Source organism: Mesocricetus auratus, unplaced genomic scaffold, assembly GCF_017639785.1.
Source record: "Mesocricetus auratus isolate SY011 unplaced genomic scaffold, BCM_Maur_2.0 Super-Scaffold_100038, whole genome shotgun sequence".
NCBI classification, from domain to species: domain Eukaryota; kingdom Metazoa; phylum Chordata; class Mammalia; order Rodentia; family Cricetidae; genus Mesocricetus; species Mesocricetus auratus.
Window position 1 is genome coordinate 7,282,341 of NW_024429216.1, and position 140,194 is coordinate 7,422,534.

Consider the following 140,194-nt stretch of genomic DNA (forward strand, 5'->3'; position numbering starts at 1 on the left):
CGCTGAGAGAAGGCAGGAGCCTACCCAGAAGGCAACAGCAGTTTGAACAAAACACTCAACCACATCACCGCGCTATGCGGGATGGTAAACGGATACCCTGACACAAATTCTCAATAGGATGTCACAGTGGTCACTACAAGCCAGAGCCATTGGGGAGCGCCAACAGCATCAGTGAAACTCAGGAGCACGAGGGCCACTGGTGCAGCCCCACAGCGTCCTCAGAGTTTGCTGACTAGTGTGCAGTATGCCCTGGGAGGTGTGAACATTGCATGTTATTGGAAGCCTGGTCTTCACTGTGACGAGGCCACTGGGGGTGGGCTCTTCAATAGAACTCAGTCTTGTGAGACCCCAGGCTGCATGGATATTCTTAAAAAGCAAGCCTGGAGCCTCCTGACTGTCTGGCTTCCTGTCTCCCTGCCGCCCCCTTTCCCACATGTTCCTTGCCACGATGACATCTACCTCAAATCACGAACACATGGGGCCACTTGGTCTTGGATCTTGTTTCCAAAGCTTAGGTCTTTTCTTCCTACATTAGCAGCCTCAGCTATTTTGCTATAGCAACAGGAAGCAGACTGTATTGTATATCACATGGATACACATCATTGTGACAGCTCTCTCTTCAGGAATTAGAGTTTAATACTCCTCACTTTGAGTGTGGTCTGAAGTTAGTGGCCGCTTCTTACAAAGAGGATGGGGATGGAAAAGCGATCCTACAGCTGGGAAATCTGCAGACTGGAGAGTGAAGGACCATGGTCAACACGGCCTCGGCAGACTCTCCAGAATTTAAAATCCCAACGTAACCATGACAACAGCTCACAGACACAGACAGACCCTGCCACCATGTCTCAAAACTGTCATGGAGAAAAGGAAGACTGAGGAGCTGTCCCAGAACGGGAGGATCATGCACTCTGGCCTCCTGGGCTGGATCCAGCACAGAAGGACGCTTAAAGGCAAACAGGAAATGAGTGAAACGGAAGACACCAATGCCAGTCAGGTACATCTGGGGACGGCCTCTGCACGACCAACACTTTTCTACAAAGCTGACTCAACAGGAACAATTCCCCCTACTGACTTGGCCCCATTTGACCCCTGCAGACCGTGCCCAGCTCCTTTCTCTGACACCCCAGACTGGCCCAGGTGTGGCCCCTGTGTTCCCACAGACCCCTGTTCCTCTCCATCCTGCCTCACTGCATGCCCCACTCAAGCCTTGATCACTGCCAGTGGGCTGGTGTGTTCTGTGAAGGCAAAAGGTGGGCTCTGTGTGGCTCGCAGGGATGCATGAGGGAAAACAGAACTTGGGCCGAGAATGCTCCTGACCTAATTGTGAGTCCCTCTTAGCTCAGAGCCTGCTAGACTCTACAGGGATGCCCTCCAGGGCAGTGTTCACACCCACTTCCCAGATCCACACACCTGAGGCAACATAAATGGTTCATCCCACGCGCCCCCCAGACAGGGTCAAATCCTGGGTGCATCCCGCCAGCTGTGAGCACGCTAACCGTGAGGCTTGGGGTGTCTGTCTAGTGCAGAGCCCTTGGCAGCAGACATCAGCACAGGAGCTCTCCAGCCGCAGAAGGGCCAGTAGGACTGTACTCCAGGTCCCTGCAATTCATCTCCTGCTGGCAGAACTGTGACCAAGAGTGGAGGAGCTGTGGGGAAGTGAGCAGGAAGGCCACGCAGGGCTGGGGTAAGAGTTCCTGCAAGAGTAATTAGCCGCATGGACAGAGAGGGAGCAGCAAAGTCGAGAGGTGGGGGCCTCAAGCCTGGAGGCAGGAGAGGCCAGATCAACCCATGAAGTGGGTGGGGGGGTGAGGGTGGTGTGTGTGTGCGCGTCCTGAAGTCAACACTACTGAGACTGCGAGTACTGCTTTCACGCCTTGCCCTGGTTCAGCCATCTCACACAGAGATGACTGTGCCTTCCAGTCCTGGGCTCCTGCTCCATCTCACAGGGTTTTCATGTCAGCAATACGGTGACCATTCTCAAATGCGTCTCCCCGCCTGCTCTTCCCTGGCTGGCGGCCAGCACACACACACACACACACACACACACACACACACACACACACACACACCCGAGCTGCTTTGGAGTTTTCACCCTGCAGACAGCACCTCGAGTCCCACACCTGACCACTTCCCCTGCTGCCACTATGGCCAAGTCACAGACATCAAGGCCAGCTGCAATGTCCCACTGGAATGCTCATGCTTCTGACCACATGGCTGTCACAGGCCCCTGAACGCCATGTTAGCTCAAGGGGACTGACGCTTTCCACGACACTTGGCACCCAAGTCAAGCCCTCATCACAGTTGCTTGTGGACCCTTGCCCTTGTCCCCATCACTCCTGTCACACACCAAACACGCCTTGGGACCGTTGATCTGGCTTTATTTTCCAGATAGGGATATCTGTCTTTCCTTTTAGAGCACACGGCTTCCTTCCTTTCGGCCTAGAACAACACTCTTAGACGTTGACTTCCGCTCATCAGCCCACCACCTCTGCAACACCTATGAAGACCTTAACTCTGACAAACTCAGTGTTGATATTAATGATGCAGTACTCAGGATGGACCACAAGTAAGGTACCTTGCAATGCTTGAGTGACATCTCTGTGCCTTGATTCTTCATCTGTAGGATGGGTACAACGATATTATTTAGCTGTGAGAACTCAAATTAGTTATCCTATAATTATGCAATTAACCATTGTATGATTTTGAAAATACTGCCTTACTTCAGTTAGCTATTGCTGAGTAGCAAATCATCCTAAAACAGTGTCATAAAATGTCAACTGTTTATTTCCTGATTCTGGAATATGGACAAGGCTCAGGGTAGTGCCAGCTGGGTTAGAAGATGCAGGGTGCCATGGCATGCATGGCTGGCACAGCTGATATGGGTGGGGCAGATGCTGGGCCTCTCTCTATAAATAGTCAGGGCACCAGGGGTGAGCGGAGAGGCTGTCAGACTTGTGAGGCCACTGGGCTCTGTGCCTCTTCCTGTGTTGATCAAATTCTGGCCCAGTCATTGCTCAAGGGGAAGGAGAGTCCCCATCTTGGGCAGAAAAACAGCAGAATGGGGACTGTCTTTAAATGTCGCCATTGTAACAGCCATCAGTGGAACCTTTGAGAATCTACAACTAGGCCTGGAGAGGTGGCTCAGTGGTTAAGAGCACTGGCTGCTCTTCCAGAGGACCTGGGTTCAGTTCCCAGCACCCACAAATGGTCCATAACTATTCCTAACTCCAGTTTTAGGGGACTGAATGCCCTCTTCTGATCTGAAGGCACTGGACATGCTCATGGTGCAGACATACATACAGGCAAAATACTCATACATACAAAATAAATAAATCTAAACCAAACCAACCCAAGAGCCCAACACAGCTAACCTTACTCTCTGTCTCACTGTAAACTCTCCCACTACTCTCCGTACATAGGCGGTGGGGACTCATGGTTCTCCCGGGATGGACAAGGAATGCGCTCCATGGCAGCCTCTAGGTGCCAATCACCATACTCACTCCTCTCCTGATAGAGCTGACGCTAACCCCACGGTCTGCAGTCTCCTCCTTGGAGCCAGGTGAGAAGTGCCTGCCAAGTTCTTGATCCTGTCTTCCGTTGCTCATTGCTGGGCTATCTGACTGAACCCCACCTTGAGACTGACTTCTTTACAGCAGGGATGCTACCCTTTCTCCCCTGTCGTGTTTCCACAATGTGTACTGCAGAGGCAAAATACTATCGACTGTCCTGAGTTCTGAGAAATGTTTAACTGTGGGGGGGTCGAGTGAATCCCCAGGGGCGGGAACCCAGATCTACGCTCTGCAGGTGCTCATCTGATAGTGAGCCCTGCTGGGGGCCACACATTCTTCTGTGTGGGACACAAAGTATAAAGTGACCCAAATTCCTGCTTCCGAGAAGTTCAAGGCTCCCAGAAGGGGAGGCGGTTGACAAGACAGATTCCAGCACGTGCCAGCGGTACGGTGACGTAGGAAAAGCTAAGAAGGGAACATGGCCGGGGTCATTAGCAGTGTAATTCAGAAGAGCAGTCAATGACCCGGGCAAGAACACCAAGGCCCCCGAGGCTAGCGTGCTGGGGAAGAGGCCGATGGCGAAGGCCCCGCAGGTCACAAAAGGACTTGGGCTTTTACCCTGAGTGAGATGGAGTCCAGAAGGGTTCTCAGCAGGGAGGGACAGGCAGGCGCTCAGTTTCTTTGGTTACATGGGGAATGGTGACGGCAGGAGGACCAGTGAGGATGGCACATATTCAGCTGTCTGAACTATGAGAGTACCTTGGAGATACCCAAGGAGGTATCAGGAAGTCAGTCAGTCAGCCTGGAGCAGGGTTCTCAACCACAAATACAAATGACACCCTGACAGCCCAGGCCCATTCCATGTTCCTCACAGGGCCTACAGGGTCTGGCCCTACTGATGTCTCCAGGCTCAAATACACTTTGTTAAATCAGTGACTGGTATACGCGCACGCACACACACACACACACACACACACACACACACACACACACACACACCAACCTGAGCCTACTTCCTAGTCGTGTGACCCTAGGCAAGTAACTCAACTTCCATCTGCCCTCACAATCCCCAAAGACGGAGAGGTCACTGCAGCCCCTGTCTGTTTATTCAAAGTCTTTTTACTGGGAGGCTGGGTGTGTAGAACTCTTGCCTAGCATCTGGGATTTCCTGTGTTCCGTCCCTAGCACTACAGACACACATAAATCCAAACCAAACCGAGACTACCAATGGGGCATGAGGGCACTCTGTGTGCTGGGAACCTTCCTTGCCTGCCTGCCTCTCGATACCTCATCTTTCCACTCAGTCTGTCAACTCAAGTCTGGAAAGCTCTCCAGTCCTTCCCCGGCCTTCTCAGCGCCGCCCCTCCGCTGTCACATCCTAGACAGCTCTTGCCTAGGCACCAGCCCCGACCGAGTCTTGTTCCGCAACCTACTTCCCTATTTCAGGAAAACCAGACTGTGCACCTGCCTCCCACTGTGCCTCAGTCCCGTCGAACAAGCCCCGCCCTCTAGATGACCAACGATCCCCTTTAAGTCTTAACCAGCATTCTCAAAACCATCACCAGAGACCCACAAGTGACCGGGACTGTGCTCACCGCGGGCTCGGCCAGTGCCCTCCACTGCCCCGCCCCGGGCGGGCTGACTACACCCCACCCCTGCGTGCCATCCAATCACCACCCTTCCTACTGACCCGCCCACATCCGGGCCCTAATGCCCGACCGGTTGTTGAACACCAGTCCCCCAGTCATGTGCGCAGAGACTTCTGGGCTTTGTAGTTCCCCAAGAAAAGTGAGCAAAGAGCCGGTCTCGTAGAACTCCATCTCCCAGGAGTCACCGCGCTCGCCCGTTGTGAGCACTCTTAACTGAACCAGGTAGTTCTTGCAAGACTGGGTGAGAAGACAGCTGGTTCCAAATTGCCATGAAACAAAAATCACTTACCTGGAAGTCAGGGAGCGTCTTTTTGCCCGAGAATCTCAATATTCTGCAATGACTCCAGAATGGGACTGGATACAGGCGGGGTAAAATCTGTCCCCATAGCCTCTCTGGACAGGACCAAGGAAGGCCTGTAGAGTACACCCGGAGCCTACTGGATGCCTGCCTGACACAAAAAGCCACTCCTGGGTGGACTCTATGGGAGCCCTGACAGATGAGGGCAGAACATCACAATTTGCAGCAACAGGCCTGAAAGGGGCCTTTTACGCCCGAGAAGGCAAATGTGGGCCAGGGTTGTTGTACCCAGGATGCGTCTGTGGTTCTACAGCCCACCGACCTCCTGCTGCTCCATGCCTGCTCCAACAAGTATGACGTCCCCGGGAGGGACATACCCATACCACAGAGCACCCCTTCCCCACCCAACCTTCCCCAGCATGCCTCTGAGGGTCAGGATGGGAGCCAAGGCCCTGCAAACGCTCAGGCAGGCATGTGAGAAAGCTCTTTACTCGGGGGTACAGCAAGGAGGAGCAAGGCCATCTCCCCCTACCTGCCCCCACCCCCTCCTAGGGTCCTGGGGTGAGGGGGCATCTCCCCTCTACCGGACCACCACTGTCTTTGGTACAATAAATAGAAAACAAGGGAGGAGAGGGGCCAAGGGTGCAGTCTTAGCGGGGAGGGTGTGGCCAAAACCCGTCTCCCTTGACCCCCTGCCCTGGGCCCCAATCAGTGCGGGCCTCACCCACCCCAGCTGGGTAGCAGCAAGTCCAGTCAAGGGGAGAGATGAGGATGGGAGCCTAGGGCCCCCAGATGGGGGGGTATGGCTTCAGGAGGGGCCCCAGGGAGGGGGCAGGGTCATGAGCTGGCTGCTGTGCTCTGGGGTACACCGTGGAGGCCCAGGCGAGGCCCCAGAGTGGCAGGGTCATCAGGGGGTGGGAGAGGTGGTCGACCTCCCGTCATCCGAGTCCGGAGTGCTGAGGCAGCCGGGTGCTGGGGGGCAGGTGCCGGATGAGGTGGGGAGCAGTCTGGAGGACTGCCCACTAGGCTCACATCCATCAGCTCCGGGGGTGGTGGTGATGTTGGTGACGGGGGACGTCCAAGGCATCGGGGCTGGGGGGGTAACTGGGCCCCAGCCCCTGGCAATGTCGAGGCAGAGGTAGGGGCTTGACGTGTCTTGTGGGGCACATCACCCCCTGCCCAGGGGCGCAGAGGCTGGGAGGGTATAACCTAAAACCAAAACCAAGGATGTTGAGGCCCTGAAGTCAGGCACCTGCCACCCACCGCTGAGGTCTCCCGGCTTCAGTACCTGGGGGCTGTTCATCTCACAGTCCGTGATGGGGGGCCCCGGCCCCCCACAGTATCGGTTGCTGTAGCGGTAGGCCCTGTTGTCACTGGAGGAGCCACTGGAGCCTCCTGGAAACACCGGGAAGAAGAAAGGAGGGCAGTGGGGGTAAGGTGCAGGCAGTCTGCTCAACAGCTAGACGCCACGCTCGGGCTTTGAAGGCAGCGCGCGCTCGCCCGCTCGCCCTGAAGGCTCTAACAGCCCAACTTTGGAATCTAGGGTCAGGGTTGTGTGGGAGGCTGGAGTCAGCTTTAGGGGCTGACTCTCAAGCCCGGATCACGGCCGCCTGCTGGTCACGTGGGACTGTCCCGCCCCACCTCACCCCGCAGCTCAGAATCTGGTAGCTGGAAGGCTCTAGGGCAGAGGCCCAGCGGCACCCACCAGAGCTGGAGATGGAGCTGGCCGTGCTAGAGGAGGGGCAGGTGTCGAGGGGTGCGGGCGAGGTGGAGGCACTGCTGCCTGCCGGGCCCGTGTTGGTGGCCTCGTCGGCCGTGCGCCGGAAGAAGCCGTGCTGCAGAGCGCCCAGCGGGCTGATGCGGGCGGCGGGCTCATACTCCAGCATGCGCAGCACCAGGTCCTGGAAGCGGAGGTAGTCGGCGGGGCTGTGGCCCGGCTCCCCCGCCCGCCGGCCCCCGGGCCCGCCCGTCTGCACGCCCAGCACCTCCTGCAGCCGCCGTGTCCCGGGGCCCTGGTAATCCTGGCAGGGAGGGGGTGGGAGGGGGGCAAGAGAGTGGCCGTCAGTGGGCAGGAGGGGCAGGGAGACACACACGGGGAAACAGAGGCACGAGAGAGGAAGAGAGAAGCTAACGAGAGCGGTGGGGTGGGGCGCCAATGGGATAGGCAGGGGAGGAAGGAAGGGACAGACGGGGGGGGGGGGGGAGAAAGACAGGGAGAGACACAGGGAGGGGGAGCCCCAAGTGTGAGTGAGGGGCCACCCAGCGAGGGACAAGTGGCACAGGGCAGGGGCCGCACCTTCCTGAGTTCCTTTGTCCTTCGTAGGGTCCAGCCACCCCCAGGTAGCCGCTCAAAGTACTTGCGAGCCTTGGGTGCCTGCTCCAGCATGGGCGCGGGTGGGATGCCCAACACCTCGACAATGCGGCTCATCTGGTCCACCTGCGGGCAGGCGGCGGTCAGAGGCGCCGGGCGGCCAGCCTCCACCCCTCCACCTCCAGCACACCCCTTCCAGGGGCACACCTCATTGGAGCCACTGAAGAGGGGCTCTCCGGTGTGCATCTCCACAAGGATGCAGCCCAGGGACCACATGTCGATGGCCAGGTCATAGGGTGTGCCCAGGAGCACCTCGGGTGAGCGGTAGAAGCGGCTCTGGATATACTGGTAGATCTGGGGAAGGAGACAGGAGTCAGGGCACCAGCTCCTCTGCTGAAGACAAGCCCCTGCTTGAAAACCCGAACCTCTGGGTTCTCAGCAATGCCGCACAAACCAGCCCCCGCCTTGCTCATCAGCTCCCAGTCTTCATTGGCATGCTTTAGCCCCGTCTCCACTCCAGCTCTGGTCCCTGTTTACCGGGGGCTGGCCATCCCATACTGAACTACACTAGTGCAGTCCCTCTGCCTGCTCACACGAGGCTGCAAGAATTCCAGTCTCTACCTGGGACCTGCAGAGCACAGGCTCAGCTCTCACCTCTACTCTGGGGTCACGCTTTCTCTTCCATGCCAGTCTCCTCTGCCCCCCTCATCTCTGACCCCTCCCTCCAGACGGGCCTCCTGTGCCCAATGTCATCTCTCATGCCAAAACCAAGTGGTCCCATCCCATCCCATCCACCCAAGACACTGGCCCTGCCCAAGTCAGAGCCGCACCCGCTGGCCAAGCTGACAGGAGCTGCCAAAGTCCACAATCTTGATGGCACTGCGCTTAGGATTGCAGAGCAGGATGTTCTCAGGCTTGAGGTCGCAGTGGATAATGCTGAGCTCGGGCGTGGCCAGAAAGAGCAGCGCTGTGCAGAGCTGCTGCGCCAGCTTCCGGGTCAGGTTTAGCGAGACACCTCGGAAGTGTGTGTTGCGCAGGAGGTCGTACAGGTTGTAGGACAGCAGCTCAAACACCAGGCACAGGTGATTTCGGAACATGAAGTGGCGCTTCAGGTGCACTGTGGGGAGAGCAGGCAACTGAGAGACAGATGACAGGACAGACGGGCAGGGGCCACACAGCAGCCACCTCCGCTGAACTGCGGGAGCCTCGGGTGTTTGTGCGCTGCACTCACTGGACTCCCAAAGCACGCTAACTGTCTTGAGGCTCTCAGACCTTCCAATTGTTACCAAAAGGAAGGTTTCTGCCAGCAGGGAATAGCAAGCATGACTGTAATCCCAGCGCTTGGGACGCTAAATCGGATGAGTTCAGGGCTGGCTAGGTACACAGTGAAGCTTGGAATCCAAAACAACCAAAGGGCAGAGTAACCTTAGGGTGACGTTAGCATAGGGTAAGGGATGGCCACATGTTCACCTGGCAAACACAAGGCCCTGGGTTCAAGCCCCAGCCCTGCATAGGGAAATAAAATGCAGTCACCTCCTAATAGAGCTTCAAAACAACTTCATGCTTCCTCGTTTCATTTACAACACCAAGTCAGGCCTGGTGTGCACGCATGAAGACCAGGGTCTTTGGATGGGGATGAGAAAGAGCCTAAGCTCAAGGCGTGTCTAGATAACTCTATCTCAAAATAACTAAATAAAAAGAGGCCTGGAGACGTAGCTCTGGGGGGAAGCGCTTGCCTGGTAAAAATGAGGCACTGGGCTTGATCCCGTGTGGCAAAACAAAACCCTAGGAAGTGGCACCACCAACAAAAAGCAGAATGAACCAATGAACCTGCTGGCCTTTGTGGCAAGGGACACCAGCTGTCCTTGTGAGCATCTGCCAGTCCCTTTCCAGAGGAACTGAAGACCGGGACACATCTCTTTAATTCTGCTGTGTATAAACTGTCCCCTCACGTGTGAGTGCCTCAGTTTCCTATCTCTAACGCGCACAGGATGGCCCTCTCCCTCACTGGGCTGGCGTGAGGTAACTCATGTGGAATGTTTGCGGCAGTCTGGCCTTTAGTGAGCATGGTTAAGCGGCACAGGAGAAGAGCCCTGAGGACAGCGGGAGGCTGACGAGGCAGAGGCCCAGGCCTCACCTATGTAGTACTTCATCTCCGTGTCATGCTGGTTCATCAGCTCCAGCAGCCGCAGCTCAATCTGTGCCTGGTTCAGGAAGGCCTTTTTGTTCTTGATGATCTTGATGGCCACCAGCTCCTGGGTCTGGTGATCGTAGGCTTTCACTACCTGTCGAGACATGGAGAGTTACCTGGGGAGGCGGGAAGCCCACCTCACGTCTCTCCTACTGGAAACAAAACCCAGTTCTCTTGTGTGGACTCTTCTCATTTACGTCCACAGAAACAGACAGGACGTGCAGCGAGGAGCACTGGGGTGGAGGGGTGTGGGAAGGTTAGTTAGTGGTGTCTGCACCCAGACACTGGATGATTGGGGGTCCACACCTGGCCAAAGGAGCCTTTGCCAATAAGAGAGTCGATCTCATAGCGCTCTAGCCAGCGCTCGCCACTGCGCACAATGTAGTCGTGGTTGTCGTCATCATAGCCGTGGTTCAGGACCTTCTTCTCCTTTTTGGTGCTCGAGTCCTGGGGTGGCGCCTGTTGGGCCCGCCGCTTCTTCTTCGCATAGTAAACCTGCTCGGGCAGCCAGGAAACCGGACCCTTGAGTACCTTGGCCAGCAGCCAGGACCCCTTCAGCACCCAGCCAGGGACCCCACTCTGCACCCACCTCATTGATGCGCTTATAGGTCTTGATGAGGTCCACTGAGAGCTTGCGCAGTGGGGCTGAGGCTGCGTCCCGGAAGGCCAGGGGCAGTTTCCGAGGCAGTAGCCGCACATCAGGCAATACCTGTGGAGGAGGGCAGACACTGAGCACAGGCCTTCACCTCCAACTTCCAGGGAGAGAGCGGCAAAGCCCTTTGACCATGCCCACGTTCACCTAGCTCTGCGCAAGAGCGGAGGCTCCCCAGGGACAGATCCCATCCTATAGGCCCGTCACACACTGGGAACCCCAGACATCTGTTCATTTACTTTCTAGCCTCAGGTACACGCTGAGAGAAAGCGGGGTTCTTTGCACCCGAGACCACTGCTCTTGGGAAACAGGCCACTGAATTCCCTGTATCTCTGTCTGCTCCCTCAAATGAGAGTCTGTGCCAGGTTCTTAAAGCTCTTGGATGACATTAGACACTTTGGGTTTCCCACTACCCTCAGCTCATTTCCTTCCCATTCTCTCAATCCCTTCCAGGGTTTTCACTCCAGACCTGTCTCCTGTGGACACTGAGACCTGTGTTCTGGTCTGTTGTGTGCCAGAGACAGTTCCAGTCCAAACATTACACTTAATTTCCTTAACCCTTGAAACCACTCAGATTGAGAGCCATGGAGAAGCTCAGTGACTCAGTTCTCACAGCAGGAGTAAGTGTGGTCTCTCCAAACGCCACCTGAAACTCTTCCAGTATTTCCAACCTCCAGCATCCCCAGAGGTCTTCCAACAATCACCCGTTCTCCTCAGTCTCTTCCTATGTCCAGGCAGGTGCGAGCCCAGCCGAATGCCTACCTGTGTGTGTTCCTGGGGCCCCGGAAAGCCAGAGAAGGGACCATGGCCTGGTGGGACGGCCATGGTGGGCTCAGAGGGCCGCAAGGGTGTGAGGCCTGGAGCGGGAGCCCGGCCGGGGGGCGCCTTCTCGCATCCTGCACCTCGGCTGCCACCGCCGCTGCGACCTGAGAGCAGGCAGGGGGTAGGGAGAGAACATGGAACAAGGGGGTATGTAGGCCAGCCCAGGCACAGAGGTGGGCATGAAGAGGAGGGCAGGGCAGGGGGAGCACAGGCAGTATCGCAGAGGAGCAGAGACAAGAGGCAAGTGGGTTGGCATAGCAGTGTCTCTCAACAAATGACCAGTCAAAGAAATGAGGCAGCATAACGGGGAAGGATAGAAGGGAATGGTTAGTCAGAGGGGTGGGAGGGAGTGCGTGCAAGCCAGGGCAGGAAGGATAAAGGTCAGCATTGGAAGAGCAAAGGAGAGGGCAGAAACTGTGTGAAGTCTGGGCAGAGAATTCCTTTTTTCTTTGAATTTCTGCTGGTGCACACCCCAGAGTCCCTCAGATAAGGCCCCGCCCTCACACGGTCTTCCCTCAACATCAGGATCTGGGCCACAGTGAGGGCCCCATTTCAAATCTAGTGTAGCCTCTAGTTCTTTCCACTCTAGGGAACTCCCGGATCGCTCACAGCACAGCGTTCTCGCGGACCTCCCAGCAAAACCAAGGTTATCTGGGAACTCCTTTATGTGTGAGCCTCAGGCGCCTCAACCACTAAGGCACACTTTCCCGAACTCTACACCCCAGCAAGACCGCTCCCTCCCAGGGACCCTTCTAAGTAGTCTATATTTAGGATGTCCCTCTACCCTCAGAAAGACAACAGGGAGGTGTCGTTTCTCCACAGTTTAAGACTCAGTGTCTTTTTCCCCATTACACCGGGATCCCTGCCGTCCCCTCTATCCAATATTTCTAAACCGGGTCACTCCACAATTGAGTCTATTCCTAGAAGGGCCCAACAGCCAAATCCCTAAATAACACACAAGACTTCGCTCCCTGAAAAGTGTCCTCCAGAACAAAATCTCCTACCTAAGAGCCTCCCCCCTGTCTGACCTGCTCTATCCTAAGCCTCGCTACTCCAGGTCCCCTTTACTGGGGCTTCACTGACAACCTCTTCCCGGCCCTCCCGGCTCCCACCCCTACCCGGGTCAGGGCTGGCGCCGGGCCCACGGGGGGCTGGGGAGCGACGGGGCCCCCAGTGCGGTGGGCGAACGGCCAGCATAGCGGTGGCGGCGGTGATGAGAAGGTGGTGGCCGCCTGTCCCCGGCCCGGCTGGCCTGGCCAGCCCCGCGGCGGTGAGGGCAAGCGGGACAGGCGGCCCGGTGGGTGACAACAGCAGCCGCCGCCACCGCCGCCGCCAGGGGGGCGGGGAGAGGAGGGGACGAGGGTCAGACCGGGGCACGCGGGGGAAGGGGACAGCAGGTGGACGGGGGAGGGGCGGGTTAACCCTCGCCCTACGGCCCGGCCCCGCCCCGCGTGGTGTCCCGCCCCCCACCCGGCAGGCCCGCCCCGGCCGGTGGAGTCCCGGCGGGCGGGGCCCTAATGAGCACGGCAGGCCGCACCTCCCATGGCAACAACCACGCCATTGGCTGTTGCTGCCAAGAGCTTAACCAATCAGCACGCGGGGTAGCTGTTGCTAGGCGACAACGAAGCGGGCAGCGCAGCCGAGCCCAAACAAAGGGCGGGAGTGGGGCCGGGCTGCCCCCTCCCAGACTCCCTCTCAAGACGGCTCCCTCGGGCTCGGCCCCTTCCAGAAATGCGGCTGTGAGCAGCCGAGCTCGGTGGCGCTGGCCCGAAGCCCCCTCCTCTCCCTCACGTCTCGCGGGGACGGGCAGGGCGGATCCCGGCCTGCCCCCCATCCCCGCGTGCCGCCCCGCCCGTCGCTGCACCGTTACCTGAGGGCGTGGGTAAGGGGACTCAAACTGCTCGGGGAGCCCGAGCTCAGACCTCCCCTCTGGCTGAAGGTGTCCGGTGGACGCGGCGAGCCAGGGCCCCGATTACCCAGTAATGCAACCAGCAAAATGGCGACCACAACAAACCGGCCCCCCTGGCCTGGCTCCGCCCCCACGCCGCTCACGTGACTCAGGGGAACACTGTGCGCCTGCGCCCTAAGGGCGCGGAGCTGCGCACATGCGTAGCAGCCAACAGTGGAGCATGCACCATGTGACCGGATGAAAGTTTCCAAGGCACTACCCCCCCACAAGCGCACATAAAGTTGGTCAAGGGCGCATGCGTCTTTTGGCTACTGAGCAAACAGCACCAGACAGGGGCGACAGATGAGAATTTTAATAGAAAACAAAACAAAACAAAACTACACGTGCAACAGCAGCAACACACATTTCTTCGAATCCGGACAGCTCCGAGTTTCAGTTCTTCACCTTCGGAGGCGGCCTGTGAGGAAACCAGAGGGGGTTGTGTTGTCAGGCCCAGAGAGCCCAGGCTGCGGGAAAGGGAGAGGTCCGCTCTGGTCCTTACCTGTACACACCCACAACCACAGCATGGTCGCGCTCGTAGGGCTCCAGCGTCAACTGCTCCTGGGGCTTCATGTTCTCCTGCTGCATCTTCTTCACTTCGGACGCGAACACGGCTTCTGCAGAGGCCGTGGAGTCAATGCAGTTGGCCTGCACGGGAGAAGCAACGCGGTTTCAAGGCACATTTTCATTCAAGATTTGCAGACCCAGGGTCTGCAGTCATAAAACTCCATTACTCGGGCTGGAGAGATGGCTCAGCGGTTAAGAACACTGACTGCTCTTCCAGAGGTCCTGAGTTCAATTCCCAGCAACCGCATGGTGGCTCACAACCATCTGTAATGAGATCTGGTGCCCTCTCCTGGCATGTAGACATATGTAGAGGCAGGATGTTGTGTTCATAATAAATAAATAAAATCTTAAAAAAAAAAACCCTCCATTACTCAAGTTTTAATTTGGCGTGGACTGGAAACAAGATGTTCTACTTATCTAATGCAGTGTTTTAACTCAGAAATTTTCTTCCATGTCCCGGTAACAGCAAAACAAATGTAGCAATAGGCTAGCTAATTTTGAACATGGTGAAGATGTCTGGGAGTTTTTTGTATTTCAAATTAAAATGTTTTGAAAAATGCCCTTACTCGGTATTTATTCTATACCAGAAATCTGTCCTAAACACGTCACATATCAGTCTTTACTCCAATCCCTAAAGAGGACTAGTAATAAAGAGACTGAGTCAAACAGCCTAGTAACATGCTCAGACACAGGAGATCAAGCACCCAGCTACCATCCCATCGCACCCCACCTTCCATCCCAAGCCTCACACCTTAATGGAAATCACAAAGTGTCCTCCATTCCGCAGGAAGGTGTGGGCATTCAGAGCCACAATCCGGGTTTGGTCTGGCTGTGCCACGTCCGCAAAGATCACATCCACCATCGCTAAGGAAAAAGGGACAGCTGTTACGAGTAGAAGCCACCAGAAAGCTTCCCAGCGCCTCCCAATGGGGGCCTGTGCTCGTCACCACCAAGTTCCTGGGAGTCTCCTGCCTCCAGCCTCACTCCCCACCGCGCCCTCCCTCCAAAGCACCCCAGAGGCGGGGCCAGAACCCGGTCACATCCCTCATCCACTCCTCTTGTAAACCATGCTTGCCACCTACTCTGTGGCCAGCCCTGGGCGGGGCGTGGGGTCACAGACGCGAGCCAGACCCTGCCCTCGAGATGCTCCCGGGTCTGGGGGAGACAGACATGTCATCAAAAAGACAGGTAAAGGTGAGCAGTCAGATGCAAGTGGTCAGGGCTGCCAGATGAGGACAAGGACCAGAAAAGGGGCCAAGTGAATCAAGAAAATGCAAAGCAAAAAGAAAATGAAAAAAAGAAAAAAAAAATTCCCCCAACCAAACACAACAACAAAAAAGTGCAATGAAAAGGAAATGTTTTTAGGCAGTATGGTTTAAAACAACAAAAGTGACAGAATGAAAATATCTTTTAAGAATTTGGAAAAGCAGATGGCAAGTATTGAGTACCTCTGGGGAATTCACGAGGCTTTTCCCTTTTATAGTAGGCCTTTGAGGTGTTTAAAAAACAAAACAAGAAAACAAAGCCATTGGGTCATACTTGCTGTGTTCAGGGCTGGAATCTCATCAGATAACAAAGAAAGGCAAGAGGCTTTTAGACACAAACCAGGGCAGTGTAAAAGGGCATCAGGTGTCAGAGGAGCAGAAGCGAATGGGACTCAGGGAAGGAGGTCAGGGACGCCCAACACATCTCCGCCTGCAGCTCCTCACTCTAACTCCACTGGCCTTTCCTGGGAAACATGCAGTGGCTTATCCTACCTTCCCTGGGCTGCCCCCAGGCCCCTCACCGATGAGCATGCGGTATTTGTGTGGGTGCCTAGCGTCTTCAATCACAGGGATAATGTTGGTCCTCTTCTTGGCCAAGTTGATGAGGTCACGGCCAGAACGGTGGGAGAACTCAACTGCATAGACCAGACCATCCTAAGAGAAATCCAACAGTGATGAGCACACACTTGTTCTCCACCGTGGTCGCAAGACTGGGCGTGTGCCGCCTGAAGCAGGCCCTCACACCCTCCATCAAAACACTACTTGAGCCGGGCGGGGCACTCTGGAGGCAGAGGCAGAGGCATCTCTGTGAGTTTGAGGACAGCCTGGTCTCCAGAGAGAGTTCCAGGACAGCCTCCAAAGCAGAGAAACCCTGTCTCCAAAAAAACAAAAACAAACAAAACCCCCCAAATAACCCTACTTGAATAACTGTCATTATGGCTACTGTCCAGATGAATAAATGGGCCTGGGAATGATAAGTCACCTGCCATGGTTATTCACAACCAATGGAGCGACAAGATCTTAACTGACCTGACCCAAGAGTCCAGGCTCCCAACACTAAAGTGGGCAGAGACGAAGGACAGAGCCAGCAGCACTTGCACATGGCTCAGAGAGCTCAGCTGCCTCACTGAAGCCACACTATTAAATACCCACCCGAGTCTGAGTCTTGTTGTTGCTTGTATTTAGATGAGGTCAACTATGTACTTTAGGCTAGGAATATAAAGGTGTGTCCTTTCACACCTGGCCAAGCACAGGGTCTTCACCCACCAAATTAAAGACTATAATTGAGCCACCAGCAACAGACTGTGAAACGGGACACCCAAGAACCAGGTGCTCTCTGGTATTGTAGGCACACCTGCCTAACATTCAACAGGCCCTAGGTTCAAGCCCGATACGGGGGTGATGGGGGCACAGACAGAAAGCTAGATTTGGGGGACAGGAATATTTTGCGTTTATGTAGGTGGAAGCCAGAGGACAATGGTGGTCATTCTTTCTCAGGAACTCCACCCATTCTATTTCTGAGTCAAGGTCTCTCGCTGGTGTGGAGCTTATCCATTAGACGACCTGCTGCCGCCGGGTCAGCATGCTCCAGAGGCGGGCCTGTTGCTGCTCCAGTGCTGTTACTACAAGGGGCCATCAGCACTCCTGGCTTTTTAAATGAACGCTGAGGATCAAATCAGGTCCCTCGTGTGTGGCAAGAACTTTAATGACTAAGCCACACTCCCAGGTGTGGGACAAATTCTTCAAGAGGGCAATCAAAATAGTTTGGTAACTACACTCCTAGCTCTGGGTCATTTAGTCCTGCCCACAACCCCCAAATTAAAACTTTTTTTTTTTTTTTTTTTGGTTTTTATGAGACAGGGTTTCTCTGTATTGTTTTGGAGGCTATCGGTCCAGCCCAGCCTCAAACTCACAGAGATCCGCCTGCCTCTGCCTCCCGAGTGCTGGGACTAAATGCATGCCCCACCACCGCCCGGCTAAATTAAAACTCTTTATTGAAACCGAGACCCCAGGAGCGGTACTGAAAGGAGCCCTCTCATACAGCGAGAGATGGTGAACCTGGCTCCACACTGCAGTGCAGGCAGATAGATGGCCAGGCCCACTTCCCCCATCTCCACCACCTGTCCACTCACCGGGCCGACGATGTCAGAGACATGAGAGACAGTGGTGCCTGAGGCCGCCCCAAGATAGAGCACCTTGGCCCCTGGCTTGATGTGGATCTGGTCTACACCACCCAGGATTGCTGCCGCCAGCTTGGAACGGAATGGGTTCCAGGCTCGGTACTCAATCTTGTCATCTCCCTCCTGAGCAGAAGAGATGGGACAGAAGTCAGTGCCGGGTTCTTGTGCAGGGCACCATTCCCCATAACCCGAGGACCCCCAAACAAACAGTGCATCCCAACTACTATCTAAGAATGCAGATGCACAGCAGGGACCAGGACAGAAGCCGCCCTGCCTTCTCATGGATGCTCTCACTTGGGAAGAGGACAGACAGGAAACACAGCGGTGACAGAATGACCTGGGCCCTAGGCATTACTTCCTGTCCTAGCTCCCGGTGACTAGGACAGGGATGGTGCCCTGAGCAGTAAGTACCCACTAAACTGACACACAAAGTGGTCAGGAGACGGTGACAGGCATAGAGACCAAACCAGGAGCAGAGCAAGGAAGCTGAGAAAGAGAAAACGGACCAGCAAGCCCTGGGGACACCTTTGAACCAGACCTGGAAGGGGGCAGATAGGCCCACAGCTGGCCATGGAGGACACGGGAGGGCTAAGGCCAGGGCTATGAGAGCCACTTAACTGGGAGGGGGGAGCCGGGAACCGCAGCACCTGAGGCTATGGCTGGGGGGGGTCTCTAGGTGCTTGCAGAAGTGTGCAGGGCCTCACGCATGCGTTAACACCCCCCATGCTGTCGTGTGCAGGGGTCCATGACTCACTGAAATAGAGACTCTCTTCTCCCCATACACAGATTCTCCAGGGACCAGATTCTTTGTGACAAGGGCATCCTCCTTTCCGCGACAGATGAAGACACCTGATTGGGGGGGGGGGTAGCAGAGCGGGCGGGGTGAGGACTCTGCAGTCACAGTCCCCTTCTAGCTTTAGCTCACCCCGCCCCCCCACACTTACCTTCATGTCGATGCGGTTCCACCATCACATTCTTCCCCGACTGGTTTCCTCTTTTACCGCCCCGGCCACCACCTCGGCCCCGGCCACCCCCAGACTGGAAGCCTCCACCTGTAAGAGAAAGCTGCAGGTGGAGAGGGTGGTCCCCACCTCTCCCCTCCCTGAACCCAAGAGAGTCTGCTCCTCCCCCTCAGGTCAACCCCACTTACCTCGTCCTCCTCCTCCTCCTCCTCCTCGGCCCCTGAAGCCTCCGCCTCCGCCTCGACCGCGACCTCCACCACCAAAGCCACCCCGTCCCCCGCCAAAGCCTCCACGGCCTCCTCGTCCTCCTCCTCTACCGCCTCGGTCACCAAAGCCTCCTCTGCCACCGAAGCCGCCCCCACGGGGGCTGAAACCTGCAGTAGAAAAAGTCAGGGCTCAGGACAATGAAGCCTAAGTAAGAAGTTTAAAGTAACCTGACCCGGCAGTTCCGAGAAACCAGCAAAACACGCGGCTGTCTGCTCCGCATGTCCACCGCAGCCACACGGGCCCACCCATGTCCCATCAGCAGAAAGGACACAAATGAACAACAGTGATCAACAAGGAGAATGACCTCTAACGTGCCAGCACTGGGCTCAGCGCCCCAGAGTTCCAACAACTTGGCGTCTATTCTTAATTCAATACCTTTCGGAGGAGCTCTGGCTGCCCTGGAACTCACAGAGATCCATCCACCTGCCTCTGAGTGCTGGGACTAAAGGCGTGCACCATCACAGCCCAGCCACAATTTACTTACTTACTTATTTATTTATTCATTCACTTATTTAGGTTTTTCGAGACGGGGTTTCTCTGTGGCTTTGGAGGCTGTCCTGGAACTAGCTCTGTAGACCAGGCTGGCCTCGAACTCACAGAGATCCGCCTGCCTCTGCCTCCCGAGTGCTGGGATTAAAGGTGTGTGCCACCAATGTCCGGTCATAATTATTATTTTTTTTAATTAACAGTTTCATCTTTAAGGTTCTTAATCATTCAAGTCTTACAAGATCCCACCCTACTGTTTCCAACCTCTCCCTTCACGACCCACTAAAACCAGAATTCTTTTCTTTACAAAGAATCTTCCAGCAGGGTGTTGGTGTTGTATGCCTTTAATCCCAGCACTGGGGAGGCAGAGGTGGCTCTCTGAGTTTGAGGCCAGCCTGGTCTACACAGAGAAATCCTGCCTTGAAAAACCAAGAAGAAACCAAAACCCAAAGAAACAAACAAAAACACCCCCCCCCCAATCTCTGAGAAGGCCATAAAAAAAGAAAAGACCATAATGTACAGACTCCAACTGAGACCCATCAAGCAAAGGACTTGCCCCAGTCTGACCTCAGGCTCTCTGTTGGACCCCACTCTCTGCACTAAGCAGCCAGATTTGAACTCTCTCCCCAGCTGCTCACTTTGAGCTCCTGCCAACAGGGGCATGGCGCTCCAGTGCCCCAAGGCTCTGATTCAGTGCACAGACTCCACCCACTCTGTTTTCTTGTCATACTTCATTCTGGCACTCTCACTAGTCCCAAATGCACAAGGATCTGGACGATTCTGGTTACTGCAACACCACAGCACCCTGCACGACAGGAAGAGCAACAGACAGCAGCAAGGGTCTGGCATCTCCCCAGAGGATGGTGACTGGAGGGGGGGTGGCCACGCCACTGTCACTCGGGACCCCAGCGTGGGAAAGGTGCATGGATTCTGTTGTAAAATCACATGACTTTGTATACACAGAGCCTGACAAGCTGTGGGTATCTTCACGGGGAGCAGTGGAGTGTCAACTCTCAGTCCCAGATACTCAACACGCCCCTTGGTCTATTTCAGGTCCTGGAGGCTTTAGGAAAACCAACAAAAAATCACTCAAAAAGACAACGTGCACATACTTCCCACCTCAAAACTACCAACTGCAGCAGTGAGGTATCACATGCCCACAAAGGTGAGTTTGAGTCTAGGCAATACAAACAAGCTGCCATTTCAAAACACACACATAAAAACAAATGACCTCGTTTAAAAATGCCCACCAGAGTCTACAGCACACCTCTGCTTAAAAATGTCCTCCAGCTGGGCCTGGTGGCACAAGTCTTTAATCCCTAGCACTGGGGGGAGAGGAAGCAATGGGGTCTCTGTGAGTTCGAGGCCAGTCTGGTCTACAAAGCAAATCCCAGGACAGCTAGGGTGGTTATACAGAGGAGCCCCATCTTCTCCCTCAAAGAACCAAAACCCAAAACCAAAAGGAACAACAAAACAACCCCCCCCAAAGCTGATTCTGTCATTCAAGACTCAAGCCGTCACCTCACAAGCTCTCCTATCATTTGTGGAGAAAGGCTGGAGGGAAAAGTACTCCTGGGGTAAAATCACAAAGCAAAGAATACCAGTAGGACACACGGCGATCCCTCCACCTAACCAGACTCCCTGAACGGGGGAGTCCCAGATATTCAACATGGCTGGGAGGGGAACATGGGTCACTACACCCTGCAGTGACTCCCATCTGTGAAAAATGATTCTTGGGCATCGGCGAAAAACTCATGTTATCATTACTGTAGCACAGACTAGTGTCAAACTCACCTACTTGCCTCAGCTTCCCGAGTACCGGGATTGACACGCACGGGCTGCTAAAGACCTGGGCAACATTACCACCAAAAAAGCCACTTATCCATTATGAATCCAAGAAGGAAACGAGACGCTCCTACTGTCAAAACCAGAGCGCTCGCCAGCATCCACCAAGCAGCGGATTCATCAGAAAAGGGCGGGAAATAAGTGAAAACCTGTGTTTGTCAGGCCAGGCGTGGCGGCGCACGCCTTTAATCTCAGCACTGGGGGGAAGGGGGCCGGTGGATCTCTGAGTTCGAGCCGAACCTGGTTTACGCAGAGCGTTCCAGGCTAGCCAGAGTCGCGCAGTGAGACGCTGTCTCAAAACTCAAAAAACCCAAACCAACCCCTCCCTCTCCCTTCTGTTCGCCCACCCCGCTAAAGCCAGGCTTGTAAAGTTTCTCTCGCCACCAAGCAGGACTCCCCAAGTCCCCGTATCCTCAACCCCTCCGTGTCTGGGACCCCGCCCCTCCCGGAAGCGAGGCGTGAGACCCAGCGCGCGCGAGCGCCGCACAGCACCCATCCGGAGGTCCCCGTCCCCCTCGGGGAGCAGGGCTGAGGACCCGGGTGGCAGTGACGACGGGTGACAGCGGCTGATGGCGGCAACAGGGGCTGCTGCTCTCGTGCCCGGAGCCGTTCCCTCTGCGACCCAAGCCGGATCCCCCCAAAGCCAGGTGCAGAGAGCGACCCGAGCCCCGGTGCTGGGTCGGGGTCGGCAGGCCGCGCCGGCCGGTAGGGAGCGGCGAGCGTGCAGGCCGGTCTCCGTGAACCGAGCCGCGGGCCACACTCCCCGGGTCCCGAGCAGCCGCGGTCCCCGCCCGCCGCGCCAAGAGCCCCGCTTCTGCCCGTGCCGCGGCCTCTACCTGGCTTCATCGCTGCGTTCCGTTCGCGCGCCTCCGGGACTCAGCAGCGGCCCCGACTCCACGAGTCTCAGGCTGTCGCACGTGGAAAGGAGCGCATGCGCGCGGCGCGTGACGGAAGCGCGTAACCCCGCCCCTCAACGCGTCCCCCCTCTCCCGGAAGTGCATGCCTTGGGCGGGAATTCTGGAACCTCTGCGGGCTCCGTTTTGTCTCTCCGCTCGTCTCCCTTTCCAATAGTGCCGAATTCAGTAGCAAATCCGCTGAGGCTTTCCCCCCAACTAGCACTCTAAGAGTCAGGGCTTATACTCAAACTATTAAAATTTTTTTCAAAGATTTATTTTTTTTAAATAATTTATTGTGTATACAGTATTCTGTCTGCATGTATGCCTGCAGGCCAGCAGAGGGCACCAGGCCTCATTACAGAGGGTTGAGAGCCACCACGTGGTTACTGGGAATTGAACTCAGGGCCTCTGGAAGAGCAGCCAGTGCTCTTAACCTCTGAGCCATCTCTCCAACCCGATTTATTTATTTTTATGTAATCCTTAGAAGCGTTTTGCCTGCAAATATGTCTGTGCACCACACGCGTGCTGGGCCCGCGGGGTTAGAAGAGGGCATCGGATCCCCTGGAACTGAAGTTACAGGCGGTTGTGAACTGCAATGTGGGGTATGGGACCCGAACCTGCGTCTTCTACAAGAGCAGTGTGTACTCTTCACAGCCGAGCTATCTCCAGCACAGCCTTGTGTTTCTTGTTTGTATTCTGAGACAGCGGTTTGCAACGAGGCCCAGGCTAGCCCGGAACTGAAGATCTCTTACTGAAGGTCTCCAGGCTGTCTGCAACGAGGCCCAGGCTAGCCCGGAACTGAAGATCTCTTACTGAAGGTCTCCAGGCTGTCTGCAACGAGGCCCAGGCTAGCCCGGAACTGAAGATCTCTAACTGAAGGTCTCCAGGCTGTCTGCAACGAGGCCCAGGCTAGCCCGGAACTGAAGATCTCTAACTGAAGGTCTCCAGGCTGTGCGTGTGTGTGTGTGTGCTCATGCAGAGGCCAGAGGAGACTGTTAGATGTCCTGCTCTGTCACTCTCTGTCTTATTCTCCTGACCTAGGGTCTCTTCACTGAAGCTGGAGCTAGGCTGGTGGCCAGAGAGCCCCCCAAAGCCCTTGTCTCACCACTAGCACCCCAGCCTGGGGAGTCCAGGCATGCAGATGACCACTCGGTTGTTTTTACACAACCCAAGTCCTCATGCTTGCTCAGCAAGATCTCTTACCTGATGAGATGTCTCCCAAGCTCCTAGTATTTCTAATTATTTAATTTAAAATTTTTATTGGTAAATGGGTCACATAGTATAAATTTGCCCATTTACAGAATTCAGTGACTTTTGGTGGGGTGTATTCATAGGAATTTTAAAACACTTTTGACAATTCCAACAGGCAAAAAAATGTATTGTGCTCATATTTACCCCTTTAGCCTCATCTCCTTCCCATTCCTGGTGACCCCTTTATTTTCCCCAACTACCACCCCTGCTGCGTTTGTGTCTTTCTTGGTGTGGATCCTGTGCGGGTAGCCACAGCTGCCATGTGGTCATGAGTGCGAATGGTCACAGCGTGTCCAGAAGACAGTGTCTTACAGCACTGTCCCCACATCCAGCCCTTACAGTCCCCAACTCTCCCCACATCCAGCCCTCACAGTCCCCAACTCTTCCTCCATGTTCACTGGGCCTTGGCGAGGACATTGGAGATGTCTTATTTAGTTAGAACTGAACACTCCTCAGTCACTTATTCTGGGTGACTTGAGTAACCGTCACCACTACAAATGGACAATTCCTTGTCCAGGGCGGAGAGCAGCACTGTTTTATGAGTATAAACACAAATACTTAGGAGGCAGTTTTAGATGTCCGTTTAGCCCAACTAGTAGTAGATCCCACCCTGCCTCCTTAAGAGTCTGCGATCTCCTCAGCATTGGACTTTTTTTTTTTATTAAAATTTTTTAAGTTTACATTTAGATTAAAAACATGGTTGGTTCACAAGTCAGGTCCAGGTCCCTCTCCCTTTCCCTCCCCTACTCCCGTGCCCTCCCCCCAGCCCCCCCATTATCCCCTCATTTCCCCAGGGAGGGTGAGGCCCTCCATGGGGGTGTCCATAGTCTGTCATTTCATCCAGGGCAGGGCCTAGACCCTCCCCCCCAAGAGTTCAGGGTGAGAGTTCATCTCACATTGTTGGATGGGAGTCCAAAGTCCATGTGTATACTCCGGATGAATACTGATCTACTGCCTCAATAGATTACCTAGGCCTCCTCACTGACACCCACATTCAGGGGGTCTTGATCAGTCCCATGTTGGATTCCCAGGCATCAGCCCGGGATTCAAGAGTTAACCCTTGTCAGGTCAGCTTTTCTGGGGTTAAACCAGCCCAGTCTTAACTCCTTTGATCATCAGTCCTCCCTCTCTGTTACTGGCTTTCTTGAGTTCAGCTCAGTACTCAGCATTGGACTTTTAACAAGGTTTACAGTACCAGGCATAAATTCCTTCCAATGGACCTAGCCTCAGATCCAATCAGAAAACTGGTTAGGCCGGGTGTTGGTGGTGCACGCCTTTAATCCCAGCACTCGGAAGCAGAGGCAGGTGGATCTCTATGAGTTCAAGGCCAGCCTGGTCTACAGAGTGAGTTCCAGGACAGCCTCCAAAGCCACAGAGAAACCCTGTCTCAAAAAAACAAAACAAAAAACCCAACCCCCCCAAACAAACAACCAAACAAACAAACAAACAAACAAAAAACATAAGAAAAAAAACTAGGAAAAGAAAAGTGGTTAGTTGCCCCCAAACATTGCACCAATGGGCATAGCTTGCCTCATCAGTTGGTACTGTAATAGGCAGGACCTATGGTTTGGTAAAAAAAAAAAAAAAAAAAAAAAAAAAAAATTGGTGACTTTTCTGTCCCAGCAGGCTACACAGCACATTCTGGTAGCATGATGTTAGCCAGCCAGCAGGGATGAAGCTTCCAGTTCAGGTCCAGCTTGATATAGCTGTATCCTGCAGCAAATTGTGTGGTATCTTCAGCAATAGGATTCTACCATCCAATTCTGACAGACAACTCAGAGAAACGGCCATAGCCTGTATTGTTTGGGGGCCTCTGGGCCCTCCCTGACAAAAGACTCATAGGGAGACCTTTTATGCATGGCACTGAGATTTTCATTTACTAACTTTGGTTTCTAGGAGTATTCAGGGGTATTCATACAGAATACCCCCATGCAAATGCTTTTGGTTTTTTGTAAATAATATTTCTGGTTAGTGTTCATGTTTTTGGTTAACCATCTCTCACATCCCGTCTCCTGCTCCATTCCCATATTAACACATTCCACACTTCATGTCCCTCCCTCTTTAATGTCACCTGTGTGTTCCTATGTCCCTTTAGGGTCCCTCCCTCATCATGGGTCCTGTCTTGCTTTCTGACCTCTGCTCGCTCATTCCAATTTGAACACAGAAACGTGAAAATTCAGATCTAAGGCCCACAGACGAGAGGATGCATGTGATGTCTGTCTTCCTGTGCCCAGGTTACCTCACCCAGTGGCATATTTTCCAATTCCATCAACTTGTGTGTTACGAAGTATGGTAATTTTTTTGTTTTTGTTTTTCGAGAGACAGGGTTTCTCTGTATTGTTTTGGAGGCTGTCCTAGAACTCTCCCTGTAGACCAGGCTGGCCTCGAACTCACAGAGATCCGCCTGCCTCTGCCTCCCTCTGCCTCCCGAGCACTAGGATTAAAGGCGTGTCTGGAAGTATGGTAATTTTAGTCTATATGTTGACTAATTTTATGTAACATGACACATGCTGCAGTCATCTGAGAGGAGGGAGCGTCGACTGAGGAAACGTCTCCACAGGACGAGTCTGGAGGGCATTTTCTTAGTCAGGGATGAGGGGAGGGCAGGCTGAGCAGTCCATGAAGAGCGAGCCAGTCAGCAGCCCTCCTCCATGGCCTCTGCATCAACTCCTGCCTCTGGAATCCTGCCCTGCTTGACTTCCCGCCTTAGCAACTATGGAAATTGAATACTTTTAATGTTTTCCTGCTATACGTCCTCGGCCTATAAATATCAAGTTGGTATTTCTCTGGATTGTATTACTGCATTACATTAGAATGTTTTACTCTAATTTCTTTTGGACAGGGTGTCACTGTAGCCCTTCACGGTCTGGAACTCACTGTACTCCACAGCTCCCTCACCCTCCCCCCCCCCGTTCTTCTGTTCTTGCTGTCCCCTGTTCTGTGATGTCCCCTGAGCGTTGGTGGTGTGGGTGTGGATATAGGTCTGAGCATTGCGCTAGGACTTTGATTTTTAAAGAGACCTTGGACTTTTATAGAAGGCTGATGTTTGTAAACACTTAAGTGTTTGTTCTGAATCCTGATAATAACAAAAGAACCTACGGAACAAGAATGGTTATGCTTAAAGTGATGCATTTGTGTGTCAAGTTGATAAGGGCCGATGGGTCCTAGAAGAGCCCACTGCTGGTGGTACAATTCCTAGGCAGTCCTGGGCTGTATGAGAAAGCCAGCTAAGCAGGAGCCGGAAAAGGCCAGATCAGCAAGCAGTGTTCCTGCGTTGCTTCTACCTCAGGTTCTTGCTTGAGTTCCTGACTTCCCTCTGTGATTGGTCATAACCTGAGAAATGAAGAAGCCCTCTGCTCTCCTTAGTTGCTTTTGGCCATAGTATCCGACACAGCGACAGAGTGAAGCTAGAATCCAGGCTTGGCTCCTCATCCTCCTCAGTGCCGTTGCCTCCTGTCTACGCCAGCCATCTTGAAAGCGCCTAGGCTGTGTTACCAGCATTATCAATTTCCAAGTTACACCTGCTTTCTTTGAGATGTTAGCTTACCTCCAAACGATAGCCCAGCCGGAATGTGTGTGTCGCATTTCCCACCCGTGACATCCTGCCTCTGTGCTTTACTCCCTGATGCAGGTGTCCCGAGCCCCTAAACTGTTTATCCCTTCATCATGCCTCACCCACTTGTGACCACAGTGTCCTCAACCCCCATCACTATCAGTCACACACATTCACTGATAACCTCCAACTGTAAAACAGACCGCAACGCTCCAGCTATTCCGCTCCGTTATCCTAGGGGCTGAACGGAGAAGAGTCTGCTTGGTTCATAATAAAACTCTTCAAGAAAATTTTATATTTACTATATTCACCGTGCCACTAATTCTTGGACCTATTCCCGTCAGAGTGTCCCACCAGAAACTCAGTATGGACCGTTGTAATTTAAGGAAAGCTGCACGTGAGGGAAAGATGCCATGAGACAGGGTTCAGGCAGAGGTGTTTTTTTTTTTTTTTTACTAGGGAAAAGGATCATAAATAGGGGAAAGGGAAGAGGGGAGACTGGCCTCTGGAGACAGGAGCAGCAAGGGAGAGGAGAAAGGAAAGGGGGAGAGAGAGAGGGAGAAGGAAAGAGAGAGAGGAACAGAGAGGGAGAGAAAGAGAGAGGAACAGAGAGGGAGAGAGGAAGGGGAGGTGGGCAGGCCCTTTTAAAAGGGAACATAGGGAATGTGCACAGGTGGCGCTCTTAGTGGCTGCAGCTGAGGGCGCATCCCGTCAGAACCCCAAGGACAGGCCAGTACAGATGCCTTGCACCAGTAGTGTTATCTTATTCTGACACTTGAGATGATTTAATAGGAACTTAACATGCTCTTTAAGCCTGCTCTCAGCTCCCTCCTATGTTCTCTGCGGTGGTTTGAGTGGAAGCGGTCCCCGTAAACCCAGGTCTCTGAACCCTTGGTTCCCAGAATGTTTGAAGAGGATTAGAAGGTGGAGTCCCGTTGGCAGAAGTCCCTCATGGGGGCAGGTTTTGAGAAGTCAGAGCTTTGCTCAGCTTCCGGTTTCCTCTCTGCTTGTATTTGTCGTTGAGGTGTGATCTCTCCATTTCCTGCTCTGGCGTCCTGTTGCTGTGCGACTCCCCTCAGGAGCCACAAGCCAGAATACAGTCTTTTTTCCTATAAGTTACCTTTGGTCACCATGTGGCATTTGAAAGAAAATCTGGCCCCCAAAGGGAGTGGCACTATTAGGAGGTGTGGCCTTGTTGGAGGAAGTGTGGTTTTGTTGGAGGAAGTGTGTCATGGTGGGGGTGGGCTTTGACACTTCCTATACTCAGGATACCGCACAGTGTGACTTTCTGTTGATTTCCTGTCAACTGCAAGATGTAGGACACTTGGCTATTGAGGTCCTTTGGGGTCCAGCCCCAAGGCCCTGGGGTTCAGACAGCAAGTGAAAGGGGCTTTGTCCTTAGGGTATCTGAGAGTAAATGAGTGAATTCTCTCACACACGTTCTGTTCCAAACAAGTCTCTGTGCTACTTCTACTTCCTCCTAGCTTCTCCTCTAGCCTAAAAATTCTCCTTTTCATCGGAGCCTTGAAGCGACATAAAATTACTAGAGCTACCTCTCATTGGATGAAAGCACATTTCTAGGGAAAGTGGTAAGTAGCTGAACCATTTACCATGGCAGCCAAGGTTCCCAGGTTCCAGGGGTGGAACCGTGACTGGAGGGTGGGAGCGTAGTGTCCAGTGAGGTAAGTGTTGAGGCAGAGATCTTTTGTCAGCTAGACTTGTCAAGCAAAGAATTGGCATGCTTTTCTGAGGGTGCTTTGTGGAGTAACTTTGGCTAGACACCCGAGACTCTGACCTTGTGCATAGCTGTAAAACCCTAAACTTATGATCTACATACAAAGCCTTTAGTCTAGTTTGAACTTGCTCTGAGGTAAAAGTGAGCTAATTATGTGCAATTAGTCTGAGCAAAAGGAACAAAGCAGACTTTTAAGTCTCTATAGTTCTTGTGGGACAAATAGATCTAGTTATGAAGCATGTCCTGGCATATATTTTATATATCAACATTACACAATGAATGATAGATTATCTTCCTGACTACCCACAGATATATGTGCCCATACGGCTGAGATGCAATCATGAGATTGCATATGTGCATCACATGAGGTCACACACTACAATGCAGGTATTGGGGAGACACCAAGTTGCTTTAGCAAAAGTAAGCAAGAGTTTCCAGAGTCTGTCCTGTAGGTCTTGCCTGAACAGGATTAACGCCAATCAGAGAATCACTCCTCTGGTGGGTTGGCATCTGAATTATCAATTGTTATATGCTTTATATTTCCACAGCCTCCGACACTAGACTATTTCTCCAGCACCGTATCTGTCTGTGCACCACCGTGTTCCCCACCATGATGGACTGAACCTCTGAACTGTAGGCGGGCCACCACAATTAAACGTTCTCCTTTATAAGAGTTGCCATGGTCACGGTGTCTCTTCACAGCAATAAAAACCCTACCTAAGACACCAGCAACAGAAAAGTAACTGGCTTATTTTCCTAGCATCATCTCTGTTCAAATTTTTCTTGCTGGGGGATTCCTCACTCCAACTCTACGAGAAAATACTAGCCTTCATTCTATTTAAAGGTGATGAAACCAAGTCAGAGAGGAACCAGGTAACTCACCAGGAAACTTGTGAATGGTGACTCTAGAATCTGTCTCTCTGCCTTCCACGTCTCCCCGCATCCGCTCACCATCATCTCACCCATCCACACCTCTAATCACCTTTCTCTGTGGCTCCCAGTCTCCCCAGTCCGCCCCCACTCTGGCTATCTTCACCTGCGCGTGCACCCGCACGCGCGGCCGCCCGTCCTCTCTAACAGAGACGCACCACCACCCACGTCTCCCACATGGGGAGGGAGTTGGGGGAGACAGCAGGAGGCAGACACACAACTTGGGTCTAGTTATTTACTCGATGCTTTCAGATTTGGCCTCGGTGGCTCAGCAAAGGGGCGGGGCGGGGCGGGGACACACAGGGCATCCTTCAATCACTGTCACTTCCGGGAGAGGCAGGTCTTGAAGTGTCCAGTGGTGACTCATCAGCCGGAGCTGCAAGAGACAGACGCTTAGCACTCCACCTGCAGACTGAACACCCGCCCACACGACCTCTTTCCCCAGTTCCCAAAAGTCTGGCTCCCGTTCTCCGTCCTCACCATGGGGAGATGTCCTGGGCTCTCCACTTCTCCATCGCTGTCTTCCCACGTGCATCATTATTCTGGTCCCCATCGAAGTTTCCACAGGCCCCACACACCACGGCCGCGTGGTCATCACCGACCATCACATTTAGCTGCCCGTCTGTTCCAAGCCAGACCTGGACCCCTGCCTTCTGGTTGACGAGCACGGAGCCACTGGGCAACCTCCTCACAGACACAGATGTTAGCACATCAGCTGGGAGATCCACTCGGAGACCGGTCACCTGGTGTGGGGGAGGGGAGATACGAATTGGCACTCGAGTGACAGAATGGCTGAGGGACCACCAAGGCCGGAGTCCTCGTGCACAACAACAACTCAAGCCAAGGGGCAGATGCTGGGAGGGGCGGGCCCTGGGGGGGAGGGGCATACAGAAGATGGACAGGCGGGAAGACGGCTGGAGATGCCGTGGATTATTGCTGATTGGCCAATAGCTGAGCAGGAAGAGATTGATCGAGAGAGCTAGACTAGGAGAATTCTGGGAAGAGGAAGGGTGGAGTCAGAGAGTCGCTGGCAAACAGGAGTAAGATGAGAATGCTGTACCAAGTCACGTGGCTAAACCTTGGCAAGTATTATGGGTTAAATGAGAGAGTCAGCCAGTAACAAGCCTGAGCTGTTGGCTGAGCGTTTGTAAGTAATATAAGCCTCTGTGTGGTAATTTGGGAAGTAGCTGCTGGGTGTTTGGGACAGGAAATGACTGCTTACACACAGCTCACTGGGCGTGCTTATGACCATTGCAGTGTGACTCCCAAATTAACTTAATGTTTTCAGAATCTTTTTGTTTAGTGTTGAAGTTGTTGGTGGACGGAGGGGTGGATTAACGGATCCTCACAATGTTCTGAAGCTGGGGGAAGAACTTGGAACAGACAGATGAGGAAGCAACTGAGCAAATCTGGGGTCGCTCTTCAGGTTCTAGTTTTCAGGATGAAATAGCGGTTTACCGTGCCCTGTTTGACGCCTCTTCCCGGTGGCACCGTGTCTCCCCATCCTCTCATTGGGATTATTCTCAGCTGTCCATACAACCACTCACTGAGTTCTTAGAGGGGACCATAGAACCTGGAAATTGACTTGGGGAATCCCAACACTCCATGTGATGCCGGCTTGGCAAATCATAGCATCCCAACACCAAGACCAGAAGTGGCCAGGCAGTCCAGGCTAGCTCAGTGAGGTGCAATCCTAGGGCTTGCACTGGAGAAGTTTCTACTGAGGTGGCCAGACTGAGTGGTGTGAGTGGTGCTTCCCTTCATGAGAACAAAACTGCCTAGGAATGAAGTCGAAAGCCAGGCACAGGGACACTCCTCTTTAATCCCCACACTCGGGAGGTAGACACAGGAGAATCTCTGTGAGTTCAAGGCTAGTCTGGTATACAGAGTGAATTTCAGGACAGTGCTGCACAAACACATACATACATCTGGTCTTAAAAATAATTAAAAATAGACATTGACTTCAGGGACAAGTCTGAAACTTAGAGGTGCAAACTCCTGACACTGTAGCTGGGGTGTCTGGGGACCTGGAGGTGCAGCTGGGGTGGTGACACCATCTCTAGGTTTCCCTGATATGGAGCCTGTCCATTCATTTTCCCCAAGGCACTCTGTATTCAGTAGAGACTTGATTAAGACCACCAGCAAAGCTATGCTGTTACTTGAATGTAAAAACTCAGGCCAAGGAGAGGGACCTGGGCTGACCCGTAGAGACAGGTATAAATCCATAAAGAAAGTACAGAGATCTGCATGAAGGTCACTGGGTAGCCAGGCTGTAGGACACCGTGACAGGAAGAAGGGAAGCCCAGGGAAGACGTCCCCGCCCTCTGCGCCCAGGCTTACCCACACGCCCTTGCTTTGGGTCACAGTCACGACTCCATTCTGGAAGAAGATGTGGATCTTGCCCACGACCTTGTTGCCACCGCAAGACTGGACATCAGCGACCACACGGTACCAGGGCACAGGCTTCTGGAGTCCCGGGCAGCGAGAAGAAAGCTCATAGGCACCAGGGGAGCTGATGACATTGTGAGCCCCATCGAAGGTGATGAGGTTGGTCCCCATAGAGAGGGAACAGAGACCTTTGGCTGGCCAACAGTCCCGGACTCCTGCTCGGATCTGGCATACTCGGCCAGATGGACAGCCGGTTGCATGGCATGTCAGCCCGACGCGTGGGGAGCAGAAACAGCGTTCCTGGCAGTCCGAGGTCATCAGGGAGGTGTTCACCTGTGCACAGAAAGGGGTGGATGGCGTGATTCGCACAGGGAGCCTGTGGAAGCTCCCAGTAAGAAATGGTGTATGTGTCCACCCAATGGTAGTCTCAGTGACCCTCAGACTGATTTGTCAACGAGACCTAGCAGAAGCCAGACTGTGACAAGCCCATGTTTTAACTCAAGAACCTTGACAGTCCACCCATCATCACCCTGTCTCAGATTGTGCCGTTACTGTGAGAACAAGCCTTGGGCTAGTCCACTGTCCACAGACAGTGATTCCCAGCTCAGGCCACTTGCCATGGCTTGAATATGGCTTGCTCCCGTGAACCGTGCAGGACGTAAGTCCTCAACGTTTTGTATTAATGGTAGGAAGAGGATGGAGATGCCATCCAACTATGGAGTTTAGAAGTCGGAACTCTGGTTATGTCGGGAAAACGTGAATGATCTTAGAAGCTCCTGAAAAAATAGTATTAGCCTGTGGCGTCTGATCATTAGAACTGCAAGGGAACCTAGAACATAATTATGATTAGTGAGGCACGAATCACCTGGAACAAAAGAAGAGCAGGGGTGATAAGCAAAACCAGTCACAAGGAGGCAGGTTTTCATTTATCCTATTAGTATGAAATATTCTTCAAAATGAAATAAACATTAAGACAGTTATTTTAGGAAAAAATGTTTGGGGCTTGTAGCGCAGTGAGCCTGATCTTTGACTTTGGGCCTCCAGAACTTCGGGGGGGGATTAAGCTCTCTTGCTTGGACCTGCCGAGTCTGGGGTGACTTGGTGCAGCAGGCAGGCACAGCTGGGAGCAGGCGGTGGCCCCCTGTGTCCCAGTCCTTGAACACAAACCCAGAGCCCAGCAGCTCTGAATGTCCCTCGGGCTCCCCGCCCACCGCCTGCTTGGAGCCCCTGCTCACCGGCATGTATTGGCCATTGTAGGAGCAGCCGCAGTCGTGGGCAGGAATGCACACACCCTGAGAGAGCAGGAAGTGATCGTCACACTCACAGCCTTCAAAGCAGCGAGTGGTGCATTGGGTGAGGCCAGAGAGAGCCGCACAGGAGCCCTGGCAGGAGCGCGTGCAGATGGAGTAGTGGCTGTGGGCCGGACACTGGAGAGCTGTAGGGAGAGGAGGCGAACGAAGGTGGTCACCGCCGCTGCAGGACGCTGACTAACTTGACTTACTGGCCTCCTATCCCTGGCCAGGATGGTGCTGAGGATGTGAGTACTGAAGGCAGTCCCCAACCCTGTCTTACCAAGCTCACATCCAGGTTTCCAGACGGCCCTAGCTGCCCTGCTGCATTGTGGGGGAACAGATAGAAGGGGCTGTGAAGATGAGATGAGTCGTGCCTGGGAGGGGAAGGCGGGGAGCGAGGCTGGGCTTGGATTCAGGTTATCAGCCTTAAGACCCGATTGGGTTGCGGAGGAACAGGAAGAGGGTGGGGGGACACAAGAGGAGGCCAGAGGAGAGGGTGGGGTGGGGTACAGTGGGCGAGCATTGTCAAGGTGGGCTGGGGAGGTGGCACCGAGGACTCGTATGGCATCACCAGGCTCCCGCTGTGTTGAATTGGCTTGGGGCGGGGCAGGCAGAGTACCCGGTTGAGACAGGCGGTGCCAGCAAAGGGTTTGAGGACGGGGCGGGGAGAAAGACAAGGAGAGCCAAAGACATGGAGACGTCAAAGATGAGGCGCTGGGCTCCAAGTAAGTGTTGCGGGCTGGTGTGGCCACCTTCAGAGGGCCACCGGGTCAGAAGAGAAGCCTCAGGCTTGGGGTGAAAGTGAGATTTCAGTCGGAAATGCAACAGGTGCAGAGATGTTAAGGGCCACCCAGGGCACACATCCAGAGAGCACAGGTACGGGGGCCTAGCCTGCCTAGCCTATAGCTAGAGCGTGTCTGCAGTCACACCTGATTGTGTCAGTGCTGGTGGGCAGATGACGACCCCGGGTCTAGGAGACCGAAGGACAAGCGTCTTTTCACTGCAGTACCAGGGACCACTGTGCTTGCATGGGGCATCTGAGGGGACCTGTCCCTACCCTGTAATTTTGGAAAGAGGTATTGTCTTGGATTGGGGATCTATTGCCTGTGGCCTTGATCTGAACATGAGAGGCTACTCAGTCTGAGGGAGGGGTCAACTCAGGACTCTCGATCCATCCACCTCCCTTCCAGGTCACTACAGAAAGCCGGGAGCAGCCCTGGGAAGAGACAGATGTGGGGGGGAGGGGAGTGCACTCTCGGCTGCAGTCTGAGACCCCCCCGAGTCAGAACTAAAGTGGGAAGTCACAGCGGATTGTGGGGCAGGGCTGGAGGAGGCCCTGCCACAGGCAAGATTTCTCCAGGTCCCAGGAGGCCCCAAGAGGGGTCCCCAGACACTCACGGCAGAAGCTGTCTGTCCTCCAGGGCTTCACGGTTGCACCCGCTGCCTGACAGGCTGTGGTATAGGCTGCCAGGCTACGGCAGAGGTAGGTTTTGCCACCCTTATGGGCACACAGGTTAAACACACATTGGTGGAAGTATTCTGTGGCATTTAGAACCTGGTGGCAGTCTGCAAAGGGGCCTTTGGGGTTCCGGAGCAGTCCACAAGCTTCGTCTTTCTCAAATGCTTCTCTGTTCTCTGCCAAGCACACAGGGCAGCCTTGGGGCCCACAGCCTTCACCACAGCCCAGCAAGGAGCCGGGAGCTCGCCACGCTGCGCCAAAGGCCTGCACGTTGGGGGCCAGTGTGCCACTGGGCAGCTGGAAGTCATCGCTTGGGTTCCCATTGAAGTTCCCACAGAGGCCGCACATCCGTCCATGGACGGAACTAGGGATGGCCATGAGGAGGTGGGCATCGCCGTCAAAGAGCACCTTCAGTCCCCGTTTCGTCTGTAGAAGCATGTTCCGGCTCTCAACAGTTATATACAAGGAGCTTACCACCACGGGCAGGGTCACGACTTCACTGTCCACAGTCACCTGGATGGAAACGTCAGTCAGGTGAGAAGACATCAATAAGGAAGACCCTTATTGTCCTGCCATGGAATTTTGTCTCTGTGAGACCCTCATGGATGGCGAGGTACTTTTTAATTGGAGTGGAGTGAGGTCCATTTAGGCTCCTGGGGTAGGGATAGAGCCGTGTCTCCAGTAGCTTTCAGGATGGGACCCTCACTTCCCAAAACATCAGATTCTGTGGTGCTCTCAGGATTCTCAAGTTCGTCAGTGTCCTCTAAGACCCTCCAAGTAGGGGCACGTCTACAGATGACCTGTAAGTCCGCTAGTGTCCTTATCAGAACCTTGGGCAGGGTGTGTCCACTTACCTGCGGCCCTGGAGCCAGGACCACAATGTGGCCTGCCACGGAAACTACCACTCGCTGGGGTTCACCGACTGCGTTCTTCTCAAGCACAATGGAAAACTCCTCATCTCCAGGTTTCGGGTGACAAACTTGTGCCAAGATGTAGGAGCAGGAGCCATGAAGGTCATACACCAATCCATCAGGTGTGGCGTAATGAGTGCCATCCAGGACCAGCATTAATTTAGAACTCTTGGCATGGCAGACACGGATGCCATCCACTAATTGACATTCCTCTTGGATACCACAGGACTCAATCTGGCAGGTGACCTGCCCGTTTGGCCCACACTCACAGAGCCGCTCACACTCAGGGCCTGGGTAGAAGGTGGCACCCAGCAGATGGTAGCGTCCATTGTAGAGGCAGCCACACTGGCCCACGGGCACACAGGTGTCACCACTGAGCACAAAGCCAGGGTCACAGACACAGCCCTCACGGCAGGTGGTTTCACAGCCCTTGGGGGCCGAGAGGCTTGGGCAGCTCACAGGGCAGGAGTCACCACAGAGCTGGTAGTGACTGTGGGCAGGACACTGGAGGGCTGTGGGGACAGAACGGGGAGGGGTCAGGCAGAGGCGATGGCGGGAGCAGAAGGGTTTGTGGGTGCGAGCCTGCCTGAGATGCCAGTGCCTCTGGCTTGGCATGGGACTTGACACAGAACATATAACGGGCACTGATTTGGGATCTCAGGTGTGGGGGCGTGACGAGGTCTCCCTGAGAAGGTGTGTCATCCTGTCTGGGGGATATGACCACGCGCATCTGACCAGAACAGGCTAGACCTGACCACGGCTATGTCGGTGTGCGTGACCAGGGACCCATGTGTGTGGGAGAGGAGTCATCCTGACTGGAGAGAGTGAAGGCGGTCCCAACGTGACTGGAGCATCTCTGTCAGGGTGTATGTGACTGGGCGACACTGACGGAGGTCCCGGCCCAGCGGATGTGCGGGGACAGGTCCAGATCCCAGCTGAGGGTGTCTGATGTCTGACCAGTGTGAGGTAGTGGTGTGGGTCTCTCCAGACACCATCTGCTATCTGAACACTTCTGTGTGGTAGCTGTAGGCCAGTGTGGGAGATGCTCTGGGGGCTTCTGACCGGGTATAAGTCTCTTGGCCTCTGATGGGGTTCTTGCTGATTAAGTCACTTGGCCTCTGATGGGTTTCTTGCTGATTAAGTCACTTGGCCTCTGACTGGAGTTTCTTGCTGAGTAACTGTCACTGGGTCATATCCAAGTCCACTAGCAAAATGAACCCCCAAGTCCACTAGCAAAATGAACCCACCAGGCTTTCTGACGTTGGGTGTGTGACTGGGTCCTTCTCTACCCCATTTTCATTATTAGTACTGGGTGTGCCTCTGACAGGAGGTGGTGGGGACGGACCTTGAGCCTCCCCTGAAGCAACAGGGGTCTTGTCTTAGAGCCCCTGGGAATGGCTGGGGGAGACCCTGTCTGTGTGGAGCTGAGCAGGGTAGGTTAGTACTCACGGCAGAAGTCTGGCTTCCTCCACTCTCCAAGTTGGGCCCCAGCAGCCTGACAGGCTACCACATAGGTGGCCACGGCAGGACAGAGGCCTCCTGGATGGCCCTGAACCTGACAGGCATCCAGCAAGCATGTGTTGAAGTACTGCGCGGGAGGCACGAGGCTGTGGCAGGGTGCCAGTGGGCCTCCGGGGGCCGAGATGATGCCGCAGGCGTCGGGGCCACGGAAGGGCTCCTGTTGCTCAGGTGTGCAGGGCTTTGGGCAAGTCCCAGTCACAGGCTGGTCACAGCCTGGGGTTCCGCCCACCTTCCAGCCCTCGGGTTTCCCATCCACTGCAGACAGGTCATCCTTGGGGTTTTTGTTGTAGTTCCCGCAGAGGCCACAGAGGGCGCCTGCATAGGCCTCAGGCACGTACAGGCGCACGAAACTGTTGTCAAAGGCCAGCGCGAGCCCGAAGGTGGTGTTCACCACCATGCCTGTGCCGCTCAGGTGTGCAAGCAGTCGTGAGTCTAGCTGGAAAGGCAGGGTTATCGTCTCTCTATCCACCTGTGGGTGTGGGAGGGAGGAGTCAGCCGAGCAGTGTCTGTAGAAGGTTCTAATCCAGTCTACAACCTTCAGTATCATTGATCCCTCGTTATAGTAACAGTAAAGAGACCAGTGACATTTGCTCTCTGTGCTACGGTGAAGCAGGTCCTTTTGCAGTCCCTGCTGCAGAGGAATAATGGAAGCCTGAGCTGGGGAAGCCATTGCTTCCAACCTTCCTGGTCCTGCGGCTGCAGGCTGAACACAGCCTCATGGCCCTGCCACGCTGGGAGAGGCGCTTTGGGGAATGGTCCGTCCCTCATTCTCTCCCGTACAGCAGCGGCTTCACAGCCCACTCACCTGTAGCTGCCTTGGCCACTGGGCACTGAGGGTCAGGCTGAGGCCATAGATATTCAGAGTGACACTACGGGTGTAGCTGACAGCCTGGCTGCCCCTGTGCTCATTAGTAACAGTGACATTGAAGTATTCGGTCCCCGTGGGTGGATCATGACAGGGTGCGCTCAGCAGGTACTCGCAGGTGCCTTGGAAGTCAAACCGGTGCCCATCTAGGGTGACATAATGGGGATCGCCCAAGATCAGGCACTCAGCTATGCTTATAGGTTGGCAGCTGAGCTGGCCAGAGGGCAACAAGGCACACTTCTCATCTGGTCTGCAGCTGGCAGACGTGCAGACCAAGGAGTCACCTCCAGGTCCGCAGTGACACCTCTTAGAGCAGGTGGCATCAGTCCAAAACTCAGTGCCTGCTTCATGGTATGTGCCATTGACCCAGCAGCCACAGCCGCCGTCCAGGGGAACACACTGCTCAGCACTCCACACGAAGCCCTGGTCACACTGGCACCCCTCCACACAGGGCCCGTCACACGCAGCTGGGGTTGTGTGGCGTGCAGGGGGGCGGGCAGCTGGCTGGGCACGGTGGGCCACAGAGCTCATAGTGGCTGTGGTCAGGGCAGGCGATCTCTGTGGGTAGAGGAAGGGGAGAAATGAAGAATGGCGTTAGAGTGGCCTCTGGGGATGGAGCGGGAGAAGACATCCGCAGAGACAGAGGGGACAGGGAGGCTTACAGATCCAGTGACAGTCAGGAAAGGAAGCTGAGACGGCGTAGAGCAGATGGAGAGAGAGACAGAGAGATGAAGATCTGGGGACACACAGCGACAGACAGAGAAAACCCCCAAAGTGTGGGAGGGGGGAGCCAGCCCAGCGCTTGCCCTGACCCCGCCACTCACCACAGCCAGCCTGAGTCCTCCAGTCCATGATTTGGATGCCAGCAGCCTGGCAGGCCTTGGCATAGGCAGCCAGTGCCTGGCATAGTATGTCTTTGACTTGACCACCCAAGCAGAGGTCCAGCATACAGCCCTTGAAGAAGCTCTCAGGGGGCACATGGGCGTGGCAGCTGGCGAAGGGTCCCACGGTGTCAGGAGACAGAGGTCCACAGTAGCCAGGACCCTCATACTCCTCCATTCGGTCCTCTGGACACATTGGACAGTAACCCTGGCATTCATTCCAGCAAAGAGGGTCCCACCCTGGAATCTGCCAGCTGCCACCCCAGGAGGGTATGGAGGGTGCCACCGTGCCATTAGGGAAGACTTGGTCATTTTGAGGATCTTTGTCCATGTTTCCACAGAGCCCGCACACTGCACCGTGGTAGCTACTGGGCAGCGTGACCTCTACCCTCCAGTTCCAGTCGTAGGTGACCTGAAGCCCGAAGTCAGTCTCCAGGACAACCTTGGAGCCTCCGTGAACCACTGAAATCCGCCCACCAGCTGGATAGACGGGCAAGGCCATCAGAACTCCATTCACCTGGGGAGACAGGGCAGCGGATGGCGTGAGGGGTTAGAGCACGTGCAGCTATGGCCTCCGCTGTCTTGGTTCACTCCCTCCTTCCGCCAAGGGCTTCCTCCTGACTGACATTAAGGTCAGCACCAGGTCTTGGGAACAACACCTGGCATCAGAATCTATTTTCAAGCTCTTGATTGGTCGAGAGTCCAAATCTGGTCTCCTCTGAGTGCTTGAGCGGCCTGAACGTACCTGGACTCTGCCAATCGCCTTCTTGTGGATGTCGATGCTGGAGTTGTAGGTAGTCACGGTGACCTTCTTCACGTTGGACACAGCAGGATTGCCCTGACTCTCATGCTTGGTGATGACCTTGAAGGGGGTTAGCCCGTCATCGCTGAGCCCAGGACAGACACTTCCTGCCAGCAGGTAGCTGCAGGTCCCATGGAAGCTGACGTTCAAGCCATCAAAGGAGTTATAGTGGGGGTCTCCCCACACCCCACATTTGGCCTCATAGTTGGGCACGCACACACCCTTGCCACCTCGCTCTCTGCACGTTTCCTGTGACCGACAGGTGACACCTTGGCAGGGGTCTGTGGAAACAGGAGACACGTTCTTGAGGTGTTGCCCACCACAGCCTGCCTGCTCCCAGAATCTAAGTCAGAGTGTACCAGGAATATTGGTTCTGAATGTTACCACAGGGGAGACCGGGTTCCCAGCACCAGTGCTGACGCCTACGCCCCCGAGTCCCTGGGCTGCTGTGGAAAACGTTGCAGAGGTGGCTCAGCAGAAGACCCGGGTTTGCCTCATGGTATCCACACGGAGGCTCCCAGTCACCTGTAACTTCTGTTCCAGGGGACACCAACACCTTCTGACTCTAGCTCTCTGTTCTTAGCCTCAAGACCTTAGTCCCTGATTTCCTGGTGAGATTTCTGTGTCTAGGGCCCCATCAACTCACACTTTATCTCATAGCCTGGGGTGCGAGCTCATTTCGTGGGTGGTGGTGTCTTCTGCCTTAGGAGTCTCCTTACTGAGGTTTATCTTGGAAAGCGTCCATGTGCAAGGCTCCCTGTTAGTGTCACCATATCCATGTCTCCAGGTATGGGACCCACATACACGCTCTGAGCCTAGGCATCGAGCCTTCAAACTTGCTGCCCTATCTTGTTTCCTATTTGAAATCGGCCTGGGAGTTTTGTCAGCAGAGGGCACTGTGGAGTCTTGGAGGGGGGTGTCCTCCAGCAGCCGACACTGACTCTTTACCTGGTCACCTAGATATACTAGGTGGCTGCTTCCAGATGATTTTCTCCAGCATTTGCAAGGGGGAAGGGTTGTTCACCCCTGCAACTCAGCCTGCAGGGGCCTCTGTCACTCAGTGGCTGCAGCGGTGTCTTCTCCAGTGAGGTGGAGGTAGGCTCAGGGTGTGGCACTGCCCAATCCTTGCCTTCCTCTGTGGTGAAGGAAACCCTGGAAGCCCCACTCCATGGGTCTTCTGTGACTAGTGTGTCTCTTTGCCCGATAGCAGTGCGTACTGGTGGCACCTTTCCCCAAGTCTAGTGCTGGAGACGCACTCCAGGGTGCTGTGCCGGCCAGGCAAGCACTGAGCCACACCCCCAAACACTTCTGATTTGACCCTGATCAATATAACCGGTTCCTCAGCGACTCTGGAATCCTCCTCCTCATCTCCGACTGTGTCAGCTCAGTCTTCAGCTCTGGGATTACTCTTTACTCATTACAGGGGAGGGCTGCCTTCCGGGGAAAGTGGCATGAGGTTAAAATTGTGTCCCCAAGTTTGGATGAGTGGGGCCCCTGCTGAGAACTGAGACATGATCCTCTGCTTGAAGGGGATCCCCGTAGTCCAGGTTTGTTCTTTATTTTGTCTCTGACTCTGCCCTGGGATCAATGGCCTTCGAAACTCAGAGCCCTGATTTCCCAGTGCCCTGACCCTTGGTGCTGGTGTTGGAAACCCCATGTCTAATCCAATGAGTCAGTGGCCAAGGAGGCATAGGACCCTGTGGTGTTGGTGGTTGTAAGTGAAGCTGTGTTGCAGTGAGCAGTTATGCTCCAGGCCTTGTGGCTTGCACACTTAAGTAGTTACCATTGAGAGAAAAAGTCCACCAGCCCTGCAGTCCTCCGAGCGCCTTTGGCATGCACCATCAAAGCCTTGCTTCCCACGGCCTCAAATCCCTTACGGTTCCTGGACACCCAGACTGGATGACCCCTGCCCTTGGCTCCTGGAACCCCAGCCTGGGGTCTGACACCCCAATCCACAGCCCTCTGCACCTCTCACCATTCAGTTGTGTCACCCCCAGCTCCTAGCCCCTGTCCTGTGTTCCCAACACCAGCCCAGCCCCGCCGCACAGTACCTTTGGTGACGCAGGTCAGGACGCCTCCTGAGGGCTCGCACACCTGTCCTGGCTTGCAGCTGTGATCCTTGCACACCATGCCTTCTCCTGCGTGGCACACACAATGTCGCTGGCAGTTTTCAATGAGGACGGACTCCTCTGGCTGTGGGGACACAGGGCATGCCATCAGTAGCCAGAGGGGGTGCCGACTGTGGCATCTCTAGTGTTCCAGGCACAGAGAATGCTAGGGGACGGCTCTAAGCATTGTGACCCATTGTCAGTTATTCTGATTGCACAGCACGGCTTGGAGGCCCAACACATTCATTCATTTTATTCATCCACTCACCTATTCATCCTAAAACACGCACTGTTTAGGAGAAGTAGAGTTAAGTAGTCAATGAAAAAGCCAACCAGGCTTAGTGGTGGACGCCATTATATCACTAGGGAGGCTGAGGGAAGAGGGTTGCTGAGAGTTTGAGGCCAGTCTGGACTACGGAGTGAGTCACTTAGGGTCACATACCAAGACCATCAAAACAACAACAGCAACAAAACAACAACAACAAAAGAACCAGAGCAAAGTCTCCGGTGCAGCTTGCTCTCTCATACTCTAGACAACATGACTGAATGTCTTTGTGTCACCTTCCTCGTTTGCAGACTGTATAATACGACAGAACTAAGACAGTGGAGTTGGTATAATGGGTGAGGTCCAGACGAAAGCAAAGAGACACTTTTCAATACTCCGGGCTGCTCTGTAAAGGGGTAACGGTGAGGCAAGTCAGGGGAAAAGACAATTACCATCAAAGCTAATGGATGCATAGGTATACGGTGACATATTTCACTATATATGTGCTGTGTGAGCACGTGACATATTCACTGTATATGTGCTGTGTGAGCACGGTGACATATTTCACTATATGTGTGCTACATGAGCACGGTGACATATTTCACTATATATGTGCTGTGTGAGCACGGTGACATATTTCACTGTATATGTGCTGTGTGAGCACGGTGACATATTTCACTGTATATGTGCTGTGTGAGCACGGTGACATATTTCACTGTATATGTGCTGTGTGAGCACGGTGACATATTTCACTGTATATGTGCTGTGTGAGCATGGTGACATATTTCACTATATATGTGCTGTGTGAGCATGGTGACATATTTCATTATATGTGTGCTGTGTGAGCATGGTGACATATTTCACTATATGTGTGCTGTGTGAGCACGGTGACATATTTCACTGTATATGTGCTGTGTGAGCATGGTGACATATTTCACTGTATATGTGCTGTGTGAGCATGGTGACATATTTCACTGTATATGTGCTGTGTGAGCACGGTGACATATTTCACTGTATATGTGCTGTGTGAGCATGGTGACATATTTCACTGTATATGTGCTGTGTGAGCACGGTGACATATTTCACTGTATATGTGCTGTGTGAGCACGGTGACATATTTCACTATATATGTGCTGTGTGAGCATGGTGACATATTTCACTATATGTGTGCTGTGTGAGCATGGTGACATATTTCACTGTATATGTGCTGTGTGAGCACGGTGACATATTTCACTGTATATGTGCTGTGTGAGCACGGTGACATATTTCACTGTATATGTGCTGTGTGAGCACGGTGACATATTTCACTGTATATGTGCTGTGTGAGCACGGTGACATATTTCACTGTATATGTGCTGTGTGAGCACGGTGACATATTTCACTGTATATGTGCTGTGTGAGCATGGTGACATATTTCACTGTATATGTGCTGTGTGAGCATGGTGACATATTTCACTGTATATGTGCTGTGTGAGCATGGTGACATATTTCACTATATATGTGCTGTGTGAGCACGGTGACATATTTCACTGTATATGTGCTGTGTGAGCATGGTGACATATTTCACTGTATATGTGCTGTGTGAGCACGGTGACATATTTCACTATATATGTGCTGTGTGAGCACGGTGACATATTTCACTATATATGTGCTGTGTGAGCATGGTGACATATTTCACTGTATATGTGCTGTGTGAGCACGGTGACATATTTCACTATATATGTGCTGTGTGAGCACGGTGACATATTTCACTATATATGTGCTGTGTGAGCATGGTGACATATTCACTGTATATGTGCTGTGTGAGCATGGTGACATATTTCACTGTATATGTGCTGTGTGAGCACGGTGACATATTTCACTGTATATGTGCTGTGTGAGCACGGTGACATATTTCACTATATATGTGCTGTGTGAGCACGGTGACATATTTCACTATATATGTGCTGTGTGAGCATGGTGACATATTTCACTATATATGTGCTGTGTGAGCACGGTGACATATTTCACTATATATGTGCTGTGTGAGCACGGTGACATATTTCACTATATATGTGCTGTGTGAGCACGGTGACATATTTCACTATATATGTGCTGTATGAGCACCGTGATAGAGTGCACTATTCTCTTAACATCACACCTTTGATTTCACAATGAAAAGTTGATGGGGGAAGTCCTTCTGTGTGCATGTTTGTCCTATTGGTTGATAAATACAGCACTGCTGGCCAATAGGGAAGCAAGATAGGTGGGACTAGGAGAGGTGGAGGATTCTGGGAAATGGATGCACAGTCAGTCACCATGTTGGACAGGAGAGGAATAAGAGGTCTGGACCCTTTCTCTGGTAAGAGAAGAGTGTGTGGAAATGCTCAGATGAGCAGCTATGGGTTAATAATTAAGTCAGAGCTAGCCAATAAGAAACCAAGCAAACGGCCAACAGCTACATAATTAATACAGTGTCTCCTGTGTTATTGGGAGTGCATGTGCCTCAGCTTACCTAGCGAGCCAGCTGGGAGACAGGGCGTTCCCCTGTGCCGCCCTCCGTGGTTCTAGAAGAGGAGGGCAAGTAAAAGGCCTCCGATAGATAGCCAAGGGCAGTGGCAACAGAGATATCGGAGTGGCAATGGCGGCAGCCACAAGCCCAGGTGTAAGCTCTGCAAAGCTTGGCAGCCAGAAGAGGCCAGCGGAGCTGGGGGAGGGCTCAGCTGGGTAAGCGGCAGAGTGGCTGTGGGCCCAAGCGGGGGCGGGGGGAGCGGGGGGTAGAGCGGGTGGCAGATCTGGGAAAGATGAAGACTGGCCCGGGGAGGACAGGGTGCTGTACATAAAGAGCTAGAAGAGAAACGCCAGGCTCTGGTTGCCGGGAGAGTTCCAAAGCGCTTTGCACGCAAGGGACTCTCACTCCCCAGGCCCAGGGTGGAACACTGGCTGCTGCCGATGGCTAAGAAACCTTTGACCTCTCAGGCCTTCCTGAGAGCTGTGACACTTCCAAAGCTAAGGGTCTTGCTACCCAAGCCTGAACCAGAGCTGTGACTCTAGAGGCCACCAGCCGCTCTTGCCTGCTTGCTGATGTCAAGCACCTGTGGATACAAAGTAGCCAGGAGAGCCAGGCGGTGCACGCCTTTAATCCCAGCACTCGGGAGGCAGAGGCAGGCGGATCTCTGTGAGTTCCAGGCCAGCCTGGTCTACCGGGCTATACAGAGAAACCCTGTCTTGAAAAGACAAAAACAACAACAACAACAAAAAGTGCCAGGGTCATGGCTTGCAAAGCTTTCCCTTTCTCCCATAAGATCTTTGTCTCAGCGGAGCAGAAGGGCTCTGCCCAGCTGACTGACAACAGGACAGCCATCTTGGCCCAGACACAGCACAAAATGGTTAAGTCTTATCTTTGGGAGCCAGGGAGAGTTTAAAACATCATTACCGGTGGTGACATTTGGAAAGAACTTTTCTAGTGCCATAAGCGGAAAAATTAAGGACTGGATGAGGACATGGTGCACCCTGTCAGGGTGAGGAAAGGGGTCAGACGGGGGCCGGGAGTTAGTCAGGAGGTGGGAAAGGCCCATAGTGCTGATGAGCGGTGGGCTTGGCTCAGGAGGAAGTTCCAGGTTCTGTGGAGACGGCCGGGCTCCTACCTCATAGCAGACTCCACTGTAGTGGCAGCCACACCTCTCCATGGGCACACAGCCCGTGAAGCTCTGCAGGTACTCACTGTCACACTCGCAGCCCTCGGAGCACCTGTCTGGGCACGCTATCGGAGTGGTGACGGTCGAACAGCCCAGGGAGCAGGTGTCTGCGCAGACCTCATAGTGGCTGTGAGGGGGGCACTCCATTGCTGTGAGGAGGGGGTGCTGATTAGGGCACCAGAGTGAGGGTTGGGTCCTACCCTCCCGTTCCCCAAGCTTCCCTTTCCCTAGCCTTCAGTGTCCCGTCCGTCACTCACGACAGAAGGTTTCCGTCCTCCAGGGCTCCACTTTCACTCCGGCTGCCTGGCAGGCGCTCACATAGGCGTGGATGTTGTTGCAGAGAATGCTTATGTTCCCGCCACCCAGGCACAGGTCAAAGATGCAGTCTTTCAAGGGACCCTCAGGGTCCAGCAGCTTGTGGCAGGCAGCCAGCGGCCCCGTGGGGTTGGTGAGCAGCCCGCAGAACTGTGGCCCGTGATATTTGTCCTCCAGCTCAGGGCTGCACTTTGGTTTGCAGTCCTGTTCTGGTTTGCAGACAGGTGGGAGTATACAGGAAGAGTCTGGGTCGGCCTGTGTCCAGGAGTTACCCAACTCAATGGGGTTGGCTGCCTGTGAGCCATCGGACTTCCGGAAGTCATTCTTGGGGTCATCATTGTAGTCCCCACACAGGCCACACATGTGTCTATAGTAGTTACGGGGGATGGTGACACGCACGTTGTTGTTGAGATCGAAGGACACGTGCAGGCCGAATTTGGTCTCGATTACCACGTCTATGCCATGCTGGAAGGCCAGGACACTGCCCCCGTCCAGCATGACAGGCATCTTCATGTCCACGCCGTTCACCTGGAAAGCAGGGAATGCCAAGCTTCAGAGGGCACGCTTTGAGGCCATCTGCCACTAAATATCCCTAGTCTGCCCCTGTCAGACACTGAAGTCTGGAGTGACCCCATCTTTCTGGTCCTCAGTTTCCACATTTATAAAATATGTATAATAACATTGTCTTATCCTAGCCGGGACGTTGAAAGGTGACCACATTTGGGAAAGCGTCTTTGTTAGTGTAATTTAAAGTTATAATCTTGACATGAGAACACCGTGAATCACAGTGGTCCCTAAACCCAATGACAAGTTTCCTGTGAGGCATCGGAGTAGGACAGAGTCCACAGGGAGGGTGGCATGGGAAGACCCAGTAGTCAGGATGGAGTGTTGACACTGTAAGCCTAGGGACATCCTGGAGCCACCAAAAGCTGGGGAGGCAAGAAGTCTTCTCCCCTGCGGCCTCTGGAGGAGGCGGGGCCTTGTAGCCATCTTGACTTTAGATTCCACACCCAGAGCTGTTAAGAATATAAATGTAGGTTATGTTAAGAAAGTTTTCCCATACATTTTGTTTCAGTACTTGTGGGAGGGAGCCCACACAGGGACATCTCTCGTTTCCCAGAGCTTGAATTTCGGCCACCGAGCTCGCTGTGAGTGCCTTTACCGGCTGAGCCACCTCACCAGTCCAACACGCTATTTTAAGTCAGCACGTTTGTGGCGTTTTTGTCACAGCAGCCACCAGGAAACCATCACAGGTCTCAGAGGGGTAGGGACCTCACCAGCCTGGGCGAGGGGACCCTTCGTTACCAGGGGACACGTGAATGATGATGCAGGGACTGAACCTGGAGGCTGGGCTCAAGCACAGCTCGCCATTGACCCCTCCCTGCCCTGTGTCACCGCTTCCTGTCTGTCTAGGGAGTCGATTGCCAGCCTTGTTGTCTAGGAATCTGATACATAATGTGTACAAAGGCTTGCACTGTGGCCCCCCCAGTGGCCCCTCCCGTGGCTGGGGCTATGTTTACAAGTCTTCATCTGGACAGCCCAGGGTCGCAGACCTGCCTGCGGGACTGGATGCAGAGTCAGGCTCCATCCCTCATCTGCAGATCCCCTGGGGACTCTGGCTCCAACCAGGCCCGGGAGGGGCACCCCTGTCAACCTCTCTGTTCCCTTCCTCAGCACATGCACCCGCATGTGAGGAGACGGGGAGGGGCCAGGGGAAAGACATGCTCTAGGCACATCTAGAATGTTCTAAAGACATCAACAGCCGTCTCTCCCCAGCAGGCTGGCCGTGAATAAGGACGACTCACTTAACCTCTGGGCTCAGTTCTCCCTCTGCAGTGAGGGACAGTCGCAGGGAAGCTGGGGTTTGGTGAGATCCCAATGAAGGACAGAGAGACTGTCCCCGTGTGTCTGGAGCTGCTGCTTTGTGAGGGGCTAATCTCAGAGCTTGGGGCTTGTTAGGGAAGACAGCGCATCCTGTAGCCCTGTCCAGGGCATGTGACAGCTCTAATAACTACTGCTTACACAACAATGGTTGTGTGCTGCCTGTCAGTGAGGCATAGTCCCAGTGTATCTCAAAAGCAGTCTCCACCCGAGACCCGATCCTTCCAATTCAGAAAAGCAACAGGGTGTGGTTCATAATCCACTGTGCTGTTTCTTAGCAAACAGACATTGCTAAAAGATTTTTTTTTTTAGAGACAGTGTTTCTCTGTCGCTTTGGAGGCTGTCCTGGAACCAGCTCTTGTAGACCAGGCTGGTCTGGAACTCACAGAGATCGACCTGCCTCTGCCTCCCGAGTGCTGGGATTAAAGGCGTGCGCCATCACCCAGCTGCTAAAAGATTTTTAACACGGTGATGGGATCTTGTCTTCCAAAAAATTAAGCCAATCATGGTGCCTTCTCCAGCTGCAATCTTAAGGTTAAATTGATGGTGAGGGTGCCGGGTGCCTAGCAGTCAACGGGCCTGGGGACAGCGTGCAAAATGGGTAGCTGCTGTACTGCTGTATTGGTGGGCCTTTCTCACCTCTGACCTTTCTATGCTGTGACTGTCAAATGCTCCTTGTGGGTAGGAGACCAAGGAGGTGGCTAGGGCAGTGCTGGGTAGAAATTTCCTGTGAATACATTTCATCCTTGAGGGAGGCTCATGAGCTAATGGAAGTTCCGTAAGACCAAGGACATAATAAGGACTAATAACTCGCAAGTCGCAGGAAGTTCCTAAAACTTGGCAGGTTCACATGGTCCCTCTTCCCCAAGGTTATATAAGCAGCAGAGGCTGCTTGGAGACTCTCCCACTTGTAGAGCTAACTGAAGGTGGTAGAAAAAGCTCCAGAGTTTCAGCATCCAAAGTCAACACCAGCTACCTTGGAGCTGTTTACGCCCCATGAGTGTACAGTCCTTTAAGGAACCCAATAAACTCGTTGGTTTGCCAAGCTGAACTTGGGTGGTATTTGTATGTTGTCCTGTCATTGGTTCCCACCAAGGGGTGAGTAGTGTGTGTGAATGTGTACTTGTGAGTATCGGGGAGCCAACTGTGTCCAACCAAGAGTAAAACTCTTTGATCCGATGGCTTCTCTCTCTGCAACAACAAATTGCCCTCCTCACAGCCACTGTGTCATCGAGCTTTCCGTTGACCTGCGGAGACCTGCCAGTGCCTGGTGGCTGTGGCTCCAATTGCCACGAGGTCTGTGTCTGTGATGAAGTGAGTAGTGTGTGTGTGTGTGTCTATAATGAAGTGAGTAGTGTGTGTGTGTGTGTGTGTGCGCGCGTGCACACACGTCTGTGTCTGTGTCTGTGTGTCTGTGTCTTCCCAGGAGTAGTGTCCCACAGTGGGCAGGGACCGAGTGTGGCGGGAGTACACAGGAAGATAAGGAGAGGATCGGGTAAGGGCAGAGCAGGAGACGCAAAGCCTTGTGGGAAAGGCCCCCAGGCCCCAGGCCTCCTTGCTTTCTGTCCTTCCTCCTCTTGTTGAGGTTGTGCTGCCTCACATACTTTGAGCCCCTGACCAGCCCCGCCCCCCCCCCCGTGCTGAGCACTGCCCCTGCAGGCCTCACACGTCACCCCCAAGGCCCACACCTCCCCTAGGGCCCCGCCTATGCTCTCACCTTCACCTTCCATTGGTTCTGCTGCAGTTGCAGGGTGTGGTTGCCCACCTGGATGGTGATCATCTTGATCACACCGACCTGCGTGCTGTCCCAGGCCGCCGCCTTCTCCTGCAGTATGGTGAACTGTTGCAGACCGGGCCGGGTCCAGCAGGTCTGAGTCAGCACAAACACACAGCTACTCATAAAGTCAAATCGCCGGCCGTCAAACGTGGTGTAATGCGACGCTCCGGATACCTGGCAGGTGGCTGAGTCCACAGCCACGCATCTCAGGATGCCATTGGACACCTTGCAGATTTCATGGGGGCTGCAATACGAGGGCTGGCAGGCCACCAGGCCACCCTTGTGACAGTGGCAAAGGGAATTGCATTCAGGTCCAGGATAGAAGTCATCTCCCACAGAGTGGTAAGTGCCCTGATATATGCAACCACAGGAGGCCAGGGGTACACAAGTCTCGTCACTGAGGACAAATCCCTCATCACAGACACAGGCCTCGTGGCAATTGGAGTCACAGCCACCAGGCACTGGCAAGTCTCCGCAGGTCAACGGACAGCCTCGATGACACAGCTCATAGTGGCTGTGAGGAGGGCAATTCATTGCTGCAGAGAGAGAAGCCATCAGATCAAAGATTTTTACTCTTGGTTTGACACAGTTGGCTCCCCAATATATACAAGTACACACAACACACACACACACACACACATGCTTGCAAATACACACACACACACATGCTTGCAAAAAACACACACACGCTTTCAAATACACACACACACATGCTTGCAAACACACACACACACAAAGTGGCCCTGTTTCAAGAAACTACCATGTTCAGTATGACCAAGGGTATACCTTTCATCATTGTTTCTGAGCCTCAGAAATAAAATTCAGATCTGGTGCAACTGTGGTTTGTGGTCAATCTGTAGTATCTTTAATGACACTGTTAATATTGGGTATACATGCTAATATGTGTGATGTATTTTAAATAAGCTTATGCCTGCCTGTATGTAGAATCTTCGCAGTATGTGAGTGAATATAGCACTAGCTTCTTCATTTTATAGTATTAATAAAATATTACTTTAGTAATATCAAATATTAAGTAATACTTAGCAATTGAAAAATAGTTACTTATACCACAGTTTAGCGAAAACATTTAGTGTTAGAATGAACAAATGAATAACCAAACGTGGGGCTGGAGGGATGGCTCAGTGGTTAGGAGCACTTGCTGCTCTTGCGGAGGACCTGGCTTCAGTTCCCAGCACCCATGCGGTGGTTCACAAGGGACTCTAAATTCCGTCCCAGGACATCTGATGCCCTCTTCTGACCTCCTTGGGCACTGAATACCCGTTGGTGCATAGACATATATGTGGGCAAAACACCCACACACATGGAATAAATCAGCCTTAAAAATAATCAACCAACTGGATCAAACCATTTCTTCTTTCCGTCCCTAAACACTAGTCACTCAGACTTACCAGTCAAGCGGCTGGACGAGAGAGAAGGAAGCACCCAGCCAAGCAGGCTGGGCTGAGCTCCCTGGCAGAACTTGCCAAGCTTGGGTCAGGCTCTGCGTCCACACCTCAGTGTCACATAAAATCAAACTGAAAAAGTTGGCCAAAGCCCAAACCACTGAAACCAAACCAGAAGAACTCCCCTACCTGAGCTAGTGCAGCGCCCCGAGCTATTGCAATACCCTGTGCTATTGCAATACCCCGTGCTATGATACTGCGGGCTCTGGGCATGCTGGCCATTTGCACGAAAGGGAAATAAAATGAAGAGGGGAGGTTCTGTCTTTTGGTCATAGCAGTCTCATTTCAAATATGCAATAGCTCCCTATTGTCTCTGACTGAGGGTTGTCACCGGCCATCAAACTTGGGGTCGCCAGCTGTACTGGGTCACAAGTGCTGTCACCTGTGACTCCTTAGTGTCACGCTGCCGTCCCTTAGCTCCAGGGCATAAGCGCAGCCCCTTCCTCACCAGGCATCATAAGGATTAAGCGATGCTACTTGAATGTTAATGAGCAAACACCAGATCCAACCCCTTGCTCGCCACTCCTGGTACTCACGGCAAAGAGTCTCGCTCCTCCAGGGATACACAGTGACGCCTTCGGCCTGGCATATGGCGGTGTACGTGGACAGTGTGTCACACAGTGGCTTAATTTGGCCCCGCATGCGGCAGCTGTCGTAGACACACTCTATGAAGGCATTGCTGAACGAGCCTACTTCCCTGCAGTCCCTGAATGGACCGTCCTTGTCCCTGAGGACCTGGCACTTCTCCTTGTTCTGCACCACCAACTTGCTGTTTATGTCGGGGCACACAAGTTGTTCATCTGTTCTGCAGCCGGGCTTTGCCGTCACCAGCCACTTCCGCCCGAAGTCTCGGGGGTCAAGGGCTTCGCCCATACTCTGAATACCCAGGTCATCATGAGGGTCCCCGTTGAAGTTCCCGCAGAGCCCACACACGGCTTTAGCGTAGTTGCTGGGCACCTTGGCAGTCACGTGCGTGTCCCAGTTGTAACTGACAGTCAGGCCAAAGCTCGTGCGCAGCATGGCGTACCTGCCTTGGCGGAACACTACGATTTTCCCACCTGCGGCTTGAAAGGGCAGGTAGTGACTGATGCCATCCAGCTGGGTGGAGATGCAGGAGGACCACAGGTCAGGGTGCCCGCTTTGCCCGTCTCCCCGTACCCACAGCACTCTAAACCTCTCGGCTTAGTCTGACCTTTGCATTTAGTTGTTTTAATACGCATTGTTAGTCAATAGTCAAACCTCAGGGGAAATGTCCTATCAGAGAGGTGGCAGAATGTTAATACCTAGTAATAATTGTGCCCTCTCTTTATCTAGAGCCTTTCCATACCAACCACGAGGGGGAGGGAGTACAGAGCCTAGCCCAAGGGAAGTTAGGTTTCCCACTTTTAATTTGTCCACCCTTCCTCTCCAGGGCACTGGCCATTACCCAAACTTCCCTCTTATAGTTATGACCTATTGTGTGAATAACCAACAATTCATTTCTACACACACACTTTAGACAAGGTCTTTCTATACCTCCGGCTGTCTTGGAACTCACTATGTAGACCAGGCTGACCTCAAACTCACAGAGATCCTTCTGTCTCTGCCTCCCCAGTGCTGGGATTAAAGGTGTGCGCCACTACACCAGGCACTGTCTGTCTGTCTGTCTGTCTGTCTGTCTGTCTGTCTGTCTATCTATCTATCTTTGAGACAGGGTATTACTATATATTCCTAATTGGCCTGGTACTGGTAGACCAGGCTAGACTGGCATTCACAAATCTGTCTGTCTCTGCCTCCCGAGTGCTGGGATCGGTATGAGTCATCAGGCCTGGCTTTTAACATTTTTGGGGGTGGGGTGGGTGACAGCTGTCTGTAGACTTGACTTTACCTATATCAAGACTCAAGGATGGCAGAGAAGCTATTTTGATCGTGCGATGGGACTTATGGTAGATTTGCAAAACCTGTTTGTGGAGGCTTGAAGCTGGGCACTTGCCTTCTAGGTTTGGACTTGTGTGAAAGGGTTGTCCTTTGTCCCTTGCCTAGCCAACTGCTTCAGGGCTCTGCCTTTCAGTCCTAGTGAGTGAGGCTAGTTCGGCCCTCATTATGAATAACACAGCAGACAGCCTGGAAAGAAGTGACGAACCAGGCGTTGGTGGCGCGCGCCTTTAATCCCAGCACTCGGGAGGCAGAGGCAGGCGGATCTCTGTGAGTTCGAGACCAGCCTGGTCTACAGAGAGAGTTCCAGGACAGCCTCCAAAGCAATACAGAGAAACCCTGTCTCAAACAAACAAACAAACAAACAAAAAGGTGATGTGTTGGGGCCCATCCTGAGGAGAAAGAGGACTCAAAGAAGAGGTCAAAGCCAGACAGATAGGTGGTTCCTGGTGGCGAGGGAAGACAGGCTGGGGGAAATCAGAACTGCTCTCCCAGATAGCAGAGGCTAAATCTGAGGCGTGGACCTTAACCATATGATCGCCGAGTGAACCCCACTCCTCCCTCCAGCCACTAATCTCTCAGTGGCTTTCCGCCCCTCCCAGTTCCATGGCCGAGAGACACTCACCAGTACTCTGCCTGGGTAGTCCCGGGGCACCTCCAACTTCACTCCATAGGCCTCCAGCTGCACAGAATGCACAAAGCTCACGCTCTGGCTTCCCCGACGCTCGTTTTCCACAGCCACTTTGAAGTCGGGGAGGGAGGGGTGCTGGTCACACGAGGCGATAAGCATGTAGGTGCAGGTACCCATGAAGTTGTAGCTCCGCATATCCAAGGTCATGTAGTGAGGGTCCCCGGACGCCTGGCAGCTGCGGAAGTATTCCGGGTAGCAACCCAAGAAGCCATTCTGTACTCCGCAGCGCTCCCCAGACAGACATCCCGATGTGTCCTGGCAGGTCACCGTCTGGGTGGCCCCATCACAGGTACAGCGCTGCCGGCATAGGTCGTCCGCAAACACCTCCTGCCCCGGTGCCAGCAAGCGGCCCTGGTAGGTGCAGCCACAGGATGACACAGGCACACAATGGCCTCGGTTGGCCACGAAGCCTGGAAGGCAGACGCAGCCCTCCACACAGGGGTGCTCAGAGCAGTTGGCGGGTGCGGCTTCTGAGTTGCAGGAGGCTGGGCAGGCAGGGCTGCAGAGCTCGTAGTGGCTGTTGGCTGGACAGGACAGGACTGGAGGGATGGGGAGAAAGGGTTGAGTCATGCTATGGTGGGGCTCCCCCAGACAATGCTGCTTCCTCAGAGCTCCACGCCCCTCAGGTACAGGCACTCACGCCTTCCTGTTGATCAGGGCCCAATGGCCCTCCCCCACCCCAGCCCTGGACAACCAGTCAGTGGGCAAATCCTGTGACTTCCACAGTCCCAGCCCACCCAGAGTCTGTCTCCACAGCCCATGAACTACAGCAGCCTCCTGCCTGGTGTCCTGGACCCCTGTACCAAAGGCTACAGGAGCCCAGACAGCTCGGACTCCAACACCAGCGTTCTCCTTGCCAGGGAGTAAATGGGGTGACGCAACACTGATGTCACTGGTTACACAGATTGAATAAGGGGTGGTCCGTGCCTTCACTGGGATGGCTTTGCTGATTCCTTCCGCCTCGCTGTGCCCAGGGACCTGGTGCCATTGATTTGCAAAGTCTTCCCCGAGCTTCCAGATACTATCACAGGACCTGGCTTTCTTTGTTCTTTGAAGGCATTTCATAGTTGATCTGCTAACTGCCTGCCTGTCCCTGCCCACCTGGGATGTAAGTTCTGCTGGAGTGGAGACACAGCCTGACTCAGTCACACTGAATCTTCAGCACCGGCCACTGGGCCTAAGAGGTGCTCAGGCCGGGCACTGAACTCGCTGGTTTCCCCTTGTCTGGGGTTTGGAGAGACTTACTGGGAGGCTTACTGGACAACGGCGTATCACAGTGATGCAGGAAGTCCAGTGTCTTTGTCTGCCTCTGCACCTGCACCCTTCCGAAGTCCTAGTCTTAAGCTCTGGTCATCTGTGGCTTAGTACGGAGGGCCGGGGAGTCACGGGAGTGTTACAAGCAAAGACTGGCCATTGACTTTTATCTCGTAACTTAGCGGACTACCTTGCCTGGCAAATCTCTGTGGTTCCCCGGGTCAGGAGCCCACAACCTTCTTCTCCTTTCTGGCTACTCCAGTCCTTCCCATGGGTTTCAAATAGGACATTTGTGTCTCCAAAGCTGTATCTAGCGTCACTTATCTCTCTAGAACCCCCCAGCCTTGTCCTGCGCCCCCTCCATCTACTCTAGAGTTTCCAGTGTCCTCTCGTGCCAGCTGTCTGGACAGGATCATGTGCGTCCCAGCCTTGGGCGCCCTCTAGTAGAGCTGGGGTGTCTTGGCCATCACAGTGTTCCCGTTATTGCCTGTCGCTAGGTAGAAACACAGCTGGTGCCCAGTCACCAAGCAGATCCGGCAGTTCCCTGGCCCCCTCACCAAGACCTCCCACCCCTGGCTGTAACTCACGGCAGTTGGTTCGCGACCTCCATTCCCGGACAGGGACGCCCAGGTCCATACAGGCTCTAGCGTAGGCACTGAGGCCATGGCACAGAGTGAGGCGCTCCCCTCCGGTCACACACATGTCATACACACATTCCTCCAGGAAAGGCTGGGGATCCAGAAAGCCATGGCAGTCAGCAAACGGGCCCATCGACAGGGCTAGCAAGCCGCAGAAGAGGTCTCCCTTAAAGATCTCAGACTGCTTTGGGGTGCAGGAGGGACAATTGCCGTAGCAGCCGTCATCACACAGGTAGTCCCCGTCATCCAGCTTCCAGCTTTTGGTGAAGTTTAGGACGTCAGGAGCCTGCTCCCCGTCGGGCGTGAGGAAGTCGTCTGCGGGGTCTCCGTTATAGTTCCCACACAGCCCCCACACCTGGTCTTGGAAGTGCTTGGGCAGGCTCAGTGTCAGCTGGCCATCCCAGTCATAGGTGACCACCAGTCCAAAGTCCAGCTCTATGACACCCCGTGTCCCGCTCTGGTACACACGCAGGCGACCCTCACTCAGGGAGGCCGGGAGGCTTGAGTACTGGTAGTCGATCTGCAGAGGGGTGGCAGAGGTCAGTGTAGGGAAAAGGGACCAGTCAAAGAAACACACCCTGAGCAGAGCCAAAGAAACACACTTTGGCCCTGCAACCACAACCAAAGAAATGTACCCTGACCCTAAAATCAGTGCCAAAGGAACACATTTTGTCCCGGAATCAGAGTCAGTGAAAGAAATGTACCCTGGCCCTAAAATTGGAACCAAAAGGCTAAAAAGGACCAGAGAAAGAAACACACTTTGGCCCTGAAACCAGAGCCAAATCTGACCCTAATCCTGTGTAAAAAAGTAACCAATCCCGGAGCAGAGCTCTAGCCAATCTGAGCTCAGCACTGAAATCGGACCAATCCCTACTCTGGAAAAACTTCCCCAACCCCAAGAATCCTTATATAAACCCTGTGTATGTCCAGCTTGGCTGGTCCAGCTGCCTTCCAATAAACCCCTTTGGATGAGCTTCGGGTGAAGATCTTCTTTTGCGGAGGCGACCCTGGGCAGAGCAGAGCAGAGCAAGCAGAGGCGACCCTGGGCAGAGCAGAGCAGAGCAGAGCAGAGTGAGCAGCGCTGTAACACTTGCCCGGGAAACCTTCCTTGGTAGAGCAGAGTTGTTACACTCTGCTCCTGGCTCCCCGCTCTCCGCTCTCCAGGAGCAGAGCTGAACTGTAGCAACTTCGCCCGAGAAACCTCCTGCCTAGCAAAACTGCTACACTAGGCGAACATCCCCAGCTGGAAGACCCTGTCCTGCCGAGCTGATACACCGGAGAAGCCTTTTTCTGAGGCAAGGCTGTAAGCTGCCAAGCTTACTGCAACCTGTAGTGGTCCTTGGCTCCCGAGCTCCAGGATACCTTTCCACCTGAGATGTGTAACACTCAGTATTCTGTGACTCCCGAGTGCCAGAATACCTGACCCGCTCCTGTTCCATCCTGTCCCGACCCATCCCGAAACGCTTACAGTCAGAGCCTGTATCATCTCCCCTTCAGCCCTCATGTCCCCAGCTCTGGTCACACAGGACGCCTTCCTTCCTTGTCCTTCCCAGCTGAGCCTAGGGGCTCTTGACCTTGCACCTCTGGTGGCTGAATCAGCGTTCTTCCCGGAGATGTGCATGAAGACCCCCATCCCCTGCTAATGTCTGCTGAGGTGTCACTGACTCGTGAGGCCACCCCCATCACCCTTCCTGTTGTCCCCCCTCCCCTGTCTTCCAGTCCCGAGGGCATCTAACCTTCTCCCACAAAGTGCTGGTCTCCCACATTCTCCATCTCCCTGAGCCACTAGAAGGCCGCCTCGCGGTTCTATTTCCAGCTTCTCCCACAGTGCCTGACAGAACAGCAGGCTCGCTACCAGCCTGAAGCCGGTGTGAGGAAGGAACCTGCCAGGTCTCGTGGCAGCAAGGGGCAGCTGCAGGGAGCCAGGGAGACAAGCAGGACTCGTGTTCATGAGGCAGAGACAAAAGGCTGCGGCAGAGATAGTCAAAACCAGCAACCGCCAAGACGATGACAAGTTTGCGGGAGAGCTGCCTGCCTCAGGAAACCACCATTGCGGGGCAACAATGTTTCCGAGATGCAGTGTGCTAGCCAGATGCAACTCTGGGGGAGAAGAAGGTTTACTTGGCTTACACATTCAGATCACAAGGTCAGCGAGGGAAGACAGAGCAACACTTTAGGACAGGAGCTGAAGCAGAAACCTAAGTAATGCTGCTTGCTGGTTGGTTCACTCTTAAGCTATTTTACGTAGGCCAAGCCCACACGCCTACGAATGGCGTTGCTCACTGTGGGCAGCCCATCCACACCCGATGACCAAGACAGTCCTTCACAGACAGGACCCCAGCCAAACTGCTCTGGACAGTTCCTCAAGGGAGGCTTCTCAGATGTCTTGAAGGTGTTGAGTTGACAGTTAGGGCTAGCTCGGACAATCAGAATGGGCAGTGTTGGGCACAATGGACTGGTGAGTCCTCAAACGTTAACACCAGCTTGTTAGTCACCCCAGATCATTCTCCCTGTCTGTCCTTACTCCCACATCTGCATCTCTGCACCCCCAATACCAGGAATAACTTTTGAGGATTCTAGTCTGAGAAATGAAACGAAACACTTGTTGCTGAGCTTAGAATCCTTCATCATATCATGTAGGAGTGCCTAGTCCTGCAGTGGCTTTGGGGGTCTTGATTTGTTTGCATTTGAGAACTGATCAGTTCCACGGCTCATGCGTGGAGGAGTCCTGGTTCTTATCTGAAGTCCTGACTGGCCAAGAAGTTCCTCTGGGCTGAGGTATCTGGATAACAACCTCCCCTGTTTGTTTGCTTCTGGTCATGAAGGTGTCTATATTAACTCTGGGTGTCTCTTCCTCCCTCCTGTGTCACCTGGCACATAGCTCTTTTTGAGCAGTCCTGACTGATTTTTTTGTTTTGTTCCTTGAGACAGGGTTTCTCTGTGTAACCCTGGCTGTCCTGGAACTCGTTCTTTAGATCAGGCTGGTCTCGAACTCACAGAGATCTGCCTGCCTCTGCCTCCCCGAGTGCTGGGATCAAGGGTGTGCACCACCAATGTCTTAATGTACAGAACTGGTGGGGGGTGCCCTTTGGATCCCAGCTGGGAGAGAATCAAGTTCACGACCAGATCTGCATAGAATGGGGTTCAAGTCTCTTAACTAGCTGCAACAGAGATGTAAAAGTTCCCTGTTACTAAAATTAAAAATTGAAAAAATTAAACTCCCTCTTAGGGACATAGCACTTCACTATAATATGGGCTAAGTGTGTGTTATATGAAAAAGAGATATACATGACTCTTATATGGGCCATTGCAATTTTATGCCATTTGACTGTTGGACTTGCAGTTAAAACAATTATATATATGTATATATGTATGTATTAGAGAGAGAGAGAGAGAGAGAGAGAGAGAGAGAGAGAGAGAGAGAGAGAGAGAGAGAGAGAGGTGTCCACAGGGCCCAGGGCCCAGAGGCATTGGATGCCCGGAACTGGAGTTACAGACAGTCATGGATCATCTTATATGGGTGATGGGAATTTTATGTAGATGGTGGGAACTGAATTTATATATTCTGGAAAAGCAGGGCACAATTTTAACCATTTTTATATAATAAATATTCCTCTAACAGTGGGGACCAATCTAGGGTACAGAGATCCCAGATATCAACGATACCCCCCCCCCACCGGTTCACAACAAAGAGAAGAGAAGGGAATCAATGCAACTATAACTTTAAGCCCTATGTTCCCAAACGTTCCACTGCCTTTTGATGGACCCGAGCCGGGTCCTCTCCCCTTCAGCGAAGCTGCTGGGGCATCAGGACAGAACACCTACTTGATATAGTGATGCTCTACAACGGTTTCTTCCTGCAGAGACCATCAGGGCACCCAGTTTTCGCGGGGTGTCCATTCGAGTGCAGCAGAGGGCAGCTCCCACTGAGATGGGCCCAGCAGGATGCTCAGATACCTAAGGCTAACCCAGGTGATGCTGGATCCACACCCTGCTTCTGCTTACAACCCATTAAACTGGTCAAAGGCTGGTGAAACTCTTGGCAGCATTCCAGCTACCCCTCGTGGGCCGCTCTAGAAGCCCTTGCCTTAAACAAGATTAGTGAAATAATTTAGTGCCAACACTCCCTATTCAAGAGATGTGTTACCAGTTAAGACAGGAGGAACTCAGATTCCAGCAGTGACAGACGCTGGCTGGACCCCCTCACAAAGGTCCTGTTGGGCACTGGAGCTGAGAGGCTTGCAAATAATACAAAGCATTCCAGGAGAGCCGCCTAAAGACTACACCAGACTGCAGCTGCTGTCCTATGTTACAGCCAGAAGCCTCCAGAAATGCAAGGACGGTCAGGCTCCTTCATTAACTTGGCAAGGCGTGCCTGATATTTGGCTTAAATTACAGGCAGTTAAGGGGGCGGGGCATGGAACTTTCCTGATTGGTAGACACAGCCTAGAGAGTCTACAAAGACTAGGAACATAAAATGATCAAACACCTGCTTTTGGGACCTTTCCTCCTACTGGGTTGCCTCATCCAGCCCTACTAGGAGAGGCGGTGCCTAGTCTTGCTGTAACTTGATATGCCCTGGCTGGCAGATATACATGGGGAGGCATCCCTTTTCTGAAGAGAAAGGAGGAGGAGGGGTGGATGGGAGGGGAGGGGGATGTTTGGGGGAGAGGCTGGGAGGAGAGGAGGGAGGGGAACTGATTGAGCATGGGAAAAATTAGTTAATTAATAAAAATTAAAAATAATTTTCACCGGGGGTTGGTGGCGCACACCTTCAATCCCAGCACTCGGGAGGCAGAGGCAGGCGGATCTCTGTGAATTCTAGGCCAGCCTGGTCTACAGAGCGAGTGTCAGGACAGGCTTCAAAGCTACACAGAGAAACCCTGTCTTTTGAAAAACCAAAAAAAATTTTTTCACTATGGAAGATAATGATTACAAATGAGAATCTCAATTAAATACCCAAAATATAACTACTAACAAACAAACAAAAAAGATCAAATAAGGTACAAGCTTTATCCAAAACTTGGATGAAGAGCTGAAAACTTGAAGCGAGAGCTGTCTCCAAAGGGGAGAGGCCACTGCACCCTGCAAAACCTGTCACATTAGACAGCCTCAGCTAACCGGGATCCGTCCATAAAGAACTATCACATAAGACAGCCTCAGCTAACTGGAGTCCATAAAGAACTATCGCATTAGGCAGCCTCAGCTAACCGGAGTCCATAAAGAACTATCACATAAGACAGCCTCAGCTAACTGGAGTCCATAAAGAACTATCGCATTAGACAGCCTCAGCTAACCGGAGTCCATAAAGAACTATCGCATTAGACAGCCTCAGCTAACCGGAGTCCATAAAGAACTATCGCATTAGACAGCCTCAGCTAACCGGAGTCCATAAAGAACTATCACATTAGACAGCCTCAGCTAACCGGAGTCCATAAAGAACTATCACATAAGACAGCCTCAGCTAACCGGAGTCCATAAAGAACCACATTAGACAGCCTCAGCTAACCGGAGTCCATAAAGAACTATCGCATTAGACAGCCTCAGCTAACCGGGATCCATAAAGAACCACATAAGACAGCCTCAGCTAACCGGAGTCCATAAAGAACTATCGCATTAGACAGCCTCAGCTAACCGGAGTCCATAAAGAACTATCACATTAGACAGCCTCAGCTAACCGGGATCCATAAAGAACCACATTAGACAGCCTCAGCTAACCGGAGTCCATAAAGAACTATCACATAAGACAGCCTCAGCTAACTGGAGTCCATAAAGAACTATCGCATTAGACAGCCTCAGCTAACCGGAGTCCATAAAGAACTATCGCATAAGACAGCCTCAGCTAACCGGAGTCCATAAAGAACCACATTAGACAGCCTCAGCTAACCGGAGTCCATAAAGAACTATCGCATTAGACAGCCTCAGCTAACCGGGATCCATAAAGAACCACATTACACAGCCTCAGCTAACCGGAGTCCATAAAGAACTATCGCATTACACAGCCTCAGCTAACCGGAGTCCATAAAGAACTATCGCATTAGACAGCCTCAGCTAACCGGGATCCATAAAGAACTATCACATTAGACAGCCTCAGCTAACCGGAGTCCATAAAGAACTATCGCATTAGACAGCCTCAGCTAACCGGAGTCCATAAAGAACTATCGCATTAGACAGCCTCAGCTAACCGGAGTCCATAAAGAACTATCGCATTAGACAGCCTCAGCTAACCGGGATCCATAAAGAACCACATTAGACAGCCTCAGCTAACCGGGATCCATAAAGAACTATCGCATTAGACAGCCTCAGCTAACCGGAGTCCATAAAGAACTATCGCATTAGGCAGCCTCAGCTAACCGGAGTCCATAAAGAACTATCACATTAGACAGCCTCAGCTAACCGGGATCCATAAAGAACCACATTAGACAGCCTCAGCTAACCGGAGTCCATAAAGAACTATCACATAAGACAGCCTCAGCTAACCGGAGTCCATAAAGAACCACATTAGACAGCCTCAGCTAACCGGAGTCCATAAAGAACTATCGCATTAGACAGCCTCAGCTAACCGGGATCCATAAAGAACTATCACATAAGACAGCCTCAGCTAACCGGAGTCCATAAAGAACTATCGCATTAGACAGCCTCAGCTAACCGGAGTCCATAATGGCCTCGTAAGGACTGAGGCCGCTTGGGGGTTCCCACGACCATTCAGCTACAATCGTTACTTCCCTGTAACCAGGGGACAGCTGAGCATGAGGTACGCACTCACAGATAAGCCTCTGACTAACACCCTATCCTACTGAGCCCTCGAGGCCGGCGTTCCCACAGCCGTGACAGTGTAGCCTGGCTGATGGCACCCACCACAGTTTCCTGTACCCTGTACGTACTGGAATGGCCAGTTTCACAGTCTAGACAGTGACTTACTCTGTAAATCAATGCCCAAGTCACCCTTTTCTCAGAGAGGCAGAAAATGCAGGTAAAAGTGACATAAAAGGAGAATTAACCCCGAAGGCCACCATATTGCTGACCAGAAGGGGATGATGGGACCCCAGATGGAGCCCTGGGGGTTCGTCTAAAGAAGATATCATGGAGCCTTCCCCACTTAAAGCACCATTTTGTGTGACAGGGGGCGCTTGAGGAACTCTGAACCACACTTCCACAGTTTTTAAGTGTGATTGGATCACCTAACTGGCCACCTTATAATACTCCCATTGTGACAATGGGGTGTCACTTTGTTCAGAATGTAAGCTGCTAACGAAATTGTCTAAGACATCCACCCCACAACGGGTTCTTACAGCCCTCCAAGTGTCTTCTCAGTGCAAATGCGGCCCTGGGCTGGGTCTAAAAAGACTGATTTATTGATTTTTATGTATATGAGTGTTTTCTGGACAGTTGTGAGCCACATATGTACAGTGGTCACAGAGATCAGAAGAGGGCATCAGATCCCCCGAAAATGGAGCTATAGGCATGGGTGCTAGACACCGAACACCAGTGATTTTCAAGCTTAGCAAGTGCTCTTACGCGCTGAGCCATCTCTCCAGCCGTCTTCCCTGGGCCTGCTTCACCTCTAATTTAACAATCCCCTCCTCAGACACGCTCTGCCTCTACAGATCAACACACATCTATATATGACAGGGGACCAAAACTACTCAGACCAACAGCAGGTCACCTCACAAGACAGGTCACCACGTTGTGATCACCCCCAGATGAGAACTTCCATCTGCGGTGGCCAGACCACAGCTTTGGGTGGAAGAAGTCACTGCATGGGGATCAGATTGTGTCCCTCGAGAGCTCACGGCAATCCCAGCTTCTCTAGAACCATCTAGAACTGAGATGATGAGCATCAAGCCACACCCTAAGCACCAGTGCCTGCTCTCTCTGCTGCGGACTCCTGATTCCTGCCCCTGTAAGCCTGCAAAGTTCTTGTCGTTCCTTGAAGAGAGACTTCAAGGTTAATTGTTCAACCCAAGCAGCCATCTCTTTGGTTGGCATATTGGATGGTGGGAGAGACAAGGGTTTGACTCCTTTTCTTGGCCTGGTAGTTTACGGCCTTAAACTCAAAGCCTGGGGGAACTCACCCGGGCAATGCCTGTTTCTCCATAGGCCAGGGACACAGTGTGGTTGTAGGCGTGGACGGTGACCAAGCGCACGTAGGAGACTTTGTCGGTGCCCCGGTGCTCATTTTTGGCTTCTACTTTAAAGGCCAGCAGGGATTTCTTGGTGCTATGCAGCTCAGCCATGGTATAGGAGCAGGTGCCCATCATGTCATAGTGACGGCCATCGAAGGTTGTGTAATGGGGATCACCCTGGGCGCGGCACACAGCTGTGGACTCTGCCACACACATGGCCTTCCCGCTCACCATCTGGCAGCGCTGTCCAGATGCGCACTGAACGCCTTGGCAGGAAGCCTCTGCTGGGGAGAGCCGAGCTGCGGAGGAAGAGAGATAGAGTTAGAAATGCTCACGAGGACAGAAACCTGGGGCCTCCTTCAGTGTGGACTGTGAGCAGTGGGCTCACGGCCACCCATTCTACAGGCATGGAAACTGAGGTTTGCAGCCTCATGGAGAGGGATTCTCTGGGTTTCCTCACACCCCAGGGTTTCTGATCTCACTGTTTAGCACGGCTTGGCCCAGAGGCACGGCAGGTCGTGAAGAGGGACCAGGAGCGACCACTGGCACAATCATATTCCATTTCCCTCTTCCCCGTCTTCCCATGTGGCTGGAGTGGCCAGAGGATAGGAAGCGGGAGATGGGTCAGTGGGATGTGGGAGGAGCTTGCCGTGTGAGCAGGAGGACATGAGTCCAGATTCCAGCCCCAGGTGAAAGCTAGGCTCGGTGGCAAGTGTGTTAGCTCAGTGAGACTGGCCGGCAGTGACAGGCAGATCCCAGGGGCAGCTGCTCAGCCAGTTTAGCTGATTGAGAGCCCCAGGTTCAGAATCTCAAAAACAAACAGACAGGATGGGAGGGATCAGAAGAAGATGACTGACTTTGAGCTTTGGCCGCTACACATGTTTTCTGGGGTGTGCGTAGTTGCATACACACATGTATGCCTGGGTGTCATACCTGCTTACACACATGCATGCCTGGGTATGCAAACCTGCTTACACACAGATACACACATGCATGCCTGAGTGTAAATACCAGCTCACACACAGAAACACACATGTATGCCTGGGTGTGTAAACCTGCATACACACACATGTCTAGGTGTCATACCTGCTTACACACAGATACACACATATATGCCTGGGTGTGCAAACCTGCTTACACACAGATATACACATGCATGTCTGTGTGCAAATGCTTGCATACACACATGCATGCCTGGTTGTGCAAACCTGCATACCCACATGTATGCCTGGGTATCATACCTACTTACACACAAATACACCCATACATGCCTGAAGTGTACATGCCAGCTCACACACAGAAACACACATGTATGCCTGGGTGTGTAAACCTGCATACACACACATGTCTAGGTGTCATACCTGCTTACACACAGATACACACATATATGCCTGGGTGTGCAAACCTGCTTACACACAGATATACACATGCATGTCTGTGTGCAAATGCTTGCATACACACATGCATGCCTGGTTGTGCAAACCTGCATACCCACATGTATGCCTGGGTATCATACCTACTTACACACAAATACACCCATACATGCCTGAAGTGTACATGCCAGCTCACACACAGAAACACACATGTATGCCTGGGTGTGTATACATACAGATACACACATGCTGTGAGTGCCCCCTTGAAGTGGGGTGGCATTTTTGTCAGGATGAGAAAGCCTTGGGTCTAGGTTCCCAGTCTGAAGACGATCTGGGAAGAAACAGCCCTTCCTGGTCAGCCCCCAGCCCGCAAGGACTCTCTCCTTCTGCCCCCCCCATGCCCCAGCATCAGCTCACCCTGCCCCACCCTGACCTTTCCCCACAAGGTGATCTAAGGACATCCCATTCACCCATTTGCTCCACTCTCAGCACAGTCCTGTTGTGGGGGGTGGGAACGTCAGGCATTGTCCCTGTCACAGCCACAGACTCTGAGGCCTGGAGAGGTGCAGTGACAGGCTGGAGGTCACACAGGCACAGCTGGGTTAACCCAGGCCCTCTGGCTCTGGCCCTGTGTCCTCACAACACCAGAACTGCCCGGTGGCATCTTCTGAATGGGCTGAGCCCGAGGTCACACACAGGGCCAGATCCTGTCCCTTAACTATGCCAAGCACATGAAGCACCCAGGGCGGCATCCCGGGTCGTCATGGTTACTATTGAGGATCTCATGAGCATTGCGGTTAGCAACTGGTGTAGCTCTAGTAGTTTCTAAGGTATCAAAATACCGACCAGCGCCTTCCCAAAGGTCCTTGTATTTCAGCTCCTTGGGTCTCCCCAGGGGACCACAGCCTCCCCACAAACCAACATACAAAGACTGATGCTGGAGCAGTGGGGGAATTCTCGCTACCGTGCTCTGCTTTGTATCTCTGGGGTACTCTGGTTGGTAGCTGTTTTGGATCTTGTTCCTGGTAAAAAGGGGAGCATTAACGAAGGTCGCCAGGGACGCTAAAGGTGGGTGGTGAACAGTCCAGCTGGCTTGGGCGCCAGGGAAGAATGAGCAGGGAAGGCAGGGAAAAGGCTGCCACGGGAGGAATGGAGGTGAGCACGAAGCCCTCGGCGTCCAGGGCTCCAAGAGGGCACAGCAGTGCCAGTTCTCCCGGCTTAACGCTCACTCTGCAACCGCGTGGTCAAAGGGCGCCCCCATGGGATGCTGGAAGCTATTGCAGCTGGCTATCTTAACCTTGACACTCATGCTGGCCGCGACTGACCCTGGGCTTCACTGCGACCTTCTGTGAGCTGGCATCGGCCTGGCTGAGGATGGTGACAGAGGCGGTGCTCTCTGACAGACTGGAGATGAAGAGGTGGGGAGAGGCGGTGCTGTACCCAGGCCGGGAGTTCTGCAGGAAGGCCGTGAGGAACTCTTCCCCACCAGTGTTCCCAGGGTCCACTGTGGCCTCCTGGGTCAACCCTTGAGAAAATGCAGTCGTGGGTCCCTTACCTGTTCCTTCCATTACAAACCCAATCCTCTGGCCTGGGCCTGAGACCCTCTTGAGACAATGCTCCCCTTGCTCCTGGTCCCTTCCCTACTCCTGCCGCGCCCGGTCATCTGTAACCCTCCCGGCTTTGCTGCCCAGCGCCTGGGCACCTTGCACAGGGCTCTTGAGCTCAAAAGCAGCAGACGAGGACTAGACGTGTGTGAGGCAGTCCAGGTGGCGACTGCGGACCTGGAGCTCGTGCTCCCCCGGGCATAAGCCACCGCCGTTCTCTTTTGCTGACTGGGATTATGGTCGGGTGTCTCAGTTTTCAGGCTGCATCTTCTGCCTCTCACATGAAGCTAGTTGAAGCTTTATGTGAAATCCCGACCCGTGCTTCTAAGTGCTGTGGGAGCTTTACAGTCTGACCAGCTCCAGTTGCCGGAGTGATTTCTGTGGTGTTCAAGATGGGGAAGGGAAGATGAGGGTTGTGGAGGCATAGACAGAAGCGGCTAGATTTTTCAACACTCCTAACTCGGGAGAGGGAAATCCCAACTTATTTTTTCACACGCTCTCTCTTCCACGTCAGCTAGCCTGGGAGTTCCTGAGAATGGATTACGGAAGGGCACTAAAAGAAAGATGCTGACCCAGGCGGTGAGCTTCCCAGATACGAACAAGGACATGCACCAGGTTCAATCTGACTTACCGCACAGGAGGGCTGCTCTGGCCCAGAGTACCCACCAGCTCCATAGAGATCCCATGCCTGCAACAGAGAGAGACGGAGGCTCATGTAAGTCTGCCCTGTGGTCCTGTTGGAGACTGTCATGGAGATGGCACAATGGGACAGTCCTGGGACTGGGGCTGGCTACCCTGAATACAAGGAAGGCTGAGGAAGGGAATAAAGTTAGGTAGGTAGGACTAGGTCTGGGCAGTTTCTAGCCTGTATGTTGAGGAACGAGCTAGGAACTTCAGAATCCAGGGAAATAGGTAGGGGAACTGGATATTCAGATGCCCCGAGGGAAGAGATAAGAGGTGTAGAAAGAAGGACAAGAGGAAGAAACCCATCCCTTCCCACCTGCCGGTCCCTGGAGCTGCAGGCTCACCCTGTGGACTGAGCTATATAGTTCCCTCCATTCCCTCCGGCTATACCACTGGCCACAAGCCAGGCAGAGGATGCCAGCTTCCTGGAGGAGGCTGCTGATAGTGAGTCCTGAGGTTTTGTGGTGCGTGGAGGAGAAATCTGTAGCCCGTGCTCTGAGATGAGTGAGACCAGCTAGAGGCTGCACCCCAGGGGGCGTGGGAACGTTTCCCCAGGACAGAGTGGTGTCTTAGGAGGACAGCTGGGGAGTCGTGTGCCATTGGCCTGGGTTCGTTGAGCAAGGCAGTGGGCATTGAAGGGTGAGGTAGCATTGACTATGTTTGTTGGCTTGCTGGCCAGGGTCCTATCTTTGGTCTTTACCTGTAACACTATCTAAAGGTCCGTATCCGGGTTCTGGCTCCTTGCTGTCCCCATGGGCCGATCCCTGGTCCAAAGCCACCGACATCTTGTTTCTAAATCCCTGTGAGGGTAGTTTTCTAGGAATGTTTAGACTTGGGTTCTAGTGTAGGACATGATGTTTCCACCCCAGAGATTATTTGGTTTGGTATTTAAGATAGTTCCCTGTTCCATCTCCCTCCAGGAAGAAGGGACTGGCTAATTTGGGGATGAGTCTCATCACCTACCTTAGACTTTTCCTGAGATGTGACATGGGGCTTTCAGGATGCAGAAGAAGTAGCCGAGGATGTATAGGATTTCTGGGATGTAATCTGTGTCTCCCAAAAGGCTGGTACGACCCTGAGATTATTGGGTGAATCTGAACTGTCTGCCACAGGCTATCATATTTTTTTTTTTGGCAGTTCTCCAACTTTATTTGACATTCAGCAGGTTAGTTCTCATCCACATTGACTGTCTGTAGATTTTTGAATGTGGTAACAGGCACGTAGGTTACCAATGTGTACAACTTGTTTGGTGAGTCCTCATCCTCGTTACGTTTTCTGGACAATCGTACACGGATACGGTATGGAACATTCCTTATTCCTTTGGCCCAGACTGCTTTATTGAGCCTGGTATCAATGCGCACATCTGGAGTTCCCATCTCTTTCATGGCAAATTTCCGGATTTCTTTGAGTGCCCGAGGAGCACGCTTCTTGAAGCCCACGCCATGGATGCGCTTGTGGATGTTGATGGTGTACTCCCGGGTCACCACCTCATTGATGGCAGAACGGCCCTTCTTCTTCTCGCCACCCTTCTTTGCGGGAGCCATTCTGCCGGGCCCAAGTTGGAAAGGAAGGGCGCGAGGGATTGTGGGCCAGGCTATCATATTTTAACACATGGTTGCCAGCAACTAGCACTGTTTGGTGAGGCTGTGGAACATGAGGTTTGGTGAGGGTTGGGGCATGAAACAGGCTGCGAGTGACAGGCCTTGAAGGTTAAACACGCCTCTGTTTCTGTCCTGCTCTGAGGCTTGGTGCAGACAGCCACCCAGGCTCCCACTTTGGACGGAGTCACTCCAGGCAGGACGTCCTGTGTACCAAGATAGACAGTGCCCTCGCAAACCACGAGCCAAAATAATGTCTTCCTCTCTCATTATTTCTCTTGGGCAGGCTTTTTTTTTTTTTAGTTACAACAATGACAAAAGTAACAGAGTGAATTGGTCCAGATAGGGGGGTCATTAATATGACTAAATCCAACCGTGTGGTCCTTGCGCCTTTGGAACTGGTTTGTTACTGAGGTAGCCATGGAAGGATTTGGAGGCAGAGGCTGGAGGAGCCCCGGAAGGCGGGAGCAGGGCACAAGGACTAATGTGGCGGAAAATTTGAAGGTCCAAATGCCAACAGAAGTATGGGCAATAGAGACTGTACTCACGAGGTGTCAGGCAGGAACAATGACTTGGGAACCAGCGTAAGGGCCGTTTATACTACACTCTGGTAAAGACCCTTGCTCCATTGCTCCCCAGGAACAGTGGGGTGGGGCAGAATCTAAGAGCCGTGGAATGATTTGTTTGGCAGAGCAATTATCACTGGCTGCTTCTAGCCAGGGGTGTGGTGGGAATGGAGGGAGGGATTGGAGAGGGGACGTGGGAACAGGGGCAGCGTGGAGCTTGAGAGCATTTGAAGCCACACACAAGGTGAGTGTGAAAAAAGCAGACGTAATTGTTTAAAATGCCAGTACAATTATCGAGAAGCTTCACACGGTGGGAAAGGCACCTCAAGGACGACACTCCTCCCACCGCGGCTGGTTTCCAGGGCATGATATGTGTGGAAGGAACGCCTTTAAAGAGAGAAAAGTGCCCTCAAAGGGTACCTTGATTGAAATGTCCATGTAGGAAATGCTTCCCTGACTCCGAGGCTCAGGGACTAAGAGGCCACTGTAGCCATGGTCCTGGTGGACTGGGCTACATCTTGAGTTGGCAGTAGAATCTGGCGTTACGCAAGTCGTGAAGGTTTTGCAAGCATGCATGAAGACTGCAGGATTGATGTGCTTGCAGAAGCTTGCACAGGGTTCCAGAGAAAAGCTTCTATCTGGTTCTGTGTCACATAAACCGATTCCATGCAAGGGCAGTTCTCATAGCCCATGCCTGAGGTAGCGGAGGTGAGGTCCAAGTTGCCATGGATACCCTAGGATGGTTGCAGTGCCAGGAGCACTGCAGCTATGTCAAGGGAAGCTACAGACACTGATGGAGTCAGAGTGAAAGGTCGTGCGTGCTGCAAATGACAGGGCCACAGGAGTAAGTATGACCAAGCCCACAAGAACCCAATGGTCCAATGATGCAACCATGCACTGGAAATTCTGGGCGGTAGCTACAGTGTTTAATATTTGCCCTTCTGGTTTGGGGTATGGCTTTGCTCCAGTCCTTCCTTATTCCCCTCCCCCCACCACATTCCTCTCTTGTAGAATGGGACTATTTACTCTGTGCCATTGGGTGTTGGAAGAATGTAAATGTTTTGTTATTACGGGCTCATAGCTAACGGTGCCGCGAGTCTCAGAAGAGATTGTTGGACTTGTGACTAATACTGAAACTGTCGAAGTCAGGGGACCCTCGAAGTTGGACTAGACAGTTTGCAGGACCGGATGGCCGTGTGTCTACTGGGACCAGAGGTGGACTGTCATAGTATCAATCTGGAAAGCTCCCAACTGACGTGCTCAAACACCTCTGTGTAGGAACACTGCTGTGACGATTAAAGGAGGGGAGCTGAAGGTTTATTTGAGCTCACACGAGCGCTGATTGAATCCGTGGACACCTGGGTCCATTGTTTTTTAGCTAGCGGCAAGTAACTAACGTCGTGGCAGTAAGACACGGCAGACAAAAGCAGAGAACGGGACTTTCAAAGACATTCCCTCAGTGACTTACATTTCTCAACCTGCCTTAGTCGCAGCCACCTGCCAATGATTCCATAAAACTGCAAATGCACTAGTGAATTAACCCACAGATCATGTCAAAACCCCCACTACTCACTTGGGGGAACTAGGACCAGAAAGACAGGAGTGAACTGAAGGAAACCGTAGCGGTATCTTGTAGCTTTGTCTCTGGCCGCTGAAAGCACTCCTTGAGTTACGAGGAACCACGGATGAGCTCTTTCTGTTGTATCAGAAGCTAAGGTGACAAGGACCATTTTCGTTGCTGCCCGAGCACACCAGTGAGGGATCTGCAGCCTCTGAAGAGCCTGGCTTTCTTACGACACCTCCTGCATTGTGGTTTTGACTCTCTCTTGTGGGCTTTCAAGAGGATCATGGGAAGAAAAGCCCTAAAAGGGACATCCAATCTGCTAAGACTTGAGAGGGGAAAAGGCCCCCTTACTCCCACGGCTATTCTGTCTGCCTCATAAACATGCATAAAAACCTCTTCTACAGATATCAAACCCAAGATGTCACGCTGCTGCCTTCTCACTTGGGTTGGCCTGTCCCAGGATCTCAGGAGAATGCCATCCTTTTGCCTGGCTTTGCTTTCGACAAACTGCTCAATCTGTCTGTGTTTCTGAGAGGAAAGACTTCCTTCAAGAACAAAGAACTGAGAAAAACTCCTTCCCTGGGATAGCACCATGCTTTCGGGGTGAGTCTCAGGCTCTGTGTGCATGCTCTATCCTGGCTGGCCCTGCGATTCTCTTTTCTGTGGGGTTTTCAGGAACCTTGCTTCGTGTGAGTTGCAGTCCTTGCAGAGGATCTTCTTGGGCACGAGCAGCAGCAGTGCTGAGCTCCAGCCCCGTTGCTACGGAGAACCACCTGGTATTTAATGCATGCCTCCGTGCTGAGCATAGGGAACTCTGGGGAGATTTCCTTTCCCCACTCCTGAGTTAGCTGGAATAATAGGGTCTTGCTCAAGAGGACATGGCCATCGGGGGCTCGTCTTTCTTGCCATGTCCTGAGTTACTATCTTGTGTCTGATAAAAGCTAGCCAGCCACAGGCATAAAAACACCAGAATGGCGGATGCTAGGCGCTTTACTAAAGCCTCGTGTAGAATGCTCACGTGTGTGTGTGTGTGTGTGTGTGTGTGTGTGTGTGTGTGTGTACAGGGTGTGAGAAGTTTGGCTATAAGCCCTACTTAAAGCAGTGTCAGGACCTCAAACTCATCCCTTGGTCACATGCTGAGTTGGATGCCCGGTGCCCTGATGTCATCTGTGCCAAGGCGGGGAGGGTGTGGCTCTGTTCAGCCTGGGCAGGCTCCGACTTTGCTTTCTCTAGGTCTTTTGGCCTCTGGCCCCAGGTGAGCACTCTCAAGCCTTACCATGTTAAGGGGCATCGGGATGCAAAAGGGGACAGGCCTGGTAGGAGGCCCAATCCCAGGGATGGTCTCCAGCCCTGGTCCCTTAGTTACAGCAGGCATAGTGGAAGACAGGGAGGTGACTAAGTCTGAGGGTCCCTGGGTGAAGAGGCTGATCTCACCTCCTCCCCTGGCGGAAGGCGTGAATACGGGACACCTTTCTCCTCACAGCGTCCTGTCTTTCTCTTCTGGATGTGGGACCATCCATCCATCCCCAGACCTTGCGCTTTGGCTACATCTTTTAAAAATGGAATCGAGCAAGGCACACCTTTAATCCCAGCACTCGGGAGGCAGAGGCAGGAGGATCTCTGTGAGTTCCAGGCCAGCCTGGTCTACAGAGCAAGTTCCAGGACAACCTCCAAAGCAATACAGAGAAACCCTGTCTCAAACAACAACAACAACAACAACAACAACAAAATGGAATAGAATGTGAGCCCCAGTTGCTTAAGGGAAAAAAAAAACAACTTGCACTTTCTCTGTAAAACAGCTTGGATGTCACAGTCTGGATGCTGTGGAGGTCTGGCCTAAGAACGGGACTCTAGGTTTTAGCAGTGTCTTCTAACTGTATCTCCCTTCCCAGAACTTGGGCCCGTGTATGAAAGTTCCTCATGCTCAGATCTCTGTGGCCTTCAGGACAACCCTGACCTCTGTGAGCACTGTAAGTGGTCCTGACTCAAACACCTTTTTTCTGTTAGTGGGTCAGCTCCATCACTCACCATGTATCAATGGACAAAAGCTTGGTGGGGATGACCTTACGTACAATCTCATTTACTAGAGGTACGATTGAAAAGGATTACAAGGTTCCTCTAAGACAACCCCCGCATGTCCTGATAGCGTTCCACTGCTGCCAGTAGGAAAGGAAAAGTTTCTGTTCCACCTGGCCCCTCCACCCTTTAACCCCCAAATAAACACACACACAGAGACTTACAATAATTCATAAACTGTTTGGCTTATGGCTCAGGCTTCTTTTTGGCTAGCTCTCTCTTAGTTATTAACCCATTTCTATTAATCTAAGTATTTCCACGTGCTCTCGGCTTATCCGGTAACGCCCTGGCATGTTACTCCTTCTGCCTCTACATGGCGTCTCTCTGGTGGCTCCTCTCTGCCTCCCTCTCCCCAGGCTCCTCCTGGTCTGGTAGCCCCGCCTATGCTTCCTGCCTGGCTACTGGCCAATCAGTGTTTTATTCATCGACCAACAAGAGAAACCTATATACAGAAGGGCATCCCAGATCAAAGGATGATCATCCAAGTGGGAAAATGAAAGGGTGAGCAACTAGACAGACGCTAAGTCCTGAGAACCACAAAGGACTGGTTCTGGAGACTGTGGATGCTGGGACCAAGGGGCCAATTCCAAGACACTGGGATCCACGAGGTCATGGGCTATCATTGGCTAGTTCTCTGTTAAGTGGGAAATACTGTAAAAAGAACAAACGCTCCGGGCTTATCTTTCCATCACGGCCTCAACAGTGTGACTCCTGCTGTATTCCCTCTCCCCTGGGCCTTTATGAAAAAAATAGCCATTTGTTATGTCCCCCATGTTCACAGAGGACACGCTGTATCCTAAGCTGAAGTTACAGGGGTAACACACAACTCCCCCTTCTCCCCCCTCCGGGTTTTTTCTCTTTCATCTGCTTTGTCTTGCTAGTAGTTGGTAGTAAGTGACTTTTGTAGCTCAGTGTCCTTTGTCCTTGGAAAGCTTTCTTGCCGTGGGAGGCTCTTGCTGGTTTTAACGTTCTGGATATGTTAGCCCATAGGACAGACTCTGAAGAGGAAGATTCTGCCCAAGGCTCGCAGTAGACAAGAATATATACTCTAACGTTATGTGGACAGCTAACTTTCATTTGTTTTATTCTGCTGTAAATGTGATTTGAGTTCAGCTTCCCTTTTTCATATTAAAGTTCATAAAAATATGGATTTTTTCACAAATGTGTGTGTGTCATCCTTATGCGGGGCCCTGCTAATCTTCTCTGTATTGTTCCAGTCTCAGTGTGTGCGCTCCGCTGAAACGAGCACTCGGCTCCCGTTGAAAAAGCGTAAACTGTGTTGTGTTGCTCAGTCTCATTAAGGAAGGAAGCAAGGTAGGAAGGAGAGAAACCAGGGTAGATGTAGAGAAGGATGTAGGATGACAGAAAGGGCAAAAGGACCTGGGCGTGGTGGCCACGCCTTTAATCCCAGCTCTCGGGAGGCAGAGGCAGGCGGATCTCTGTGAGTTCGAGGTCAGCCTGGTCTATAGAGTGAGTTCCAGGACAGCCAGGGTTACACAGAGAAACCCTGTCTCGAAAAACTGAACCCCCAAAAAAGGGGGTGAGAGTAAAAAGAAAAGACAATATTTTGAACAGGCAAGGATTTTGTACAGTAAAGTAATATCTCTGTTTTAAAGTGAAATGACTGGGTTCCTTCCAAAATGGGAAAGGAAAGATGAAGGCTAACTGGAAACCTTAAGTGTGTTGCAGAAGGTCTAGGTAAGTAGACAATGAAACGTCAAGATTATAACACACACGCACACACACACACACATTCAAATTTCTTTACAGGCAGTGGTGGTGCATGTTTTTAATGCTGGCACTGGATAGGCAGAGGCAGCCTGGTCTACAGAGTGAGTTCCAGGACAGCCAGTGTTACACAGAGAAATCCTGTCTCAAAACAAAACAAAACAGAAAACAAAAATTTAAATTTAAAATTCATAAGGTCAAAACTCAGCATACTAATATAAAACAGAAACCTGGCTCTTTATTTAGTACAAGGAGGTTTTCTTAAGATATTGATCTGTTCTTGGTAATGTTTATAAGAACTGGCTTAAAGAACAGATATTTCATGCTTATCAAGATAATTATTTGTGTTTCTGTTTGTCAGGCTTTTTAACTGTGTAGGAACCCAGGTCTTTAATAAACTCAGGGCTTATTTAAAAACATGTCATTTTGAATGTTACAGAAAAGTTGGAACGAAGGCTCCCACTTCCTCTTCTGGATGGATGCAGATTTCCTCAGAGCGGAGCGGGGGTCAACCAAAGCTTGGCAGTCAAAGCTGAAGAGGGTAAGGAATCAGTATTTCAATTCTTGCCCTGCAAGGTCACCAAGGACCTAGGAGATGACATGACACCTCTAAAATAGCCATAGAACTCTGATATGTCACCTGTCCTCTTGATCAGAGAGGCCGTGGAGTCACCAGAGTTTAGATGTCAACAGTGCCCATCCCGTAAAGAGGAGAGACACCGAGGGTAGACATGTCCCCTATGTGTCCAAGGGAAACCTCGTGGTCAGCAAGACCTGATACGTCAGTACGACTGAGGGAGGGGAAGCTAATGGATCTAAGGGTCACCCCGTAAGCTCCCGAGAGTACACTACTGAGTCTTCAGTATCTTACCAGTAAAAGAAGAAAAGATCAGCTGTCGACCACCTGCATGGTCTCCAACGCCCATCAGGAAAGTACAACTCAAAAGTGAAGTTAGGGCCAGTGAGACAGTTTAGCGGGGTAGCAATTCCCACCAACCCCGACTCCCTGAGTGTGATCCATGGGACCCTCAGGGTGAAAGGAGAGACTCAACTCCCAGGAGTTGTCTTCAGACCTCCACAGATGTGTGCTCTCTAATCTGTCTCTCTCTCTCTCTCTCTCTCTCTCTCTCTCTCTCTCTCTCTCTCTCTCTCTCTCTCTCCCTCCTTCTCCCCCCCTCCCTCCTCCCTCATATGAAATAGAAAGCAAAGTTAATTGATGATAGTAAAGGTTCTACAAGTGCTTGGCCTGGTTGAGCCGAGTGCCCCCCAGGCCCTCTGAGAACCACAACCCCTGCTGATCAGTTCCAGCCCACCTAAATCCTCCAACGGCGGTCAAGCATTACCAATTTGGTTCTTCTGTCCTTCAGAAGAGCCTAGTTTTCACAGCTGCTCATGGAGACTCCTATTCAGACTAGACAACCAACTGAGAACCTTCCTATCTTCTTTAAAGGGGACTCCAAGGGCACTGTCAAATGGACAACCTATGACTCATGACCCTCACTCCTGAGCTAGGAGCTTTCCTCAAGCGATGCGTCTGGATAACATTTATGCCCACTCGTACCTGCTCCTCACTAAACAAACGCTTTCTTGACTGCTTCGAACTTTAGGATACTGTATTGTTTTCTGTTAAAAACGAATTTATCTGGCTCCGAGTGAATGGAAACCCACTCTCTGTTTAGGACCTCCTGCCGTGGGGGATATTCACTTGGGGGACTGTCACCACAGCTAGTCATCCTCATCCTCAGGCTCAATCTACAGTCTCTACTTTATTCCAATCTGCAAAATATATCCACTAACTTTCAGCCCAGGGACCCCCAGGATGTAACTGAGTAGTTTGCACATATTCAATGGTCATAGCTCAATCCATCTCCCATCCTGGTTCCTTTTGTCTTATGGGGGCCTCCAGTAAAACAAAACAAAACAAAAAAACTAAACATCTGACTCCTCCTTGTGGCACAACAGGCTTTTGGTCCCTGTTCTCTCCCCTCCTGGGTGTTCCTGTCCCTGGGTCCCTCTTTCTCACTGTTAGAGTTTCTCAATCATTCCATGTGGCCATGGCTGGCATCGCTATTCCTCTAGTAAGATGTATTTCACTCTGCAGTTTTGGTCCCTGCTTCCTTTAATGGCTACCCTGGTTTGGTTCTTCCAGGATTCATAGATCCAGATCTCGAAGCATCATCCTCTACACTAGATCGAATGGGACAACATTTCTGTGGTACTTCCCAACCAACAAAATAAGCAGCTGTTTATACCAACAGTTTATGCAACTGCCTTGGTTACCAACACAGACAGCAGTGACATTGGGTCCATAGGTAGGGTCTGTGTCTTAAGTTACTAAATAAAGAGGCCTCTACTTTGCCCTCTTATAAAAAATATAAGGGCTAGCCAGACAGTGATGGCGCACACCTTTAATCCCATCAGCACTCGGGAGGCAGAGGCAAGTGGATCTCTGTGAGTCCTAGGCCAGCCTGGTCAACAGAGTGAGTTCCAGGACAGCCAGAGCTGTTTCACAGAGAAACCCTGTCTCAAAATACCAAATACACACACACACACACACACACACACACACACGCACGCACGCACGCGCGCGTGCACGCGTGCATATATGTACACACATATAAGCATATATATATATATGGGTCCATATAAATTGAGGGAGGGAATGAGACCAGGGGGCTTAGACATGGTAGAAGAAACCATATTTTGGAGGCTATGGTTTTTGATCATCAAAAATGCCCCTTGCTGATTGAGCATCCTTGATGCTACAGTTAGGTTCTTCCCGCTATATCAAGAACAGAGACTTCCAGGAGTTTCCCAGTTGCCACATATGCACACTAATGCAGGTTTGCATGGTCAAAAGACCCTGACTTCATTATGAAACAATTTGCTACAATTTGCATTGCAACTTTGTCCTCCTGCCTCCCCAGAGTTTTTAAAGAGAATCATGGGAAATAAGACCTTCAAAGGATGAACTGGTGCACCATGATTTGTGAGATGAAAAAAAGGTTACCTTATTCTCATGGATATACCTCACATACATTCATATCTCATATTGCTTACCTCATATGCATTCACAAAATCCTCTTACAAAAATAGCAAATCTGGGATCTCTTGCTGCTGTCCCAGTATCGTGGCTCACGCTAACCACTCTGGTGAGGACTTCAGCTTAAAGTGATACAGTTTCTCAGCTGAATCCTTTCCTTTGAGAGGAAAGGAAACAGGGAACTCTCTAGTGCGACTTCAGCTTAAAGTGATACAGTTTCTCAGCTGAATCCTTTCCTTTGAGAGGAAAGGAAACAGGGAACTCTCTAGTGCGACTTCAGCTTAAAGTGATACAGTTTCTCAGCTGAATCCTTTCCTTTGAGAGGAAAGGAAACAGGGAACTCTCTAGTGCGACTTCAGCTTAAAGTGATACAGTTTCTCAGCTGAATCCTTTCCTTTGAGAGGAAAGGAAACAGGGAACTCTCATGTGGTAACAGAGTCTCCTGCCCAAAGACTGCCTGGTAACAGAGTCACCTGCCCAAAGACTGTCTCTGAACAGGTGTTCCAGGCTGAGCCATGAACGTGCACCAGTTGGAGGGACACTTCATACGTGCACCAGCTGGAGGGACACTGCATGTGCACCGGCTGGAGGGACACTTCATATCCAAACAATGGCGCCGTCTGAGCCTCTTTTCAGCTTCCTTCCCTGACCCGCCCTTGCTCTCCTTTGAGGACGGCTTTCCATCCTGCCCTGCCAAACAGTAACAATTTGCTTCACTCCTCGCTCACTGCCCAGGTAGAAGGATACGAGTCCCAGCCCTTGCTCCTCAGTGCCGTGTTGATTGGACTCAGGAATTAAAGCCTCACTCCAACTCTACGAGAAAATACTAGCCTATGAAAACAAGCCAGAGAGGAACCAGGTAACTTGTGAATGGTGACTCTAGAATCTGTCTCTCTGCCTTCCACGTCTCTCCGCATCCGCTCACCATCATCTCACCCATCCACACCTCTAATCACCTTTCTCTGTGGCTCCCAGTCTCCCCAGTCCGCCCCCACTCTGGCCATCTTCACCTGCCCGTGCACCCGCACGCGCGGCCGCCCGTCCTCTCTAACAGAGACGCACCACCACCCACGTCTCCCACATGGGGAGGGAGTTGGGGGAGACAGCAGGAGGCAGACACACAACTTGGGTCTAGTTATTTACTCGATGCTTTCAGATTTGGCCTCGGTGGCTCAGCAAAGGGGCGGGGCGGGGCGGGGACACACAGGGCATCCTTCAATCACTGTCACTTCCGGGAGAGGCAGGTCTTGAAGTGTCCAGTGGTGACTCATCAGCCGGAGCTGCAAGAGACAGACGCTTAGCACTCCACCTGCAGACTGAACACCCGCCCACACGACCTCTTTCCCCAGTTCCCAAAAGTCTGGCTCCCGTTCTCCGTCCTCACCATGGGGAGATGTCCTGGGCTCTCCACTTCTCCATCGCTGTCTTCCCACGTGCATCATTATTCTGGTCCCCATCGAAGTTTCCACAGGCCCCACACACCACGGCCGCGTGGTCATCACCGACCATCACATTTAGCTGCCCGTCTGTTCCAAGCCAGACCTGGACCCCTGCCTTCTGGTTGACGAGCACGGAGCCACTGGGCAACCTCCTCACAGACACAGATGTTAGCACATCAGCTGGGAGATCCACTCGGAGACCGGTCACCTGGTGTGGGGGAGGGGAGATACGAATTGGCACTCGAGTGACAGAATGGCTGAGGGACCACCAAGGCCGGAGTCCTCGTGCACAACAACAACTCAAGCCAAGGGGCAGATGCTGGGAGGGGCGGGCCCTGGGGGGGAGGGGCATACAGAAGATGGACAGGCGGGAAGACGGCTGGAGACGAGTCCACACACAGATGCTGCGCATACTCATGCTGCTCTAATATAAATAAATTAGTTTATGTAATGCGCAAGCCCTAATACAAATGTGGGGGCCGGTTGACAACCTATGCCAGGTGATTCTCTCTCCCACCACGTGGGTCTCAGGGATCACGTTCAGGTCCCATCAGGCTTGGTGGTTTGTTTCTCCACTAACCTATTTTACTAGCCTGGTAGTAATTTATAAATCTTTGGAGGATATCCTTCTGAATAAGGATAGAAAGAAGAGGAGCAATGACATGGGTCAAAACTCCCCCACAACTTTCCAAGCCCCAGTGCAAAACATTCTTCACCAGACAGATAAGCAAACCAGGAATTCCAGATGTAAACTATTAAGCTATGGTTTTCAAAGTGAAAGACCCTCCAGGTTGTCTGTAAGTAACTGGATCTCCAGCAAAAGCAACGGTATCATCCCCTCTTGGAGGGCTTGTGTCTGGATGAAGATAATGATCCCAGCTGTGTAACAACCATGTGGGAATTTCAGGTTCCTTATCAGACTCAGCAGCCTCGGGATCGTTTCCCAACTTCCCTCTGTTCTCGATGGATTGAGCTTTCTGATGTTAGATTCCCTGGTGGAACCTCTGGGAATGAGAAGATGCTCCCACTCTTTCTCAAATGTTCATCACAGAGTCTCCCCACCCCCATAACTGGGGAACATAGACACGTAGATGGGAAAGACATACAGACCGCAGAAAACAGATGGGTTTTGGAAGGAGGAGGGAAGGAAGGAAGGGTCAGAGAATGAGTGGATACAGACGCTGGAAGCAAGGAGGGAGAACAGGATGGATACGAAGGACACCCAGAGACTCGGTGGACGGCAAATCTTCCTGGCCGCAAGCTTTGCAATCAAGTGTTGAGTCCTATCAGTGACCCAGCACAGGGCCTTGAGGAGGGCGGAGTTTACTCATAAAAATCGCTATTTCCTGGTAGATACCTCCAGGCTCCAGGCTACCAGGCTGTGATCTAGGTACTGGGAAGAAGCAGTGGTCTGGACTGGTCTCTCGGGATGGCAACAGTAGGAGCCGTTCTTGTCCCTGCTAGGCAGACAGTGCCGATGTAATCAGCATCATTGGAGACTTGAAGTGATGCTTTATGTACCCCCTGAAGATAGTCCCAGGCTTTGTCATGGCTACTGCTGGAGGGTTTGAGGACTCTGTGAGTCCAGCAGGGGACTCTCTGGAGTGAGCATCTGTGTCCCCAGCATTGCACTGGGTGACTCCTTCCCTCTTGCTGGTTTTGCCTCGTGTCCTTTCTACCGCAATCTTTCTTGGTTATCAGGACAACTGTGTGTTGAATCCTCCGAGGGAATCTTGGTGCTGCTCTGAATATGGCTCAGGGGGAGTCCTGACATGTGACCCCAGCCTGGCCAATCGCAGAATTCTATGCTTAATTAAGACCACAGCTAATAAGTGCAGGAGTGGGCATATGGCCCAAACCAGCCTAGTGAGATGCATCATGGGGGACTGTCATGGATCACTCTGTGCTAAGGTAGCAAAGATGGCAGATTCCATGCCTGGGGCAGACACTGGTTATCTTTGCCCCCCAAGAGGAAAAGTCTCTGGGAATGGAGCTAATCAAGTGGTAAACACGTCTGAAACCTAGAGGCGTGAGCCCCGGACAGCGCAGCCGGAGTGTCTGAGCCATCCCTGGGTCTCCCAAATAAGGAACCAGTCCATCCATTTCCCCTAAGGCAGTTTGCACTTGGAGGCTTAGTTAAAACCAATGCTGTTACTTGAGTGTTAAGAACTCAGGCCAAGGAGAAGGACCTGGGCTGACCTGTAGAGACAGGAATAAATCCAGAAAGAAGTACAGAGATCTGGACGAAGGAAACAGGCTGAAAGGTCACTGGGTAGCCAGGCTGTAGGACACTGTGACAGGAAGAAGGGAAGCCCAGGGAAGACGTCCCCGCCCTCTGCACCCAGGCTTACCCACACGCCCTTGCTTTGGGTCACAGTCACGATTCCATCCTGGAAGAAGATGTGGAACTTATCCACGACCTTGTTGCCACCGCAAGACTGGACATCAGCGACCACACGGTACCAGGGCACAGGCTTCTGGAGTCCCGGGCAGCGAGAAGAAAGCTCATAGGCACCAGGGGAGCTGATGACATTGTGAGCCCCATCGAAGGTGGTAAAGTTGCCCCCTACAGAGATGGAGCAGAGACCACGGGCAGGCTGGCAGCTCCGGACTCCTCCTTGGAGCTCACAGACATGGCCAGATGGACAGCCAGCTGCATGGCATGTCAGCCCGGTTCTTGCAGAACAGCAACAGAGTTCCTGGCAGTCTGAGGTCATCAGCGAGGTGTTCACCTGTGCACAGAAAGGGGTAGATGGTGTGATTCACACAGGGAGCCTGTAGAAGCTCCCAGTAAGAAATGGTGTGTGTGTGTGTCCACCCAATGGTAGTCTCAGTGACCCTCAGAGGCTAAGCAGCCCACCCCATCACCAATCTGTCTCAGATTGTGCCGTTACTGTGAGAACAAGCCTGCACTAGGTCAACTGGGGAATGAAAGACCACATGAAGAGATGGCTGGATCTCTGTGAGTTCGAGGCTGGGCTGGTCCGACAGCCTCCAAAACAATACAGAGAAACCCTGTCTCATAAAACCAAAAAAAAAAAAAAAAAAAAGAAAGAAAGAAAGAAAGAAAGACCACATGGAGTTAATGGTTGGAATTACATGTTATGGTTTGGTTTGGAGATAGCTGGTCTATCTGGTCTATCTGAACCCACGGGAGAGTTTATTCTTCAAAGTGTCACATATGAAGAGGTGGCAAATTTCATGGTTAGAAGTGAGGGCTTTGTGGGGTGATTAGATTAACAAAGTCACCAAGGTAGAACTCCCCTGGTTGAAACATAGTGGTTTTCAAAGAATAGGCAGGGACCACACATTGGCAGAGGCAGACACCTGATCCTGCCATGGCACGGGGGTGGGGTGAGGGGGTGCTTCATGAGAGACTGAATCCTAAATGTTCTTTAGACTTCTAGCCTCCAAAACTGTGAGCTTCACAAACCCAATTGCTCCATGAAGTAATGTGCATTAGCCGTTTTCTTACAGCAACAAAGCTGTAAGAAGCAAACACACGAAACTTCATGGGACCCACCCAGTGACCGTGACACGCAGAAGCAAAGAAACGCGACAGCAGAATCTTTGGCCCGTCCTGGAGACACATGGTTATGAAAACAGGTAAAAATGACCCAAACGACACGTTAGAAGTGATGTTTGTAACACTGCGCAAGCTACCTTTTTATGCAAGGGTGACCAGTGCATCCCTACGATGTACTGTTAGTGACAGCACAGAGGACACTGTTCTAGGAATGCATATTTATGTGTAACAGGCCCCTGGACTTTAACACAAATGGCACCATGTTAGAGACAGCATGCTGACCTTAAAACCCAGCACATAGAGCTCAACACCTTCGAAATGGAAGCAAAGACCCAATCCATCAAAGACCTGGTCCCTAGTTCCAGAAAAGTCTCTAAATGTACTAACGTTGATTTTTGGCTTCTGTAGTTCTGTTTCTTGCTAACTGAGGTGTGAAAACCAGGATTGATTTTAGCATAAAAGGGACAAAGGGCTGTAAGACCGGGAGGTACGTGATTTGGACAAGTCATTTGGCTGGCAATAAAGACTGTGATGACAGCTTTGAGAGTGTCCTGCGGTGGCCTCTGGAGGACTCACCCCAGCAGCACACGAGCCTTGCTGTGTCTCTTTCCCTCACCAGCTGCTCCTCCTCCATGCCCTGGCCACAGGCTCCTTCGCTTCTCACAGACCCCTGCTCCTACGCTCTGCAGACAGTTTTCTCTTCTACCTACTTTCACTACCTGGCGATTTCATCAGATTCTATGAAAGCAATGCAGAGTCTGACCCTCCGTTGGCCCCTGGCCCAGAGAAAAGGAATTGCTATAGATGACTTTCCTGGAACAACTGGTGAATATAGTTAAAATCTACAGATTAGATAATACTGTTGAGTCAACATTGCTTCCCTGGCTTTGATAATTGCCATCTGTGTTATATAAGAAGATTTCCTTATTTTCAAATGGGGTGTTAGGAGGTAGATGTTTAGGAATAGGCTACAGGGTAAAAGAAGGGGCCAGCACCCAGATGGGGAGCACAGCTGGTTGTGAGGACCCAGGGGGCTGAGGACATAACCTAGGGGTCCTGGATGGCTTCCAGGAACGTGAGACCTGAAGGAAGAAGTTTGGCTCCCTTGGCAATTGGCATACGTTTTCTAGGAACCGTCTCTCTGTAAAATGGGAAGAACAGCGATCATGTCTATCTTCCTGGATTGCTATGACCACAGGTGAACTAACATTCGCAATGAATTATGCACACAAAGAAAACAAGGAGAAATTAACTATTAAACCCCAGATCGCACGGCTGAATGATTGGTAGCTGAGCCACTCCCTGCACTATTACAGATCCTACTCTTTTTGCTGAATGAGATGCATGGGAGGGTGACATCAGTGCTCACTGGGTACCAACTGTCCTGAGCATCAAATGTCTGTGGAGCCAGGATGCTGACTCAGCCACTCTGCAGGGGAAGAAGTTCAGAAAGGGAAGGGTAGTGGAGGAATTCTCCCACACCAAAAGATAGCAATTCCCAATTCCTGGGATTAAGCATGCTACCTTAAATGGAAACATAGGCTTGTTAGATGGCGAATTTATCCTGATTGTCTTGGTGGGGAATCCCAGGGACACTGATAAAAGTCACCCAGAGAAGTGACGGCAGAGACCGGAGTGGTGTGGCTAAACCAAGGAATGACCAAGGCTACCAGAGGGTGGGAGAGACAAGGAAGAGATTTTCCTCCAGAACCAGTTAAGACAGAGTCAGCTTTCATCGCTTTGACTATAGCGTAGTGAGCCTGATCCTTGACTCCGGGCCTCCAGAACTGCGGGGGGGGGGGGGTGATTAAGCTCTCTTGCTTTGGCCTGCCGAGTCTGGGGTGACTTGGTGCAGCAGGCAGGCACAGCTGGGAGCAGGCAGTGGCCCCCTGTGTCCCAGTCCTTGAACACAAACCCAGAGCCCAGCAGCTCTGAATGTCCCTCGGGCTCCCTGCTCCCCACTCCCTGCTTGGAGCCCCTGCTCACCGGCATGTATTGGCCATTGTAGGAGCAGCCACAGTCGTGGGCAGGAATGCACACACCCTGGGAGAGCAGGAAGTGATCGTCACACTCACAGCCTTCAAAGCAGCGAGTGGTGCATTGGGTGAGGCCAGAGAGAGCCGCACAGGAGCCCTGGCAGGAGCGCGTGCAGATGGAGTAGTGGCTGTGGGCCGGACACTGGAGAGCTGTAGGGAGAGGAGGCAAAGGTGGTCACCGCCGCTGCAGGACACTGACCACCTGAATCTACTGAGTCTCAGACCTGCAATCTGGATGTGAAGTACCACCCCTTGCACCCTACACCCATCCGCAAAAACAAAACAAAACAAAACAAACAAACAGCTGGTCTCCAGCTGCTGATCGATTCAGTGAGTTCATGATTTGAACAGTGCTGGCAGACTGTGACAAGCCTTTGGTGAGAAAACTTTGTTGTCGCATGTAGGTCACTACGCGTTCTGTCTCGCCCCTGGCTTTCTTCTGGACTCTTGGCCACCATGTAATGGGCAGCTCTGCTGGCCATGCCCTCCCTGCCATGACCAGCCTCAGGCCCCATTGACAGACAAGCCCCACACAGAAACCTGTGTGACCAGAAACCAAAGCTGCCCTCCTCTTGGGATGCCCAGGTATTTCTCGTGGCCACGAGACACTAGCACGGACATCGCTAATGTGAGGCTGTTGCTGCGACTGTTTCTGGCTGTGGGGAGGAGTGGGCTAGGGAGACCTGGAGCGCCGCCGAGAGAGAGGAGCCACCTGAGGGTTCTGGTGGGAGCATAAAACAGAAAGAAGGTGGACAAGGTTTCAGATCGTGTGCTTGAGAGGTTTCGGGTGGAAACCGGAATCTATCTGCGGTTTGTCTATGCCCTGAGAAGTTTAAGATAAAGGAAGTAATCTAACTAATCTGACAGAGGACACAGCGAGGTCCCATAGCCATCTGCCTATAGCATGCTGATCCTGGCTGGCTTTAGTCAGGTTTATCGTCATTATCAAGAACAAACTCAGAGCATAAATATTTGACAAATGGTTTCTAATGAGATCAAAGGGACTAAACTGAAGCCAGGAGCATTGAACTTGGACAACAAGAACCCTGGTTTGGGGATGTCTTGGGAATCATCAAAACCTGGCTATCATAACCCGAAAGGGGAAAGTGTGGACTTGAGAGACATCTTGCTTGAGGAAAGAGAGCAGCTGTGGCACCTTGCTCACAAAGGCCACCTAGACGGTTGTTTGCCCAGAGTTAATTTCACCATGCTCACCGTCCCAGGCACTGAGACCACTTCAGACATGGTCAAGAGAGGCTGACGGCTGACTCATGGAGCTGGTGGCAGACACTGAAGTCATTTGCATGGAGGTGAGTTTGTGGGAAAGCACGGTGCAAGGCTTGTGGGGGTCAGTGGCTTCCACACAGGCTTGAAAGCTATCCCTGGGGGGTCAGGCAATCTGCAGCAAGGATAGGACCTTGATGTGAAAAGCTCCTAAGACGGTGAGAATGAAGTTGAGGATGCCAGAGAGTGACAGGAAGCGGGGATGTGGAGTTTGTGTGGGAAAAGCAGCAGGCAAGCAGTAAGAGAGAAAACGGGGAGGGGTGTGCGCCTTGAACCCCAGAATTTTGGAGGCAGAGGTAGGTGGGTTTCTGAGTTTGAGGTCAGGCTGGTCTACACAGTGAGTTCCAGGACAGCCAGGGCTACATAGAGACCCTGCCTCAAAAAACCAAAAGATGGCTGGGCGTTGGTGGCGCACGCCTTTAATCCCAGCACTTGGGAGGCCGAGGCAGGCAGATCTCTGTGAGTTCGAGGCCAGCCTGGTCTACAAGAGCTAGTTCCAGGACAGCCTCCAAAGCCACAGAGAAACCCTGTCTCGAAAACCCAAAAAAAAAACCCAAAAGATGAAGAAGAGGGAGGAAGAAGGAAGAGAAGGAAGGAAGGAGGAAGAAGAGGAGGAAGAGGAGAGAGAGAGGAGGAGGAGGAGGGAGGGGAAGAGAAGGGGGAGGAGGGAGAAAGAGAGAGGCCATAAGGCTTGTAGCTGGCAAGGCCTATACAGTAGGGGCTCCCCTAGCTTTGGGGGCTCATACAGTGCCAATATTTCCCCTGCTAGGTTTTGATCTTACTTGGGTCCCATCTTTTCCTTATGTGTGTCGAATCTTCCTTTTTACTGAAGGAACGAGCACCCCATTATACCACTGGATGTTGGAAATACGTAATAGCATTTTTGTGTTTGCAGAGGCTCACATCTAAGGGTCTGCACTGAGTCTTGGAAAAGACTCTGGCCTTGGACATTTCAGCAACATGGGAACTATCAAGGCTTTGGGGAGTCTTGGAGATGGACTGGACACTGTTTTCATTATGATGAGGATATGAGTCTGCTGGGACCAGGAGTGGGATGTAACAGTTTTCCCCGAAGACTCATATACCCAGAAGACTTGGTCTCCTTGGTGGTCCAGTCATTGGATAGCACTTGAGTCATGAACTCTGACCTTATCAATGGCTAACCCACTGATGGTTACATAGCTTTATAGCACTACTGAAGAGGAATAGATATTTCTGGAGGTTGGACTTGGTTGAAGAAAATAGATCAGCTAGACTGTGCCTTACAAGATTATCTCTTGCCTGCTCCCAGCTTTGATCTCTGTGCCTGTCTCTGTCACCTGACTCCGCTTCTCTCTGCCACAACCCTGTCCTGCCTCAGCCCCAAAGGTGCATCCTGTCACCTTGAACAGAAATGCCTAACACCCTGAGCCAACATGAATCCTCAAAAACGACCTGTTCAGGCATCTCCCACAGCACAAAACTTAACACGATATTGAGGATGACACAGAGCTGAAGAGCTCGTTTCCAGTGGGACAAAAGCTACAGGGGTCGGTGAGAAGCTCAGAGAGAGGCTTGAGGGGGACGGGGAGTCATAGGCAGAGGCTGAGGCAAGGGCAGTGGGAACACAGGCAAAACCCTGTGTTCTGACTAAGTAATGCGAGGATGCTGTGGCTGTCATCAAATGGGCACTGGAACAGAGAAGGATGGGGTTGGGATGAAACGCTGTATTCACATCCAGGAATCGCCAGAGGCGAGTACCCAGGAGGCCATGGATACGCAGGCCTAGTGCTCAGGAGGAAGTCCCGAGCTGGCGGTGGTGCCTACTGGCATCGCCGGGGCAGCTGTTATGCTATGCAGTGGATGATGACCCTGTCTCTAGGTCCTGCTCTCAGGAGACTGAGGGAGAAATGGTTCTCCCCAGAAAAAAACGTCAGCGTCCGCAGCCTTGGCGTGCAGAGGCTGATGTGACATGCTCCTGCCCTGCAAATTGGAAGGAGGCGTGTGGTCCTGGATTGGGAGTCTATCAGCTGTAGCCTTGCCCTGAAGATATGAAATGATACGGGGTCTGAGGGAGGGGTCAACTCAGGACTCTCGATCCATCCACCTCCCTTCCAGGTCACTACAGAAAGCCGGGAGCAGCCCTGGGAAGAGGCAGATGTGGGGGGGGGAGTGCACTCTCGGCTGCAGTCTGAGACCCCTGAGTCAGAACTAAAGTGGGAAGTCACAGCGGATTGTAGGGCAGGGCTGGAGGCGGCCCTGCCACAGGTAAGATTTCTCCAGGTCCCAAGAGGCCCCAAGAGGGGTCCCCAGACACTCACGGCAGAAGCTGTCTGTCCTCCAGGGCTTCACGGTTGCCCCCGCTGCCTGACAGGCTGCGGTATAGGCTGCCAGGCTACGGCAGAGGTAGGTTTTGTCACCCTTATGGGCACACTGGTCGTACACGCACTGGCGGAAGTATTCCAGGGGACTCAGAACCTGGTGGCAGTCTGCAAAGGGGCCTTTGGGGTCCCGGATCTTCCCACAAGCTTCATTCTTCTCATATGCCTCTGTTTCCTCTGCCAAGCACACAGGGCAGCCCTGTGACCCACAGCCTTCACCACAGCCCGGGGAGGAGTCAGGAGCCCGCCACGCAGTTCCAAAAGCATCCACACTGGGTGCCACCGCTCCGTCAGGCAGCACAAAGTCATCACTCCAGTTCCCATTGAAGTTCCCACAGAGGCCGCAGACACGTCCACGGAAGGGACTGGGGATGGACATGAGGATGTGGGCATCGCCATCAAAGAGCACCTTCACCCCCTGCTCCGTCTGCAGGACCATGTTCCGGCCTTCAGCGGTCACACTCACGTAGCCTTTAGTCGCGGGCAGGGTCACAGCTTCACCATCCACAGTCACCTGGATGGAAGGTCAGTTAGCATGAGGAACAGCACCTCCGTTTAAGGCATGTGCCCATAGCTCCTGCATGGACTGTTGTCTATCTCAGACCTTCTTGGAGGAGCTAATTCCCTTTCAGGCTAAAACCAGGTCCCATTAAACTCCCAGGTTGGAGCCATGACTACAATAGACTCTGAGGTGGGACCTTCACCCACAAACCCAGAATTATCAGGGTAGGGCTGCGCTATTCCCACACTCTGGAGCTCTCCAAGGTCTACTGAGACCCTATAGGGTGAGGTCAAGGTGGGGCCTTGCCAGAACTCTGGATGGGGTGTGTCCGCTCACCTGCGGCCCTGCAGCCAGGACCACAACCTGTGCCGCCATGGTAACCACCACTCGCTGGGGTTCGCCAGCTGAGTTCTTCTCAAGCACAATGGAAAACTCCTCATCTCCAGGTTTTGGGTGACAGACACTGGCCAAGACATAGGAACAGGAGCCATGAAGATCATACGCCAGTCCGTCAAGGGTGACATAATGGATGCCGCCATTGGCCAGGCAGTGGCCGCAGCCAGTAGGATGGCAGCCCTGAACACCATTCTCTATCCGGCACTCCTCATAGGGCTTGCAGTCCCCACCTTCCTGGCAGGTGACCTGCCCGTTTGGCCCGCACTCACAGAGCCGCTCACACTCAGGGCCTGGGTAGAAGGTGGCACCCAGCAGATAGTAGCGTCCATTGTAGAGGCAGCCACACTGGCCCACGGGCACACAGGTGTCACCGCTGAGCACAAAGCCAGAGTCACAGACACAGCCCTCACGGCAGGTGGTTTCACAGCCCTTGGGGGCCGAGAGGCTTGGGCAGCTCACAGGGCAGGAGTCACCACAGAGCTCGTAGTGACTGTGGGCAGGACACTGGAAGGCTGTGGGGACAGAACGGGGAGGGGTCAGGCAGAGGCGATGGCGGGAGCAGAAGGGTTTGTGGGTGCGAGCCTGCCTGAGATGCCAGTGCCTCTGGCTTGGCATGGGACTTGACACAGAACATATAACGGGCACTGATTTGGGATCTCAGGTGTGGGGGCGTGACGAGGTCTCCCTGAGAAGGTGTGTCATCCTGTCTGGGGGATATGACCACGCGCATCTGACCAGAACAGGCTAGACCTGACCACGGCTATGTCGGTGTGCGTGACCAGGGACCCATGTGTGTGGGAGAGGAAGACTGGAGAGAGTGAAGGCGGTCCCAACGTGACTGGAGCATCTCTGCCAGGGTGTATGTGATTGGGCGACACTGACGGGGGTCCCGGCCCAGCGGATGTGCGGGGACAGGTCCAGATCCCAGCTGAGGGTGTCTGATGTCTGACCAGTGTGAGGTAGTGGTGTGGGTCTCTCCAGACACCATCTGCTATCTGACCACTTCTGTGTGGTAGCTGTAGGCCAGTGTGGGAGATGCTCTGGGGGCTTCTGACCGGGTACAAGTCTCTTGGCCTCTGATGGGGTTCTTGCTGATTAAGTCTCTTGGCCTCTGATGGGTTTCTTGCTGATTAAGTCACTTGGCCTCTGATGGGTTTTTTTCTGAGTAACTGTCACTGGGTCATATCCAAGTCCACTAGTAAAATGATCCCCCAGAGTGTTCTGCACCAGGCTTTCTGATGTTGAGTGTGTGACTGGGTCCTTCTCTACTCCATTTTCATTATTAGTACTGGGTGTGCCTCTGACAGGAGGTGGTGGGGACGGACCTTGAGCCTCCACTGAAGCAACAGGGCTCTTGTCTTAGAGCCCCTGGGAATGGCTGGGGGAGACCCTGTCTGTGTGGAGCTGAGCAGGGCAGGTTAGTACTCACGGCAGAAGTCTGGCTTCCTCCACTCTCCAAGTTGGGCCCCAGCAGCCTGACAGGCTGCCACATAGGTGGCCACGGCAGGACAGAGGCCTCCTGGATGGCCCTGAACCTGACAGGCATCCAGCAAGCATGCGTCAAAGTACTGCGCGGGAGGCACGAGGCTGTGGCAGGGTGCCAGTGGGCCTCCGGGGGCCGAGATGATGCCGCAGGCGTCGGGGCCACGGAAGGGCTCCTGTTGCTCAGGTGTGCAGGTCTCTGGGCAAGGCTCAGGCTCGCACTTGTCACAGCCTGGGGTTCCGCCCACCTTCCAGCCCTCGGGTTTCCCATCCACTGCAGACAGGTCATCCTTGGGGTTTTTGTTGTAGTTCCCGCAGAGGCCACAGAGGGTGCCTGCGTAAGCGGCAGGCACGTACAGGCGCACGAAACTGTTGCCATCAAAAGCCAGGGAGAGCCCTGCGGCCGTGTTCACCACCACATCTGCTCCACTTAGGTAAATGCTCAGCCGCTGGTCCAGGTGGAAGGGCAGAGCAACGAACTCTCCGTTCACCTGCGGGGCGTAGAGATGGTAAGAGGTGAGAGGCGGTGACAGCTTGGACTCTTCCCAACTCGTGTAAGACAGGGGAACTCGAAGTAGGCTACTGCCCCTGCTATTGGAAGAGTCACCAGGCGTGGAGTCACGGACTCTTTCTGTTTTTGCTTATATTCTGTTTGTTGCCTCCTCTAACAAGGATCAACCATTGCAGGCTAGGTCTCCTCCCTCCGTCTCTGAGAGCTGAGGCCACAGAAGTGAACCACTTCCATCAGACCAGTGACATTTGCTCTCTGTGCTACGGTGAAGCAGGTCCTTCCGTAGTCCCTCCTGCAGAGGAATAATGGAAGCCTGAGCTAGGGAAGCCATTGCTTCCAACCTTCCTGGTCCTGTGGCTGCAGGCTGAACACAGCCTCATGGCCCTGCCACGCTGGGAGAGGCGCTTTGGGGAATGGTCCGTCCCTCATTCTCTCCCGTACAGCAGCGGCTTCACAGCCCACTCACCTGTAGCTGCCTTGGCCACTGGGCACTGAGGGTCAGGCTGAGGCCATAGATGTTCAGAGTGACACTACGGGTGTAGCTGACAGCCTGGCTGCCCCTGTGCTCATTAGTAACAGTGACATTGAAGTATTCGGTCCCCGTGGGTGGATCATGACAGGGTTCGCTCAGCAGGTACTCGCAGGTGCCTTGGAAGTCAAACCGGTGCCCATCTAGGGTGACATAATGGGGATCTCCCCAGGCTTGGCACTCAGCTATGCTTGTAGGTTGGCAGCCGAGCTGGCCAGAGGGCAACAAGGCACACTTCTCATCTGGTCTGCAGCTGGCAGACGTGCAGACCAAGGAGTCACCTCCAGGTCCGCAGTGACACCTCTTAGAGCAGGTGGCATCAGTCCAAAACTCAGTGCCTGCTTCATGGTATGTGCCATTGACCCAGCAGCCACAGCCGCCGTCCAGGGGAACACACTGCTCAGCACTCCACACGAAGCCCTGGTCACACTGGCACCCCTCCACACAGGGCCCGTCACACGCAGCTGGGGTTGTGTGGCGTGCAGGGGGCGGGCAGCTGGCTGGGCACGGTGGGCCACAGAGCTCATAGTGGCTGTGGGCAGGGCAGGCGATCTCTGTGGGTAGAGGAAGGGGAGAAATGAAGAATGGCGTTAGAGTGGCCTCTGGGGACGGAGCGGGAGAAGACATCCGCAGAGACAGAGGGGACAGGGAGGCTTACAGATCCAGTGACAGTCAGGAAGGGAAGCTGAGACGGCGTAGAGCAGATGGAGAGAGAGACAGAGAGATGAAGATCTGGGGACACATAGTGACAGACAGAGAAAACCCCCAAAGTGTGGGAGGGGGAGCCAGCCCAGCGCTTGCCCTGACCCCGCCACTCACCACAGCCAGCCTGAGTCCTCCAGTCCTTGATTTGGATGCCAGCAGCCTGGCAGGCAGCAGCATAGGCAGCCAGTGCCTGGCATAGTATGTCTTTGAGGCCGCCACCCAGGCAGACGTCCAGTACACAGCCCTTGAAGAAGCTCTCAGGGGGCACATGGGAGTGGCAGCTGGCGAAGGGGCCCCCTGCCCCAGGAGCCAGAGGTCCACAGTAGCCAGGACCCTCATACTCCTCCATTCGGTCTTCTGAACACATTGGACAGGAACCCTGACATTCATTCCAGCAAAGAGGGTCCCACCCTGGAATCTGCCAGCTGCCACCCCAGGAGGGTATGGAGGGTGCCACCGTGCCGTTAGGGAAGACTTGGTCATTTTGAGGATTTTTGTCCATGTTTCCACAGAGCCCGCACACTGCACCGTGGTAGCTACTGGGCAGGGTGACCTCTACCCTCCAGTTCCAGTCGTAGGTGACCTGAAGCCCGAAGTCAGTCTCCAGGACAGCCTTGTAGCCTCCGTGAACCACTGAAATACGCCCACCAGCCGGATAGACGGGCAAGGCCGTCAGAACTCCATTCACCTGGGGAGAGAGGGCGGCCAATGGGGGAAACCTCCTTTCCCTCTCCTCTCTGAATCTCTGTTCTAGATGTCTCTCACCCAAGGGCCTAGGCTCAAATGTAGGTCTATACCATCAGTTCTCAACCTGTGGGTCACAATCCCTTTGGGGGTCAAAAGACCCTTTCCCAAGGGATCGTCTAAGACCATCAGCAAACACAAATATTTAGATTGTGAGTCACAACAATATCAAAGTTACAGTTATGAAGTAGCAATTAAAATAATTTTATGGTTGTGGGTTGACCACAACGTGTGGAACTGTCTTAAAGGGTCACAGCATTGGGAAGGTTGAGAACCACTGTTCTAAACGAAGGCAGATATCGTGGGTCTACTTAGAGCTGCTCGCAGGGAGTTATGCTTAATTCCTAGGAAAAGGGTCCCTTTCCTGTAACTTTGCCCACGCGGTTTCAAGTCTATGTGAAAACTGAGCCTGTCCAGCTTCTAATTGCTGCTATTAATATCAGGGTCCATTTGACCTCATGCCCCAGGGTGGTTAACATACCCGGACTTTGCCAATCTCGTTCTTGTGGATGGAAATGTTGACGTCGAGGGCTGTCACCGTGACCAGTCTCACGTAGGACACAGCAGGGCTTCCCCGGTTCTCATTCTTGGTTGTGACAGTAAAGGGAGTCAGGCCCTCAGCACTGACCCCAGGACAGGCGGTTCCTGCCAGCAGGTAGTTGCAGGTGCCCTGGAAGTCAAAGTTCCAGCCGTCGAATGAGTGGTAGTGAGGGTCACCCCACAGCCAGCATGTGGCATTGTAGTTGGGCACACACACGCCCTGACCGCCCTGATCCTTGCAGGTCTCCTGTGGTCGGCAGGTGAGGCCGTGGCATGGGTCTGCGGGGAGAGAAGAGAGACACTGTGATGCTTGCCACCACAAGCCTGGCTGCCCCCAGCATCCGCCTGAGTCTGTGCTAGGGACATCAGCTCTGACTGTCGATGCAGGGGCGACTAGATCTCCGTGTCCTGACGCCTAAGCCCTGAAGTTTCTGTGTGGAAGCCCAGGCCCTGAGAAGCACTAGGAGTCCAGAAATTTCCCATCTGATAGGCCTGTGGTCCCCGCATCTAAGTCTCTCGGCTTGGATATCACACAGTGCAAAACTCCACTCCTGGGTTAACACGGTACATCTGGTCCCAGGAGTCTCCTTTCTTGTCCTCAAGGGCTTCCCCGCCCTCATAAGACCCCAGTGGTGTGACTCTCTCTGTGGCTCCAGCTTTGCGGACGTCCAATCTTCAAACCTGCTCCTCTGTCTCGTTTCCTGTTTGATTTTTCTTTTTTGTTTTTTGTTTTGTTTTTCGAGACAGGGTTTCTCTGTATTGTCTTGGAGGCTGTCCTGGAACTCACTTTGTAGACCAGGCTGGCCTCGAACTCACAGAGATCCGCCTGCCTCTGCCTCCCGAGTGCTGGGATTAAAGGTGTGCGCCACCAACGCCCGGCTCGTTTCCTGTTTGAAACCAGCCTGGAAGCTTTGTCGGCAGAGGGAGCTGGGCAGTCTGGGTGTGTGTGTGTGTGTGTGTGTGTGTGTGTCTGTCTGTCTGTCTGTCTGTCTGTCTGTCTGTCTGTCTGTCCTGACAACCTGCTATGCTCTTCCGGCAGCTGCTGTTGCTGCTGTTGTGCTATGGAGCCTGTGACAGATGGCGGCTCTCTAGCTAGTCACGTGGACACCCTAGGTGGCTGCTTCCGGATGACTTTCTTCAGCACCTTAGGGGACGAGGGTGGGAGTCACTCCTGCATCTCCACCTGGCTGTATCCTCTGCCACCCGGTGACTACAGGGGTGTCTCCTCCAGTGAGGCTGGACGCAAGCTTAGGGTGAAAGCCTTCTAAATCCCAGCCTTCCCTCAGCATTTGGGATTAGTAGTGGATTTTGTGTTCCCCTCACCTGAAAGCAGTCAGTCCCCTTTTAGACGTGCTTTTTGAGAGGCAAGGTGGTAACTCTCACACACTAAATGCTATCGTTTCTCAGATAGGAACCAGGGACAGCAGGAGAGCAGCTAGCCTCTGAGGTGGGCGGTGACAGAAACTTGCTCAAGGCTTAGCAGTGAACAAACAGCAGAAACCCTTTCTGCCTCTGTCTCTCTCTTTTTCTCTCTCCAGCTGCCATGTGGGTTGGAACCTGAACCCAGGGTCTCTGAGAGAGCAGCCAGTGCTCCTAACCACTGAGCCATCCCTCCAGTCCTAATTTATAATGCTCTTTTCTTTCTCCCTACTTTTCAGTTCGCTACTTTTGGTCAAATAGGTTTTCTCTTCCACATCTTTCCTTATGTAGAAGACAGAAATCTGCTCTCTCTCTTTCTCTCTTTCTCACCCTGCCCTACCTTGTACAAAAATCAACTTAAAATTGACCACAGACCTTAATGCAAATCCTGAGACTCTGAAATCACTAGAGGGAAACAGTGAAAAACATCACGGGCCATGGTGGGGGTGGTGCGTGCATTTAATTCTGGCACTAGAGTGGGCAGAGGGAGGCCGATCTCTGTGCGCTGGAGGCCAACCTGGCCAGAGAAAGCATGTCTCAAGCAAACAAACAAACAAACAAACAAACACCCTAAACCAACCAACAAACAAATGAACCAAAAAAGAAAAGGAAGAAAAAAAACAAAGCAGTGCTTTTGTGTGCTGAGAGGAAGCCTAGACCTTTGTGTATATCTAACCCCAGATATCTCCCGAACACACAAACACACCGCACAGGTTAAGCTTTCCCCATTGGGGTGAAGACGGGCATCTCCTGACAGGACTCCCCGCTATCCTGTTTATCACCCTGGAGTCTCTGCCCAGCCTTCCTGTTCCCAGCTCCTGCTTTTCACTCCTCTGGGATTCTCTGCCTTTCGCCTTAGGGAATCAACCCAAGGGAAGCCCTATGTCCCAGCTTTAAACTAGGAATCCTCCAAGGCACAACCTTCAGAAACTCTGTTTACCCACTTGAAAGGCTCTGTCTTGGTCCAGTACTCTGTGCTCTGGGAGACCTTTGAGCTCCACACGAAAAAATCTCCGTGTCCTTAGTCATCAGAGATATGGAGATTAAAATGACACACTTCTCCTAACTGCCCCTTAATGGTGGTGTCCCAAGCCTCAGTCTAATCCAAGGAGCCCGTGTGCAAGAAGCCTTGGGGACACCTGGCGCTTGTGAACACAGTTGTCTCTTCTTGTACAGTCTCTGGTTGCTTTATGTCATAAGAGTCAACATTAGAAGTTGTGCTTAAAGCTCTGTGACCTGCAAGCTTAAGTAGTAACCACAGGACCCTTAAGAGAAAAAGTCCACCAGCCCTGCAGTCCTCCGAGCGCCTTTGGCATGCACCATCAAAGCCTTGCTTCCCACGGCCTCAAATCCCTTACGGTTCCTGGACACCCAGACTGGATGACCCCTGCCCTTGGCTCCTGGAACCACAGCCTGGGGTCTGACACCCCAATCCACAGCCCTCTGCACCTCTCACCATTCAGTTGTGTCACCCCCAGCTCCTAGCCCCTGTCCTGTGTCCCCCACACCAGCCCAGCCCCGCCGCACAGTACCTTTGGTGACGCAGGTCAGGACACCTCCTGAGGGCTCGCACACCTGTCCTGGCTTGCAGCTGTGATCCTTGCACACCATGCCTTCTCCTGCGTGGCACACACACTGTCGCTGGCAGTTTTCAATGAGGACGGACTCCTCTGGCTGTGGGGACACAGGGCATGCCATCAGTAACCAGAGGGGGTGGCGACTGTTCCAGGCACAGAGAATGCTAGGGGACGGCTCTACGCAGTGTGGCCCATTGCCAGTTATACTGGTTGCACAGCACGGCTTGGAGGCCCAGTTCACTCATTTCTTCATTAATTTTCATTCATTTATTCACTCATTCATTCCAAAACATGCTCTGAATTGCCACTGCTTAGGAGGAGCGGAGTTAAGTATTCAGAGCAAAAGTTCCGGAGCACATTGACCAGTCGAGCCTGGTTCCACCGATCCCAAGGGGTGTGCCTGGACAACACTGCTTAACTTTTTTATGCTTGGCTGCCTCGTCTGTAAGTGACAGCCAGTAACGGGACCAATCCGAGGAAGCAGAACTCAGTTAATTATATGTGTAGCGCAGAGACGGAACCCAAGAAAGACCTCTTCAGTGATGCAGACTGGTTTGGAAAGGTAAAGATGAAGCTAGGCTGGGGGAGCTGATTGGTTTTGAAGCCAAGTGATGAACAGGAGTATAGTGAGTCACTCCAGTAGTCTCTCAACAAATGCACGTTTGAGATTTTCCATAATATGAAGGCAGGCTATATACATACGTGTGTGTGTGTGTGTGTGTGTGTGTGGTGTCTGCACATAATAAAGTGGGCTTATATAAGCACCATGCACCCATCTGCTCCCAGGACTGGTACCATTCACAGAGGGAGCACCGCCCTCAGACAGCCGTCACTCCTGCAAGGGGGCAGACTTAAGCAAACGCACACTCAAGCCCAAGGGTCCCCTGAGGGGGAGAATGGGGAAGCAGAGGGAGTGAGCATCTGGTGTGACAAACAAAATCTCACCCTCATGACCTGGAAAAGCACCTCAGATCTGGGATTCAAAGTTAGTCTTGATCTGGGGAGGATTTAAGACGTCAGGACCCATGGTCGTATTTTAAAAGATGTCTCCACAGTCGTGGGGTGGGCATGATAAAGGAAACAGAAATGGGGGCTGGGAGAAGACAAAATGATCCAAGGCAGGGTTGCGGGGTTGGGGGCCAAGAGGGGAACAGAGAGGCGGTCAAGACGCTGAACGGTGGAAAGGCTATAGTGCTGATGAGCAGTGGGAGGGGCTGTCGGGGGCGGAGCCGTGGGAGGGGCTGTCGGGGCGGAGCCGTGGGAGGGGCTGTCGGGGGCGGAGCCGTGGGAGGGGCTGTCGGGGGCCCTGGGAGGGACTAGCGGGGGGGGGGGCCTGGGTTCTGGACACACGGCTGGGTTCTCACCTCATAGTAGACCCCATTGTGGTAGCAGCCACATTCCTGGATGGGCACACAGGCTTTGCCATTGTACAGGAAGCCAGAGTCACACTCACAGCCCTCAGCGCACCCTTCTGGGCACTGCTGCGGGGCACTGAGAGCCCAGCAGCCCAGGGAGCAGGTGTCTGCGCAGACCTCATAATGGCTGTGAAGGGGGCACTCGATTGCTGCGAGGAGAAAATGCAGGGTGAGGGTGAGGGTTCTCCTCCTTCTCCACCCCGACTCCTTGCTCCCTTCCCCTCAACGTCCCGTCACTCACGACAGAAGGTTTCCGTCCTCCAGGGCTCCACTTTCCCTCCGGCTGCCTGGCAGGCGCTCACGTAGGCGTGGATGTTGTTGCAGAGAATGCTCATGTTCCCGCCACCCAGGCACAGGTCAAAGACGCAGTCTTTCAAGGGACCCTCGGGGTCCAGCAGCTTGTGGCAGGCAGCCAGCGGCCCCGTGGGGCTGATGAGCAGTCCGCAGAACTGTGGCCCGTGATATTTGTCCTCCAGCTCAGGGCTGCACTCAGGCACACAGCCGGGTCCCGGGCAGGGAGGCGTTGGTGCACATGGGGAGTCGGGCACAGCTTCCTCCCAGGAGTTACCAAAGTCACTGGGGTTGGCCGCCTGTGAGCCATCTGGCTTCTGGAAGTCATCCTTGGGGTCGCCGTTGTAGTCCCCACACAGGCCACACATCTGCTGGTAATAGTTGCCTGGGATGGTGACCCGCACATAGTACGCCAGATCGTAGGTCACACGCAGGCCAAAATCGGTTTCAATCACAACGTCAGAGCCATGTTGGGAGACACGGATCTTGCCCCCATCCAGCACGACTGGCAGCTTCGTGTCCACGCCGTTCACCTGGGAGGCAAGGAATGCCAAGCTTCAGAGGGCAAGCTTGGAGGCCATCTGCCCCAGATCTTCTAACTGACACTGAAATCCTGCGTGACTTTCCGTATTTGTAAAACACGTATAGTAATAGTGTCTCACGGGGGGGGGATGGTGGCTTCTAAAAGGTAAGTCTATGCAGCAGTTAGGAGCCTCTATCAGAGGGCCAGGGTTCCGACCCCAGCACCCACATCCAGCAGCTCACAACTCCAGTGGACCCGATGTCCCTTTCTGTCCTCTGTGCATATGCACAGACACATACACAAACAAAAAGACAAGCCTACCAAGAACCTCAGAAAGCAACCGTATTTGAAGAAGGATCAGTAGGTGGGATTAGAGCTATTGTCTCAAAGTGAGATAATCCTAGATCAGGCTGGACTCCAAGTTCAATGACAAGTGTCCTGTGAGGCTGGAGAGGAGAGGAGAGAGGGGAGGAGAGGAGGGGGAGAGGAAGGGAGGGGAGGGGAAGAGAAGAGAGGAGGGAAGGGGAGGAGAGGGGAAGAGAAGAGAGGAGGGGAGGAGAGGAGGGGGAGGGGAAGGGAGGGGAGGGGAAGGGAGGAGAGGGGAGGACAGGAGGGGAGGGGAGGGGAGAGGAAAGGGAAGGGAAGAGAGGAGCAAGTCTTCATCTGGACAGCCAAGGACCTGATGCAGAGGCAGGCTCCATCCCTCATCTGCAGATCCCCTGGGGACTCTGGCTCCAACCAGGCCCGGGAGGGGCACCCCTGTCAACCTCTCTGTTCCCTTCCTCAGCGCACGCACGCACCCTGCATGTGAGGAGACAGGGAGGGGCCAGGGGAAAGACACGCTCTAGGCACATCTAGAATGTCCTAAAGACATCAACAGCCGTCTCTCCCCAGCAGGCTGGCCGTGAATAAGGGCGACTCACTTAACCTCTGGGCTCAGTTCTCCCTCTGCAGTGAGGGACAGTCGCAGGGAAGCTGGGGTTTGGTGAGATCCCAATGAAGGACAGAGAGACTGTCCCCGTGTGTCTGGAGCTGCTGCTTTGTGAGGGGCTAATCTCAGAGCTTGGGGCTTGTTAGGGAAGACAGCGCATCCTGTAGCCCTCCCTGTCCAGGGCATGTGACAGCTCTAATAACTACTGCTTACACAACAATGGTTGTGTGCTGCCTGTCAGTGAGGCATAGTCCCAGTGTATCTCAAAAGCAGTCTCCACCCGAGACCCAATCCTTCCAATTCAGAAAAGCATGTAGCACAAGGTCTAGTTCAGAGATTCTGGGCTTACAGCCTGCTGTTGTAGGAATGATCTCCCTCAGGGCCATACTGTGTGACTCCCAGCTAATGGCACTGTCTTGGTAGGTTCCGGAACTTCTAGAAGGTGGGACCTAGCTGAGGATGTAGGTCACTGGGCACATTGCACCTGGTCCTTTCCTTTCTCCCTTCTCTGCATCCTGTAAACAGCTGTCCTCTATCACACGTCCCTACAGCCATTTTGCTTTTCCTGAGCACACAGCGACAGACGAAATGGACTAAACTCTCTGAAACCCTGAACAAAAAACGAGCACTCCCTTCCTGAGGCAACTCTCCCAGGTCTCTGCAACAACAACAGCAAAAACGAACACTGGATTTTCTCAGGGACCTCAGGACAGCAGTGGGAACACTCCCTCTAAGAAAGGAAGCGAAGTATGGTGCCTTCGCCCCCACGTGGATAAAAAGACCGTCGATGCCAACAGCCCGGGGCAGTGCCTGACATCTGTAGCTGCATTATTGCTGCTGCCAGGGTTAAGGGATGATGGGATCACAGACTGGCCTCTTCTTCGAACTTTGCCACCTCTGAACTCGCCTCTGTGTGATTGCCAGGACCTGTCTGTGGCAAGAGAGGCTGGGCAGGCACCATGTGGGGTGAGGGAAGATGGAGTACAGGGGGAGACGAGGGAAGAGCCCGCGGTGCGGGCCGGAGGGAGAGCCGGAGAGCCCGTGGTGCGGGTCGGAGGGAGAGCCGACCACGTAGGGAAAGTTCTGGCCTCCTTGCTCTTGGACTTTGCACCAACACCTCCTCTAATCGGGACCCCATTTTGCCATTTCTTCGGGGCTCTGCATGCTCTCCCTGCGCTGCCCCAGTGCGGCTCTCCCCACAAGGGGCCTCCTCCCATGCCCCCGCCCCCGCTCTCACCTTGACTTTCCACTGATTCTGCTGTAGCCGCAGGGTGTAGTTGCCCACCAGGACCGTGATCGCCTTGGTCACGCTGACGTGGCCACTGCCCCAGGCCGCGTTCTCCTGCAGGACGGTGAACTGGGGCAGGCCGGGCGCGGTCCCGCACGTTTGCGCCAGCACGTACACGCAGGTGCCCATGAAGTCGAAACGGCGGCCGTCAAAGGAGACGTAGTGAGGGTCTCCTGATGCCTGGCAGGTGGTGGTGCCCACAGCCACGCAGCCCAGGGCTCCATTGGACGGTTGGCAGGCCTCGTGCGGGCCACACGATGAGGGCTCACAGGAAACCAGGCCACCTTCCTGGCAGTGGCAAAGAGACTCGCATCCAGGTCCGGGGTAGAAGGTGTCGCCCGGCGGGTGGTAGGTGCCCTGGTGCACGCAGCCGCAGGAGGCCAGAGGCACACAGGAATCACCACTAAGGGCAAAGCCCTCATCACAAACACAGCTCTCTTGGCATTCTGAGCCACAGCCTTGGGGCACTGGCAGGTCTCCACAGGACAGCGGGCATCCGTAGGAACATGGCTCGTAGTGGCTGTTAGGTGGGCAGCTGAGCGCTGCAGAGAGAGGGTCATCACCGTCAGTAACTCTCCAGGGGACACAGTGATGACCCTCAGATGCCTGTCTGCACACACATGCAGGTGACCCACCCAGCTGCAAGACGACTGTGTTCAATGGGGCAGGACAACTCCTGTGACATTTTATTCCATCCTGTCTGTTTATATGTGATTCTAATCTACTGAAATTCGTGATTATCTCTGATGGCTATTCAAGCTGGGTGTACATTTCATGCAATGCATGTTTTAAACACGCACACACACGTACATGTGAGCAATCTATGCAGCATGTCTGTGGATATTGTTTTTCCTCCTCACCCTCTCCCCACTTCCCTCCTGCCCTTTCCTCCTGCTTCTTGCATTTTCTTTAAATCAGAACCTCTGGCATTCAAGCAAAGCATCCACCATTCTCCAGCAGCACCTTTCATTTTATAGCTGCACACACCACACACACACACTACACACACACACACCACACACCACACATACACACACACCACATACACACCACATACACACACCACACATACACCACACACACACACACACCACACATACACCACACACACACCATACACACACTCACTCACACGCAGTATGCGCACCGCGCGCACGCCACTGCGCGTGTAACGCTGCGCATGCGCCGTGCGCGTACTGTGCCACGCGCACGCTGCGCGCGCCGTGCGCGATCATGCGCGCCACGTGCTGCACGTGCGCATGCACGCGCGCACGTGCGCACGCGCCACGTGCGCCGCGCACTACGCGCGCATGCGCGCACGCCGCGCGTGCCGTACGCGCGCTGCGCACGCGCCACGCGTGCGTGCGCACGCACGCACGTGCGTGCGCGTACCACACGCACTGCGCGCTCGTGCGCACGCCACGCGCACTGCGCATGCGCACGCGCACGCCGCGCGTACGCTGCGCCACGCGCGTGCCGCACACGCTGCCGCACGCCACCGCCATGCGCGCACTGCACATGCGTACTGCGTGCCGCGCCACGCATGCGCACATGCGCATATGCGCCGCGTGCGCGCCTCACGCGCACGCCGCACGCACGTGCGCATGCCACGTGCGCCACACGTCGCGCGCGCGCCACATCACGCACGCGCACGCGTGCACTGCGCGCGCTGCACGCTGCGTGCACGCCGCACTACCTCACACGCACACGCTGCACGCCACCGCACTGCACATGCACACGCCGCGCACGCGCACGCGCGCGCACACGCTGCACGCACACGCACTGCATACGCACACCACACACGCATGCGCCCACGCACATACATACACACCACACATACACACACACCACACATACACCCCACATACACACACTCACACTACACACACCACACACACCACACACACACACACCACATTGTAAGAGCAGTTTTAAGTGCTAATCCTTGTTGAATTTTTGTTGACCATGCTGGTCACTGTGGGATGGATGATGGACCTGAAGGATCCACTGTCCCAGCATGCCTTGTGGTTGGTTCAACTTTCCCCACAATGGAAAGGCTCTTAAAAGTCAGAGATGCTCACTTGCCGGGTGTTTCAGTGTTTGCAACTGTCTGCACTTGAGAGAGCAGCTGAAGCGTACGCTCTACTCGCGGACTTCAAGCCTCCCTCCAAGGGCAGGGAACCTGGCCTGGTTACACGCTTTGGCCTCATGCTGGGCAGGGAACCTGGCCTGGTTACACGCTTTGGCCTCATGCTGGGCAGGGAACCTGGCACCATTTACACGCTTTGCCTCATGCTGAAAGTTAGTCGAACTGTGTGTTTATGCGCACAGTTAAAGCATGTGGGGTATAGAGCATACTCAAGCAACGCTTAAAACTCGGGAGATGGGTGCATGGCTTTCCCAGCCTCCGCCAGGCGAGCAAAACTGCTGGCCAAGCCTTCCTGCACTCACGTCTGAAGCGAAGAGATGTGCATGGGTTAGGCAGTGAGATGGGGCCGAGGACAGCTGCAGAGGGACCCAGGCCCATTCTAAGTGCAGCGCCACTGCGAGTCTCTGACTGACACCTGACACTGGCAATCTGACCTGGGGTCTCCCATGTCACTGCGTTCTGCTGTGACTTCCTCGCTGTCACGAGTGCAGGCGCCTAACTGCGAGGTGCTACTCACCATGGCCTTAGCACAGCCCCTTCCTCACCAGGCATCATAAGGATTAAGCGATGCTGCTTGCATGTTAATGGACAAACGCCAGACCCAACCCTAGGTTGCCACTCTTGGTACTCACGGCAAAGAGTCTCACTCCTCCAGGGATGCACGGTTCCGCCGGCAGCCTGACAGGCAGCGGCGTACGCGGCCAGTGCATCGCACAGTGGCTTGGACTGACCGGGCAGCAGGCAGAGGTCATAGACGCAGTCACGTAGAGCACCCTGGGGGTTCAGCAGCTTGTGACACTCCCTGAAGGGTCCCTGAGGATCAGCAAGGATCCCACATTCCTTTTTGCTTTGTTGTTGCTGGGCCACAAGGGAGTCCAGTTGGGGACAGTCACCAGCATCTGTTGCTCCACACCCAGGTATCGTCTCCTCCTGCCAGCTGTTTCCAAAGTCCAGGGCGCTGTTAGCCTGGCCTCCTCCCTTCAGCGCCAGGTCGTCAGATGGGTCCCCGTTGAAGTTCCCACAGAGCCCACACACGGCCTTCGAGTAGCTACTGGGCACCTTGGCAGTCACGTGAGCATCCCAGTTGTAGGTGACGGTCAAGCCGAAGTCTGTGCGTATGACAGCATCGTTGCCCTGGCGGAACACCTGAATTTTCCCGCCTGCAGCCTGGAAGGGCAGGTACTGAAGGATGCCATCCACCTGGGCAGAGATGCAGGAGGAGCAGCGGGTCAGTGTACCCGTGCCTCATCAGCTGGCTCCAGTCACCCCAGCTTCCTTGGGCCCCCTCAGGGCTTCACAACGGCTATTCCCTCTGCCCCGCATATCACCCGGCATCACCCATTGCTCCTCATCCTCGAAACTGAGATCCAGATCTCTCCTGTCTTTCCAAGCCCACCCCGCCTGTCTCCCCTGGCACCTGTGCGAGCATGCTCCCCCAGGCTCAAGTGTTTGTAGCTGACACGAGAAGGACTTGGGACCGTTAAGAAGTAGGCCGAGCTCGGAGAAGGACAAAGCAGGGAGGAAGGTCTGACAGGATCCAGCCCACTGACTGCTCTCTTTGCTTTCCGGTCCACAGGGACGTGAGCAAGCCTCTCCTCACACTCTGTTAACATGGAGTCAGTAGCCATGTCTTCCTACCTCAGTGTACCGCATCCCCCTCAGACCATGAGCCAAAACCGAGTCCCTCCTTGCGTTGCTTCTTGACCGTGGAAAGAAGAGTGACTAAGCCACGGGCAAGCTTTCCCGTTTAGTCCAGCCTCAAGGGCACTCCGCCTGAATACCATCCGCCAACCGGGCTGCTCCCGCTTTATCCTTCCGGGCTTGTCTGCGGTTCAAGCCTCTCACCCGGAAGGTCCCACTAGACCTCAGCCCTGCCAGTGCCTCAATTGTCTCTCGTTTTGCAGCCCTTGCCTCCTCTGAGCTCTTCCTGGAACAGCACCCATCATGCTCCAACCTGCTCTCCGAATGCCAACGTTTCCCTGCCAAAGCTCGCATCGCGGCCTCACACGATGTCTGAGTCCCACTGTCCCCTATTCAGTCTCTCACCCTGTCCCTGCGTTCCCAGCCACGCATGCATTTGAACCCCTGCGTTCCCAGCCATGCACGCATTTGAACTCACGGAGCTCGGGCCAGACTCGAGGCTCTGGCACTTTCTGTACCTCTGCTTGAAACACACTCTCCCTCACTTCCATGCCCCAGGCCTCAAGCATCCGCTGATCTCTCCTTCACGGTCCGCTTAGGATCAAGCCTCTCTCCCTACGTGGCCCACCTTTCTGACCCACAACTCTGCCTGCCACCTCCTGGTGTTACTCTGGCAGGAGGGTTCACTTCATCTCAGTGTTGGCCTAGTCTTCCCGAGACTACCCAGCCTCGGACTTCGTAGCTGCTGCTCCCTCTGCCTGGAAGATGCCACCATTTACACAGCAGCATCTTCACTGGTCTCCAGGACGCACCTGAATTCAAAGGCTCGGTCATAGTTAGCTCCTGTCTCGTCTCTCGTCTCCCCGTCTCTGGTCCCTACACTAGCATCCTTGCAGGTCATATCCGCTGCCCCGGGGTCTCTACACAAGCTGCCCCTTCCTCCTGGAACTCCCGTCCACCCACTTTCTTCGCCATGGGTCCATGTCTCCCCTCAGGACAAGCAACAGACATAATAAACCCCTGCAGGCTGGAGGGGTTCCACAGCGGTTAGCTGAATGAACTGTTCTTAGAGACGGCTCACAGACTGAGCTCAGTTCCCAGCATGCATGGCGGGCAGCACATTGCCTGTAGCTGCAGTCCAGAGGGATCCCATACTTCTGGGTTCCTCTGGCCCTTATGTTCATAACCCATGCCCCTCAGTTAAAAATAATAAAACAATTTTTCAAAGTATGGACTCCAGGGCAAAAACAGCAGGGTTCCAAATTCTAGCTTGAGGGCATCTAACCTCACTAAAGTTCTCTCGGTAACACACACTGTGTGTAGGTGATTTAACCTCTCCGTTTCAGGCTGTTTTTGTTGTTGTTGTTGTTGTTGTTTGTTTGTTTGTTTTTCCTGGCAAAAGGTGAATTGCTTTCCTTGCTTGTTGTGAAGAGCAGGTAGTTGAACACGTGCTGTTCACCTAACCCACTCAAGTCAGTAGGAACGTGTGTTAGCTATTAGTAGACATGCCTCAGGAACGTCATTCCAGAGAGGCGAGAAAACAAAAACCTGTTAGTAATCATTCCCTCTCCTGATCTGGAGTTGCCCCCCACCCCCAAAGCAAACACTTATGGGCAAGATTTTCTCCACTCTAAGATTGCTTTGGGGACGAGGAGTGAAAACGGGTGAGGGGAACTCAGGGCCCGAAGCATGGAAATACTCCGTGATCCGTTTCCAGTGACCCCATTCCTCTCTCCAGGGGATGGGCAAACTCCAACTATTGGCCATATTATACACATGGGACACTGTGTGAACACCCGATGGCTTCTCCAGTTTTACCCTTGGTGTCTACAGAGAAAAATGAGTGCTTCTCTGCTCTGAGTGGGGGCTGGGCCCTTCTAAAGGCCACCCTGGCACCAGTAAGTGCTGCTCCATCTCGCTCCTAGAGGCCGGATGAGGATCTGGACTACCCTCTAACATGCACATGTGATCTGGGCTACCCTCTAACACGCACACGCACCCAGATACCGGCATTCCACATGTCACTGTGCTCAAGGACCATCATCTTCCAGAAAATGTACAAGTCTACATCTCTGAAGCGTCAGAAGACACACAGCGACCACCAACACCTACTGGGCGCTTTGTGGGCACCAAGGCTTCTTTTAAAGACCAGGCAGGCATGAGTTCATCAGCGCTCCACTACCGCCCAGCCAGTGGCTGCTGCTGGGCTCCAGGTTGAAACCTCCGTTATTCCAACCTTTCTCAGAGAAAAATGCAAAGGCTTCACAGACAGAGCTGAGAAGCGGCAGTGGTGCCTGGCCCCTGCATCTCCCCCGGAATCACAAGGTTTTTCTAATACTCCCCTTCCGCCCCACGGCAGCCGCCCCTCCCGGTTCCCTGCCCCGTGGGCTCACCATCACTCTGCCCGGGTACTGCCTGCGCACCGCCACCTCCACGCCGTGCGCCACCACGCGCACAGCTCTCGTGTAGCTCACGGTCTGGCTGCCTCGATGCTCATTTTCCACCAGCACCTTAAAGTCAGGCAGCGCGGCGTCCTGGCCGCACGAGCCCACCAGCAGGTATGCGCAAGTCCCCATAAAATCAAAGCGCCTTCCGTCGAAGGTCACGTAGTGCGGGTCTCCAGATGCCTGGCAGCTGGCGAAGTTGTCTGGGTAGCAACCCAGGAGGCCGTTCAGCACCCGGCAGCGCTCGCCAGAAGGGCACCCTGATGTGTCCCTACAGATCACCTTCTGGGTGGCCCCATCACAGGTGCAGCGCTGACGGCATAGGTCGTCCGCAAACACCTCCTGCCCCGGCGCCAGGGGGCGGCCCTGGTAGGTGCAGCCACAGGATGACACAGGCACACAGTCGCCACCGCTGGCCACGAAGCCTGGAAGGCACACGCAGCCCTCCACACAGGGGCGCTCAGAGCAGTTGGCGGGTGCGGCTTCTGAGTTGCAGGAGGCTGGGCAGGCAGGGCTGCAAGGGTCATAGCAGCTGTTGGCTGGACAGGACAGGGCTGTGGAAGGGCAGAGGTTGTGTCATGCTATGGTGGGGCTCCCCCAGACAGTGCTGCTTCCTCAGAGCTCCACGCCCCTCATTTAATGGCATTCACACCTTCCTGATGCTCAGGCCCCATTGGCCTCCCCCATCCCATCCCCGGACAACCAGTCGGGGGGCAACTCCTGTGACTTTCATGGTCTGAGCCTTCTCAGAGTCTGTCTCCACAGCCCATGAACCATAGCAGCCTCCTGCCTGGTGTCCTGGCCCCCTGTACCAAATCTGCTCCTCACAGCAGCCAGAGGGACTTCGGATGCAGGATCAGACCACACACCTCACCCCCAAGCTCCCGTGGCTCCATCTTGTTGGGGGAAGCAGGCCCTGGGGTTTCCTTCATCATCTCCCTGGCCCATCCCTGTCACCCCCCCACCCATGCCTGTGCCTTTTCCATCTCAACCCACGATCACCCCAAACCCTCCCTATCCAGTGATGTGTCTGTCCCAACCCTAGACTGGCTAACTCGAGCAAAGCTCGGTTGTCTGGGCCAACCGTGTCTTTGGCATTGCCCAGCATCAGGCTGAATCACAATGACTCAGCTTTTGAGCAAATGCAAGGGGGTTCCCTGCCCTCACTGAGGACTTCCCACGCCAGGTGCTACTCACGGCAGTTGGTCTGTGACCTCCAGCTTCCGACAGAGACACCCAGTTCGGCGCAAGCCTGGGCATAGGCGCTAAGGCTCCGGCACAGGCTGACACGCTCCCCTCCGGTCACGCACAGGTCAAACACACAATCCTCCAGGAAAGATTTGGGGTCCAGCAATTCATGGCAGGCAGAGAAGGGGCCTGTGGACAGAGTCAGCAAGCCACAGAGCCGGTCTCCCTTGTAGTGCTGGGTCTGGCCCGCAGTGCAGGAGGGACACGTGCCGTGGCAGCCATCATCACACAGGTAGTCCCCATCATCCAGCTTCCAGCTGTTTGCAAACTCCAAGGCATCTGGAGCCTGCTCCCCGTCGGGCGTGAGGAAGTCGTCTGCGGGGTCTCCGTTATAGTTCCCACACAGCCCCCACACCTGGTTTTGGAAGCGCTTGGGCAGGCTCAGGGTCAGCTGGCCATCCCAGTCATAGGTGACCACCAGTCCAAAGTCCAGCTCTATGACACCCCGTGTCCCGCTCTGGTACACACGCAGGCGACCCTCACTCAGGGAGGCCGGGAGGCGGGAGCGCTGATTGTCGATCTGCAGAGGGGCGGCAGAGGTCAGAGCCTGTATCATCTCCCCTTCAGCCCTCATGTCCCCAGCTCTGGTCACACAAGACGCCTTCCTTCCTTGTCCTTCCCAGCTGAGCCTAGGGACGCTTGACCTTGCACCTCTAGCGGCTGAATCAGCGTTCTTCCCGGAGATGTGCATGAAGACCCCCATCCCCTGCTAATGTCTGCTGAGGTGTCACTGACTCGTGAGGCCACCCCCATCACCTTTCCTGTGGCCCCCCTCCCCTGTCTTCCAGTCCTGAGGGCATCTAGCCTTCTCCCACAAAGTACTGGTCTCCCACGTTCTCCGTCTCTCTGAGCCACTAGAAGGCCGCCTCGAGGCTCTGTCTCCAGCTTCTCCCACAGTGCCTGACAGAACAGCAGGCTCGCTACCAGCCTGAAGCCGGTGTGAGGAAGGAACCTGCCAGGTCTGGTGGCAGCAAGGGGCAGCTGCAGGGAGCAGGGAAACAAGCAGGACTCGTGTTCATGAGGCAGAGACAAAAGGCTGCAGCAGAACTAGTCAAGACCAGCAACTGCCAAGACGATGACAAAATCTGCCGCAGGCCGTCAGTCTCATTAAACCATCGCCGTGGCGTGTCAATCAACATAGTAAGACCTGAGCCCGGGGGCAGCTATAACAGAGGTGTTGGCACATTCTGAGCTGTGTACAACGTGGCACAAGTTCCCGAATGCCTCCCCCTTCTCTAAGAAGCAAGCTCCTTGCTGTCCTCACTTCAGAAGCGTTTCTGACCCACACCTAGCCTCTGCCAAGTGCAATGAAATGGCCTCACTGTTTCCTGGCCCTGAGCTGGGGACCACGGGGGGGGGCGCAGTGGGAGAGCATCAGCAACCAGGGCAAGATGAGGGGTCAGGACTGGGCAGGCAGGCTCTGCAGGGGGCTGAAAGCCCTGAGAAAAGGCCACACTTAACTCTGCCAGCTACGGGAGGCACCCCAGAGGAAGGACAGTTGAGTCAAGTCTGGAAGGGCCAATGAGAACCCCAGCTATTCTGGAAGAGGCAGGAGGCTTGCAAGTGTGAGGCCAGCTGCTCAACCCAGTGAGCCCTGTCTCAAAATGAAATGAAGACAGCCGGAATGTCGCCCAGCAGCACGGCACTCAGCTAGCATTTGCAATGTCTGGAGTTCAACAGTAACATTACAAAAATTCAGTATTTTTAAAAAGGGCTGACAGACGCAGTTTGTTGTGTGGAGGAGAAAAAAAAAACCCTGATGTCATATGCAGAATTGTAAGTTTTATAATATGCCAGCCGGGCGTTGGTGGCACACGCCTTTAATCCCAGCACTCAGGAGGCAGAGGCAGGCGGATCTCTGTGAGTTCGAGGCCAGCCTGGTCTACAAAGTGAGTTCCAGGACAGCCTCCAAAGCCACAGAGAAACCCTGTCTCGAAAAACCAAAAAAAAAAAAAAAAAAAAAAAAAAAAAAAGAAAGAAAGAAAAACCAAAAAAAAAGTTTTATAATATGCCCTTTTATGAATTCTTCGTGAGCTCTATACTCACTATGTACACGAGGCTGGCCTTAAGCTCACAGAGGTACCTGTCTCTGCCTCCCACTCACTGGGAGGCACGACTAATCTGAGGGAAAAAATCAGGACAGTCATATGCCTGAGACACCGCTTGAAGACTGTCTGCACAGATGCTGGAGAGAAACACCCAAGGGGACAAAAATATTCTCTATCCCAGTGGGGGGTTTGTTACACATTTGTCAAGACTCAGTTGAAGGGTACACTTCCGTGTGTGATTTTGATTTTGAGGAGAGACGTGCGTTACTGTGGATTGAAACGGGGGCTTTCCAGGTGTGATAGCACACTCAGGAGGCAGAGGCAGTCAGGTCTCTATGAGGTTCAGGCCATCCTGGTCGACACCGTGAGTTCCAGGCCAGGCAGAGCTACATAGCGAGATTCTGACTAAAATAAACATTAAAACAGCAACTAGGGCCTGCTGGGCAAGTGATTCGCCCCTGACTGCACGCAGCCCCTCATGTGCAGAGTCGATCTGGGCATTGTACCACTGACTCATGTTCTGTCTTTCCTTCGTTTTTCACTCACTGAGTTGCCCAGGCTGGCCTTGAATTTAGGATTGGCCTCTTGCGTAGCTTGGATTTAGGCCTGTCCCATCAGGCCCAGCAATGAGTTTTGATATTTATAGATTTATCTGAAAATTAAGCAAAATCATTTAAACATTGCATTCTAACTAATGATATATATGTTGAAGTCATTTTTGTGACTTTCAAGCACATAAAAAACGAGACTGTCACCGGGCGTTGGTGGCACACGCCTTTAATCCCAGCACTTGGGAGGCAGAGGCAGGCAGATCTCTGTTAGTTCGAGACCAGCCTGGTCTACAGAGCTAGTTCCAGGACAGCCTCCAAAACAATACAGAGAAACCCTGTCTTGAAAAACCAAAAAAAAAAAAAAAAGAGAGAGAGAGAGAGAGACTATCAATCTGATGTACAGATGGGGATCTGAGATAAACGAAAAATCATTTAAAATGCTTATTAGAGTCTACGCAGGGGGTGGTATACAATGTTCCCTGTATACATTATATACCCTTGGCTCAAACATCTAAAATCTGAAATGCTAAAACGAATCTGACACTTTTTGAGCATTAAGAGGATGTTACACATGGGTTCAGACCCCGATACCAGAAAGATTAATAAGATAAAAAATTGTGTGCACTGAAAACAGTGTATAAAAATATCTTCAGGCGTTTTTTGTTAAGAATGCATGGAACCTAAACGAATTTTGTATTTGGGCTTGGGTCCCATCACAGTATGTACAAGCAAATATCCCAAAGTTGTAAAAAGCTGAAAATCTGAGACATCTTTGGCCTGAAGATAAGGGACTCTCAACCTGAACAGTGACTTGGGCTTGTGTAGAGAGAGACCTCACCATCCCATGGTGGCACCGTAGGGAGGGAAGATATCTAACTGCTGCTTGCTCTGAGAGTGCAACAGCGTGTTCACCAGACAGCACGGAGCCCTGCAGGGAGCCTGCATGCTTCCTTCCCAGCTGCTACCCAGGAGGACCTAGCTCTCGGGCCTCACGGTACAGCGGCGCCTCAAAGGGATCCTGTAAGCACGAAACACAGAATGTGCCGAGAAGCACATCTGGGCCAGCACACGATCACCAACGGTGGTGATGTTACGCCAGAGACCCCCCCCCCAGCTATGGGACGATTGGATCATTTCTTTTTCCATTTTCTTTTGGTCCCTTTTGCTTTTCCAAATAGCGTCCGATTGTTTTCTTCCTAACTAGTCACTAAACGTCCTCGACGTTTCTAGAAGTGGAGTTGGTAAGGGGACGGTTTCCAAATCTCACCAGTTAGTTTCCTACCACCTCACCCCTAAAAGGCCTTGAGTTTGGGGTTTGACAGCAGGGCTTGGGCTGTTTTTTGACTGGTGGCTCTGAACACTCACCCGGGAGAAGCCAGTTTCCCCACGAACCAGTGTCACAGAGTGGCTGTAGGCGTGGACGGTGACCAAGCCCACGTAGGAGACTTGGAGGCTGCCCCGGTGCTCGTTTTTGGCCTCCACACTGAAGGCTGGCAGGGTCTCGTCCTCTCCATTCAGCTCAGCCATGGTGTAGGAGCAGGTGCCCATCATGTCATAGCGACGGCCATCGAAGGTTGTGTAATGGGGATCACCCTGGGCGCGGCACACAGCTGTGGACTCTGCCACACACCTGGCCTTCCCGCTCACCATCTGGCAGCGCTGTCCAGATGTACACTGAACGCCTTGGCAGGATGCCTCTGCTGGGGAGAGCCGAGCTGCGGAGGAAGAGAGATAGAGTTAGAAATGCTTACGAGGACAGAAACCTGGGGCCTCCTTCAGTGTGGACTGTGGGCAGTGGGCTCGCGGCCACCCATTCTACAGGCATGGAAACTGAGGTTTGCAGCCTCGTGGAGAGGGATTCTCTGGGTTTCCTCACACCCCAGGGTTTCTGATCTCACTGTTTAGCACGGCTTGGCCCAGAAGCACGGCAGGTCGTGAAGAGGGACCAGGAGCGACCACTGGCACAATCATATTCCATTTCCCTCTTCCCCGTCTTCCCATGTGGCTGGAGTGGCCAGAGGATAGGAAGCGGGAGATGGGTCAGTGGGATGTGGGAGGAGCTTGCCGTGTGAGCAGGAGGACATGAGTCCAGATTCCAGCCCCAGGTGAAAGCTAGGCTCGGTGGCAAGTGTGTTAGCTCAGTGAGACTGGCCGGCAGTGACAGGCAGATCCCAGGGGCAGCTGCTCAGCCAGTTTAGCTGATTGAGAGCCCCAGGTTCAGAATCTCAAAAACAAACAGACAGGATGGGAAGGATCAGAAGAAGATGCCTGACTTTGAGCTTTGGCCGCTACACATGTTTTCTGGGGTGTGCGTAGTTGCATACACACATGTATGCCTGGGTGTCATACCTGCTTACACACATGCATGCCTGGGTGTGCAAACCTGCTTACACACAGATACACACATGCATGCCTGAGTGTAAATACCAGCTCACACACAGAAACACACATGTATGCCTGGGTGTGTATACGTACAGATACACACATGCTGTGAGTGCCCCCTTGAAGTGGGGTGGCATTTTTGTCAGGATGAGAAAGCCTTGGGTCTAGGTTCCCAGTCTGAAGACGATCTGGGAAGAAACAGCCCTTCCTGGTCAGCCCCCAGCCCGCAAGGACTCTCTCCTTCTGCCCCCCCCATGCCCCAGCATCAGCTCACCCTGCCCCGCCCTGATCTTTCCCCACAAGGTGATCTAAGGACATCCCATTCACCCATTTGCTCCACTCTCAGCACAGTCCTGTCGTGGGGGTGGGAGCGTCAGGCATTGTCCCTGTCACAGCCACAGACTCTGAGGCCTGGAGAGGTGCAGTGACAGGCTGGAGGTCACACAGGCACAGTTGGGTTAACCCAGGCCCTCTGGCTCTGGCCCTGTGTCCTCACAACACCAGAACTGCCCGGTGGCATCTTCTAAATGGGCTGAGCCCGAGGTCACACACAGGGCCAGATCCTGTCCCTTAACTATGCCAAGCACATGAAGCACCCAGGGCGGCTGGAGAGCAGAGACGCCCCATCCCGGGTCGTCATGGTTACTATTGAGGATCTCATGAGCATTGCAGTTAGCAACGGGTGTAGCTCTAGTAGTTTCTAAGGTATCAAAATACCGACCAGCGCCTTCCCAAAGGTCCTTCTATTTCAGCTCCCTGGGTCTCCCCAGAGGACCACAGCCTCCCCACAAACCAATAGAGCGCATGGTAGGGGCTTCCTGATGCAGTGCTGCCCGTAGTTGTTCTGGGGTCACTCATGTTGGTAAGTAGTTAGGATCGCTTGCTGTAGAGGTAGGGGAGGGGCTGACAGAAGCTAAGGGAGGACAGAGGTGAGACAGAAAGATTAACCGAGCCAGGAAGCCAGAGGGGAAAGGTAGGAAGGCGTGGCCAGAGGGCCCAGGCCAGGGGTCATTTCCCATCACTCACTCTGTCCACAGGCAGCTGATGTCCCATAGCCCACAGCCTGGGCCAGCCCGAAAGTGAGCAGCCCAAAGCTGGCGGCAGCCTCAGCTGTGTGAATCTTGTCAGCGGTGCCAAGATCCACTTCTGCATAGGAGAACTCACTGCCTGGCACGGCCACCCAGGTGAGCTTGGCCCCCAGGGCCTGCCCATCCACGGTCAGCTCACCGGTGGCCTTTGTCGGGGCAACCACCAGTGCCACGCCCTCAGTGCCTGGCATACTCTTGATCACATAGGCAGAGCAGTAGGCTGCCACATCTGGGATCAGGACCAGGTAAGGGTCATAGGTCACTTGGTCCTTTATGGCCCCTGTGCCAAACAGCGCAACCTGGATGCCCACGTCCGCAGACAGATACAGTGGCCGGGTTGGCCGGACCTCGAACTCGACCACGTCGCCCATCCGGAGGCCTCTGGAACCAACGGTGCCGCCGTGATTGTATGTCAGTTTTGTGGTCTGGCTGGCTACAACATAGGCTAGATCATAGCGGGACTGGGAGGCCAGAGGGGGGACCACATAGTGGGTCCCCCAAGCAGACGTGGGGAGCAGCTGCTCCACCAAATGGTTGCAGTCTGTGTGCTTCTGGGCACAACTGTGGCCAGAAAGAACTGCCACTGGGCTGTTGGCTGTGACCCGTGACCCGGAGAGATCTGCCGTGCTCTGTAACTGGGCTACCTCGTAGGGCTCCAGAGTCACACTTAAGGTACTACCAGCTGGATGGAAAGTGCCCTGGAATGTCACCGCTGCCTTCAAGCTGACAGTGACTGAGGCCCCCGCTCTGCCAGCCACCACAGCAAACTCCTTTACATACTGGGAAGAGATGCCAGGGGGTGTGAGCACAAAGTATTCTGTGCCCAGGGCTCCGACGGGCCAGAGCAGTGTTAGCTCTGCCGTTCCAGGCTTAGCATTTAACGCCTGCACAGAGATGCGGCGGTCAGAGCGGACCACTATGGCACGCTGGAAAGTGCTGCTGCCACTCATCTCTGCTTTGGCATTGATGTTGACCATGACTGACTCCCCGGGCTTCACTGCGACCTTCTGTGAGGTGGCATCGGCCTGGCTGAGGATGGTGACAGAGGCGGTGCTCTCTGACAGACTGGAGATGAAGAGGTGGAGAGAGGCAGTGCTGTACCCGGGCTGGGAGTTCTGCAGGAAGGCCGTGAGGAACTCTTCCCCACCAGTGTTCCCGGGGTCCACTGTGGCCTCCTGGGTCAACCCTTGAGAAAACGCAGTCGTGGGTCCGTTACCTGTTCCTCCCATTACAAACCCAACCCTCTGACCTGGGCCTGAGACCCTCTTGAGACAATGCTCCCCTTGCTCCTGGTCCCTTCCCTACTCCTGCCGTGCCCGGTCATCTGTAACCCTCCCGGCTTTGCTGCCCAGCGCCTGGGCACCTTGCACAGGGCTCTTGAGCTCAAAAGCAGCAGACGAGGACCAGACGTGTGTGAGGCAGTCCAGGCGGCGACTGCGGACCTGGAGCTCGTGCTCCCCCCGGGAACAGCTTTTGCTGGTTGTCAATACGAAAGGTTGGAGCCTTTCACATTTTTTTTTTTCAAGAAAAGCTGTTTGACTAAAGTTCTAAATGAAATTTCCACCCAATCTGTGTGGTGTCTGTCTTAATACGACTAGGGGATTTATGTGACGGGGTGAAGGCGGACAGCGATTGTAGAAGTGTGGACAGAGCGTCTGTGAGAACTATATGGTGGTGGTGGGCTTCTCCGTGTGTGTGTGTGTGTGTGTGTGTGTGTGTGTGTGTGTGTGTGTGAGAGAGAGAGAGAGAGAGAGAGAGAGAGAGAGGCATGAATGAACTATATCCCATTTCTTCCACTACCTAAGGGCCTCTCAAATTTCAGCTAGCCTCTGTTTCATCTAAGATAGCCCCAGGGGGTGGCACTGTGAGGTGGCACTGTGAGGGGACAGAACTTGAGGGTGCTGACCCAGGCAAGCAGAGTTTTCCCAGACAGGAACGGGTGCTTGATATGACTTACCCCACAGGAGGGTTGCTCCAGCCCAGAGGGCCCACAAGCTCCACGGGGATCCCATGCCTGCAGCTGGGAGAGAGGAAGGTCAGAAAAAGCTGTCCTGTTGGAGACCATTGCAGATAGGACAGAAGGGGACAGTCTCAAGGACAAGGGTCCCCTGGGTGTAAGGAGGGCTCAAGCGGGAAGGGCAGTTGAATAGATAGGAACAGAGGGGTTTGGGGTGGGGGTGAGGCTAGGCATGAGGGAGGAGGTCAGGGCCAAGGGTAATGGATGGGGAATTGGATACCCAGGGGTTTGAAGAGGAAAGTAAATGAAGCGGTCTAGAACCTGGGTCCAGACTAGGGCATTAGCTGTCCCCCTTCTGCAGGGAACCCAGCCCTTCTCACCTGCGGGTCCCGGAGCTGCAGGACCAGATTGCAAGCTTGGCTATATAGTGGAGAGTCCTGGCTCCTTTGGCCACACCCTGGGTCACCTGACAAGCACATGGTGCCAACTTCCTGGAGGAGGATGCTGATCTCAGACCAGGTGGAATGGGGAGCCCTGAAGACCTGCCAAGGGTGGAGGGTGAGTGTGCAGCCTGTGTTCTGAGAGCCATGTGAGAACAGCTGGTGGTCACACCCCAGGAACCTATGGATCAATTCAACCCTGGAAGGGCGTCGCCCTATGGAGACAGCTGGGGAGCAGTATGCTAGACCCTGGGTCCCTGGGCAGGGTTAGCGTAGTGGGCAGGGTTTGAAATTGAGATGGGAGGTGGTAACTGGTCATGTTTGCTGGCTCACTGGCCAGGTTAATTTCTTTGACCCCTGCCAGAAACAACAGTAAAGGACCCATATCCGGGTCCTAGGTCCTTGCAGTCCCAAGCTGAGCCTTGATTCCTAGCCATCTTTGAGTCACCAGTGGAGGGCAGAGGTCTGGGGACGGGCAGGGCTCTGAGGCCTCCACCCAGGCCTGTGACATGTATCATAACATCCTTACCCCAAGCCCATCGGGGTCTCCTGGGTTTCTCACCTATGAGGTGGAAACGTGGAAAACTAGCTTTGATGGGCCCCTTGATGTTCGGAGGTGCTCTTTATCTACTTGTAGCAGAGAGGGGTACAGTGGGGGGTGCTGGAGCTCAGGCTTTGTGTGACAAAGGCCAGAGGTCTCTATTTCCTGATTCCACAAGACCATGACGATTTCACTTCCTGGAGAATTATTTGGTTTGGGATTTTTGCTTTATGTGGTTTTGTTATCCTTTCTTTCTTTCTCTCTTTCTTCCTTTCTGTCTGTCTTTTTTCTTTTTTTTCTCTCTCTCTCTTTCTTTCTTTCTTTCTTTCCTTCTTTCTTTCTGTCTGTCTGTCTGTCTTTCTTTCTTCTGTACTCTTGGAAAGGACCGGCTGGACAGGTTTTGAGTGACTCTGTTCCTCTCTGTTACCCTACAATTGGACTGAGGTGAGGCACGGGGACCAGGTGGCACAGAGAAAGGCAGGGTAGTGTGGGTTTTCTGGGCTGGAGTCAGGATGTCTAATGGGACTGACCTGACCCATGCCATACTCTTCTGATCCCTGCTGTGGAGATCACTGTTTCCTGAGGAGTCTCCTCAGCAAACAGCAGCTGCAAAGCCTAGAGTCCTCTGTCAACACCCCCCTCCCAAGTCCTCCTCCCTTATCACCGAGGCCTGGACTTCTGTGCAGCCTGGGAGGGTGGGGGATCTTCTCTCTCTAGAGCTGTGACATCCCATCTAACCACCTATGACAGGTTTTCAGGGGGGGGAAGATAAAGCTTTGGTACTGATAGGGCCCTCAAATCAACCAGGAAAGTCAAGTGAGTAAACAGGAGGCTGGATTAAAGCCAGAGATAATGAGAAACAGGGGGACGGGTGGGTGGGAGTGAGTAGGGCGGGAGCCATGCAGAAGGAGGACTTTGGGAGGACAGGGTATCGTCAGGGAACCCCTCTGAGAGCTGGGAGAGAACATGACCACGTCCCTGAGGGAGATGTGGAGTGGGAAGAGAGGGCATCAGGACTTGCAAGGAAGAAAGTGACTGCCAACTAGGATGTCAAACTACTCGGTGTGGTTACCTCTCTTCTCCCTTGAGGCACTCAGGGAGATGAGATGTGAGGAGGGAAACATTAGGGTGACTTTTCAGAGATAAGCCTGACCCCCTTTCTGCACACTCCTCTAAGCCTTAATGTCTCCCCTGACTGAAACCAAAGAGAAACACCTGCCGCTTTGGTCACTGCCCTCTGCGGATGGAGACCTCAGAAATAGGGTGGGCGGAGCAAGTTGTAGGAATACTGTAACTTGGCAAGCCCTTGTGTCTGTTACTCCTTTCAGGGTTCAAGTGTGTGTGTGTGTGTGTGTGTGTGTGTGTGTGTGTGTGTGTGTGCACTTGCATATGTGTGTATTATGACACACTCCTGTTCCCTGCCCCAGATTATTTATATTCTCAGGAATCTCACTAACAACCCCGGAAATAACCCAGAGGGACACTTCCTTATGGTCAAAGAAACCATATCCATCCTGCCAATGGTGGCTTTCTTCTGAGCCCAAGCAAAGGGTGCACACGCCTGAACTTTTGGGCCTCTCCTTATATCTGAGGCAGGCCACACCTTTCCAGACCCGGGGACCCGACCCTCTGACTTGTCTGGGCTCCGCCAGCCAGGGCACAGGGCAAATGGCTTACTGTGTCCAGCTAAGAAGAGGTTTTTCTGGAAGTTTCTGACTTTATTCCTTCACACTCTGGCCTGGATGATCTGACCCGGACGTGCACAGGGTCTGCTCTAAATTCTCCACCGACCTGCTACCTGGTTCTAGCTCCTTCTCTGAATCCTCAGACACCAATGTTTCCTCACTGAAACTGTCTTAGCTTGCACAGCACTTTCTGGGTTTTGTAACACGTTAGTCTGTTTCCTACACGCACACCTGCAACGCTGGTGACTTCCGGAATCCTTTTATGGTCTTTCTATAATTCTTTTCCAGAATGCAACCATGTTCGCCCATGTTGCCCAGCAGAACGTCCTGTGATGGACACTTTCTGTCCTTTGCCTGTGGTAGACAATGGAGCTATTGACCTCATGAGGCTACTGAGCACTTGAAATGTGAGAAGCGTAACGGAGGAGCCGGACATTTGTTTAGTGTAACTTATAAAGGGGACCTGTGTGTCCGGTGCTCACATTAGCCACCGCACAACAGTAGAGCTGTCTCTAGCACAGGCTCCGTGCTGTCCACTCGTCAGGGTGCTTTATCTGCCCCGCCATCCACATGCCTGATACTCATTTTCCATTCCTTCAGTTTCCTTATAGACAACTGTTCTGAAGTGATCCACGAGTCTATTTTTCCAAATATCTGATTAAAATAAGATACTGTATTAATAAGTAAACAAACCATAAATGTATATAGCTCATTAAATCACCTCAAATAAATACACCCTTACAATCTTCGGGTGAAGCCAGGCAAAGTCTTCAGCAAGAACATTCCAGCGTTGCAGAGACCCTCTCTGTGATCCCTCCCAAACGCTTCTCGAAAGCTAGTGACTATTTGGCTTCTAATGTCACAGGCTATTTTGTGATTGAATTCCTTGTAAATAGAACCGTGTTTGTCTTGTTCTGTGATTGTCTAATTTCAATTAATGGCTTCTTGGCCCAATTAACTACAATTCATTTTCAATGTGACATGCTACTGAGTTATATGAAAATATACTTATCCACAAACATTTGGGTTGTTTTTACTTTAATGTATTTTGTGCATGTACACAATTTCTTTGAAAAGTATCGTGAAGTTCCTAGCTGGTTTTTTGTTTGTTTGTTTGGTTTGTTTTTGGTTTTGGTTTTTTTGAGACAGGGTTTCCCTGTATTGTTTTGGAGGCTGTCCTGGAACTTTCTCTGTAGACCAGGCTGGCCTGGAACTCACAGAGATCCCCCTGCCTCTGTCTTCTGAGTGCTGGGATTAAAGGTGTGCATCACCAACGCCCGGCTGAAGTTCCTAGCTGTTAATTTCCCAGGTTACTGGATTAAGATTGAGATGCTGTCAATATCTTTCAAAACTAAGGCACTAATTTGAACTTGCACAATATGTACGACCTTTATGACCACTTCAGAGCTATGCCAATGCTTTCTAAAAGTGTAGCGGTATGGATCCGAGGTTCTGAATATTTTATGTTTTTGCATATGCATGTCTGAGTACACGACTGTGCACGGCGTGTGGGCAGGAGTCCCCAGCATTCTGCAGAAGACTCCAGATGCGCTGAAGTGGAGTTCAGAGGGCTGTGAGCCACCATGTGGGTGCTGCGAGCTAACCCTGACCCCTCTGCAGGGGCAGCCACTGCTCTCAGGGGCTGAACCATCTCTCCAGACCCTGACCTCGGTTTCAGTTTGCCTCTTTGTCAGCGAGGTCGGACACGTTTTCATGTGTTTATTGGCTGTTTGGATCTCTTTCTTGTGATTTCAGACTCACTAAGTTCCTTTCCCAATGTATTTCATTGTCTGTGTAACTGATCTGTATGGATTCTCCATACATTCTGAACATAAACTGTTTGCTGGTTATGATTTGCAAATATCCCCCCTTCTCTGTGACTTAGCTTTTAATATTCCTAAGAATACAAAAGAATCTTAATATTAATATAGTCCATTTTGGAACTGGCCTTTTCTTGTGACAATATTGAGTGCCCCAATCATGAACATTATCTTTCCATTTATTTAGATCTTGATTTCACCAGTATTTTGAAATTTCTCAGAATACAAATCTTCTACTTATTCTGTTAGATTTACTAACGAATTTTAACTTTTTCTGGTGCAATCATATTTCAGATTCCAGGCTTTCATTGTTAGTGTGCAGAAACTTATTCAACTTTTGTCAGGTTGGGCCTTCCTCTTTTCCCGAAGTTTAATATCTTTTTCTCATATTCTTGCTGCCTTCCGAATGGTTCAGAGCTCTGAGAGTTGGTTCTCTTTTCACGTGGCTTCTGGGGAACAAACTCAGGTCATCAGGCTCGTGTGGAAAATGCCTCTGCCCATTAAACCATCTCACTAGTCCTTGCTCATTCCTTTACTATCAAGTGCCTTTCCGCATCTATTGAGATGATCTTACAGTGCTGTCGTTCATTCTGTCAACGTGTCCTGCCATGTCTACTCTGTTGCTTATGTTGAAACATCCTTGCATCCCTGAAATTAATCCCATGTGTCCATGCTCACTAGAATACTCTAATTGCTGTCTGGTTCTGTTTGCTAATCTTCTGTCTAGGAGATTTTGCATCTATGTCAAAGAGAATATTAGTATTCCTTTCTCTTTTCCACCTTTGCGTTTGTTTGAGACAAGGTCTCTCCACATAGCCTTGGCTGTCCTGGAACTCACTATGTAGCCCAGGCTGGCCTCAAATTCACAGAGATTTGATCCCCAAGTGCTGCAATTAAAGGCATTTGCCACCACACCAGGCTATTTGCCTTTCTATTTTTATTATGATTCGTGATGATCAGCTTTCATTGCCAACTGGGCTGGATTCAGAACCACTCAGAAAACTCTGGGCATGTCTGTGAAAGACATTTCTAGCATGTTTTAACCAAGGAGGGGTTGTGTGTGTGTGTGTGTGTGTGTGTGTGTGTGTGTGTGTGTGTGTGTGGTGTTTTATGCACATTTTATGTGCACTAGTATTTTGCCATGGGTGTTGGGTCCCCTGGAACTGGAGTTACAGACAGCTGTGAGCTGCCATGTGGGTGCGGGGAGTTGAACCCAGATCCTCTGGAAGAGCAGTCAGTACTCCTTTTTTTTTTTTCCGGTTTTTCGAGACAGGGTTTCTCTGTATTGTTTTGGAGGCTGTCCTGGAGCTCTGTCTGTAGACCAGGCTGGCCTCGAACTCACAGAGATCCGCCCGCCTCTGCCTCCCGAGTGCTGGGATTAAAGGCGTGCGCCACCAACGCCCAGCCCCAGTCAGTACTCTTAACCGCTGAGCCATCTCTCCAGCCCACTAAACACTGTTTGAATTATTCCTTGTTATCCCCACTGATGTGGGTGCCCCTCTGTGTGCTATGAATATGTTTTGTTACCATTGGTTAATAAAGAAGCTGCCTCGGCCTATGGCAGGGTCAAATGTAGCTAGACGGGAGAGCCAAGCAGAGAGACAAGGAGAAAGAAGGCAGTCGGGGAACTGCCAGAGGAACAAGATGCCAGAGCATTGGCCGTAAGCCACGGGGCACGTGGTGATACATAGATTATTAGAAAAGGGTTCATTTATACATAGAACTAGCCAGTAAGAAGCCTGAGCCATTGGCAAAACAATTATAGTTAACATGAAGCCTCTAAATGATTATTTCATAAGCGGCTGCAGGGACTGGCAGGTAGGAGATACACCGGTCGAGCCGGGCCAGACGGGCCAGAGAAAGGACTTCCAGCTACACACCACCGTAAATGCTGACGGCACCGTGGACTGATTAAAAAGGCACAGAAAGGCCGGGCGTTGGTGGCGCACGCCTTTAATCCCAGCACTCGGGAGGCAGAGGCAGGCGGATCTCTGTGAGTTCGAGACCAGCCTGGACTACCAAGCGAGTTCCAGGACAGCCTCCAAAGCCACAGAGAAACCCTGTCTCGAAAAACAAAGAGATTCAGAGGGAGAACAAAGACTACCAGAACTGGAGCAGAGGCCCATGGGTTACGTTCTGTTTAAAAAGAAAAATCTGTCTTGGCAACTTAAATGAGGCTGAATTCAAAAGCAACAGACTAATTTGTTTACAAAAAGACATTTCAGTCTTGATTGCTGCTCTCAGGGAGAAAGACCAGCGATGGGAGCGAAATCGTACGAGGAGTCTGCTCTTGGAAAGGCAATCACGTGGACACGTTGAAGGCTGCAGACAGGAGGCTAGGGAGAAAGTTGTCATAGCTGTTAGGGAAATGAGCACAGCCCAGGAGAAACCTTGACCGCTTCACTATGATAACGGGAAAGCTGCTTTTAGGGCAAGAGCTAACGTCTGAAAAGTTCCTGCTTGTGAAAATGAAAATGCATTTAAGAAACAGAACTTACGCCGGGCGGTGGTGGCGCATGCCTTTAATCCCAGCACTTGGGAGGCAGAGGCAGGCGCATCTCTGTGAGTTCGAGGCCAGGCTGGTCTACAGAGCGAGTTCCAGGACAGCCTCCAAAGCCACAGAGAAACCCTGTCTCGAAAAAACCAAAAAAAAAAAAAAAAAAAAAGAAACAGAACTTACGAAACGAGGGAGTAGACAGACCGGGAGGGAGCGTCAAGGGTGAGCAGAGACTCTCCAGTCCTTTCTGTCATAGCCACAGCCAGCTGTAAAGAAAGTCCCTCGTTACTGGACTTTGGGCAACAGCTATCAAAAGCTTCAAGAGAACAATTTCTCTAACAAGATACCGTGGATATTTTACACCAGGGCTTAGAAGACTCACAGGCCAAGTTCGGCCCAGTCTTTTTTTTTTTTTTTTTTTTTGTATGGGGGAAACTAAAATGTTTTTTTTTTCTTTTTTACATTTTTAAAAGAAAGACATTCATGAGTGATAACATATGTGGCCTATACAACTTGGTATTTGCTAGTATTTGGAGAGAGTCCCCTGACTTGTTTTTGTGTCATTAGCTACCTGTGTGCAGAAGAAAAGGCAAACTTGATTAAGGAAAGGAAATAATGCTGCCTCTTTATCCTACAACCATGGCACTGCAAAAATAACCTCCCTTTTCTTTTTTATTTTTTTTTCTTTTTCTTTTTGGTTTTTCGAGACAGGGTTTCCTCTGTATTGTTTTGGAGGCTGTCCTGGAACTTGCTCTGTAGACCAGGCTGGCCTCGAACTCACAGAGATCAGCCTGCCTCTGCCTCCCGAGTGCTGGGATTAAAGGTGTGCGCCACCAACGCCCGGCTCCTTTTCTTTTTTAAAATGAACTATTTAAGTCAGAAAAAAGAAAAATGAATCAGAATTGAGAACATGTTGCACCCTTCCCCCATGGGGGTCTGCTGACCAGCTTGTGTCTAGGAGCTTCTAGCTAAACACCTCTGTCCACTCTTCCCAGTAAGGCCTGCGTGCAAGTTCCTGTTTCTGTCCATCCTTATTGTCTAAACGCTAATTCCTGTTTTGGCCCACCCTTTGCAGGAGGGCCCTGGGAACATAGGCTTCTGACCTTGATGGTTTTCCACCATGCCTGCCTTTGGTATATAAGTCTCCACTCTTGTTAAAATGAACGCCATTCTCCTTGTAAGAATGAGCCGCTGTCTTTGTCTTTATTTACATCCTTAGCCCTTTACCTCGGATCGTTGTGAAGTGTTGTCGCCCCATAGCCGCGAACACCGAACACCGTTGGCCTACTACAGATGGAGGTCTCACCGAGATCGAGAAACAAGAGAAACTGCTAAAGAATTACACTTGAATGCTGGCCAGCAAGTAAGGTAGGAGGGTTATTTGGATAGGGGTACCGAGTTAAGGGTACAGAGTTAGGCCCCAGATAGTGGGTCAGCCCCCTTAGAGGGGTGGTTTAAAGTTAGGCTCCAGATGATGGGTCAGTCCCCGTAGAGGGGTGGTTTAAAGTTAGGCTCCAGGCCTGGCTTGACCCATCGTGGTCAAAATTGTCAGGGAATTCCTGAGAGCCCACCCCCACAGAAAGCCAGCCAGCATTCTCATTAAGGTTAGGAGTGAGTACAAATAGGTATGGGTACAGCTAGTTCCTACCCTCTGTTGGAGGACCATTTGATACAATTGTTACAATGCCAGGGCACAATTATCAGACATAAGACAGCTAAGAACTTCTTGAAAACTATACATAAAGTCAGCCCTTGGTTTTTGGTCTCTGGTGATCTTAATTCCCTTGATTGGAACCAGGTTAGAGTGGACCCACAAAGAACTTTACATAACGAAGGGCCAAATGCCATACCAATTGTTGTCTTTTCTCTGTGGCGTCTTGTAAGGGCGCACTTATTAGTGATGATACGGTAGTAAAGGAGCAGGTCAGGAAAACTAAGGATGCCTTCACAGAGGCTCAAGACCTAGAGTCTGTTAGATCAATTCAAGCTTCCAATGTTTCCCCTTCTGAGTCCTCTCCCTCTTCTTCAGGACATGAGACGGAGGAACACGAAAAGCCTCAACAAAAAAGGGCATTCTCAAATTAAAAAACAAGCTTAAAAAATGCTCCCTTAAGCCACGTCCCCCTGCCTGTAATCCTAAGGCGGTTTTGGCATGTGGGCCTCCCGCCTTTTCAATCTGGCCATTTTTGAATCCTTTGCTGCCTTAGTTTGCCCCCCTGGTATTTGGCAGTGATTATATCGTGCTGTGCAGTTGGGGGGAGGTTGTTTGGCCTGGAGGGGTGAGTGCCGGGAACCGGGTGGCCAGATGGCACGGCTGCCGGTTTCCCTGGTGGGAATTTGGAGGTGCCTGCTGGCATGGGAGCCTATGCTCTGGGACAGCAGGTTCTTTTTTTTTTTTTTTAATTATGAAGCTGTTGGCCGTTTATTTGTTTCTTACTGGCTAGCTCTGACTTAAGAACTTAAGCCATAATCGCTAATCTAAATATTTCTCTTACCGGAGAAAGGGTCCGGACTTCTTACCCCTATGGTGGCTATATCGTAACTCCCTGTGTTTCTCCTCCCCAGAGTCCTCGTTGACTCCTGAGCAGGTTCTTTATGCAGACCTCAATGGCTTCTGGCTGCACATTTGGGGATCTTCAGACCACTTTGGGACTGGCTGGCTTGTGGGTGACAACGGAGAAGGTACAAACTGCTCATGCTCCTACAGGAGTTTTTTTTGGCAAGAGATTCCCATTCTTTGGGTTCATTCTCAAGCCTCCCTTTCTAAATCTGTGGTGTCCTACCCCCAAGCTATAGTTGAACTCCTGTTTAAAGCACAAAAAATTGCCTTACAAACCTTTGGTAAGCAGCCAGGTCAGGTTGTTACTCCTTTGTCCTGCCAACAAATAGAGTGGCTGCAAAATAATACTTGTGACCGGGCCATTTTCCTCTCTGTTACTCAGAGTTGTGTTGATAATCATTACCCATCCAATAATTTGGTTTCCTTTTTTAAAATGCATCCTTTGATTTTCCTAAAAATTGTAGTCTCTCAGCCTATTCCTAAGGGGCAAATGGTTTTCACAGATGGTTCTTCTAAAGGTACAGCTGGAGTCATGACTTATCCGATCATTAAGACAGCCAAAAATCCTACAACTTCTGCCCAAATGGCCGAACTTTCAACTCTGGCCCTTGCTCTACAACTCTTCCCCACGGAAGCAGTCCAACCCTTGGAGATTGCTGCCTATGTTGCGCCCATCTCTAGGATACAAGAGAGTTTATTACAGGTACAAGGTCTGCTATGGCAACGGAGCGAACCTGTATTTGTGGGACATCTTAGGGCCCACACCCCTTTGCCAGGGCCCCTCAGCGAAGGAAATCGCACGGCTGACAGGTATGCTCAAATTGGTGTGGTTTTACAAGGGCTCACTAAAGCACAATCCCTACATAAACACTTTCATCTTAGCCCAGGGTCCTTAACACTTTCATACTGGGATTACCTAAGAACAGGCTGTTCAAATAGTTAAGGATTGCCCTCTTTGTATAGAATTTCTTCCTGTGCCTCACTTGAGAGTTAATCCTCGAGGACTTTTGCCTAACCACATTTGGCAAATAGATGTAACGCATGTGCCATCCTTTGGTAAATTACAATTTGTCCATGTTTCTGTAGATACTTTTTCCCACCTGATATTCGTCTCTGCCCACTCTGGTGAAAAAGTGAAAGATGTTAAGAGCCACTGTTTACAGGCTTTTGCTTACCTGGGGGACCCAAAACAAATTAAGACTGAAATGGCCCCGCCTATGTCAGCAGAGGTTTCAATCACTTCTGTCTAGATTTTCATGTTTCCCCCAAAACTGGAATTCCTTACAACCCCTGAGGGCAGGCTATTGTGAAACATGCTCATTGCACTCTAAAAGCCTATTTAGCTAAAGAAGGGGGATCTTGAGGGCCACCTCTGCTCCCCTCACTCTACTCTATTATTTATCCTCTCTATCTTAAAATTTTTAATTGTGGATGCTTCTGACAACTCTGCAGCAGATCGTCATTGGCAGTCTGCTGTACAGCAAAAACCTCTAGTTAAATGGGAAGACCTAACCTTGGTCTTTGGAAAGGACCAGATCCAGTTTTGGTGTGGGCCCAGGTGTCTGTTTGTGTATTCCCACAGGATGGTGAGTACTCAATTTGGGTTCCAGAGCGTTGAGTGCACTCTGTTCCTGCTGATACTCATCAGCCACCAATAGACTCATTAGGCTTTAATGAGGAACCCACCTGTCCTGATGCTGGCGGGTCTTCAGTGTCAGGAGTATCCAGCTTTAATCAGCCTCAACCGTAACCTAGGAAAGGCAGCCCTCAGGATGGATTTGTCGGCTTGGACATTTGCTATATTCAATAACACTCCCTCGGGACAAATGCTTAATTATTTCCTCCAGGAATGCCGCTTGAGAAGCTGTTGGGATGGTGAAATATCAGCCTTGGTGGTCCGTGTTCCAGGTGTCATGCCTATTCCAGTGGAACACTCAGGAGAGAACCAGCTCATCCTCACAGGACACGGGAGTGACTTTGACATCACAGTGGCTGCAGTTTTTGGCTTCCCTATCTGTTAGCCTGTTGCCACGGCAGGCATGCAGGATAAACCCCCAGGGGAGGATGCCTCTACATTAAGTTCCCAAATTTATACTAATTACAATTGCGCACTTTAAATCTTAATTAACAAATGGACTTAATCGGCTATTCTAACTGAGATCAGGGTGCCTCCCTTTTGGGAGACCCCCATCTTAACAGGACTGCAGCAGACAGGTCTATTACTTAAGATACGAGTGGGTTGCTAGCCCTCGGGATTATGACCCTGGGCAACTCAGTCTTTAGCCCTAGTTTGCCATATGGAAAGACCACAAGCCCAGAGCCATTTTCTTACAAAGCAGATCATGCTTTCCTTGTCAACAGACAACCCCTCAGTGCAGGCCTGGTTTAGCCAGCAAGACAAATGAGTTATCAGTGACGGGTACGTTCCGGGGGACAGCTACCAACCTAAGACAGAGGGTTTGTGAGGCCTGGACAGACTTCTCGATGATGGGTAAAACAGATGTTAACGTCCTGGGCAAGCCGGGCATTGGTGGTACACACCTTTAATCCCAGCACTCGGGAGGCAGAGGCAGGCGGATCTCTGTGAGTTCGAGGCCAGCCTGGTCTACAAAGTGAGTTCCAGCCACAGAGAAACCCTGTCTCGAAAAAACAAAAAACAAAAACAAAACAAAACAAAACAAACAAACAAAAAAAAAAACGTCCCGGGCAACCTAAGCAAGATGCTCATTTTTTAATTATATAAAAAAGGGGGATTTGTTGCACCCTTCCCCCATTGGTGTCTGTTGACTGCTTGTGACTATAAGCTTCTAGCAAAACACTTCTAGTCCCCTTCTCCCAGTAGGGCCTGCGTGCAAGTTCCTGTTTATTGTCTAAATGCTAATTCCTGTTTTTCCCCCACCCTTTGCAGAAGGGCCCTGGGAACATAGGCTTCTGACCTTGGTGGTTTTCCACCATGCCTGCCACTGGTATATAAGTCTCCACTCTTGTTAATACAAACTCCATTCTCCTTGCAAGAATGAGCTGCTGTCTTTGTCTTCATTTACATCTTTAGCCCTTTGCCTCGGATCGTTGTGAAGTGTTGTAGCCCCATAGCCGCAAACACAGTTGGCCCGCTACAAGAATACAGCTGAAGGGGTCCTCTGCTCAAAAGCAACCACCTAAGGAAGTATTTTCCCAGGTTCAGTTGCCAAGGTACACAGACTACAGCTGCCCTGGAAGACGGCCAGATAATATCTCAAGGTGGCAGCAGAACTTCGTAACACTGTCCAAACCGTGCTGGTTTGGCATGCATGCAACATACAAGATCAGGGTGGAGAGTTGGCTCGGCCATTAAAGGCTAGGCTCACAACCAAGAAATAAGAGTGGCAGGATCCTAAAACCTTGCACCAAGGTTCCAGAAAGCTACTAAGTTCGGGCTCTAAATGGTGCAGCTCTGAAGGGAGAGGTACCCTGGCAGTCAGGAGTCAAGAAGTACTACCACAAAGCCACACTGCACAAGAAGCCTCACACAAGAGATACGTTGGAAAAGACACAAGAGGGTGGCTGCCTCTTCTTGAGTGAGAAGCAGGAGGGAACTGAGTGGTTGTCAGCCTTATATAGGGCTTCTTAGGAATGGAGTATTCCAGGGTGGGGATTGGTGGGACTTCTAAACCCCAAAGTGAGCTCCAACTTTTTTTTTCCAAGACAGGGTTTCTCTGCGGCTTTGGAGGCTGTCCTGGAACTAGCTCTTGTAGACCAGGCTGGTCTCCAACTCACAGAGATCTGCCTGCCTCCTGAGTGCTGGGAGAGCTCCAACATTTTACCCGACCCAAGCAATGTGTGACAGAGTCAGATTCAGTACAAAAAGTTCCATAATGTAGGGTTGTGAATGTGAAACCTAAGTTGCAATGTTGAACGCTGGAGATGCTAGCACCATGGAATGTCTCTCAAGGAAAACTGTAGGCATGGAGTGAAACTGGTCCAATAGAGGTGGTGAATATCACGGTGGCTACAACTATCAGAGCTTGAGGAACGTTGTTACCTACTGCTGCTGGAACTGAGATGATGCTTCTAAGAGTCCAAGATGACAGGCATGAAGCTGTAAGATTTGGTGCTTGCTCTACTGGATGTCTATCTTGCTATGCCCCAGACCCCACTTTTAGGATGGAAATATTTGCCTTACTGTTGTATATCGGAAGAAGATAACTTTTGTAAAACAGATGTTCAGAGCCAAGGAGTTAACCTAGACTCAGCAGATGCCCTGACTTTACTATTCAGTCAATGTTAGAAACTGCTAAGCTTTTAGAGGCTTTTAATGGTGATCCAAATTTATTTTGCATTGTGAGATGAATATGAGATTCTAGGGGCTAAAAATGAGATGTTATGATTTAAAAGTAATATTTTTGGGTGCCAAGTTGACAAGGGGAGGACTTGTGATGGTTGATCCTCGTTATCAGATCACCCTTGGCTACGTCTGTAAGGGTTTCTAGAGTTTTATTTGAGCAATGACCCAACCACCCACTAGACAGGATGGTACCATTCAATGGCCTTAGATTCAGGCTAAATAAAGGGGAACAGGAGAAAGTGAAGTGAGTCTTAGATTTACCCTTTCCTGCTTCCTAACTGTAGATCCACTGTGGCCAGCCGCCTCACACTGCACTAACATGCTTTCCCCACCAAAACGGACTGTGCTCCTTCAAACCCTGAGACCAAATAAAGCTTTCCTTCCTGAAGCTGGTTCTTATCAAGTGTTGTTGTTATCGTTCTTATTTTGTTGGTGTTTTGCCTGCATGGATCCCTCTATGAAGGTGTTGGGTCCTGAGTTACAAACAGTTGTGAGCTGCCATGTGGATGCTGGGAATTGAACCCAGGGCCTCTGGAAGAGCAGACAGTGCTCTTAACTCCTGAACCATTTCTCTAGCCCCCTATCAAGTATTTCTCTACACAGCAACAAGAAAGGTAACTAGGCAGTGTGCCTATGTCTTTTATGGTTGCGGTATCTGTGTCATGATGGCCTTGTAAGATGTATTGGAAACTTAATTTTCAGACCAATGCTGTTGTTCTCACTAATCTACAGTGATCCCGTGTGGTGTCAGAGCTACAGTGATCTGTGGTGTCACGTGCAATGTCTCTCTTTCACCTTCCATTTTATTTGAGCCTTCTCTCTTAGTCTTTTTAAATCTTTTTGTTTATTTTTTTCTTTAACTTTTTACACATGTCACTCTCAGTTCCCTCTCCCTCCTCTCCTCCCCCACTCCCCAATCCTCCCAACTCCCCACCCCACCCCATTCCCCCTCTACTCCCCAGGGAGGGCAAGGGCTTCCATGGAGGATTTTCAGAGTCTGTCACATCATCCTGGGCAGGGCCTAGGCCCTCCCCAATGTGTCCAGGCTGAGAGAGCATCCCTCCATGTGGAATGGGCTCCCAGACTTCATTTTATGCCAGGGATAAATACTGTAGTGGTTTCTCTGATTACAGTGCTTGAAGAAACCAAAGGAAAGAGGCATTAGGAATCTACTAGCAACTGGGCGGTGGTGGCGCAAACCTTTAATCCCAGCCTCGGGAGGCAGAGGCAGGCGGATCTCTGTAAATCTGGGGCCAGTCAAGCCTACACAGAGAAACCTTGTCTTGAAAACAAACAAACAAAAAAGCAAAAAAAAAAAAAAAAAAAGAATCTACTTGCTGACAGTTATACACTCACAGTTGATTAAGTGTCAGCTGAAGTCCCAATGAGTTCATATCAGCTTTGTTTTAATAGTCAACAGATGTCCATCAATACAATATCAATTTATACTAAAAAATAAAAGGAATGAACTGGTGTATCACCAAAAATAAAAGACCCAGAGACAGATATTGGGGTTCAAGCTTCAAACTGAAGATCAGAAAAGCAAAGCAGCCAAGCTAGATTACCAAGCTGAAATGGCAATCCTGTCTCCATGAATCCTCAGAGGCAAAAGCTCTCAAAGCTCTCAGATCCTGTCTCCTCCTTCTTTTATTCCTTTCTCTGCCCAGCGGTATCACTCCTGTCTCCACCTCCCTAGTACTGGGATTAAAGTGCTGAGATCACCTTTGTGTGAGCTGTTTCTTTTAGGACTGGATCAATTTCGTGTAGTCATTGTGGCCTTGAACTAACTGGGATCTGTCTACCTCTTAATCCTGAGTCCTGGGATTAAAGGTGTGGGCCACCACTGCCTGGCTAGCTAGTATGGCTACTGGGATTAAAGGTGTGGCCACCACTGCCTGACCTCTATGGCTTGTGGCTGGGTTTGCTTTCTGAATCCCCAGGCAAGCTTTAATGAATCATAGATACTGTATCACCACAAACTGTTAACATGCAATAGCATGGGTGCGTCTCAGAATAGTTGTACTGAGTGAAAGAGCACATGTGATGCAGTTCTATAAACTTCTAAGGTGTAGTTTTGAGAGGGGGAACGTAAAGGGACATAAAAGAACATTGGAGTGTAGTAGATGCCTTTATTATCTTAATCCACGTATGTATAAAATATCAAGCCATATCAAATTGTACACTTTAGGCATGTGCCGGTGAACTGGGCCAGTGAGACAGGGCAGTGGACAAGGGGACTCGCCACCAATACTGGCAACCTGACCTCCCCCCAGAGGTCCCAATGGTGGAAGGAGAGAACAGACTCCCACAAGCCATCTCCTGACCTGCGCACATCTGTCCTGCCATACAGATGCCCCCAGCCCCCAAATAAAAAGCAATGAAATCTGAAATGGGTATTATTTATTATAGATTGGCTATAGCTACTTCATTAAGGTATTATTTAAGAAAGTGAAATAGGTATAAATATACCAAGCTATAGGGATAATCTGTATGTTGAAAAGGAAAAGAGAATAAAAAAAGGAAATCAGTGACTTAAATAGGCCCACCACAGGATATAGATCAGAAGTGTCAATATTGCTACAGTGCCAAGTCTTCTTGAATGCAGTCCACACAGAAACTCCAGCAGGGTTTTTGGTATATTATGGAAACATGCATATCATGCACATATGTGTGAAGAGAATCTGGGCTAAGAGTGTGGGCAGTTCTTAGACGTGTTCTTTAATCCTGAAAATTCAAACTAAAAAGATTTTTGAAAAAGATTTATAATTTTTTGCTCTGTTACTTTTTTTTTTTTAGACCGGCTCTCACAACCTGCTATGTAGGTCAGGCATGTGCCTGCCTCTGCTTTCAGAGTATTGGGATTAAAGGCACGCACCATCACCACTGGCCTTACTTTTTTTTTTAAGTATTATTTTGTGAATGCTTCACTAAATCCTTTAAATTGTACTATAGCCCATAACAAATGTCCCAAATTTTACTTGACCTAGGCTGGGCAGATGACTGGATGTTAAAATACTAACTGCTTTGGCAGAGGACCAGGGTTCGATTCTCAGCACCTACCCGGTGGCTCATAACCAACTCTACCTCCAGTCCCGGGTGACTGGACACCGTCTTCCAACCTCCTCGGGCACAGCATCATACACACAGTGCACAGGCATACATACAGGGAAAACACACATGCGTGTGAGATTTTTAAAAAATGGAAAAAGTTTGAGTTTACTAACCTAGCAACTGTCGTTAGATATTCAGAAGTGTTTCTCCCAGGTTTAACATTTCTTCCTTTCACTGTTATTTTTGCTGTCCTCTGAGAGGTCCAAACCCCTTTTTCATCTCTCTCCTGACACTGGGAAGGTCTCCACACCCGGGTTTAGAGAAATACTGGAAACAGATGAGCACACACCAGGGCTCATGACAGCTGACTGAAGCGCCCAGATGCTTCTCTTTTAACCTGCGTGGCATTTGCTAAGTTTTAAACCAAACATCAACATTTTAAAGTTCAAATATTGAAATTAAGAGTCTGGATTCCCAGTCTTTTTGGAGGTACCAACACATGTAGGCAAACACTCTACCACTGAACTTCACCTCAAGAATTCAACTCTGGACTTCTCTTGGCAACAGCAGACCTAGGGACGATGAGCTGACATTCTGGCAAGGCTGTCTTAGCAGGAGCCGGGTGCTAGGCGCTGCCTTCTCAGTCACCCTAGCAAGCTTCTTTTACTTCTTGCTCCTGGCTCCTGAGCCTCTCCTATAAGTCATGTTATGGAACATCTAGGATAAGAGGTGGGATTAGAAAGTTATCCATTTTATTCTCATTGTTTTCCTTTTGGGGAAAATTTAAAATGTTTGGATTGTAAACAGGGAGGCTGGGCCAGGTTTGACTAGTCTCCAAGTTCCCTGAGCATAGAGCTGGCAGTGGGCAGGAATCACTGGTGTTGTGGAATATTACTTTGACTATATAGAGGTGTGCTGCATTTGTTTAACTATGCAAGATGTGTTACCTTTGTTTATTCTGCGTGTGGTTTTTTTTTGTTTTTGTTTTTGTTTTTTTTTTTGGTTTTAAGAGACAGGGTTTCTCTGTATTGTTTTGGAGGCTATCGGTTCAGCCTGGCCTTGAACTCACAGAGATCCTTCTGCCTCTGCCTCTGCCTCTGCCTCTGCCTCTGCTGGGATTAAAGGCGTGCGCCACCACCGCCCAGCCCAGCTGCGTGTGTTTAACAATGTAAAGATGTGTCGATTTGCCTGCCTAAGGCACCAGTATGGTATATAAAAAAGCTGAACAGCCAACAGCTAGGCAGTACAAAGATAGGCAGGGCTGGTAGGTAGAGAGAGTAAGTAGGGGGAACCTAGGCTTGAGAGAGAACACAAGGGGGGGGATGCTGGGGCCAGCCAGCCAGGCAGTCACTAGTCAGTCAGACACAGAGGAGGACATGCAGAATGAGAATGAAAGAAAGGTTAAAAAGCACCAAGGCAAAATGCAGATGAACAGGAACAGGCTAAGTTAAGTTACAAGAGCTAGCAGGACAAGCCTAAAATGAGGCTGAGCATCCATAACTGACAGTGAGTCTCCGCTTCATGCTCTGGGAGCTGGCAGACAGCCAACACTGGCTCTGATACACATTGTTTCTCTTGGTGAACCGGGGAAGTGATTTCTTGCTGCACTTCAGTTTCCATGAGGATCAGGAGATCACGGGCTGGAATCTGTCTGGCCAAAATTAAGAGTACAGGCAGCGTTCAGTGTGACAGTCCACAATATACATGTTAGATGCTGTGAGCCTTTATCATTTATTGCAGAAATAGCAATTAGTATTCTAGGTACCGACTCCAGAATATTTGTTACTATGCATTTGGCTGTATATAGAATATATACTGGGTGCTTTGTAGTCTCAACTAGGCCCCAGGGAAAGGAAATTCCTTCTCACCCGGGCATCAGCAGTAAGAGCTGCAGCCTCTGGATCTCACACTACACAGCTTCCATATTTCCCTTCGATCTAGCGCTGAGAAATCCCCTTTAGTCAGTTAACCGCATGGTCTACAAGTTTGCCAGGAGGAGACATGAGGCGCCTGCTTTTCTCAAGCTCCTTCCTGGCTCTGAGAGATATGCACGCCCTATTCTCAGAGAGTTGTTAATGTGCCTGTGGGAAGAGAAGGAATTTTGGAGGCTTTTTATTTTATTTATTTATTTATTTATTTATTTATTTATTTATTTATGTTGGTTTTTCGAGACAGGGCTTCTCTGTGGCTTTGGAGGCTGTCCTGGAACTCACTTTGTAGACCTGGCTGGCCTGGAACTCATAGAGATCCGCCTGCCTCTGCCTCCCGAGTGCTGGGATTAAAGGCGTGCGCCACCACCGCCCGGCGAAGTTAGAGAATTTTTAGAAAGAGAATTAGAATTTTTAAGAACTTTTGAAAGAGAACTTTAAGAGAGAGCTTATTGAGGGAAAATTATTAGAGAGAACTTTTAAGGAGAAATCTTAAAAGAGAGCTTTTGAGAGAGAACTTTGGGGGAGAACATTTTTCGGAGAATAAAGAGCTGTGAGGAGAACGACACGTGTATGAACTGATTCGTGGACCCTCAGATCAGACCTTTTAGTCAAAGCCTAAGCTGCCTGCTGTAAGCCTCCCGCCTGAACCGGTGATATTCTGGTGTGCGAACAGGGAAAACATTCTGGCCAATGTATATAAAACTGGCATGACAACTAAGTGAAAAACATTTTTGTGCCCTTATGACCTCCAATTCTGCTCATGTACTAAAGTTCATGTATGTGAACATATGCATGGTGCATGGGTGTGTGTAGGGCCTGTGTGTAGAGGTCAACCCTGGTGTCATCCTCAGGAATGCCATCCGTCTCCTTTAAGTCTCTAATTGGCCTGCATGCACTAGTCAGGCTATTCAGGCAGGCCAGTGAGCTACAGGGATTCTCCCTTCTCCAAAGTCTCAGCACGGGACTACATGGGTTCTGCGGAACAAACTTAGGTCTTCAAGCTTGTGTTCTACCGACCAAGCCATTCCCTCAGTCACCACGTCTACTCTTGAGTATAGTCCCCAATTAAATTTATATGTTTACTAAAAGTAATGTACTTGGACATTCTCCAGTGGAAAACATTCAGAAATGAAAAGAACTATTTTTACACACAGTGAAGTGACCAGCCCCCAACCCCCCACCCCCAAGCCTCACCCCACCCCCCATTTTGGCAGCCATGACAGGCTAACATGTGTTTGCATGACCTTACCATCCCTGTCCTGGTCACTAGGAGGTCAGATGCCCTCCTCGTGGCAAGGAACCAATCAGAAATTAGCTGGCGGGAGGCCGGGCGTTGGTGGCACACTTTAATCCCAGCAGAGGCAGAGGCAGAGGCAGAGGCAGGTGGATCTCTGTGAGTTCGAGGCCGGGCTGGACCGACAGCCTCCAAAACAGTACAGAGAAACCCTGTCTCGAAAAACCAAAAAAAAAAAAAAAGAAGAAGAAGTTAGCTGGCGGGGCTGTGCTTTAAGGCTCTGGGTGTGCTTTACAGACAAGTGCACAACAGGAACATGCAGAACATAGCAACTGCCCTGGGAGGGCCTATGGGCCCTAACAACCAGTTGACCAATCAGCACAGGACAGGTCGTCCAAGCCTGGAAGCGCACCAATCCTGAGACTGTTGCATACCCCTAGACACTCCCCTTACGCTGCCCTATAAGATCCCTCTTCATGGTTTCTCCTAGTCTTTCTCCAGCCATCTGCTGGATGAAAGGCCTGAGCTAAGGGGTTAGCTCGTTAAACAACTGCAATAAAAGACTCTTTGCTTTTGCATCGAAATGGGCCTCTTGGTGATTTGGGGGTTCAGAAAATGGACACAACAATAGCAGACTCTCACTAATATAAAGATAAGTTTCTAAAAAGGTAAACACAATATACTGCACAGACAGGTCTGGAGAAAATTTAAATTCAATGTCAAAAGAGTGAACTCTTTTACTGGGGGGACAGGGAGTATGGGGTGCCTTCAGAGCCGCTAATGCTTGGTTGCTTGATCCGGGTAACAGCTACACAGTGCCGTGTGCATTGCGCTGGTGAACTGCCGTGTGATACGCACGCGCACTGAGAACTAGCTCTACATGTGGCGTTGGCCCTCCATTTCGGACCCAAATATGTTCGTCTCCACTCGTCCTCCTCAAAGCCCTGTCGGAAGGGTGGTTGGTTCCTCTGTGACTAGGAGAAAGGAAAGCGGGGAGAGCTAAGTATACTTACAAACACTGTCCAGGAGGGGGACTGGACGGATGGCTCAGGGGCTAAGAGCACTTTTTGCCCTTCCAGAGGAACTGGGTTCCATTCCTGGCCCCGCTCAGCGGCTCACAACTGCCTGTGACCCTAGTTCTAGGGTTTCCCATCAGCTCTTCTGACCTCCAAGGGCTTCTGTACGCACGCAGTGCACACAGATGACAATGAAGTTACAGACGCATTGTGCACGGGCCAGTGAAATGGCCCAACGGATAAAGGCGCCTGCATTTGACTCCCGGGACATAAGTGGTAGAAGGTGAGAACTTTTCTGCAAGTTTTAGGATGTGCACCCCACTTCCAGGGCAAAAGAGGGTGAAATGACAGCACCCACAAACCCTTGTGTCCTTGTGAACAGCTGGAAGGGACACAGCTTCCACCAGGGACTGCTGCTGTTTACTTACGGGTATGAAACGGCTGAAGTGGGAGAGCCAGCCATGACGAGAGCCCTCTACCCAGCTGGATCTCGCGTAAGCAGCCGTGGCTTCTGCTGGGTGGCTGGAAGCACCATCTTTGGTGTTACCTACCTGCTGCCTGCTTTTCTCTAGGAGCCTCACCCAAGAGGACACTTTGTTCTAATGTCTCAAGTGAGCTTGGCTGCCTTAACGGGGCTTCCCTCATCTTTCTGATGGATGTGTAAGTATCCAGTCTGATGATGTCATCTGTATGCTTCCTCCACTGAGAATACACTCTGCTCCGCCGGGAACTTTCCAGTGGGGATCCCCGCTGCATGATGGGACACCTCCATCCATCTCTACTGAAAGCTGTAAACTCACAATTGTTTCATTATCTACCTGCTTCTTGCTGTTTTTCTTTTACTATAGACACATGAATAGCTACTTATGCACACATATATGGAACACTCATTCAAAACTGAAAAACGGGATAAAGCCCTGAGCCCATAGTTTTTAAATTTATCTATTTCAATTTGATGTGCATTGGTGTTTTGCCATGGGTGTTGGCAGACAGTTGAGAGCTGCCATGTGGGTGCTGGGAATTGAACCTGGGTCCTCTAGAAGAGCACTCAGTACTCTTAACCGTTGAGCCAGCTCTCTAGCCCTTTTTTCTTTTCTTTTTTTTCTTTTTTTTTTTGCCTCCAAAAATAGTGAGTTTCCATTTATTGGTGGGGTATGCACCCAGCAGTTAGCTTCCATTTCTCTGAACCACATGCCACATTCCCTCATATATTGTGGGCCTCTCTGTACCTGTTTCACCACCAAAAGAAGAGAACGCTGGGGTACCCACGCTTACCTCAGCCAATCAACAATTTGGGTATTTTTGAGCCAGTGGACCAAGGCCTGCTTACAGAAGGGACACATAAACACCATTAAACCAATTTGTGCAGACTTGTGTGACTGCTACCTATTTATACTCTGATAAAAAGTCTACTTAGGCTTCCTCGGCCGGGTCACCTTGGGGGAAGAGCTGACGCAGGCGCTTTTGGCTCAGCGTGGTCCCCTGCAATCCGGGGATTGCAGAGCCACCATCATGCCTGGGCATCTACAGGAAGGGATCGGCTGGGTGCTCACCAACCGAGTAGACCCCTTCGACGAATCGGACCCCTTCGAGGTACTGAAGGCAGCAGAGAACAAGAAAACAGAAGCCGGCCGTTGGGGACCCTGGAACCAAGAGCGCCGCGGCCGAGACCAACTCCAACCAGGCGGGCAAACAGTTGCGTAAAGAGTCCCAGAAAGATCGCAAGGACCCACGGTCCCTAGCGGCGGCGGCGTGGCTGACAAAAAGGAGACCCAACCGCCAGTGGCGAGTTGGAAGAGGACCTGATCACTTGACGCAAAGGGCGAAGGAGGTGCGTTTGCAGTTGACAGGCTGATCGCTGAACGGCCTATCCGAGGCCCAGGTGGTCTTGGAAGGGGACAAGGAGGCCGTGGACGTGGAATGGGCGGAGTGATGGATTTGATTCTCGTGGCAAACGTGAATTTGATAGACATAGTGGAAGTGATCCATCTGGCCCGAAGCGTGGGGACAAACGTGGAGGTGGCGGACCTCAGAACTGGGGACTGTCTCCCAAATACATCCAGAAACACACACACACACACACATATTGATATATATTGTTTTGTTTTTTCGAGACAGGGTTTCTCTGTATTGTTTTGAAGGTTGTCCTGGAACTCTCTGTAGACCAGGCTGGCCTCAAACTCACAGAGATCCGCCTGCTTCTGCCTCCGGAGTGCTGGGATTAAAGGCGTCAGAAACAAGTATCTTATAATTGCAGTGACTTGGATCAATCAAAAGTGCCTGAGGAGACACCTCAAGGTGAGGAGCA

The 140,194-nt window shown here is 52.2% G+C and overlaps 5 protein-coding genes, 2 long non-coding RNA genes, 1 other non-coding gene and 1 pseudogene across 12 annotated transcripts; 3 read left to right on the forward strand and 6 right to left on the reverse strand.

Moving 5' to 3' along the window:
* Positions 1-5,929: 5,929 nt before the first annotated feature.
* Positions 5,930-13,459, reverse strand: Dyrk1b (dual specificity tyrosine phosphorylation regulated kinase 1B). 4 transcript variants are annotated; one of them, XM_013125379.3, is made up of 12 exons: positions 12,551-12,814; positions 11,373-11,536; positions 10,548-10,667; positions 10,265-10,453; positions 9,905-10,052; positions 8,598-8,884; positions 7,975-8,121; positions 7,753-7,893; positions 7,442-7,477; positions 7,162-7,357; positions 6,745-6,851; positions 5,930-6,665 (listed from the first exon to the last, which is right to left on the reverse strand). In XM_013125379.3, exons 1-12 carry the CDS (start codon positions 12,627-12,629, stop codon positions 6,294-6,296), a joined length of 1,986 nt encoding a protein of 661 aa, XP_012980833.1. In that variant the 5' UTR covers positions 12,630-12,814; the 3' UTR covers positions 5,930-6,293. The 4 variants fall into 4 exon arrangements, with proteins under 4 accessions (XP_012980833.1, XP_005086283.1, XP_005086282.1 ...); XM_005086226.4 differs by lacking the exon at positions 12,551-12,814 and adding an exon at positions 13,303-13,459 and having other exon boundaries at positions 7,162-7,477; XM_005086225.4 differs by having other exon boundaries at positions 7,162-7,477; positions 12,551-12,815.
* A 219-nt stretch (positions 13,460-13,678) lies between these two features.
* Positions 13,679-21,926, reverse strand: Fbl (fibrillarin). Its single transcript, XM_005086229.4, has 9 exons — positions 21,789-21,926; positions 18,543-18,728; positions 18,337-18,444; positions 18,147-18,241; positions 17,345-17,515; positions 15,734-15,866; positions 14,699-14,811; positions 13,883-14,028; positions 13,679-13,798 (listed from the first exon to the last, which is right to left on the reverse strand). Exons 1-9 carry the CDS (start codon positions 21,796-21,798, stop codon positions 13,774-13,776), a joined length of 987 nt encoding a protein of 328 aa, XP_005086286.1. The 5' UTR covers positions 21,799-21,926; the 3' UTR covers positions 13,679-13,773.
* Positions 21,927-27,909: 5,983 nt separating this feature from the next.
* LOC106022538 lies at positions 27,910-29,115 on the forward strand. The gene is made up of 2 exons (XR_001197494.3): positions 27,910-28,241; positions 28,936-29,115. It is a non-coding gene; the product is annotated as an uncharacterized LOC106022538 (long non-coding RNA).
* A 423-nt stretch (positions 29,116-29,538) lies between these two features.
* LOC121135465 (IgGFc-binding protein-like) lies at positions 29,539-67,991 on the reverse strand. The gene is given in 22 exon segments (XM_040734250.1): positions 29,539-29,693; positions 29,798-30,060; positions 31,658-32,038; positions 32,941-33,140; positions 34,396-34,969; positions 35,311-35,879; positions 36,817-37,357; positions 37,694-38,245; positions 38,247-38,311; positions 38,578-39,151; positions 39,380-39,717; positions 41,488-41,629; positions 45,436-45,635; positions 45,744-46,329; positions 49,400-49,995; positions 51,459-52,020; positions 53,462-54,066; positions 55,369-55,939; positions 63,495-63,844; positions 65,883-65,940; positions 66,244-66,443; positions 67,907-67,991. Coding segments are annotated over 22 exon segments (8,022 nt in total). The 3' UTR covers positions 29,539-29,683.
* Positions 67,992-68,339: 348 nt separating this feature from the next.
* Positions 68,340-68,788, reverse strand: LOC121135546 (60S ribosomal protein L31). Its single transcript, XM_040734564.1, has one exon. It carries the CDS (start codon positions 68,748-68,750, stop codon positions 68,373-68,375), a length of 378 nt encoding a protein of 125 aa, XP_040590498.1. The 5' UTR covers positions 68,751-68,788; the 3' UTR covers positions 68,340-68,372.
* A 5,361-nt stretch (positions 68,789-74,149) lies between these two features.
* Positions 74,150-74,259, reverse strand: LOC121135607. The gene has a single exon (XR_005872711.1). It is a non-coding gene; the product is annotated as a U6 spliceosomal RNA (small nuclear RNA).
* A 4,647-nt stretch (positions 74,260-78,906) lies between these two features.
* LOC101830927 (IgGFc-binding protein) lies at positions 78,907-116,859 on the reverse strand. 2 transcript variants are annotated; one of them, XM_040734562.1, is made up of 20 exons: positions 116,788-116,857; positions 114,769-116,016; positions 112,726-113,075; positions 108,711-109,281; positions 107,463-108,067; positions 104,061-104,628; positions 101,229-101,821; positions 98,488-99,070; positions 98,196-98,395; positions 96,787-96,928; positions 93,777-94,114; positions 92,666-93,239; positions 91,784-92,400; positions 90,754-91,297; positions 89,265-89,836; positions 88,367-88,940; positions 84,733-84,932; positions 81,572-81,952; positions 79,166-79,428; positions 78,907-79,061 (listed from the first exon to the last, which is right to left on the reverse strand). In XM_040734562.1, the coding sequence occupies exons 1-20, from the start codon at positions 116,840-116,842 to the stop codon at positions 79,052-79,054; spliced, it is 8,988 nt and encodes a 2,995-aa protein (XP_040590496.1). In that variant the 5' UTR covers positions 116,843-116,857; the 3' UTR covers positions 78,907-79,051. The 2 variants fall into 2 exon arrangements, with proteins under 2 accessions (XP_040590496.1, XP_040590497.1); XM_040734563.1 differs by lacking the exon at positions 114,769-116,016 and having other exon boundaries at positions 116,788-116,859.
* Positions 116,860-117,293: 434 nt separating this feature from the next.
* Positions 117,294-128,959, forward strand: LOC121135520. The gene is made up of 3 exons (XR_005872631.1): positions 117,294-117,345; positions 124,990-125,138; positions 126,336-128,959. It is a non-coding gene; the product is annotated as an uncharacterized LOC121135520 (long non-coding RNA).
* A 9,989-nt stretch (positions 128,960-138,948) lies between these two features.
* On the forward strand, positions 138,949-140,001 carry LOC101831192 (annotated as a pseudogene).
* Positions 140,002-140,194: the final 193 nt, after the last annotated feature.

Excerpts from the sequence above, each read along its gene's own strand:
- Dyrk1b (XM_005086225.4), bottom strand. The coding sequence starts at position 12,629 with ATGCTGGCCGTTCGCCCACCGCACTGGGGGCCCCGTCGCTCCCCAGCC. Across the intron at positions 11,537-12,550 it reads CGGCGCCAGCCCTGACCCGG|GTCGCAGCGGCGGTGGCAGC; the intron begins GTAGGGGTGGGA and ends GCCTGCTCTCAG. Across the intron at positions 6,666-6,744 it reads GTGAGATGAACAGCCCCCAG|GTTATACCCTCCCAGCCTCT; the intron begins GTACTGAAGCCG and ends TTTTGGTTTTAG.
- Fbl (XM_005086229.4), bottom strand. Across the intron at positions 17,516-18,146 it reads AGAAGAGAGTCTCTATTTCA|GAGGGAGATGACAAGATTGA; the intron begins GTGAGTCATGGA and ends TCTTCTGCTCAG. Across the intron at positions 15,867-17,344 it reads TCTCTGACATCGTCGGCCCG|GATGGTCTGGTCTATGCAGT; the intron begins GTGAGTGGACAG and ends GATTTCTCTTAG.
- LOC101830927 (XM_040734562.1), bottom strand. The coding sequence starts at position 116,842 with ATGGGATCCCCGTGGAGCTTGTGGGCCCTCTGGGCTGGAGCAACCCTC. Across the intron at positions 104,629-107,462 it reads AGTACCCGGGCAGAGTGATG|GTGGATGGCATCCTTCAGTA; the intron begins GTGAGCCCACGG and ends ATCTCTGCCCAG. Across the intron at positions 96,929-98,195 it reads ACAATGGGGTCTACTATGAG|CCAGAGGAGTCCGTCCTCAT; the intron begins GTGAGAACCCAG and ends GTGTCCCCACAG.
- LOC121135546 (XM_040734564.1), bottom strand. The coding sequence starts at position 68,750 with ATGGCTCCCGCAAAGAAGGGTGGCGAGAAGAAGAAGGGCCGTTCTGCC.